The sequence below is a fragment of the Neoarius graeffei genome, chromosome 2, assembly GCF_027579695.1.
Source record: "Neoarius graeffei isolate fNeoGra1 chromosome 2, fNeoGra1.pri, whole genome shotgun sequence".
NCBI lineage: Eukaryota > Metazoa > Chordata > Actinopteri > Siluriformes > Ariidae > Neoarius > Neoarius graeffei.
The window spans coordinates 708515-828288 of record NC_083570.1 but is presented as its reverse complement, the minus strand read 5'-3'; the positions used below and the strand labels follow the sequence as shown (position 1 = coordinate 828288).

General features: G+C 45.0%; 3 protein-coding genes across 5 annotated transcripts; all 3 read right to left on the bottom strand.

The window, feature by feature from the left end:
• Window positions 1–4024: 4024 nt before the first annotated feature.
• On the bottom strand, window positions 4025–22160 carry mfsd4b (major facilitator superfamily domain containing 4B). 3 transcript variants are annotated; one of them, XM_060913525.1, is made up of 5 exons: window positions 22012–22160; window positions 19622–19972; window positions 8268–8436; window positions 8043–8159; window positions 4025–6660 (listed from the first exon to the last, which is right to left on the bottom strand). In XM_060913525.1, the coding sequence occupies exons 2-5, from the start codon at window positions 19895–19897 to the stop codon at window positions 5369–5371; spliced, it is 1854 nt and encodes a 617-aa protein (XP_060769508.1). In that variant the 5' UTR covers window positions 19898–19972; window positions 22012–22160; the 3' UTR covers window positions 4025–5368. The 3 variants fall into 3 exon arrangements, with proteins under 3 accessions (XP_060769508.1, XP_060769507.1, XP_060769509.1); XM_060913524.1 differs by having other exon boundaries at window positions 19622–19881; XM_060913526.1 differs by lacking the exon at window positions 19622–19972 and having other exon boundaries at window positions 22012–22048.
• Window positions 22161–42493: 20333 nt separating this feature from the next.
• slc16a10 (solute carrier family 16 member 10) lies at window positions 42494–98367 on the bottom strand. Its single transcript, XM_060913523.1, has 7 exons — window positions 97925–98367; window positions 80593–80737; window positions 80020–80119; window positions 79617–79931; window positions 49034–49177; window positions 46389–46617; window positions 42494–45092 (listed from the first exon to the last, which is right to left on the bottom strand). The coding sequence occupies exons 1-7, from the start codon at window positions 98238–98240 to the stop codon at window positions 44878–44880; spliced, it is 1464 nt and encodes a 487-aa protein (XP_060769506.1). The 5' UTR covers window positions 98241–98367; the 3' UTR covers window positions 42494–44877.
• Window positions 98368–101084: 2717 nt separating this feature from the next.
• On the bottom strand, window positions 101085–114306 carry rpf2 (ribosome production factor 2 homolog). The gene is made up of 10 exons (XM_060905014.1): window positions 114204–114306; window positions 113183–113315; window positions 111396–111433; window positions 111246–111285; window positions 109926–110007; window positions 109688–109764; window positions 109468–109567; window positions 109266–109368; window positions 108996–109140; window positions 101085–101284 (listed from the first exon to the last, which is right to left on the bottom strand). The coding sequence occupies exons 1-10, from the start codon at window positions 114224–114226 to the stop codon at window positions 101099–101101; spliced, it is 927 nt and encodes a 308-aa protein (XP_060760997.1). The 5' UTR covers window positions 114227–114306; the 3' UTR covers window positions 101085–101098.
• Window positions 114307–119774: the final 5468 nt, after the last annotated feature.

Genomic DNA, 119774 nt, shown 5'->3' with positions numbered 1-119774 from the left:
CCCTCACTCGTGAACAAGATCCCGAGATACTTAAACTCCTCCACTTGAGGCAGGACTTCTCCACCAACCTGGAGAGGGCAAGCCACCCTTTTCCGGTCGAGAACCATGGCCTCGGACTTGGAGGTGCTGATTCTCATCCCAGCCGCTTCACACTCGACTGCAAACCGCCCCAGTGCATGCTGAAGGTCCTGGTTTGAAGAAGCCAACAGGACAACATCATCCGCAAAAAGCAGAGATGAAATCCTGTGGTTCCCAAACAGGATTCCTTCCGGCCCCTGGCTGCGCCTAGAAATTCTGTCCATAAAAATTATGAACAGAACCGGTGACAAAGGGCAGCCCTGACGGAGTCCAACATGCACTGGGAACAGGTCTGACTTACTGCCGGCAATGCGAACCAGACTCCTGCTCCGTTCGTACAGGGACTGGACAGCCCTTAGCAAAGAGCCCCGAACCCCATACTCCCGAAGCACCCCCCACAGAATACCACGGGGGACACGGTCGAATGCCTTCTCCAGATCCACAAAGCACATGTGGACTGGTTGGGCAAACTCCCATGAACCCTCGAGCACCCTATAAAGGGTATAGAGCTGGTCCAGTGTTCCGCGACCAGGACGAAAACCGCATTGTTCCTCCTGGATCCGAGGTTCGACTATTGGTCGAATTCTCCTCTCCAGTACCCTGGAGTAAACTTTCCCTGGGAGGCTGAGAAGTGTGATTCCCCTATAATTGGAGCACACTCTCCGGTCCCCTTTCTTAAAAAGAGGGACCACCACCCCAGTCTGCCACTCCAGAGGCACTGTCCCCGACCGCCACGCGATGTTGCAGAGGCGTGTCAACCAAGACAGCCCCACAACATCCAGAGACTTGAGATACTCAGGGCGGATCTCATCCACCCCCGGTGCCTTGCCACCGAGGAGCTTGCAAACCACCTCAGTGACTTCGGCTTGGGTAATGGACGAGTCCACCTCTGAGTCATCAGCCTCAGTCTCCTCAGTGGAAGACATGACGGTGGGATTGAGGAGATCCTCAAAGTATTCCTTCCACCGCCCGACAATGTCCCCAGTCGAGGTCAACAGCTCCCCACCCGCACTGTAAACAGTGTTGGCAGAGTACTGCTTCCCCCTCCTGAGGCGCCGGACGGTTTGCCAGAATTTCTTCGAGGCCGACCGATAGTCCTTCTCCATGGCCTCCCCAAACTCCTCCCAGTTCCGAGTTTTTGCCTCCGCAACTGCCCGAGCTGCAGCACGCCTGGCCTGCCGATACCCGTCGGCTGCCTCAGGAGTCCTGGAGGTCAACATGGCCCGATAGGACTCCTTCTTCAGCTTGACGGCATCCCTTACTTCCGGTGTCCACCACCGGGTTCGGGGATTGCCGCCACGACAGGCACCGGAGACCTTGCGGCCACAGCTCCGAACAGCTGCATCCACAATGGAGGTAGAGAACATGGTCCACTCAGACTCAATGTCCCCCGCCTCCCTCGGAAGCTGGGAAAAGCTCTCCCGGAGGTGGGAGTTAAAGACCTCCCCAACAGAGTGCTCGGCCAGACGTTCCCAGCAGACCCTCACCATACGTTTGGGCCTGCCAGGTCTGTCCAGCTTCCTCCTCCGCCAGCGGATCCAACTCACCACCAGGTGGTGATCAGTTGACAACTCAGCCCCTCTCTTCACCCGAGTGTCCAAGACATAGGGTCGGAGATCAGATGACACGACTACAAAGTCGATCATCGACCTCCGACCTAAGGTGTCCTGGTGCCACGTGCACTTATGGACACCCCTATGCTCGAACATGGTGTTCGTTATGGACAAACTGTGACTAGCACAGAAGTCCAATAACAAAACACCACTCGGGTTCAGATCGGGGAGGCCGTTCCTCCCAACCACGCCCCTCCAGGTGTCACTGTCATCGCCCACGTGAGCATTGAAGTCCCCCAGTAGCACAATGGAGTCCCCAGTCTGAGCACCCCTCAGTACCTCTCCCAGGGACTCCAAGAAGGCTGGATACTCTATACTGCTATTTGGCCCGTAGGCACAAACAACAGCAAGAGCCCTCTCCCCAATCCGAAGGCGCAGAGAGGCGACCCTCTCGTTCACTGGGGTAAACTCCAACACATGGCGGCTGAGCTGGGGAGCTATAAGGAAGCCCACACCAGCCCGCCGCCGCTCACCATGGGCGACTCCAGAGAAGTGGAAAGTCCAGCCCCTCTCAAGGAGCTGGGTTCCAGAGCCCAAGCTGTGCGTGGAGGTGAGCCCGACTATCTCTAGCCGGTACCTCTCAACCTCCCGCACAAGCTCAGGCTCCTTCCCCCCCAGCGAAGTGACATTCCATGTCCCAACAGCCAGCCGCTGTGTCCGGGGATCAGGTCGTCGAGGCCCCTGCCTTCGACTGCCACCCAATCCACACTGCACCAAACCCCTACTGCTACCTCTGTGGGTGGTGAACCCACAGGAGGTCGGGCCCACGTCACCTCTTCGGGCTGAGCCCGGCCGGGCCCCATGGGCAAAGGCCCGGCCACCAAGCGCTCGCATACGAGCCCCAACCCCGGGCCTGGCTCCAGGGTGGGGCCCCGGCTGCGTCCTACCGGGCGACGTCACGGTCCTGGATTTTTCCTCCATAGGGGTTTTTTGGTGAACTGCTCTTGGTCTGGCCTGTCACCTAGGACCTGTCTGCCTTGGGAAACCCTAACAGGGGCATAATGCCCCCGACAACATAGCTCCTAGGATCATTCAAGCACACAAACCCCTCCACCACAATAAGGTGGCAGTTCTAGGAGGGGCTGCGAGATCCTGAATGGAATATATCTCATAGACCACGGTAAAAAAAAAAAAGCCATTATTATCCATACACATTCCTTTTGGGTGTTCAGCGCGTCTTTCTCTTTCAAAATTCTCTCAAACTCTTCCGTATTTAACGACGCAACCCTGGCGGCCATGTTTGTTTACAGATTGTCCCAGTCACTCGCTAGCGCAGAAGTTTGTATGATGTCATGTCTTAACAACCGTGCAATCTCAAACCATATTCAACGCTCATTCTCTATTGGGTAGAGTGATGTAACACACGTAGGATAAGCAATATTGCATGATATCGAACCAAATGAATGAAACCCGCTAGAAGGGAATAGTTTTTATTCCATTGAAAACGTGTCCTGGATGTATAATAATAATAATAATATACTATAACGCACGAACAATCAGCTCATTGTTGGTCATCATCTCCCGAACCTCTCTGTGAATGTGATGATAACTGGATGGGACGTTCTGATTTTCACCAAATGCACAATCTGCATGAGCTCCTGACGAACACAGGTGTAAATATTGCTGCCCAGTGGTGGTGATTCTGCACAGCACGGCCAGATGATGATGATCACGGGGTTGTAACGCGACCCATGAAGCGCTGAATGCTCTCACGCCACAACACCTGAGCAACCTTCTGGTTTTTTATGATCCATCGGGCTGCGAAACACACCAAGAGGTGCAGGATGTTTGTTTTCACCCTTTGATTTTCACTGAATGATGGCGCTCGATACTAACACAAGGGTGTGATTGGCGTGTTGATGGGACAAAACTAACCACACATGGTTGCTAAGCAACAAGTCAAAGCTGGTCCCTGATGTTGTTGACTCCAAGCATTTCAGCGTGAAGGCTGTGAAACACGAGTCCAGACTCTTAAAACCCTACCTCGGTCCTGTATCTCCGTCTCCCGCTGTCCACTCGCTCAGGATTCGGAACTCTCAAAATATACTGAGGGAGTTCTGAACGTCCTCCAGATGGTCCTCCAGAGTTCTGAGCTGAGGAGGAAGACGAGGTTCCAGAAGGTCCACATGTAACATCGCCACGCGGAAACAAAAAGAAAAAGTGTGTTTTGTGCGCTACAAGGGTATTCATAACATTTTGTTAAACAAAAAGGATTTCATTTTATTTATTTTATTTATTTGCACTTTAACCCACAAGGAATTTAAAAAAAAAAAAAAAGTCCTGACTCGAGTTGGTTGAGTTTGAAGGAATCCAGTGACGCCGACACGACACGCTGCCATTAAATCATTTATTTTAAAATAACCCACACATCAACATTAAACCTTCAATCAGCACTGGATCAGAAATGAAAGGCAACACAGTTCAGAGCAGGAGGACGATGACGACGACGACGACTTCCATCATGAAGTGTTATGAGGTTTGGACCAATCACAGAGCTTCAACAGCTTCAACAGCTGATTGATTGGACGTTTATACCACTTTAAATTCCTCCTGTTTAAACTTTAAAATCATTCGAATGTGTGTTTTTCAGGGATCTGAACCCACACCCATCACATTCCCACACCATCTCAATAAATTAACAGCAGGAATAATAACAAAAATAAAAAGAGCTAAACAGTTACAGAAGAGTCCTGTGGATTTGCACATCGTTACAGAACATGTAGTGATTTCATCAACAATAAATTACAGGGAAAAAAGTGTCTAAGTGCTCAATGATCTGAAACACGAAAAAAAAAATCATTCCAGCATTTTACTTCATACATGAAATCAAACTTGATTATTTTGCGCAGCAGATCGTCTCCGTGGGTTTAAATCGATATCAGAAAGAGCCTCAGGGTAAATTCACACTGACGCACAGAAACCCCGTGAAACAGAGACGGCGGTCACTAGGGGGCGCTGCTGTCCCAGGGCTCATGTTAACGCTCACCTCGCTTCATGGTAGTCGGCGGTTCACGTTTCTGGGAGTCGTGTGTACATCAATACATTTATGTTTATTAACGTTGTAATAAATACAGCAGCGGAAATCGCCTCAGTGTCACATGACAGACGTTTTTAACCGTATCATGATCAGAATTCAAAGCATAAACATTGGTGGAGTGTGTGTAACCTGCTATCCCGAGTGCTCGCTCGTATTGATCTGTGAAACGGCAGCATGTCGAGAGTCTACACCACCTAAACTATTTTATACACGTGTTCAATCGCTGTACGAGTTTCAGAAGAGGAGCATTTCCTTAAAACAAGCTTTATCAAATTTTACTCAGGACTGCAGCGTCTCTATAAATCGCCACCGTGCTATAATATACCGCAGCGGGAGGGAGGGGCGTGGTTATGATGTAATGTACTGTGGCTTGGACAGACGCTGTCTCTCGATCCAGAATCACCAGGTGTAAACGAGTTGAAAAGGTCCACCACAGTCACAGGACGTCTTCAGTCCTGCAGTCATGCAAACAGCTGCAGTTCCATTACAGAGCCACTGGGGGCAGTGCTGTGCTCTATTAAAACTTTAACAGCCAAACTGCCAGCGCAATTCTCAGAGCCACCAGCAGGAGGCAGACGTGCTCCAATCAGTTCTGTTCTCAGATCATGTCGTAATTAGTGCAGATGTGGAGGTTCACTTTTTAGTCGTTCTTCTCTCGATCGAGGAGAACTTTGCGTCTTGGCGAATCACTGAGCGTGGGGGCGGAGCTCCAGGAAGCTGCCACGGGACTGGAGGTAACCGACGAGGACTGAACAGATGAAGCCAACTGGCCGCTGGGCGACGTATCCGGCGGTGACGAGCTCGTTTTACTGGGCGAGTTTGTCAGGCTGGCGTCGTCCATCTCAATAACTTCAAAATCCGCGTCGTTCCACTGGTCAATTTCGGACTCGTTGTCCTCAGGCCCCGCCTCCTCTTCAGCATCGTCAGCAATGGAATCGAGCAGCGCCTGGCGATCCTCGCCATCATCAAGCTCGCCGTGCGCTCGGACTCGTTGTTTGCAGTCCATGGCGCCCCCTGTAGACGAGGCGAGTTTATACATCACAGGGAAGAGGATGGAGGTGACGGCAGCTGTGCAGAGAGCCAGGTACATGAGCAGCGGCTGATGCGGGATGCGACCCAACAGGAAGCCCAGCAACGCAGGAAGTACCATTTCCCCGAGCGCTGCGCCGATGACGAATGCTGCCGCGGATTTGCTGCTCACAGTGGTGTACTGCTCCACCCACGAGATCCCGCTGGGAAACGTGGCAGCCATGGAGGCACCATAAAGAGCTGTGAAAATCCATAGCATCACATGGTGCTGGTTAAACAGCACCAAAGACAGCGAGGCAACGACAGAACCCATGAGGCTGAGGAGGATCAGGGTGCCCGGGTAGACGCAGGCTGCAAAGATGATGGCCGCCCCCCTGCAGGTGGCGAAGGAGCCCCAGAAGAGCGAGTTGAGCTCAGCAGCCTGTGGCTCCTCTAAGCCAGCGTATTCTTTAGCGTAGGTGAAAATGAAAGAACCGTACGCCACCTCAGCACCCACGTAAAAGAAGAAGAAGAGCGCCAGAAGCAGAATGAGCGCCGTGTGATGTTTGGCGAAGAATGGCGGCTTCCCCGGAGCTGATGACGCCCTGCTCGAGGAGGTGGAACTTCGCGAGTACAGGATGAAGAAGAGGAGTGAAACAAACAGGATGAAGGCACCAATGACCACATACGCCCACATGGACGTCAGGGAGGAGCTTTTCCCATGGAACAAGGGCGGAGGTGTGGAAATGACGTTAGGTGCTGCGGTCTGTGACGCGCTCCGATCCAAGACGCTGGATTTGTCTCCGAACAGTAGCTTGGCAATGATGGGAGACACAAAGGCTCCGAGGGCGAAGGAGAAGTGGAGAGCCTGCATGTGGGGCCCGGCCCGATCACCCCACGTGTTCAGAATTAACACGTTTCCACCTGAAACCACACAGAACGCCGTCATCAAACATAATTTACACAACGGCTGTGCCGATAATCAGTGATACGATAAAACTGCAATGTTGCATCGGAAGTAACACTGTTATTGTGGACAATTTCCCAAAGGGATCAATCAAGTTTTATCCAATCTAATCTAATTTATTTAGGATGGGAATTTAGTCCTTTTAGCGACTCTCTGCCTCGGTGTTTACCTTCACAGGGAGACAGAAAAACAAAAACGATGACTCATTGTGCGAGTTCATGACTTTTACACTCCAGTAAAGCGTGGCAGAGGAGAACTTTACAAACTAAACACATCAATAGAGTGCTGGAGAACTCTGCACTTCCACTCATGACCTATTTCCTTATCAGGTCACACCTCGGAGCACGCCCTGGTTAACACGACAATGGGCATAACATCCCCCCCCCTTTAAAAAAAAAAGTCAGAGTCGCTTCACCTCACACTTAAAGAAAAAAAAAAATCCAACCGTTAATTGAAAAATTTATTCAGACGAAAATAAATCCCTCATCAAGAAATACATTTTCAACAAAAACATGCGTTCCACTATCTGGCAGACCTTCCAAATAACCCGTTGGCATGGAGATGGCGTCTGACGGCGGTTTTGAAGACTTGGAGTAGGTTTGATTTTTTTATACCCATTCCCTGACTTGTGAAGGTCAACACACCTTCACTGGGTTCGTTTGTCTCTTATCTTCCCCATGTTGAAGGAATTTGGCCTCTGCGTCGCCTCATGTTTGGTCCCAGATTAATCAGGAAGTCGTGGATTACTGTGTGAAAGTTCCTACACACTCCAGTCAACTCACACAAGGACAATTAAAATGGAAACATGCTTCAGGTACATTGTGTTCACGATCATTTACAGGGGTGCCAATAATAATGGCACGCGTTTTTGTTTAAAATATATTTCTTGCGGGGGCGTCGTGGCTCAGGTGGATAAGGCGCCATACCATAAATTCAGGGACCCAGGTTCGATTCCGACATGAGGTCAGTTCCCGATCCCTCCCCGTCTCTCTCTCCCGCTCATTTCCTGTCTCGACACTGTCCTATCCAATAAAGGTGAAAAAAGCCCCAAAAAATCTTTAAATATATATATATATATATACACATATTTCTTGCTGAGGGGTTTGGTTTGTTTTCCTCTGAATACATTTATTTCAGCTAAAGGTTGGAGTTCCCTCATTTTTTCTGTGTGAGATGAAGCAAATTCACCAAGAGGTAGATTTTTTTCCTAATCTTTACAAGGGTGCCAATAATTATGGAGGACAATGTAAGATGAAAGACACCAGTGTCGCCGTGGGAACTGCTTCAGTGTGAACAGGCAGAAAGAACTGCACTGGGACGTGAAGACACTTATTCTCACCTGTGTCCAGGATCCCCATCGATACGCCGACACCAGAAACCAGAACAGTTAAAACGAGCGCTCGCTTACAGAACGGAGTGGAGAACATTCCAAACGCAGTCATCAACATGGCAAAACCTGCACACACACACAGTCGGGCGTGAACCTACACAGATAACAAAACAGGTTAAGTCATGAACGCAATAAAAATGACCGCTGCCAAACGGTGAGGGATCGGACTCTTACCCAACAGGAGCTGAGGGTTGATGAGGTCAAACAGGATTCCTCCCAGCAGCGACCCTGCGATGTACCCGGTGGCACGGCCAGCAAAGATGTATGAGATATTACTGATGTTCTTATTCACATTGGTGGCCAAATCTTCCAACGTCGGTCCCAACACAGAGATACACATTCCCTATAAACCCCAACACAGAGATACACATTCCCTATAAACCCCAACACAGAGATACACATTCCCTATAAACCCCCAACACGGAGACACACATTCCCTATAAACCCCAACACAGAGATACACATTCCCTATAAACCCCCAACACGGAGACACACATTCCCTATAAACCCCAACACAGAGATACACATTCCCTATAAACCCCAACACAGAGATACACATTCCCTATAAACCCCAACACAGAGATACACATTCCCTATAAACCCCAACACAGAGATACACATTCCCTATAAACCCCCAACACGGAGACACACGTTCCCTATAAACCCCAACACGGAGACGCTCGTTCCCTATAAACCCCAACACGGAGATACACGTTCCCTATAAACCCCAACACAGAGATACACGTTCCCTATAAACCCCAACACAGAGATACACGTTCCCTATAAACCCCAACACAGAGACACACGTTCCCTATAAACCCCAACACAGTGACACACGTTCCCTATAAACCCCAACACAGAGACGCACGTTCCCTATAAACCCCCAACACAGAGACACACGTTCCCTATAAACCCCAACACAGAGACGCTCGTTCCCTATAAACCCCAACACAGAGATACACGTTCCCTATAAACCCCAACACAGAGACACACGTTCCCTATAAACCCCAACACGGAGACACACGTTCCCTATAAACCCCAACACGGAGACGCTCGTTCCCTATAAACCCCAACACGGAGATACACGTTCCCTATAAACCCCAACACGGAGATACACGTTCCCTATAAACCCCAACACAGAGATACACGTTCCCTATAAACCCCAACACGGAGATACACGTTCCCTATAAACCCCAACACGGAGATACACGTTCCCTATAAACCCCAACACAGAGATACACGTTCCCTATAAACCCCAACACAGAGATACACGTTCCCTATAAACCCCAACACAGAGATACACGTTCCCTATAAACCCCAACACAGAGACACACGTTCCCTATAAACCCCAACACGGAGACACACGTTCCCTATAAACCCCAACACGGAGACACACGTTCCCTATAAACCCCAACACGGAGATACACGTTCCCTATAAACCCCAACACAGAGATACACGTTCCCTATAAACCCCAACACAGAGATACACGTTCCCTATAAACCCCAACACAGAGACACACGTTCCCTATAAACCCCAACACAGAGACACACGTTCCCTATAAACCCCAACACAGAGATACACGTTCCCTATACACCCCAACACAGAGATACACGTTCCCTATAAACCCCAACACAGAGACACACGTTCCCTATAAACCCCAACACAGAGACACACGTTCCCTATAAACCCCAACACAGAGACACACGTTCCCTATAAACCCCAACACAGAGATACACGTTCCCTATAAACCCCAACACAGAGATACACGTTCCCTATAAACCCCAACACAGAGATACACGTTCCCTATAAACCCCAACACAGAGATACACGTTCCCTATAAACCCCAACACGGAGACGCTCGTTCCCTATAAACCCCAACACGGAGACACACATTCCCTATAAACCCCAACACGGAGACGCTCGTTCCCTATAAACCCCAACACGGAGATACACGTTCCCTATAAACCCCAACACGGAGATACACGTTCCCTATAAACCCCAACACAGAGATACACGTTCCCTATAAACCCCAACACAGAGACGCACGTTCCCTATAAACCCCAACACAGAGACGCACGTTCCCTATAAACCCCAACACAGAGACGCACGTTCCCTATAAACCCCAACACAGAGACACACGTTCCCTATAAACCCCAACACAGAGACACACGTTCCCTATAAACCCCCAACACAGAGACACACGTTCCCTATAAACCCCAACACAGAGACGCTCGTTCCCTATAAACCCCAACACAGAGATACACGTTCCCTATAAACCCCAACACAGAGATACACGTTCCCTATAAACCCCAACACAGAGATACACATTCCCTATAAACCCCAACACGGAGACACACGTTCCCTATAAACCCCAACACGGAGACGCTCGTTCCCTATAAACCCCAACACGGAGATACACGTTCCCTATAAACCCCAACACAGAGATACACGTTCCCTATAAACCCCAACACAGAGATACACGTTCCCTATAAACCCCAACACAGAGATACACGTTCCCTATAAACCCCAACACAGAGATACACGTTCCCTATAAACCCCAACACAGAGATACACGTTCCCTATAAACCCCAACACAGAGACGCTCGTTCCCTATAAACCCCAATACAGAGATACACATTCCCTATAAACCCCAACACAGAGACACACATTCCCTATAAACCCCAATACAGAGATACACATTCCCTATAAACCCCAACACAGAGACGCTCTTTCCCTATAAACCCCAACACAGAGACACACATTCCCGATAAACCCGAACACAGAGATACACATTCCCTATAAACCCCAACACAGAGATACACATTCCCTATAAACCCCAACACGGAGACGCTCGTTCCCTATAAACCCCAACACAGAGATACACGTTCCCTATAAACCCCAACACAGAGATACACGTTCCCTATAAACCCCAACACAGAGACACACGTTCCATATAAACCCCAACACAGAGACACACGTTCCATATAAACCCCAACACAGAGACGCTCGTTCCCTATAAACCCCAACACAGAGATACACATTCCCTATAAACCCCAACACAGAGACACACATTCCCTATAAACCCCAACACAGAGATACACATTCCCTATAAACCCCAACACAGAGACGCTCGTTCCCTATAAACCCCAACACAGAGACACACATTCCCGATAAACCCCAACACAGAGATACACATTCCCTATAAACCCCAACACAGAGATACACATTCCCTATAAACCCCAACACGGAGACGCTCGTTCCCTATAAACCCCAACACAGAGATACACGTTCCCTATAAACCCCAACACAGAGATACACGTTCCATATAAACCCCAACACAGAGAGACACGTTCCATATAAACCCCAACACAGAGACACACGTTCCATATAAACCCCAACACAGAGACGCTCGTTCCCTATAAACCCCAACACAGAGATACACATTCCGTATAAACCCCAACACAGAGATACACATTCCCTATAAACCCCAACACGGAGACGCTCGTTCCCTATAAACCCCAACACAGAGACACACGTTCCCTATAAACCCCAACACAGAGACACACATTCCCTATAAACCCCAACACAGAGATACACATTCCCTATAAACCCCAACACAGAGATACACATTCCCTATAAACCCCCAACACAGAGACGCTCGTTCCCTATAAACCCCAACACAGAGATACACATTCCCTATAAACCCCAACACGGAGACGCTCGTTCCCTATAAACCCCCAACACGGAGACGCTCGTTCCCTATAAACCCCCAACACGGAGACGCTCGTTCCCTATAAACCCCCAACACGGAGACGCTCGTTCCCTATAAACCCCAACAGAGACACACATTCCCTATAAACCCCAACACAGAGATACACATTCCCTATAAACCCCCAACACAGAGACGCTCGTTCCCTATAAACCCCAACACAGAGATACACATTCCCTATAAACCCCAACACGGAGACGCTCGTTCCCTATAAACCCCCAACACGGAGACGCTCGTTCCCTATAAACCCCCAACACGGAGACGCTCGTTCCCTATAAACCCCCAACACGGAGACGCTCGTTCCCTATAAACCCCAACAGAGACACACATTCCCTATAAACCCCAACACAGAGATACACGTTCCCTATAAACCCCAACAGAGAGATACACATTCCCTATAAACCCCAACACAGAGATACACATTCCCTATAAACCCCAACACGGAGACGCTCGTTCCCTATAAACCCCCAACACGGAGACGCTCGTTCCCTATAAACCCCAACACGGAGACGCTCGTTCCCTATAAACCCCCAACACGGAGACGCTCGTTCCCTATAAACCCCAACACAGAGATACACGTTCCCTATAAACCCCAACACAGAGATACACGTTCCCTATAAACCCCAACACAGAGATACACGTTCCCTATAAACCCCAACACAGAGATACACGTTCCCTATAAACCCCAACACAGAGATACACGTTCCCTATAAACCCCAACACAGAGATACACATTCCCTATAAACCTCAACACAGAGATACACGTTCCCTATAAACCCCAACACAGAGATACACATTCCCTATAAACCCCAACACAGAGATACACGTTCCCTATAAACCCCAACACAGAGATACACATTCCCTATAAACCCCAACACAGAAATACACGTTCCCTATAAACCCCAACACAGAGATACACATTCCCTATAAACCCCAACACAGAGATACACATTCCCTATAAACCCCAACACAGAGATACACATTCCCTATAAACCCCAACACGGAGACGCTCGTTCCCTATAAACCCCAACACAGAGACACACGTTCCCTATAAACCCCAACACAGAGATACACATTCCCTATAAACCCCAACACGGAGATGCTCGTTCCCTATAAACCCCAACACAGAGACGCTCGTTCCCTATAAACCCCAACACAGAGACGCTCGTTCCCTATAAACCCCCAACACGGACACGCTCGTTCCCTATAAACCCCCAACACGGAGACGCTCATTCCCTATAAACCCCCAACACGGACACGCTCGTTCCCTATAAACCCCCAACACGGAGACGCTCGTTCCCTATAAACCCCCAACACAGAGACGCTCGTTCCCTATAAACCCCCAACACGGAGACGCTCGTTCCCTATAAACCCCCAACACGGAGACGCTCGTTCCCTATAAACCCCCAACACGGAGACGCTCGTTCCCTATAAACCCCCAACACGGAGACGCTCGTTCCCTATAAACCCCCAACACGGAGACGCTCGTTCCCTATAAACCCCCAACACGGAGACGCTCGTTCCCTATAAACCCCCAACACGGAGACGCTCGTTCCCTACAAACCCCCAACACGGAGACGCTCGTTCCCTATAAACCCCCAACACGGAGACGCTTGGTCCCTATAAACCCCCCAACATGGAGACGCTCGTTCCCTACAAACCCCCAACACGGAGACGCTCGTTCCCTATAAACCCCCAACACGGAGACGCTCGTTCCCTATAAACCCCCAACACGGAGACGCTCGTTCCCTATAAACCCCCAACACGGAGACGCTCGTTCCCTACAAACCCCCAACACGGAGACGCTCGTTCCCTATAAACCCCCAACACGGAGACGCTTGGTCCCTATAAACCCCCCAACATGGAGACGCTCGTTCCCTACAAACCCCCAACACGGAGACGCTCGTTCCCTATAAACCCCCAACACGGAGACGCTTGGTCCCTATAAACCCCCCAACATGGAGACGCTCGTTCCCTATAAACCCCCAACACTGAGATACACATTCCCTATAAACCCCAACACAGTAGGCTTGGCACGGTTATGGGAAAAAAAACGAACCGTACGATACGCCTGTTGCGGTGCAATACGCGTATAAACTGCGGTACCCCTATTTAAGACGTTCGCCAAAAAAAAAAAAAAAAAGCCGAATGCCCGTATGAAACCACGTGGTTCTCTTTCATGCGAACAGGGGTGATAGCGTTCCGGCGCCGCGCCGCCGGAAAAAAAAAAATCTAGTTCTCCCATTATCCTGTGTCATTCTGAGATGCGCAGATAGACAGTAAAGGGAATTCCGAATTCCCTTTACTGTCTATCTGCGCATCTCAGAATGACACAGGATAATGGGCGAACTAGATTTTTTTTTTTCCGGCGAGGGGAGGGGAGGTTTGTTTTAAACAGTGCAGTGATTGGTTTTATTGCAATATTTTATATTGGCTGTGTGTGTATTTTGTTATAAATCGTTCTAAGAATACAGTGGCACTTTAAGATTAGATAAGAAATCCAGCCATACGTTTCAAAACACTGCACTTTAATTTCAAGTGAAAAAATCCATCCTCACTCTCAGGGATTAGAAGAGTTTTTGATTCGGTTTTTGTATATAGGTGGTTGGTTGGTCGCCACATAAAAGTTTAAGTTTTAACACACACGTCTGTTCAAAAGTAAGCTTTAAGAACTCATTTTTATTTCTTCCAATTATGAAAACTCTGTATGTGACAAAAGACACCTGGTTCCTCTAGATGCCACAACATGGCAGCAAACACTCCTGACACTTTGTATAAATACTGTAGTAAATAAAAAAGCTGTTGAAATCATCCATGAATTCCCTCTTGCTGTTTCAAAATACTACCTGGCTTTTCATCAGAGATTGTTCATAAAATGTGCTCATGTCAACTCAAACTCAGTTTGTGCATGATTATTTCATTGTAACTATAATTTTAACCTCTCTTAAATGCTGTATCCTAAACTATGTTTACTTAAGGTAAATAGTAGGCTATATGCCCAAATACAGGGTACTTAAGATTTAAAAAAAAAAAACCCAATAGGTACCGAACCGCAGACCTCAAACCGCAATACGTACCGAACCGCGACTTTTGTGAACCGTGCCACCCCTACAACACAGAGATACACATTCCCTATAAACCCCAACACAGAGACACACATTCCCTATAAACCCCCAACACAGAGACACACGTTCCCTATAAACCCCAACACAGAGATACACATTCCCTATAAACCCCAACACAGAGATACACATTCCCTATAAACCCCAACACAGAGATACACATTCCCTATAAACCCCAACACAGAGATACACATTCCCTATAAACCCCAACACAGAGACGCTCGTTCCCTATAAACCCCAACACAGAGACGCTCGTTCCCTATAAACCCCAACACAGAGACGCTCGTTCCCTATAAACCCCCAACACAGAGACGCTCGTTCCCTATAAACCCCAACACAGAGACGCTCGTTCCCTATAAACCCCAACACAGAGATACACATTCCCTATAAACCCCAACACAGAGATACACGTTCCCTATAAACCCCAACACAGAGATACACGTTCCCTATAAACCCCCAACACAGAGACACACGTTCCCTATAAATCCCAACACAGAGATACACATTCCCTATAAACCCCAACACGGAGATACACATTCCCTATAAACCCCCAACACAGAGACACACGTTCCCTATAAACCCCAACACAGAGATACACATTCCCTATAAACCCCAACACAGAGATACACGTTCCCTATAAACCCCAACACAGAGATACACATTCCCTATAAACCCCAACACAGAGATACACATTCCCTATAAACCCCAACACAGAGATACACATTCCCTATAAACCCCAACACAGAGATACACGTTCCCTATAAACCCCAACACAGAGATACACATTCCCTATAAACCCCAACACAGAGATACACATTCCCTATAAACCCCCAACACAGAGACACACGTTCCCTATAAACCCCAACACAGAGATACACATTCCCTATAAACCCCAACACAGAGATACACATTCCCTATAAACCCCAACACAGAGATACACATTCCCTATAAACCCCAACACAGAGACGCTCGTTCCCTATAAACCCCAACACAGAGACGCTCGTTCCCTATAAACCCCAACACAGAGACGCTCGTTCCCTATAAACCCCCAACACAGAGACGCTCGTTCCCTATAAACCCCAACACAGAGACGCTCGTTCCCTATAAACCCCAACACAGAGATACACATTCCCTATAAACCCCAACACAGAGATACACATTCCCTATAAACCCCAACACAGAGATACACATTCCCTATAAACCCCAACACAGAGATACACATTCCCTATAAACCCCAACACAGAGATACACATTCCCTATAAACCCCAACACGGAGACGCTCGTTCCCTATAAACCCCAACACGGAGACGCTCGTTCCCTATAAACCCCAACACGGAGACGCTCGTTCCCTATAAACCCCAACACAGAGACACACGTTCCCTATAAACCCCAACACGGAGATACACATTCCCTATAAACCCCCATCACAGAAATACACATTCCCTATAAACCCCCGTCACAGAAATACACATTCCCTATAAACCCCAACACAGAGACGCTCGTTCCCTATAAACCCCCAACACAGAGACGCTCATTCCCTATAAACCCCCAACACGGAGACGCTCGTTCCCTATAAACCCCAACACAGAGATACACGTTCCCTATAAACCCCAACACGGAGACGCTCGTTCCCTATAAACCCCCAACACGGAGACGCTCGTTCCCTATAAACCCCCAACACGGAGACGCTCGTTCCCTATAAACCCCCAACACGGAGACGCTCGTTCCCTATAAACCCCCAACACGGAGACGCTCGTTCCCTATAAACCCCCAACACGGAGACGCTCGTTCCCTATAAACCCCAACACGGAGATACACATTCCCTATAAACCCCCGTCACAGAAATACACATTCCCTATAAACCCCCGTCACAGAAATACACATTCCCTATAAACCCCAACACAGAGACGCTCGTTCCCTATAAACCCCCAACACAGAGACGCTCGTTCCCTATAAACCCCAACACAGAGATACACATTCCCTATAAACCCCAACACAGAGATACACATTCCCTATAAACCCCAACACAGAGACGCTCGTTCCCTATAAACCCCAACACGGAGACGCTCGTTCCCTATAAACCCCAACACGGAGACGCTCGTTCCCTATAAACCCCAACACGGAGACGCTCGTTCCCTATAAACCCCCAACACGGAGACGCTCGTTCCCTATAAACCCCCAACACGGAGACGCTCGTTCCCTATAAACCCCCAACACGGAGACGCTCGTTCCCTATAAACCCCCAACACGGAGACGCTCGTTCCCTATAAACCCCAACACAGAGACGCTCATTCCCTATAAACCCCCAACACGGAGACGCTCGTTCCCTATAAACCCCAACACAGAGATACACGTTCCCTATAAACCCCAACACGGAGACGCTCGTTCCCTATAAACCCCCAACACGGAGACGCTCGTTCCCTATAAACCCCCAACACGGAGACGCTCGTTCCCTATAAACCCCCAACACGGAGACGCTCGTTCCCTATAAACCCCCAACACGGAGACGCTCGTTCCCTATAAACCCCCAACACGGAGACGCTCGTTCCCTATAAACCCCCAACACGGAGACGCTCGTTCCCTATAAACCCCCAACACGGAGACGCTCGTTCCCTATAAACCCCCAACACGGAGACGCTCGTTCCCTATAAACCCCCAACACGGAGACGCGCGTTCCCTATAAACCCCCAACACGGAGACGCTCGTTCCCTATAAACCCCCAACACGGAGACGCTCGTTCCCTATAAACCCCCAACACGGAGACGCTCGTTCCCTATAAACCCCCAACACGGAGACGCTCGTTCCCTATAAACCCCCAACACGGAGACGCTCGTTCCCTATAAACCCCCAACACAGAGACGCTCGTTCCCTATAAACCCCAACACGGAGACGCTCGTTCCCTATAAACCCCAATACGGAGACGCTCGTTCCCTATAAACCCCAACACGGAGACGCTCGTTCCCTATAAACCCCCGTCACAGAGATACACATTCCCTATAAACCCCCAACACGGAGACGCTCGTTCCCTATAAACCCCAACACAGAGACGCTCGTTCCCTATAAACCCCGAACACAGAGACGCTCGTTCCCTATAAACCCCCGTCACAGAGATACACATTCCCTATAAACCCCCAACACGGAGACGCTCGTTCCCTATAAACCCACGTCACAGAGATACACATTCCCTACAAACCCCCAACACAGAGATACACATTCCCTATAAACCCCAACACGGAGACGCTCGTTCCCTATAAACCCATGTCACAGAGATACACATTCCCTACAAACCCCCAACACAGAGATACACATTCCCTATAAACCCCAACACGGAGACGCTCGTTCCCTATAAACCCCAACACAGAGATACACATTCCCTACAAACCCCCAACACAGAGATACACATTCCCTATAAACCCCAACACGGAGAGGCTCGTTCCCTATAAACCCCAACACAGAGATACACATTCCCTATAAACCCCCAACACGGAGACGCTCGTTCCCTATAAACCCCAACACGGAGATACATGTTCCCTATAAACCCCAACACGGAGACACTCGTTCCCTATAAACCCCAACACAGAGATACACGTTCCCTATAAACCCCAACACAGAGACGCTCGTTCCCTATAAACCCCAACACAGAGATACACATTCCCTATAAACCCCCAACACGGAGACGCTTGTTCCCTATAAACCCGAACACAGAGACGCTCGTTCCCTATAAACCCCAACACGGAGACGCACGTTCCCTATAAACCCCAACACACAGACGCTCGTTCCCTATAAACCCCAACACAGAGACGCTCGTTCCCTATAAACCCCAACACAGAGATACACATTCCCTATAAACCCCCAACACGGAGACGCTTGTTCCCTATAAACCCGAACACAGAGACGCTCGTTCCCTATAAACCCCAACACACAGACGCTCGTTCCCTATAAACCCCAACACAGAGACGCTCGTTCCCTATAAACCCCAACACGGAGACGCTTGTTCCCTATAAACCCGAACACAGAGACGCTCGTTCCCTATAAACCCCAACACAGAGACGCTCGTTCCCTATAAACCCCAACACGGAGACGCTTGTTCCCTATAAACCCGAACACAGAGACGCTCGTTCCCTATAAACCCCAACACACAGACGCTCGTTCCCTATAAACCCCAACACAGAGACGCTCGTTCCCTATAAACCCCAACACGGAGACGCTTGTTCCCTATAAACCCGAACACAGAGACGCTCGTTCCCTATAAACCCCAACACAGAGATACACATTCCCTATAAACCCCAACACAGAGATACATGTTCCCTATGAAACTCAGGAGAGCTACATTCACAACCCAGAGAACGTGTATTTCATTCAAGTGTCCATGCAACCGAGGGAGTTTTCCAATTTCCCAGTCAAATGATTCTGCCGATTTGAATAAGATTCTATTCAAAGATCAGATGAACTTATGAGAGTCGAATTTACATGCAGCAGTGAGGAAACACAGAGAGGAAATGAAAGGAAAATGAAGTATAACTATTCAGGCGTTTGGATCATGTTTGAATTAAAACTCTATAATGCCTCCTGAATATACACGGTGTACATGTTGTGACTGATGGTGAGTGATGAGAGGCAGAGTCAGGGGTATTACCAGGCCCAGGAATGAAGCGCAGAGGGTGAGGGTGATAAACCAGCGGCTGCATGCTGCTCCATCACGCTTTATCTCCACATTCTCCCCCGTGGCTGAGTGCACGAGCCTTTTCCCTCGCTTCAGGGCACTTTTCAGCCCGGCCTTCACATCCTTCCTCTTGTCAAACAGCGTGTCTTCCTCTTCCTCCTCCGGGTTATCATCATCATCCTCTTCATGCATTCTGGCAAAGCGCACATGCTTCTTCTTCTTCCCGGAGAGATCTCCAGTGGTGGACATGGTGGTGGAGTTGTGTGCGTAGCAGACAAGTGTCTCAATTATTTCAGATTAATGGATCCAGTTTCACACACAGAACTGTTATTTGAATTTTAATAGAAATAATAAATCACACTTAGATTCTGAACAGCTGGATATTTTAACCTACAGTGGTGCTTGAAAGTTTGTGAACCTTTTAGAATTTTCTATATTTCTGCATAAATATGACCTAAAACATCAGATTTTCACACACGTCCTAAAAGTAGATAAAGAGAACCCAGTTAAACAAATGAGACAAAAATATTATACTTGGTCATTTATTTATTGAGGAAAATGATCCAATATTACATATCTGTGAGTGGCAAAAGTATGTGACCCTTTGCTTTCAGTATCTGGTGTGACCCCCTTGTGTAGCAATAACTGCAACTAAACGTTTGCGGTAACTGTTGATCAGTCCTGCACACCGGCTTGGAGGAATTTTAGCCCGTTCCTCCGTACAGAACAGCTTCGACTCTGGGATATTGGTGGGTTTCCTCACATGAACTGCTCGCTTCAGGTCCTTCCACAACATTTCCATTGGATTAAGGTCAGGACTTTGACTTGGCCATTCCAAAACATTATTCTTCTTTAACCATTCTTTGGTAGAACGACTTGTGTGCTTAGGGTCGTTGTCTTGCTGCATGACCCACCTTCTCTTGAGATTCAGTTCATGGACAGATGTCCTGACATTTTCCTTTAGAATTTGCTGGTACAATTCAGAATTCATTGTTCCATCAATGATGGCAAGCCGTCCTGGCCCAGATGCAGCAAAACAGGCCCAAACCATGATACTACCACCACCATGTTTCACAGATGGGATAAGGTTCTTATGCTGGAATGCAGTGTTTTCCTTTCTCCAAACATAACGCTTCTCATTTAAACCAAAAAGTTCTATTTTGGCCTCATCCAATCACAAAACATTTTTCCAATAGCCTTCTGGCTTGTCCACGTGATCTTTAGCAAACTGCAGACAAGCAGCAATGTTCTTTTTGGAGAGCAGTGGCTTTCTCCTTGCAGCCCTGCCATGCACACCATTGTTGTTCAGTGTTCTCCTGATGGTGGAATCATGAACATTAGCCAATGTGAGAGAGGCCTTCAGTTGCTTAGAAGTTACCCTGGGGTCCTTTGTGACCTCGCCGACTATTACACGCCTTGCTCTTGGAGTGATCTTTGTTGGTCAGCCACTCCTGGAGAGGGTAACAATGGTCTTGAATTTCCTCCATTTGTACACAATCTGTCTGTGGATTGGTGGAGTCCAAACTCTTTATAAGCATCAAGAACGCTTTTTCTGAGGTCCTCAGAAATCTCCTTTGTTCGTGCCATGATACACTTCCACAAACATGTGTTGTGAAGATCAGACTTTGATAGATCCCTGTTCTTTAAATAAAACAGGGCGCCCACTCACACCTGATTGTCATCCCATTGATTGAAAACACCTGACTCGAATTTCACATACTTTTGACACTCACAGAGGATCATTTTCCTCAATAAATAAATAAACGGCCAAGTATAATATTTTTGTCAAATTTGTTTAACTGGGTTCTCTTTATCTACTTTTAGGACTTGTGTGAAAATCTGATGATGTTTTAGGTCATATTTATGCAGAAAATTCTAAAGGGTTCACAAACTTTCAAGCACCGCTGTAAATATAAAAAGTACAATTCCATATTAATAGATGATTTAATCTATCTGAGCATATTGTTTCAGGAATCCCATGTGTTCTGTATGGAGTGATGCTGAGGTTCACTCACAGGAAACGGCTTCAAATTTATACAATTACAGTGAGATGCTTAGATGTTGTTGTTCTGATTTATTTTCAGGAAGTTTCTCCTCTCCTGTCCTGTATTTTATCATGAATATACATAAACACACCATGTTTCTTTCCTCTATAATCCACTTTATATCCGTAAGGTTTAAATCCCAATCACACACTGCAGGTGATGCTAACTAGCTAGCTAACTATCATCATCATCATCATCATCTTCCTCACCCGCTAAAAACCACAAATAACTCATCAATCCACAGGAAGCCACTCTCATCACTGTCTCAATCCGGAAACCACAATTAAGGAGAAAATATCCATGCTTTAAGATCATTACCTGCTACCGTTAAGCTCCCAAACATCTCCCTCATCACCGGAAGTACACTTTAAAAACTTCCGGCCCTGTCATCAGGAACTAGCGGTGTCCGGAGAGAGCGTCAGGCCGGATGTGGAGGAAGGGCCGTGACTGGGCAGGAGTTCGCAAAGGGAAGTGACGTTTCAGGAAGTGAGTGTGAGGAAATGTTAGAAAGCGGGAGTTATGAACCATGGGTGATATCTGAGGGTGAAAAAGCAAAACAGTCATGAGGAGGAAAGGTGTAGAGTGGAGTACAGATTGATTAGTGAGGGATCTGCATTTGATGAGTGGAGTCCAATAAAACTAACCAAAGCACTGCAGAGGGAGTTTGGGGAGGTAAGAAGCGCCAAAAAATTAAGAAATGGTTGTCTACTGATTACATGTAAGGATGAAGAGCAGCAAAGAAATGCAATCAAAGTTCTCATTCTCATCATCTCTCGCCGCTGGATCCTATCCCAGCTGACTACGGGTGAAAGGCGGGGTTCACCCTGGACAAGTCGCCAGGTCATAACAGGGCTGACACATAGACACAGACAACCATTCACACCTACGCTCAATTTAGAGTCACCAGTTAACCTAACCTGCATGTCTTTGGACTGTGGGGGAAACCGGAGCACCCGGAGGAAACCCACGGGGAGAACATGCAAGAAAGGCCCTCGCCGGCCACGGGGCTCGAACCCGGACCTTGTTGCTGTGAGGCGACAGCGCTAACCACTACACCACCGTATGGGACAATGGCCAGACTGGGAGACAGTTCTATAATATCCAGAACGAAGTGGGAATGCCAGTAGAAGCAAGGAAGAGCGAGATGGATGCTTTTTCAAGAATGTTTGGACACACTAGACTAAATAGTTCTTTGTTGATGATAATAAAGAAGCATGCGGATGGAATGGAAAGGAAAGTGTGAATGCTGTGGCAGCCCAGAGTCTACAGAGCAGGTTATTTTGCAACGTCCTGAATATCAGGAAGAAAGACAAAGACTAATTTTACAGCTGAAACGATTAGTGTTAAACTTGGAGGACATTCTGCAAAGAAGTTCAGGTGAAATCTGCTTCAACTATGTATTGCAGCTAGAGATGATGAGATGAGTTTTTGTTTTGCCTCATACTCGGAAAGGTTAACCTCAAGTAGCACACCCCAGTCCAGCTGGTGGCGGTAATGCACCATTGGAGCTAGTTGCCAACAGCCATAAAACCGGAAGAAGAAGAAGAATCAGGAAGTAGTGCATTTTCAAGATGTCCGATTTTCCCCTTTTACTTCACTGAACGTATTTATAGTGTTTTGTGGCTTGTTGTGGTCTGTTACAAACTACTGCACTGTGTGCTTTATAATCAATTTATACTTTTTTTTTTTCACACCAACTAAAACTAACTCGGTCTTGAAACTACACTTCCCATAACCCCCCGCGCTCCACTTTTAGCATGTAGCTAACTCATTAAAGCTCTGTGTTCTCACTGCGTCTTTGAGAAGATTCCTCAACATTTATTCTTTTTTTTTTTTTACAGAAGGGACCAATTAAATGAAATAAAGGAAAAAAACATATTTTTTCTCTTTTTCTTTTATTGATGCATATCACGCCACCAGCACAACATTCCAGAACATTCCACACGGTCATGACGCAGTCATGAGCCCTGTCCGCCATATTCCCTGTTGCCTAGCAACGCTGTTAACCCTTGTATTTTGATTTATTTCTAAACTCGTGAATGTGTGTTTTGGTCATGGAAATAAAATCACACAGAATAACCAAACACACCGAGAACATCAACATTTACCTCAGTTTTTGTTGTTCAGTTGCCTTTAAAACCACTTTTTACACAATTTTAGCATCAACTGCTAACCCTGTGAGGGTCTGTGGTTCCGCCATCTTGGAGTTCTGTCAGAAAAATTGCTGAAAGTGTGTTCCTGTGGAATGTTGCTGGTACAGTTAGAACTTTTCTCTTTTTTTAAGTGCTTAAAAAATATACAAATAAACAGACAAGTTTATGGAATTAATTTACATCCGTATGATTTGAGTTTGAAACTTGTAAATCTAATTTTGTAAATATTTCATCTAGTTTTGATGCTGAAGTAAAGCAAAAGAAATGAAATTTTAAAATAATAATAATAATATAATATTTAACAATTATTTGCTGAAGGTGATGTGAATATCAGGGATGAGTGCACATGTTGAGAAAAAAATCTGAAAAGTAGCGGGGGGGTCTGGGGGCCGCAGGTCCCCGGTGGGGGACCAGAAGCTGATGGATTTTAGCAATTTAAATACCCCCAAACCATTAATTTTAGCAATGAAATGTATGTATTTTTCTAGAAGTTAATATCCCAATTCAACATGCCATCAACTGAAACTTTTGCATCCTGACAAGTGTTCTTTCTAAAATATCATACCCCACCTTGTTTGAAATTTTCAGCATGTTCAGTGCAACGTTTTAGGCTTTGTAACAATATACCCATAAATCACCATTTTCTTTTCTTCATATGTTTGTTACATTTTGCATGACACTTGGTCATGACACTAGCGTAACTTTATCCAACCAGTCTCATCTAAACTTATTCTTCACACTTGCATCCATTTCTTGCACTTTCGCTTCATCTCGCTTGTCAATCATCTCATCTCATTATCTCTAGCCGCTTTATCCTGTTCTACAGGGTCGCAGGCAAGCTGGATCCTATCCCAGCTGACTACGGGCGAAAGGCGGGGTTCACCCTGGACAAGTCGCCAGGTCATCACAGGGCTGACACATAGACACAGACAACCATTCACACTCACATTCACACCTACGCTCAATTTAGAGTCACCAGTTAACCTAACCTGCATGTCTTTGGACTGTGGGGGAAACCGGAGCACCCGGAGGAAACCCACGCGGACACGGGGAGAACATGCAAACTCCGCACAGAAAGGCCCTCGCCGGCCACGGGGCTCGAACCCGGACCTTCTTGCTGTGAGGCGACAGCGCTAACCACTACACCGCCGTGCCGCCCTGCTCCATATTTATACTAAATAATAATAATGATATTCAACATCTTAATTCTGGGGCGGCACGGTGGTGTAGTGGTTAGCGCTGTCGCCTCACAGCAAGAAGGTCCTGGGTTCGAGCCCCGGGGCCGGTGAGGGCCTTTCTGTACGGAGTTTGCATGTTCTCCCCGTGTCCGCGTGGGTTTCCTCCGGGTGCTCCGGTTTCCCCCACAGTCCAAAGACATGCAGGTTAGGTCAACTGGTGACTCTAAATTGAGCGTAGGTGTGAATGTGAGTGTGAATGGTTGTCTGTGTCTGTGTCAGCCCTGTGATGACCTGGCGACTTGTCCAGGGTGTACCCCGCCTTTCACCCGTAGTCAGCTGGGATAGGATCCAGCTTGCCTGCGACCCTGTAGAAGGATAAAGCGGCTAGAGATAATGAGATGAGATCTTAATTCTGTTAGCAAAACATTTAAATTCACTTCATAAACTTTAGATTCGTGAACTGAATTTGAAATGTTGTACTAAAACTTAATCTAATTATTTTAACAATTGAATTGAATTGAGCTCTAAAGGATGTCCAGGTTATACTTACACATTTTATTCAATGTTCATTCATCCAAATGGACATGTGCTGAGATTGGAACAAGAATGTATACCAAGAATAGCGCTGCATTGGACCCCAGCGGGTAAGGGTAAACCTGGGTGGCCAAAAACAACCTGGTGTAGAACGGCCCAGGCTGAGCTCCAAGAGAAATGGACATGGGGTGAAGCTCAAAGGGCAGCAAAAGACCACACAGAATGACATCGACATGTCACAGGTTTATTTTCCACTTATTTGAGTAAGATCTAAAGCTTTACATGATCACACTAAATACAAATTCAATGACTTTTTTTTTTCAGAATGAAGTGTTAGCATTTAGATTTACAAAATTCATTAATTCACATTCTAGTGGAACATTTACTGTATTTAATTTCATTTTATTAATTTGTAGGGCAATTTTAACATAAATTGATCAGAAGCCCCCTCCTAGAACTGCCACCTTATTGTGGTGGAGGGGTTTGTGTGCTTGAATGATCTTAGGAGCTATGTTGTCAGGGCATTACGCCCCTGTTAGGGTCTTCCAAGGCAAACAGGTCCTAGGTGACAGGCCAGACCAAGAGCAGTTCACCAAACCCCTTATGGAAATTAATAAAACAAGGACCATGACATCGCCCGGTATGGCGCAGCCGGGGCCCCACCCTGGAGCCACGCCCAGGGTTGGGGCTCATATGCGAGGGTCTGGTGGCCGGGCCTTTGCCCACGGGGCCCGGCCGGGCTCAGCCCGAAGTGGTGACGTGGGTCCAACTTCCTGTGGGTTCACCACCCACAGAGGTAGCAGTAGGGGGCCGGTGCAGTGTGGATTGGGCAGCAGTCGAAGGCAGGGGCCTCGACGACCTGATCCCCGAACACAGCAGCTAGCTGTTGGGACATGGAATGTCACTTCCCTGGGGAGGAAAGAGCCTGAGCTTGTGCGGGAGGTTGAGAGGTACCGGCTAGAGATAGTCGGGCTCACCTCCACGCACAGCTTGGGCTCCGGAACCCAGCTCCTCGAGAGGGGCTGGACTCTCCACTTCTCTGGAGTCGCCCATGTTGAGCGGTGTCGGGCTGGTGTGGGCTTGCTTATAGCTCCACAGCTCAGCCGCCATGTGTTGGAGTTTACCCCAGTGAACGAGAGGGTCGCCTCTCTGCGCCTTCGGGTCGGGGAGAGGGCTCTTGCTATTGTTTGTGCCTACGGGCCGAATAGCAGTATAGAGTATTCGGCCTTCTTGGAGTCCCTGGGAGAGGTACTGAGAGGTGCTCAGACTGGGGACTCCATTGTTCTACTGGGGGACTTCAACGCTCACGTGGGCGACGACAGTGACACCTGGAGGGGCGTGATTGGGAGGAACGGCCTCCCCGATCTGAACCCGAGTGGTGTTTTGTTATTGGACTTCTGTGCTAGTCACAGTTTGTCCATAACGAACACCATGTTCGAGCATAGGGGTGTCCATAAGTGCACGTGGCACCAGGACATCTTAGGTCGGAGGTCAATGATTGACTTTGTTGTCATTTCAACTGATCTCTGGCCCTATGTCTTGGACACTTGGGTGAAGAGAGGGGCTGAGCTGTCAACTGATCACCACCTGGTGGTGAGTTGGATCCGCTGGCGGAGGAGGAAGCTGGACAGACCTGGCAGGCCCAAACGTATGGTGAGGGTCTGCTGGGAACGTCTGGCCGAGCACTCTGTCAGGGAGGTCTTTAACTTCCACCTCCGGGAGAGCTTCTCCCAGCTTCCGAGGGAGGCGGGGGACATTGAGTCTGAGTGGACCATGTTCTCTGCCTCCATTGTTGACGTGGCTGTTCGGAGCTGTGGCCACAAGGTCTCCGGTGCCTGTCGTGGTGGCAATCCCCGAACTCGGTGGTGGACACCGGAAGTAAGGGATGGCGTCAAGCTGAAGGAGTCCTATCGGGCCATGTTGGCCTCCGGGACTCCTGAGGCAGCTGATGGGTATTGGCAGGCCAGGCGTGCTGCAGCTTGGGCAGTTGCGGAGGCAAAAACTTGGAACTGGGAGGAGTTTGGTGAGGCCATGAAGGAGGACTATCAGTCGTCCCCGAATAAATTCTGGCAAACCATCCGGCACCTCAGGAGGGGGAAGCAGTACTCTGCCAACACTGTTTACAGTGCGGGTGGGGAGCTGTTGACCTCGACTGGGGATATTGTCAGGCGGTGGAAGGAATACTTTGAGGATCTCCTCAATCCCACCATCACGTCTTCCGTTGAGGAAGCAGAGGCTGATGACTCAGAGGTGGACTCGTCCATTACCCAAGCCGAAGTCACTGAGGTGGTTTGCAAGCTCCTCGGTGGCAAGGCACTGGGGGTGGATGAGATCTGCCCTGAGTATCTCAAGTCTCTGGATGTTGTGGGGCTGTCTTGGCTGACATGTCTCTGCAACATCGCATGGCGGTTGGGGACAGTGCGTCTGGAGTGGCAGACCGGGGTGGTGGTCCCTCTTTTCAAGAAAGAGGACCAGAGAGTGTGCACCAATTATAGGGGAATCACACTTCTCAGCCTTCCCGGGAAGGTTTACTCCAGGGTACTGGAGAGGAGAATTCAGCTGATAGTCGAACCTCAGATCCAGGAGGAACAATGCGGTTTTCGTCCTGGTCGTGGAACACTGGACCAGCTCTATACCCTTCATAGGGTGATCGAGGGATCATGGGAGTTTGCCCAACCAGTCCACACGTGCTTTGTGGATGTGGAGAAGGCATTCGACCGTGTCCCTCATGGTATTCTGTGGGGGGTGCTTCAGGAGTATGGGGTTCAGGGCTCTTTGCTAAGGGCTGTCCAGTCCCTGTACGAACGGAGCAGGAGTCTGGTTCACATTGCCGGCAGTAAGTCAGACCTGTTCCCAGTGCATGTTGGACTCCGGCAGGGCTGCCCTTTGTCACCGGTTCTGTTCATAATTTTTATGGACAGAATTTCTAGGCGCAGCCAGGGACCAGAAGGAATCCTGTTTGGGAACCACAGGATTTCATCTCTGCTTTTTGCGGATGATGTTGTCCTGTTGGCTTCTTCAAACCAGGACCTTCAGCATGCACTGGGGCGGTTTGCAGTCGAGTGTGAAGCAGCTGGGATGAGAATCAGCACCTCCAAGTCCGAGGCCATGGTTCTCGACCGGAAAGGGGTGGCTTGCCCTGTCCAGGTTGGTGGAGAAGTCCTGCCTCAAGTGGAGGAGTTTAAGTATCTCGGTATCTTGTTCACGAGTGAAGGAAGGATGGAGCGCGAGATCGACAGGCGGATCGGTGCAGCCTCCGCAGTGATGTGGTCGCTTTACCGGTCCGTCGTGGTAAAGAAGGAGCTGAGCCAAAAGGCGAAGCTCTCAATTTACCGGTCGATCTACGTTCCGACTCTCACCTATGGTCATGAGCTTTGGGTAATGACCGAAAGAACAAGATCGTGGATACAAGCGGCCGAAATGAGTTTCCTTCGCAGGGTGGCTGGGCGCTCCCTTAGAGATAGGGTGAGAAGCGCAGTCACTCGGGAGGAGCTCGGAGTAGAGCCGCTGCTCCTCCACATTGAGAGGAATCAGCTGAGGTGGCTCGGACATCTCTTTCGGATGCCTCCTGGACGCCTCCCTGGGGGGGGGTGTTCCAGGCATGTCCCCCCAGGAGGAGGCCCCGGGGAAGACCCAGGACACGCTGGAGGGACTGTGTCTCTCGGCTGGCCTGGGAACGCCTCAGTGTTCTTCCCGAGGAGCTGGCCGAGGTGTCTGGGGAGAGGGAAGTGTGGGCTTCCATGCTCAGACTGCTGTCTCCGCGACCCGGTCCCGGATAAAGCGGAAGAAGATGAGATGAGATGAGATGATCAGAAGCACATTACAATGTAGGCTATACTTACAATATAACTAAATATAATTTTGAAAAATAAAATTATATACAGTTGTTATGGAGAAGGATGAGATAATACAGTAATTGAAATAAAAACTTTCCTTAAAAGATACTTAAAAGATACGTTTTATAAAAACTAAAAGCTAATTTAAAAAAAAAATTTCAGGTAAGATTAAAAAAAAAATCTCCAAAGATGATAAACTGTGCAGTTTGACTGGAAGTGTGTTCCAGAGTTTTGGTGCCACTCTGCTAAAAAAATCCATCCCTGAAGGCACACAGCATTTTTCCTTGCAGAAATAATAGGACAGTGTTCGCACCTGAGCGCAGTGAACACCACACGCTGTGTGAAGCCCCACCTTAACCACATCACTCATATGAATGCCTGGAAATGGAGACCCGCAAAGATCCTTCCACAGAGTGCAGTACTGTTCCCTCAGTAATGCTCTTCTGTATTTGGAAAATTAAGATTGGGATGAAGTCTGGACACTTTGGGATTAATTCAAGAGATCATGTGAAATGTTCAGAAATATTCCGTACTCGGTTGACACGCTTGTATTTAGCTCGTCCCCTTCAGACCCATCGGACTCTCCTGAAGTCGGTGTCAAATGCAAACAAAACCAAGTTTATGCTGTTTTTAAAAGGCAGAGTTAAAATCTAATCTTCCTCTGATCTCAGCAGCTCAAGGGGTTCAGATCAAAATGATCACAAGTATTTAGGTTTCATTATCATATTTTCATTAACCCGCACACGGAAAACCTTGTTTCTCAGCTAGAATGTAAAATACACTCCCCGGCCACTTTAACAGGAGTGTGTTGTTGATTCTGAGATCCCTGTTCTTGGCTGCAGGAGTGGAACCCAATGTGTTCTTCTGTTTTCTGTTGCATGATGAGATGCTTTTCTGCTCACCACGGTTGTAAAGAGTGATTATATGAGTTATTATGAGTTCCTTCCTGGCAAAAAAGAAAAACTCAAACCACCTCGAATCTGCCCATTTCCCTCTGACCCTCTCTTAACAAGGCGCTTGTTTTTTCCACCCACAGAACTGTCGCTCACTCACTGGATGATGTTTTTTGTTTTTGGCACCATTCTGTGTGAAAACCCCAGGAGGAGATCAGCAGTTTCTGAAATACTCAAACCAACACCCGTACTGCCACAGTGAAAGAAAGGAAGTCACACTTCACTGTGAGCTCACAGTTTTTCCCGTTCTGATGTCTGAACATTAATAACCGAAGCTCTTTGTTTGGATCTGTGTGATTTGATGCACCAGTTCTTTTTAAAGTGATTAGATTATGGTGATCTGCTTTCTGAATGTACCTGACCTTCACCCAAAAGAACAGGAAACTGTTTGTTGTTTTGTGAGTGGATGGATGTGAAAACCGAGTCCACCACAGTTCCCTGTACGCCACTGCTCACAGCTCGTCTCTGCGTCTCCACACACTTTCACACCGGCTGGCTTTTACCGTATATCTAAATCACTCCTTGGGCTGGTTCCTTCTTCTCTGTGTCCATAGATGTCTAAAAATCAGTACGGTCTGTGTTCTCACGATATTTTCAAGATTGTGTCCCTTGAGTCAGAACAGAAGTAGATAAGAGACTTTAAATACGCTGCTCCTTTCTCCTGGAATAACGTCCTGAAGGAAGTGACGCTGACAGGGCTGCTCTGGAATCATTCTGATAGTGTTCATGTTTTATCTGTGATCTTTATTGCATGGACTCTGGATATTACACCGTGTTGTTTGTCTAAATTATGTATATAATTATTTTACCTGGTTAAATGAAGGATATGATGAACTGGCGTACAAAAAAAATGTACCATTATGATTTTATAAGAAGAAAATTAGAAAAAGTCTCGGTAAAGAAAATAACATTTATAGGGGGATACAAAAATCACTTTAAATATTCTGTAGGTGGCACGGCGGTGTAGTGGTTAGCGCTGTCGCCTCACAGCAAGAAGGTCCTGGGTTCGAGCCCCGTGGCCGGCGAGGGCCTTTCTGTGTGGAGTTTGCATGTTCTCCCCGTGTCCGCGTGGGTTTCCTCCGGGTGCTCCGGTTTCCCCCACAGTCCAAAGACATGCAGGTTAGGTTAACTGGTGACTCTAAATTGAGCGTAGGTGTGAATGGTTGTCTGTGTCTATGTGTCAGCCCTGTGATGACCTGGCGACTTGTCCAGGGTGAACCCCGCCTTTCGCCCATAGTCAGCTGGGATAGGATCCAGCTCGCCTGCGACCCTGTAGAACAGGATAAAGCAGCTACAGGTAATGAGATGAGAATATTCTGTATGGATGTCAATAATTTTGCCAGCTCTGCTTTGACAGTAAGTAGTTTCTCGACTCATTTGAGCGGACATTTTGAATGATTTTGTTGAAAGTTTGAACAGTTTTATAATGGTTTTACATGTCTCTTTACAGATAAAACTGAGTACAGCAGACTTTCAGTTCATAAAAATGAGATGTCTTTATTGTTTTACACAATATCTATAAAAAAATCATGCAATTTACATTATTCAACCTACACAGAGGTGGATAAAAAGGAAAAAAAAAAGGATTGATAAAGAATTAAGATCAATCAGTGATATTGATTCATCACAAAGCTGATACTGACTAAGAAAAGCAGCGAGATTTAAACCAACACTGATAACACACTGTGTATCAAATTCTCACTTCATTACACACTCAGAGACTGTAAACAGCTTGCCCAGTCACAGAGCATTATGGGTAACACACACACACACCCTCTTAGAATGACGCTGCGTTCGACTCGACTTAAAGTCGTGGATTTACGTCATTTCACGTCAACATTTTTGAGCGACAAAGTGGGGGAAAAACCCTCGATGTGGTCTCGGCTCATCCATCGATTTTAAATTCGGTTTAAATTCTAATTAAAGCCGCTAGCGGCCTCGACGGGCCCTCGCCCGTGTGGTTCCGCAACCCAGGACATTCCGCCACCCAACAAAACAGTCACGTCATATATTCATCAAATGTTCAAAGGTGATGTGCATGTTGCAAATGCCATGACTGCTTGACGGATGAGAGATAGTCAGACAAAGACTGTGTGTGTGTTTCTGTGGTGTGAAAATGTACATTTATGTACAAAACTATACATGCGTCTCCTCCTTATCTCTATCTCACGCTGTAATCTTAAGTCATCTTAGCTTTCCTGTGTCTGCAGTGTGCGTGTATATCCAGAGTTTTCATATGTCTGCAACAAAATGCACAATGATGGCAGGTCACTAATATATAGATTGAGGCACTGCCCAAAAGCAGAGCTCCCATCTGTTTCTGGGTTGTAGAATTTCCTTATATCCTAGCCAGTCTCTTTTTTGTTTTATTTCTTTACTGGCTAACACTGGCCACTAGGCGGTGTGTATGACTGGTAATTACTAGCACTGGCCACTAGGCGGTGTGTATGACTGGTAATTACTCGCACTGGCCACTAGGCGGTGTGTATGACTGTAATTACTCACTGGCCACTAGGCGGTGTGTATGACTGTAATTACTCACTGGCCACTAGGTGGTGTGTATGACTGTAATTACTCACTGGCCACTAGGCGGTGTGTATGACTGGTAATTACTAACACTGGCCACTAGGCGGTGTGTATGACTGTAATTACTCACTGGCCACTAGGCGGTGTGTATGACTGTAATTACTCACTGGCCACTAGGCGGTGTGTATGACTGGTAATTACTCACTGGCCACTAGGCGGTGTGTATGACTGTAATTACTCACTGGCCACTAGGCGGTGTGTATGACTGGTAATTACTCACACTGGCCACTAGGCGGTGTGTATGACTGTAATTACTCACTGGCCACTAGGCGGTGTGTATGACTGGTAATTACTCACTGGCCACTAGGCGGTGTGTATGACTGGTAATTACTCACTGGCCACTAGGCGGTGTGTATGACTGTAATTACTCACTGGCCACTAGGCGGTGTGTATGACTGTAATTACTCACTGGCCACTAGGCGGTGTGTATGACTGGTAATTACTCACTGGCCACTAGGCGGTGTGTATGACTGTAATTACTCACTGGCCCCTAGGCGGTGTGTATGACTGTAATTACTCACTGGCCACTAGGCGGTGTGTATGACTGGTAATTACTCACTGGCCACTAGGCGGTGTGTATGACTAATTACTCACTGGCCACTAGGCGGTGTGTATGACTAATTACTCACTGGCCACTAGGCGGTGTGTATGACTGTAATTACTCACTGGCCACTAGGCGGTGTGTATGACTGTAATTACTCACTGGCCACTAGGCGGTGTGTATGACTGTAATTACTCACTGGCCACTAGGCGGTGTGTATGACTGGTAATTACTAACACTGGCCACTAGGCGGTGTGTATGACTGTAATTACTCACTGGCCACTAGGCGGTGTGTATGACTGGTAATTACTCACTGGCCACTAGGCGGTGTGTATGACTGTAATTACTCACTGGCCACTAGGCGGTGTGTATGACTGGTAATTACTAACACTGGCCACTAGGCGGTGTGTATGACTGGTAATTACTAACACTGGCCACTAGGCGGTGTGTATGACTGTAATTACTCACTGGCCACTAGGCGGTGTGTATGACTGGTAATTACTCACTGGCCACTAGGCGGTGTGTATGACTGTAATTACTCACTGGCCACTAGGCGGTGTGTATGACTGGTAATTACTCACTGGCCACTAGGCGGTGTGTATGACTGGTAATTACTCACTGGCCACTAGGCGGTGTGTATGACTGTAATTACTCACTGGCCACTAGGCGGTGTGTATGACTGTAATTACTCACTGGCCACTAGGCGGTGTGTATGACTGTAATTACTCACACTGGCCACTAGGCGGTGTGTATGACTGTAATTACTCACTGGCCACTAGGCGGTGTGTATGACTGGTAATTACTCACTGGCCACTAGGCGGTGTGTATGACTGTAATTACTCACACTGGCCACTAGGCGGTGTGTATGACTGGTAATTACTCACTGGCCACTAGGCAGTGTGTATGACTGGTAATTACTCACTGGCCACTAGGCGGTGTGTATGACTGTAATTACTCACTGGCCACTAGGCGGTGTGTATGACTGTAATTACTCACTGGCCACTAGGCGGTGTGTATGACTGTAATTACTCACTGGCCACTAGGCGGTGTGTATGACTGGTAATTACTAACACTGGCCACTAGGCGGTGTGTATGACTGTAATTACTCACTGGCCACTAGGCGGTGTGTATGACTAATTACTCACACTGGCCACTAGGCAGTGTGTATGACTGTAATTACTAACACTGGCCACTAGGCGGTGTGTATGACTAATTACTCACTGGCCACTAGGCGGTGTGTATGACTGTAATTACTCACTGGCCACTAGGCGGTGTGTATGACTGGTAATTACTAACACTGGCCACTAGGCGGTGTGTATGACTGTAATTACTCACTGGCCACTAGGCGGTGTGTATGACTGTAATTACTCACTGGCCACTAGGCGGTGTGTATGACTGGTAATTACTCACTGGCCACTAGGCGGTGTGTATGACTGTAATTACTCACTGGCCACTAGGCGGTGTGTATGACTGTAATTACTCACTGGCCACTAGGCGGTGTGTATGACTGTAATTACTCACACTGGCCACTAGGCGGTGTGTATGACTGTAATTACTCACTGGCCACTAGGCGGTGTGTATGACTGGTAATTACTCACTGGCCACTAGGCGGTGTGTATGACTGTAATTACTCACACTGGCCACTAGGAGGTGTGTATGACTGTAATTACTCACACTGGCCACTAGGAGGTGTGTGTGACTGTAATTACTCACACTGGCCACTAGGCGGTGTGTATGACTGGTAATTACTCACTGGCCACTAGGCGGTGTGTATGACTGGTAATTACTAACACTGGCCACTAGGCGGTGTGTATGACTGTAATTACTCACTGGCCACTAGGCGGTGTGTATGACTGGTAATTACTCACTGGCCACTAGGCGGTGTGTATGACTGTAATTACTCACACTGGCCACTAGGCGGTGTGTATGACTGGTAATTACTCACTGGCCACTAGGCAGTGTGTATGACTGGTAATTACTCACTGGCCACTAGGCGGTGTGTATGACTGTAATTACTCACTGGCCACTAGGCGGTGTGTATGACTGTAATTACTCACTGGCCACTAGGCGGTGTGTATGACTGTAATTACTCACTGGCCACTAGGCGGTGTGTATGACTGGTAATTACTCACTGGCCACTAGGCGGTGTGTATGACTGTAATTACTCACACTGGCCACTAGGAGGTGTGTATGACTGTAATTACTCACACTGGCCACTAGGAGGTGTGTGTGACTGTAATTACTCACACTGGCCACTAGGCGGTGTGTATGACTGGTAATTACTCACTGGCCACTAGGCGGTGTGTATGACTGGTAATTACTAACACTGGCCACTAGGCGGTGTGTATGACTGTAATTACTCACTGGCCACTAGGCGGTGTGTATGACTGGTAATTACTCACTGGCCACTAGGCGGTGTGTATGACTGTAATTACTCACACTGGCCACTAGGCGGTGTGTATGACTGGTAATTACTCACTGGCCACTAGGCAGTGTGTATGACTGGTAATTACTCACTGGCCACTAGGCGGTGTGTATGACTGTAATTACTCACTGGCCACTAGGCGGTGTGTATGACTGTAATTACTCACTGGCCACTAGGCGGTGTGTATGACTGTAATTACTCACTGGCCACTAGGCGGTGTGTATGACTGTAATTACTCACTGGCCACTAGGCGGTGTGTATGACTGTAATTACTCACACTGGCCACTAGGCGGTGTGTATGACTGTAATTACTCACTGGCCACTAGGCGGTGTGTATGACTGGTAATTACTCACTGGCCACTAGGCGGTGTGTATGACTGGTAATTACTCACTGGCCACTAGGCGGTGTGTATGACTGTAATTACTCACTGGCCACTAGGCGGTGTGTATGACTGGTAATTACTCACTGGCCACTAGGCGGTGTGTATGACTGTAATTACTCACACTGGCCACTAGGAGGTGTGTATGACTGTAATTACTCACACTGGCCACTAGGAGGTGTGTGTGACTGTAATTACTCACACTGGCCACTAGGCGGTGTGTATGACTGGTAATTACTCACTGGCCACTAGGCGGTGTGTATGACTGGTAATTACTAACACTGGCCACTAGGCGGTGTGTATGACTGTAATTACTCACTGGCCACTAGGCGGTGTGTATGACTGTAATTACTCACTGGCCACTAGGCGGTGTGTATGACTGTAATTACTCACTGGCCACTAGGCGGTGTGTATGACTGTAATTACTCACACTGGCCACTAGGCGGTGTGTATGACTGGTAATTACTCACTGGCCACTAGGCGGTGTGTATGACTGTAATTACTCACTGGCCACTAGGCGGTGTGTATGACTGTAATTACTCACTGGCCACTAGGCGGTGTGTATGACTGTAATTACTCACACTGGCCACTAGGCGGTGTGTATGACTGTAATTACTCACACTGGCCACTAGGCGGTGTGTATGACTGGTAATTACTCACTGGCCACTAGGCGGTGTGTATGACTGTAATTACTCACACTGGCCACTAGGCGGTGTGTATGACTGTAATTACTCACTGGCCACTAGGCGGTGTGTATGACTGTAATTACTCACTGGCCACTAGGCGGTGTGTATGACTGGTAATTACTCACTGGCCACTAGGCGGTGTGTATGACTGTAATTACTCACTGGCCACTAGGCGGTGTGTATGACTGTAATTACTCACTGGCCACTAGGCGGTGTGTATGACTGTAATTACTCACACTGGCCACTAGGCGGTGTGTATGACTGTAATTACTCACACTGGCCACTAGGCGGTGTGTATGACTGGTAATTACTCACTGGCCACTAGGCGGTGTGTATGACTGTAATTACTCACACTGGCCACTAGGCGGTGTGTATGACTGTAATTACTCACTGGCCACTAGGCGGTGTGTATGACTGGTAATTACTCACTGGCCACTAGGCGGTGTGTATGACTGTAATTACTCACACTGGCCACTAGGCGGTGTGTATGACTGTAATTACTCACTGGCCACTAGGCGGTGTGTATGACTGGTAATTACCAACACTGGCCACTAGGGCGGTGTGTATGACTGTAATTACTCACACTGGCCACTAGGCGGTGTGTATGACTGGTGGTACACGTACACTAGGGTGGTCCCCAAAAACAAACTTCAACTTTTTAAAGGTGCTACTTCATTTTCTTGTTCCACTTGGGGGAAAAAACATTGGGTAAAATTTCAAGTGATTTGAGTAATATTAACCACTGCCACATGAGCCCTGTTTTTTGCATGCCAGGTGGATGGCACATGTCATCTATACAATCAAGATGTTTTTGTTTAGAAACCAGTTTCAGTTATCTCCTGAGGAACTCTCTGGCCTGAAACGCTTCACAGCTTTCACTGGAGCACTGCATGTCAAGGCCTGGTTCAGTGCTCCAGCTGGTGATTTGTCATTCCTGAAGGGACTGGTCTCCTATCCTGATTCTGATATTGCGAAAGCCACCAGCAAGAAGTTTGCCAGACACCTCTGGTATCTGAGTGAGGACCTAGGCGGACTTGCCCTATTTGACAGCAGCATCACAGATGATGAAAAGCGTGGGATCGTAGCTGCTCTTTGCCAAGTTTGACATGAATTTGATGAACCGTCTAGGAGGAGTACGTTAGAAATGACCATGTGTAATTTCACTCCAAAGTTCTACCCATTCATTTCAATGGGAAATATGGAAAAGGGGCGCTATGAAGTCCCTGGGCCACGCCCGGGGCCAGAAGTCTGTGGCTGAGTAGCGGTGACTGACTGATGTATCAAATTTCATGAGTTTTTGTGCATGGGAAATGCCTCAAATAAGGCCAAACGCGGCAGAAAAATAATAATAATAATAATCCTTTGAAAAACAATAGGGTCTCGCACCGAACGGTGCTCGGGCCCTAATAATAACTGGAGCTAAATGGGGCTTTGATGCAGTATCTGTAAAAGTGAGTAACTCAGAGGAACGTCGGCTTGTATCTGTCAAATATTTTACAAAATGGTTGGAAACTCAGATTAGGGCCCGAGCACCGTTCGGTGTGAGACCCTATTGTTTTTCGAAGGACTCTTATTATTATTTTTCTGTCGCGTTTGGCCTTATTTGAGGCATTTCCCATGCATGAAAACTCATGATATTTGATACACACATCAGTCATTGTCCTCGCTACTCAGCCACAGACGTTTGGCCCCGGGCGTGGCCCAGGGACTTCATAGCGCCCCTTTTCCATTGAAATGAATGGGTAGAACTTTGGAATGATGTCATAAGGCCATTTGGAGTGAAATTACACATGGTCATTTCTAACGTGCTCCTCCTAGACGGTTCATCAAATTCATGTCAAACTTGGCAAACATGATGCCAAGATACTGCTGCAGTTAAACTGCGAAGGGATTTTTGATATGTTGTAATATGTTGTAATATTATAACATATAATATGCCAAGATATTGCTAAATGTTGAACTTAATGATTCTGATTCTCTTTAGCCGTTATGGGCCTGTCTGGTATAGCGCCACCAACTGGCCAAGGAAAGAATAGGGTTTTGAATATGTGTGTTTTGACACATGATGAATTTTAACATGCTCCTCCTAGACGGCTCATGAGATTCATGTGAAATTTGTTATACGTGATGCCAAGATGTCGCTGATATTAAATTGCGAAGGGATTTTTGATATCTTGTAATATGTTGAAATGGCCTAATGATTTTAATATCTTGCCACATAAACAGGAAACGTGTCAGAAAGCCACAGTGCATTGACTGTATGGTCAGACACTTCTTACTTCAATAGATATGATTATTATGATAACCTGACGCCCAATGGGCCTGCCTGTTATAGCGCCACCACCTGCCAAACAGGAAATGTGCCAGACATTGGCAATGCCTTCACTGATTGATCTGACACTTTACAAAATATTGTGTATTATGATTGTGATGATATTCACATGTGTAATTTAGATGCCTAGCACAGCGCCACCAACTGGCCAAGCAGGAAATGGGGAAGAATGTTCAATTCATTGATGGATTGATCTGAAACTTTACAAAATATTGGATATCATGAGTCTGATGATATAACACATACAATTCTGTGCACACTCATGCACACACTCAAGTATGCACTCACATGCACACGCAACATCTGTGAGCACACTCACTCTTTCACATACTTTCTCTCTCTGTTCACCTTTGAACATTTGATGAATATATGACATGTGACTGTTTTGTTGGGTGGCGGGATGTCCTGGGTTGCGGAACCACATGTGCGAGGGCCCGTCAAGGCTGCTAGCAGCTTTAATTATTATTATTATTATTACACCTAGTGGTCAAAATGGGAACTGCAACAACCATTAATAAAGGTTAATGACTGGGTTGCCAGATTGGGTCATTTTTAAAATATAATGCAGTCACCAAGATCTTGTTTTACAGCAAATAATTGGAATTAAATCGAACAAATTTCCAGAAAAAAAGCAAAGTGTAAGTGCAGACAGTGTCTGAGGTCGTAACACTAACATTGAGGATGTATTAACCTTCACACGTCTGCAATCGGTCTCTCAGTCAGCATTACAGATTTAACCAGCTACTGAATCTGTAGATCAACTGATCCAAAGCAAATACGACTCTGATCTGATCTAACAGCACAGACACCGACTTTTATTTCACCGATCGCCGCGAGATCAGCCATGTTAGTACTGTATAACCCCATCGGGCAGAGTCAGAATTCCAGTTGAGGAAGCATTTTCTTTGGCCTTTCTTCGTTAAAGTTTTGGTCTTGACACAGATTCAGAACAACACGGTGTGAAAACTCCAACAATAAACACCATCAGCATCAGAATATTAACACGTCCGAGTATTTCATACGAACACAAACCAGTCAGGAACTCCAGCATTCGGAGAGGAGCTAAGGACACCGATTTTGGTTTTTAGCTTCAATGTCATTTTTTTGGTGCAGTAAAATAAAAACATTTGGTTCGGCGACAAATAAAGCTCATTATTTTCCACAGTAATAGTGAGGATTTCCTTCATGCCGATACCCGAGTGTGATTTTAAGTGTTTATTTAGTCCAAAACAACAAATATTGATAAACTGTATTAAAAGTGGTGTGTGTACACAACATACACACATTTAATAAAAACACAAAAACAAATGATCTCTCTGTAAATCGATAAATACTGAACAGGCAGATGCTAATAATCAGTTCAAAAACGAGACTGTTATGGTGACTTTAAACGATGGCCTGTTCAGGAGGAGGGACCTGAAGGAGGCAGCGTGTTTAGGGAGAGAGAAACTCTCAGCGTAAGGACGTGAAGAGTGAGAGGACTAAAACACTGCACAGCTACACCAACGCAAGGTCACAATAAGATCACATTTTAATTTAAAATAACACAGTAATGTCATTGGTGATAAACGGAGTTTCAGCACAGCTGTGCACGGACCTTTAAACATCTGTCCTGATGAAATCAAAGCTTCAATTCATTTCCACACACACAAAAAAAAGCCAAGACACTGAACATGAAAAAATACAATATTCTGAAATATAGTAGCTGTTATTTTACAGTGAAATGTTTATAATATTCCTGTGAAATATTTTAAATGATCTATGATTATAGAGTTCTGTGCACTTCCTTTTTTTCCCCTGTGTTTATTCTATAATAATGATTTATGAAAATAACATGGGCTGATTTAAGACTCACACGACCAGGTTAAGGCACTAACACTGATTTAATAATAATAAATGATAATTACAGTAATGTTTGGCGATTCAGAATGCCAAAAGTATTTTTTCCACTTGCTGCTAAAAAAAAAAAGATTTTGAAATGAATGAAATACCCCTTACATCTGCAAGTCTGTGATGGAACATTGAGGTAGATTATATTTATAAACCTACAGATTCAGTCATTAATTACGTGTGATACAGATAAATAAACGCGTGTGCGCAAGATAAACACACATGGATAAATGTGTTGGCACCCTTACAGCTTGCTGAAACGATGCTTCACTCCTCCTGAACAGTAATGAAATTAAAAGCAGTTTTCTCCCCGAGAGAAGATTAGAAAGAATTGGATTATAGTGACATTTCAAACTCGCTGTTTAACCTTCATGAGTATCACAGGTGTTTTCAAGCTTTTAATCAGTTGGGGTCGTCGTGTGCACCATGTTGAACATGGACCAGAGAAAGTGAAGGAGAGATGTTTGAGGAGATCAGAAAGAAGCTTACAGACGAGCAGGTTAAAGGCCATCTCCAAGCAGCTCGATGTTCCTGAGACTACAGCTCCAAATATTAGTAAAGAGTCCATGGGACTGGAGCCAACCTTCCTGGACGTGGCCATGTAAGAGGAAAATCGACTCCTGATTGAACAGAAGGATCGTCCCAATGGGAGACAAACAGCTAGGGCTGAACGATCTATCGTTTTCGACCGAAAATCGCGATCTCAGACAAGACGATTTTGGGATCGTCAAAGCCGTGGTTTTTCTCAGTGCTCCTAAACTAACCCGTGTTTTGTTTCGTCAATAATTTCACATATCTATGCTCTGCGTATTGCCCCAGCATGGTGTAAAAACACTGTCAGCTACCAATCAAGAAGCTGCATGCTGCGCGTGGACAGGTCACGTGTTATCCACTCCAATCAGTGTAGCTGGTCGTTCAATTTCAGACATGGCTGAAGCGGAGTCAGGGGATTTGATCCCTGCAGTGTTTCGGAACACTGAAAAACAGTTTGGGAGGGGAAAAAAAACGAAACGCTGACAAGTTTGCTGTCAAACTGTTAGCACAAGGCTACTTTAACAATACAGTACAAACGCCATAGAAAGGCTGCCTGTCTATCGCCATTAGCAGCTTTATATTCAATATTTTTGCATTAATATTTCACACAAGTTTATTGCAAAATGCTTCAAGAACACAGGTTTTCAATATACAAAATGTGTAACTCGTGGATCATCTGCATTTTAAGACGGGTTGTGAGAAGACTAGAAAAATTAACCCTTTCATGAAGTCTCCCAATACTCCTGGTGTTTATTTAGGGTCATTTGTACGGTTTTTTTTTTTATTATGTTTTATTTTTACTACCATTACATTTCATTTCCTCTTGCCACTGTGTGAAAAAGAATCACAGGCTTCTGAGTACAGGGGTTGAGTTTCTGTAACTGCTGCTGATGTCGTTAATGTTCATAAGCTAGCTCCCTTGAGCCATTCTTGCACTACTTTTAAGGTCAGACTTTTTTGCTCTACTTTGTTGTTTGTTATAATTTATAATGCTTTCTTTTACAAAAGTGCAATATTTTGATGCTGCTGAGCCATTGATCAACCTTTTTTTATGTCTATGTTGTAGATGGGAAAAGTAAAAGAAGCAAAAAAAAGTTTACTTAAGAAAGATGGCTCTCTTTTTATTTTAAGTTATTATAACTTGTTCCTCAGGCACTCAACGTTAATAAACATTAAAATCGTTAAAATCTTAAAATCGTTCAGCCCTACAAACAGCCAAGGACAACTTCCAAAGAGATAAAAGTTGAGCTCCAAGGTCAAGGGACATCAATGTCCGATTGCACCATCTGTTACTTTCTGAGCGACAGCGGGCTCAATGGAAGAAGATCCAGAAGGACTCCATTGTTGGAAGAACAACTTTAAAAGACAATAATGTATATTGATGAGCCACAGTGCTCCTGGGAACATGTCCTGTGGAAACTCAAGCTGATTGGCAAGTCACGTCAGCTCTCTCTCTGTCCACAGAAGAACAAGTGAAGCTTTCAAAGAAAGCTGTGGTGTGAAACCCAGAGGGGGCTTGGTTATGATTTGGGGCACGGCATGCCTTGAATCTCTACAGGACTCGATGAAATCTCAAGACTATCGAGGAATCCTGGAGCGAAACGTCCTACCCAGTATCAGATTGCGCAGTCTCAGTCGCTGGTCATGGGTCCTCCAACAGGATAAAGACCCAAACACACAGCAAACAGCACTCAAGAACAGTGAAGAGCAAAAAACACTGGACTACTCTGAAGTGGCCTTCTATGAGCCCTGATCTGAGGAACCCTTCCGAGCAGTTTGCTCAGGAAGAGTGGGATAATATTTGGAGCTGCAGTCTCAGGAACATCGAGCTGCTTGGAGATGATCTAGTCTTTGCCTTTAACCTGCTTGTCTGTAAGGTTCTTTAAATATTTTGCCATTTTGTGATGCAAAATATTCAGTTAAACCAAAAATCAAAAGCAGTCTGATTTGTATTAAACATGAAATAAACAATGCTGCATGCCGTTGTCAGTTCCTACTTATTTCACAGAGAGTCGTGGGTTCTTGGTTCTTTTTCGATGGAACGGTACCAACAAATCTGTCCACGCCTGTTAGAGTAGGCAGCCTAATAAGGGAGCTCGGTTGGTTCTGATCCCAACGTTTGTTTTTTCTGTTCTGTCTCTGTCCAGAAATGTCCCCTGCTCAGGCAGCCTCCTCACGTACACGTGCCCGGCGTTACCCACAGCGACACGGCGCGCTTCATAACCATTTAATGGAAAACGATGCATTAATCTGTGCAGTGAAGACTCATCATCTACAATACAGTTTTTTAGCAAAAAAGCTGAACGAGGCACTTGATAAAGCGAGCTGTGCTACTTTTCCTTCAGTTTTAGAGTTCACACCTAATTCAGTCCCTGAATGTTACCAGCAGCATGTAGTGTAAAAACAGTGATATCTGTAGCCATATTGCATAGAGAAATGACTTTTCCCATGACCGAGTTCAGTCCTCAAGAAAAATAAAAGCAACCGAAGAGCTAAAGCTAAATTGTGTTTAAATCCCTTTAACGATTCGCCACTGCCTTTAATCCAGTTTTAAAATAAGACAGTGCGACTTTTATATATTACACAGCTTAGGAATCGGGTTCTGTGATTAGCATTTTCTTTGGATCCGATGTTTAAAATAACCTTTTTTAATTAAATCCAACATAAATATTCCTATCTCCTAATACGCACATATAAAGTTGAGTAAAACTTTTTGCATAGATTTTAAAAAAAAAAAAAAAAAAAAAAAAAAAACGGATCCCATTAATTTTATTTAAACAATCTATTTTAACTGATTTATAGTTCAAGGTCCATGATTCGTTTAATCGTATAGTTTCATTAAATATATTTATTATATTGTAAAAGTTCTGAATAAAACAGAGCACACACGCCTTCCTATCTTTGTGAGGATCTTCCACTGATGGAGTTATTAATGCAGCTAATTAATGCCTTAAATCCAAACCTAACCTTAAAATGAAATCTTTCAGTTTTTAAATAAAAGCTGCAATTTTTGCTTAAAAAGATTTCCTCATGAAAATAAGTTGAACTGTCAGATCCTCCCGTCTCTGTGGGGACATTCGGTCCTCACTAAGAGTTAAACAAATAAACCGCTGTGTACAGAAGTGCCACATCTGTGTGTGTGTGTGAGAGAGAGACTCAGGCCTCAGCACTGAGCTTGTCGTTCTTCTCCAGGTCACTGTGAGAGAGAGGGCGTGTGAGCATGCTCTGTGCCGTACTGTCGTCAGTTTTATTCCTCTTCTTCCTCTGCTCCACCCAGGGGATCAGACACAACATGGCTCCACCAATCAGAGGAGGAATCCCCGCCAGGTAGAACGCCAGGTCATAACTGCCCAGGCGATCTCTGAGGTATCCTGACCCACACAGAGAGATAAATTACACTCTAAAATAACTGTGCTGGATCAGGTGCTGTTCTCTGTGTTGCTGAATAATGAAAGTGGGACGGTGTTTTGTTAAATTAACCCAGAGATTAATGTGAGAAATTACAGCTCGCTCTGTTCATGCAGTGATACACTGGTAATATACGAGACTGCTGTTAGATTTAGTTCAACAATCACCATCTTCCCATTCATATACCATCATATTTTCATTTTTAAATCGTCTCTCGCTTTTATGTTCCATGGTATTGCATTTAACAGCAAACACACTTGTTTTTACAGGTGTTGGTCTGGATGCTTGTTAAAAACTAAAATACTTCAGGTGATTTTAATAATCTCAATGTGGAGCTCAGAAAACACACTGAAGCTGCTGCACAAGCCGACAGTAGGGGTGTTCACACGGCAACTTTTACTCCGGTGTAGCACCGGGGCTGCCCCGGTAGAGCGTTCACACGGTACAAAGTTATACCGGTGTAGCCCCTGAAAGCTGCTTAAACCGGTGCAAATCTAACCCTGCTCGGGAGGTGGTTTAAGAAATTTACTCCGGAGTAAATGCTAGTTTGCGGGGCAGCACCGATATAAAATGGGCCGTCTGAACGCTACAGGGGTAGACTCGCTACGCGTGAGGAGAGTTGATTACATACGGGCATTGCATAATTTGCATCCTGGTATTTTGCGCTTCCAAAATGGCGAATATCAACAACAACAGAACTGCGTGTCTTCCAGTGTTGCCAGATTGTCAGTTTTAAGTGCATTTTGGTGGATTTGAACATATTTTGGGCTGGAAAAAGTCAGCAATATCTGGCAACACTGGTGTCTTCATCCACGTTGTTTACCCGGCGCTTGATGATGCCATGACAACCGGGAAAAGGAAGTACATTTTCACGCATGCGCATATTTCATTTCCGCATTATTACTATCGGAAATGATAGTAATAACGATAGGAAATGATAATAATAAAAGGAAATGATATCAAAACTTTATTACTATCAAAGGAAATGATAGCAATAAAGTTTTTGCTACTATTGCACGGTCGCAGAAACTGCCGTGTGACCGCAAGTGGGGCTGCACCGGTGCTGACACGCTTCTCTCTAGTAAGCAGGGTTGTGACGTGTGAACGCTCCACAAAATTTACACCGGTGTAAGATATATCGCAACAAAATACATCGGTGCAGCATCGATGCAAATATGTGCCGTGTGAACAGGGCTTCTGAATACCAGGAACACTGTGTGTGTGTGTGTGTGTGTGTGTGTGTGTGTGTGTGTGTGTACCTGCAACAGGGGGACCCACAGTCATGGGCACAGACATCATGCCCAGCAGGAAGCCGATGGCCTGAGACACATTGTCGGGGCCGACCAGTTCGAAGGCGATGGGAGCCATGATGCAGATAAAACATCCGTCAAACAGCCCCATCAGTAAACACACAGCAACCAGACCACCGAACACATTACACACCGGGATCAACATCGACATCACGCCGATCACCATGAACGACATCACCTACAGGAGCACAGGGGTCATGTTCATCATCATCATTCCTCTTACTCTTCGATGGCCGACTGTGTGCACAATTATTAGGCAACTAAATGAAAAGCTAAAATGTTCCCATCTCACTTGTTTATTTAGATTTTTAGAGTAACATATAACTCAGAATTAACAAATAAACACTTTTGGCATTTCAGAAATATTCAGTGACCACCCTTCTTTTCAATACCTGCCATGAGCCTTCCGTCCACGGAGTCTGTTAGCAGTTTAATTTGTTGACAATCAACTTTTTGTGCAGCAGCAACCGCGGCCTCCTGAATGCTGTTCAGAGCAGCGTGTCGTCTTCCCTCACTGTAAACCTCCTGTTTAAGAAGGACCCACAGGTTCTCAGCAGGGGTTAAGTCAGGGGGTCGTGTCATTACTCTATGATCTTTAAGGCCTTTGCTGGCTTGCCAAGCAGTGGAGTACTTGGATGCATGTGATGGTGCGTCGTCCTGCATAAAAATCATGGCCTTCTTGAAATGATGCAGACTTCTTCCTGTACCACTGCTTGAAGAATGTATCTTCTAGAAACTGGCAGGAGGTTTGGGAGTTGATTTTAAGTCCATCTTCTACCCGAAATGCTCCAACTAGCTCATCCTTAATAACAGCAGCCCATACCAGTACCCCTCCTCCACGTTACTGGCGTCTGAGTTGAAGTGGTGCCGTGTGCTGGTTAGTGATCCAGCCGCGGGCCCATCCATCTGGTCCATCAAGAATGCAGAGATTTCCTGCCCCGATCTTGGCATTTCAACTGGTGAGTCTTGTTTAGTGGTGTTCATGCTTCACCTTGGCCATGTCTCTGAGCACCTTGTCCTTCTGGACACTCCAGGTGGGTTGCAGTTCTGGAATATGGTGGCACTGGAGGATAACAGGTTCCTGGTAGCTTCGTGTTTAATCCTTTGCGTCGTTTCTTCTCCACACGTTCTTGCGACCCTGTTGACTATTTGCAACAAAACGTTTGACTGCTCTGCGGTCACGTTTCAATAGCGCTGCATCCCTCTGATAGGCATTTTACAATTTTCTGTCTTTTCAGTGTCTGTTAAATCGCTTTTTTATGCACACTTTAATATAGCAGTCCTCGAAAAAAAATCTCCCAGTCTTACTTTCCCAGTGCCAGTCGTTTCGAGGAATTTTGTACGGATCATTTCCGTGTACATCTATCCTTCACTTCTTTCTGACTAAGACTGTCCAAGTGATCCGGTAGTAGAGCTTTTTTAGCTGTAGTTTTCTTCGTACAACAGCAACAGACGCCGGACATCTCCGCTTGGCTTCAGCATGTGAACAGCCAATCAGCGGGTCCCATATGTGTTTACGATTTTTATGTCATGCTTTACAACCAATGCGAGACACCCTTTGTCAGCTGTCCATCAATCACAGGCTCCCGTGCCACAGTGGCAGTATGTTGATAAATATTTAGAAAATAAAAATGATCTCATTGTGAAATATATGAAACCATCAAAAACAAAGAAATTGTAATTAATATTTATATGCACGCGCACACACCCACACACAGAGGTTAGAGGGAAGGAAGATTATTCAGTGATATTGTTTATTATTAACTCCAATCGTGATATGAAAGTTCCAAGTTTGACACCTGCCCGCTTCAACCGCGCTGCTGGCACACGATGTCCTTGACCCTCGTCAACCTGAGCCAATCGGTATAATTACGTCATTGCGTGGAGCTCTCTGAGCCGAGCTATTCCAGTACACTCGAACACACGCATACTTCAACAAATTATAACCAAAAACAAGGAAATCTGAATGAGGAGTTCCTCAAAATAGTTTTTGCACTTTTATATATTGTCGTGTTGATGAATAAAACTTAACGCATTTCCCGTGAAACGAGACGAGCTACTTTAGACCGGTTCCCTGCTCTCTTAGCGCCTGTGCTGCTCAGGTTGCCAGCACTAACTTTTGTCGTCCGATCAGATGATCACCATTAAAGGTGTACTCGTCCTTGCACAGACTTTAGTCGCCTCGGACGATTAGACATGAGGTTTTTCGAGCATTGTACAGGGGTGTTAATGACTTTAGGCCACACCCTCCGTCATTACACAAATTAACCCCACCTGAGAATGCTTAAATCCAATTAACATTCAAGAGCTTGAGGTTGGAAAACATGCACAGAAATAATGGGAGGGTCAGAGTCCTCACTCGCCTAATAATAGTGCACACAGTGTGTAACGGCTGTTCCTGTAAACTGGCACACACACATCCACCCTAAACCCCTTCCTCCTTGTGCCCCAGTCAGTCACTGTGTAAAGAGGAGTTCATTAGGAATGTCATACTTTGGAAAGACTCCATGTGGAAAACGTGTTTAAAAAAATTAAACCAGGGAAAGTAGGGCTTGTGTGTGTGTGTGTGTGTGTGTGTGTGTGTGTTTTTTTACCTGCAGGAAGACTTTGTACACGCCAGGGACGTAGTCAGCCACTCGGCCAAAGAAGAGACGTCCCACACCAGACGTGATGCCAAGACACATCAGTAACACCTCCTTATTCACATCTTTGCCAAAACGCTCCTTGACATGATTCATCTACACACACACACACACACACACACCATTTCAGCAACAAAGCCAATGCATATGTGTGTGTGTGTGTGTGTGTGTGCGCACACAAGATGATAGAAAGGTGTCCGATCACAGTGCATCGCAGCTTGTGTGTACAGGGCTGTGTAACTGCAGAGCGCTCAGAGAGCCCACACTGACCCCCGTCCACCACTGAAAGCACTTAGTGACCACATGAGCATCAGAACTGGAAGTTTTATAATTACAGAATATAATTTAGGATTGCTAAAGACATATTCTTATTTGTTATTTTGCTTATGATTGTCTTACTCCATATTGATGAAATCAAGATGTAATTTGCTGACTTAGCACAAGACACACATTCATGTGTTAAGAATTTATGAGCTTTTCATCCTTTAGCTTTTAGATCTTTTAAACTTTGTTGGCATTAATTTCTGACTTCGTAGACTAGACATATTATCTGTGTTTAAAAATTCCATCACCATCTTAAGTACATATTGCCCTATGTTATATCTGACCTGAAGGGGTGTACGTAGGCAATGACCTTTAAAATCTGTTTGTACTTTGCTATCATGTCATCAGAAATATGTCATGATGTTATGATTTACACACACTGATGGAGATTATTTGACCTGCCCCAAGATCAAGCTGCTCACTGGCACGCAAGTCAAACACACACACGTACATCTGAACATTCCATTAGAACAGTGATGTAATTAAGATGTGACTTGCTCACACACAGACACACATCAAAATGATGTCACTCACTCACACCCTCCCATAGACACACACATTCATGCACACACACACAGATATCAAACAGTGATGTCATTTACACACAGATAACACTTGTATATAATAACCCTCTGTATTCTTGTCCAATTGGGGGAACTTGCGAATAAAGATGTGAACTACATTGGGGTTCCTGTCTTTCTTTGCAACTAACCCCCCCAGAGCTCTGGGTGGCACGAGGGCGGGGGTCCCGAGAAGTAAGTTGACCGTTTCCGACTGGATGAACCCCAACACTAATGGCAGTGGTCTCATTCAGCAGGATAACGATCCCTCACACACTGCAGAAACTGTTCAGGAACGGTTTGAGCAAGGTGTTGACTCGATCTCCGAATTTCTCACACCTCAATCTGATCAGCATCTGTGGGATGTGCTGACAAACGAGTCCGATCCATGGAGGTCCTACCCACAACTTACTCAACTTAAAAGTATCTGCTGCCAACATCTTGGTGCCAGATACCACAGTGCACCTTCAGAGGTCTCGGAGGCATAACTATAGCAACAGTCATATTTTAGCTTACAATACGATTAGAGAGAAAAAATAAAAATACCACCCTGGCATAAAACAGACCACTCGAAAATTAGGATGAAAATGGCATCAAACAAAATTGGTAGTGTTCCAATTCGCATGGAAGGAGGGTCTCCTGAAGAACAGACAAGCTCTCGGTGCTGCTACTGTAGATCAGTGTCTCTCTTCACCCTGATAGACATGCATGAAAATCCCTCACCTTTCGGCGAAATTCGGGCAAGGAGGTCGCTTCGCACCCATAGACAGTTCGTGCCGGTTTGCGCCTCCTCCTCCTGCTTTGATATTGACGCCATAGCGATGAGTACTTCTCGCTGCGAAGGGCAAGCAGCATCATTTCACACCTCTTCTCCTGCTGGCCAGAGCATGCACACATCAGTCAGAGTGCAGACCAGACCACCAGAAGCTGGATTGAGTCATCGGACTGAATTTCCTACTTTTTTCCCCAAACTTTCCTGATCGCAATCAAAACAAACAAAACTTCCGGCTTGATTACGTCAGCGTTCGAAAGAGGGCGCGCGCGTCTTTTGACAATCCCTGTGTCCGAAATTGCTCGCTACTCACTATATAGGGCACTGTATAGTGGAGGCGCCATTTTGTAGTGCTGTCCGTGCTGAAGGAAATCAAATTAAAAGTCTCAAATTTGATTTAATAAAAGACAGCAGCAAAGAAGAAAGTATTCAGCCTTGATTTAAAAAGAACTGAAAGCTGCAGGTACTTCCATATCTTGGCAGGCTGAGTGGTATGCTGGGGCACCTCTTGCCAGCAGACCAGGATATCCAGAGGGAACTTGTGCGGTTCAGTGTTGACCTGACCATCCCCAGATTCAAGGAGGGAGAGAGCATCGTGGAGTAGTGGGGTCATGTCTTCGACAAACCAGACAAGTACCCCTCCCTGGGTGCACTGGTTAAGTGTTGCCTCTCCATGTTTCATGGACCTAGAGTCGAGTCCTCATTTAGTCTGATGAATGATGTAATTGATCAAAGGAGTGGCAACATGAATGTGGAAACATTTAATGCAATACAGACAGTCAAGTACACGCTGATGTCCAGGGGGAAGACAGCTATGCAGCTCTTTAGAAGGGAGGACGTGACGTTTGGGGAAGTGGACAGAACATTGTGCAAGAACATTAACTCTGCAGCAGCCACATACAAACACCAGCAGAGGGTGAACAAGGAGGAAAAGCAGCAGCAGCAGAGCAAGTATGGCTCTCAAGCAACTTGCAGTACTCAGCAGGCCAAGAAACCGACTGCTGAAGGAGAGAAGCGGGCAAGGCTGAAACATGCGGCAACTCCGCGAAAGCAGGCCATGGAGACACTGGTGGTCCAGGCAAATAAAAGGAAAAAAAGATCACTATTCCTTGTGTGTTCTCCACTTTCTTCATTCTATTATTCGCATTTTTTTTTCCAGGGCATAATGTTTTTGGGGGGGCTTTTTTTTTTCCACCTTTATTGTTGGATAGGACAGTGTAGAGACAGGAAATGAGCAGGAGTGAGAGACGGGGAGGGATCGAACCCGGGTCCCCGGATTTATGGTATGGCGCCTTATCCACCTGAGCCATGACGCCCCCTCCAGGGCATAATTTCACTATAACTACATGTATTTGAATTTGTACTGTATGTCCTTGTGCAAATGTCAATACAGTATACTTAGTAAGGAGGCTATAATATTTATTCTGGGGGAGGACCCCCCAAACAAAATAAAACACCAGAGGCCACGTCACCACTCGTGCACCCTTCTCACCTTTTTCACCCCGGACCCGTTTTCATGCCTGGATAGAGGAGAGCAAAAATAATCCTAGACTCCTATTTAATACCATAGCAAAATTAACTAGGAATAGGACCAGTGCGGAAACCTACACACCTTCAACCTGGGGCAATATGCTGCGAAGACTTCAGGAATTTTTTCAGTGACAAAATCAGGCAAAAATTCAGAATGTTAATTTTAAGCCAGACAATTTGATAAGCGACCCTGTAGTTAGGATTATAACTATCAGATCAGCGATTAGAATGTTTTACTCCCCTTAGAGAGACCAAACTAACGTCACTGAAATTTCACATCGAGATCATTAACTTGAGTACTGGATCCCTGACCTACACGACTCTTCCCTCCATCCATTATCTCTAGCCGCTTTATCCTGTTCTACAGGGTCGCAGGCAAGCTGGATCCTATCCCAGCTGACTCTGGGTGAGAGGCGGGGTACACCTGGACAAGTCCCCAGGTTATCACAGGGCGACACACAACCATTCACACCTACGGTCAATTTAGAGTCACCAGTTAACCTAACCTGCATGTCTTTGGACTGTGGAGGAAACCGGAGCACCCGGAGGAAACCCACGCGGACACGGGGAGAACACGCAAACTCCGCACAGAAAGGCCCTCACCAGGACCTTCTTGCTGTGAGGCAACAGTGCTAACCACTACACCACCACGCTGCCTACATGACTCTTCAAACAGATAATACCAGTAGTCATTGAGCCTCTTCTAATATATAGACAATACATGTGGAACTGCCAAGGTCTCTCAATATTAACCAAACTCGCTGTATACAAGTTCACTGTGCTTCCATCTCTACTCTATGGCAGGGAGACATGGCCCACTCTTGCTTACCAGATCTGCAGCCTAGAAGCCTTCCACCAGCGCGCCCTACATCAAAATGGTGGCACAAGAAGACCAGCACAGAAGTACTACAGCGTGCCCAGACCACTACCATTGAAACAATGGTTAGCAACAACAGACTAAGGTGGCTCAGGCATGCGTGTCAAATGGAGGACACCCGCAAACCAAAACAGATGTTGTTCGGGGAACTTGCTGAAGGAAAGAGAGGCAGACCCAAAAAATGCTGGAAGGACTGTCAAGCAAGACCTAAAGACATTCGGTTTCGATCCAGCCTCCTGGTACCAACATACTGCCGACTGAGATGCCTGGCGTGCTCAGACTAAGAAAGGCCACGTCCTGTCTGAGGCATAACAAACCCTGCGACGAGAAAGGCACCGTGACAGATGTCATGCAAGAGTTCCCCATCGGCTGAGATGACGGGGACCATAGGCAGGCAATATATAGATTGAGGCGCTGCCTAAAAGCGGAGCTTCCATCTGTTTCTGGGTTGTAGAATTTTCTTACATCATAGCCAGCCTCTTTTGTTTTATTTCTTTACCGTTATTATTCTTACCTGATGCTGAAGAAAGTGTTTCTCTTTGCAGTTGTTCACCTGTTGTCATGCGGGTTTCTTTTCTCCTTTTTTGTGGTCCATAGTCTTCCTGTGCAAAACTATTAGCAGCTGTTCGCTTGAGTAGACAACAGGTTGTTGCACTCGCCACGTCACATTGGTTTCTCCTTTCTCGCTCTCTTTCTCTCTCTGACATATTCCTTCGTCTTTGTCTCTTCTGAGATGTTCCTTCTTTCTCTCTTTTTCTCCCTTGCATTCTCATTTTTTCCTCTGATAAACTCGAGTTTATCCTCCTTTCCCTCTCTTGTTCTCTCCATCTTCCTCTAAGCTGGACTTGACCGTCTCCCATCGCCTTTCCTCCTCTCATTTTCTCTTCTGTCAACTTCTTGCAATTCTTCGATTGGTCTTTTTCGTTGTCACCCTTTTTTTTCCCAACATGTACAATTTATGATTTAAAAAAACAGAAAAATAAGTATACACTTTATCGACTTTTATCCAAAAAGTAGAATGAAGAAGAACGAGTTGGATTTTTATCGAGAATCGCCAAAAAAATTAAAAATAAAAATTCAGGCACGGCATGCGCGCGTTGTGCACGGAGATTTTCCTGCCATGATTGGGTTGCCTGTGGTGGCACGCACACACAGAACTGAAACCACCAGAAAACAACTCGATGGGTTTCTTTATGTATCCACACTATGCCTATGGGGCTCTGCTCAAGGCTCATGCAGGAGCTCCGCTAAAAATAATTCTCTTAGAATTGGCCATGTACCCAAATCCTCAATGAACATATCGAACGCTGTTAGGCTGTCTGTTCCCCAAACTCAACAAAAAGGTAGAAATATTCAGAGAGTTTGTTCCAGTAACCTAATCAACATAAAATTAGATCATACTGACTGTACAGCCGCTGCCAGCACCTTTGATCTAAAGGTGGGGCTATTAAATATTAGATCTCTTACATCTAAAGCACTAATGGTTAATGAACTCGTTACTGATCAGGAGTTTAATGTACTGTGTTTAACTGAAGCATGGATTAAGCCAAATGAATATATAGCATTAAATGAAGCGAGTCCTCCTGGATACAGTTATATACACCAGCCTCGTCTAACTGGCAGAGGAGGAGGCGTCGCGGTTATTTATAACGATTATCTAGGTGTAACACACAAACCTGGTTATAAATTTAATACATTTGAAGTTCTTCATACTCATACAGTGGGGCAAAAAAGTATTTAGTCAGTCACCAATTGCGCAAGTTCTCCCACTTAAAAAGATGAGAGAGGCCTGTAATTTTCATCATAGGTACACTTCAACTATGAGAGACAGAATGGGGGGAAAGAATCCAGGAAATCACATTGTAGGATTTTTAATGAATTTATTTGCAAATTATGGTGGAAAATAAGTATTTGGTCAATAACAAAAGTTCATCTCAATACTTTGTTATATACCCTTTGTTGGCAATGACAGAGGTCAAATGTTTTCTGTAAGTCTTCACAAGGTTTTCACGCACTGTTGCTGGTATTTTGGCCCATTCCTCCATGCAGATCTCCTCTAGAGCAGTGATGTTTTGGGGCTGTCGCTGGGCAACACGGACTTTCGACTCCCTCCAAAGATTTTCTATGGAGTTGAGATCTGGAGACTGGCTAGGCCACTCCAGGACCTTGAAATGCTTCTTACGAAGCCACTCCTTCGTTGCCCGGGCGGTGTGTTTGGGATCATTGTCATGCTGAAAGACCCAGCCACGTTTCATCTTCAATGCCCTTGCTGATGGAAGGAGGTTTTCACTCAAAATCTCACGATACATGGCCCCATTCATTCTTTCCTTTACACGGATCAGTCGTCCTGGTCCCTTTGCAGAAAAACAGCCCCAAAGCATGATGTTTCCACCCCCATGCTTCACAGTAGGTATGGTGTTCTTTGGATGCAACTCAGCATTCTTTCTCCTCCAAACACAACAAGTTGAGTTTTTACCAAAATGGTTTCATCTGACCATATGACATTCTCCCAATCCTCTTCTGGATCATCCAAATGCTCTCTAGCAAACTTCAGACGGGCCTGGACATGTACTGGCTTAAGCAGGGGGACACGTCTGGCACTGCAGGATTTGAGTCCCTGGCGGCGTAGTGTGTTACTGATGGTAGCCTTTGTTACTTTGGTCCCAGCTCTCTGCAGGTCATTCACTAGGTCCCCCCGTGTGGTTCTGGAATTTTTGCTCACCGTTCTTGTGGTCATTTTGACCCCACGGGGTGAGATCTTGCGTGGAGCCCCAGATCGAGGGAGATTATCAGTGGTCTTGTATGTCTTCCATTTTCTAATAATCACTCCCACAGTTGATTTCTTCACACCAAGCTGCTTACCTATTGCAGATTCAGTCTTCCCAGCCTGGTGCAGGTCTACAATTTTGTTTCTGGTGTCCTTTGACAGCTCTTTGGTCTTGGCCATAGTGGAGTTTGGAGTGTGACTGTTTGAGGTTGTGGACAGGTGTCTTTTATACTGATAACGAGTTCAAACAGGTGCCATTAATACAGGTAACGAGTGGAGGACAGAGGAGCCTCTTAAAGAAGTTGTTACAGGTCTGTGAGAGCCAGAAATCTTGCTTGTTTGTAGGTGACCAAATACTTATTTTACCGAGGAATTTACCAATTAATTCATTAAAAATCCTACAATGTGATTTCCTGGATTCTTTCCCCCCATTCTGTCTCTCATAGTTGAAGTGTACCTATGATGAAAATTACAGGCCTCTCATCTTTTTAAGTGGGAGAACTTGCACAATTGGTGGCTGACTAAATACTTTTTTGCCCCACTGTAAATGTATGTAGCTTTGAAAAATAAGTCTACCCAGTTAATTCCGTTACTTATTATTTACAGGCCCCCGGGGCCATATTCTGAGTTTCTTTCTGAATTTGCAGATTTTCTCTCAGATCTGGTTATTTCCTTAGACAAAGCTTTAGTTGTCGGAGATTTTAATATTCACTTCGATAACCCAGAAGACCCTTTAAAAACAGCGTTTGTGTCCATTTTAGATTCAGTAGGGATTAATCAGAATGTCATAGGACCGACCCATAATGGTGGTCACACCCTCGATCTAATACTAACATTCGGGTTAAACGTAGAATACTTAGAGTCAACGTTCCGCCATACTTTAGATAACGTAGCTCCTCTTAAAAGGAAAATGATCAGAGCGAAAAAAAATAGCACCCTGGTATAATGATGACACTCGCACTTTAAAACAGACCACTCGAAAATTGGAACGTAAATGGCATCAAACAAAATTGGTAGCGTTCAAATTAGCGTGGAAGGAGAGCTTCCTGAAGTATAGAAAAGCTCTTAGTGCTGCGAGATCAACATATCTCTCCTCCCTAATAGAAGATAACAAAAATAATCCTAGATTCCTATTTAATACTGTAGCAAAATTAACCAGGAATAAGTCCACTATAGACACATGCACACCTGCAGTATGGAGTAGCAACGACTTCATGAATTTTTTTAATGACAAAATTGAGAATATCCAACAAAAAATTCAAACTACTAATTTAAGGTCAGACAATGTAAGTGACCCTGTAGTTAACAATATAACTGTATCAGATCATCAGTTAGAATGTTTTACTCCCCTTAGAGAAACTGAATTACTTTCATTAATCTCGACATCAAAAGCCTCAACTTGCGTACTAGATCCCTTACCGACACATCTATTCAAACAGATAATACCTGGAGTAATTGAACCGCTTCTAAAAATAATAAATTCTTCTCTCATGATCGGCTATGTACCCAAATCCTTTAAACTAGCAGTTATCAAACCCCTGATTAAACAACCTGACCTTGATCCCTGTCAGCTGTCCAATTATCGGCCAATATCAAACCTCCCCTTTATCTCCAAGATCCTTGAAAAAGCTGTGGCACAGCAGTTATGCTCATATTTACATAGGAATAACATCCATGAAATGTATCAGTCAGGATTTAGACCTCATCATAGCACAGAGACAGCACTGGTTAAAGTAGTAAACGACCTACTGTTGGCGTCTGATCAGGGCTGTGTCTCGCTGCTTGTGTTGCTTGACCTTAGTGCAGCATTTGATACCATTGATCATTCCATTCTTCTGGATAGACTAGAAAATGTTGTGGGAGTTAAGGGAACGGCCCTCTCCTGGCTCAGGTCTTATTTAACTGATCGCTATCAGTATGTTGATGTAAATGGTGATATTTCTAGACATTCTGAGGTAAAGTTTGGTGTTCCACAAGGATCTGTCTTGGGTCCACTGCTTTTTTCTTTATATATGTTCCCTCTGGGTGATATTATTCGTAAACACTCTATTAGTTTCCACTGTTATGCTGATGACACACAGTTGTATGTTTCTGCAAAACCTGATGAGAGACACCAGCTTAATAGAATTGAGGAATGTGTGAAGGACATTAGACACTGGATGCTTATTAACTTCCTTCTGCTTAACTCTGACAAGACTGAAGTACTTGTACTCGGACCACATGCAGCTAGAAGTAAGTTTTCTGATTCCACAGTAACTCTGGATGGCCATTCTGTTTCTTCACGTGCAGCAGTAAAAGACCTCGGAGTGATTATTGACCCCAGTCTTTCATTCGAAACTCACATCGATAACATCACCCGGATAGCTTTCTTTCATCTCAGAAATATTGCTAAGATAAGAAATTTAATGTCACTACATGACGCAGAAAAACTAGTTCATGCTTTCGTTCCCTCCAGGTTGGATTATTGTAATGCCTTACTGTCTGGATGTTCCAATAAGTGCATAAACAAGCTCCAGTTAGTTCAAAATGCAGCAGCAAGAGTCCTTACTAGAACTAGAAGATCTGACCCCATCACCCCTGTCTTATCCACACTGCATTGGCTCCCAATCACATTTTGTATTGATTATAAAATACTACTATTGACCTTTAAAGCACTGAATGTTCTCGCACCACAGTACCTGAGTGAACTTCTGCTCCTCTATGACCCGCCACGCCTACTTAGATCAAAAGGTGCAGGCTATCTGCTGGTACCTCATATAGTGAAGGCTACATCAGGGGGCGGAGCCTTTTCTTACAAAGCCCCACAGTTATGGAACAGCCTTCCAAGTAGCGTTCAGGAATCAGACACAGTCTCAGCGTTTAAGTCTCGGCTGAAAACAGATCTGTTTAGTCAAGCCTTGTGTTAATGGTGTTTATGAGGTAAAGGAGTAGATCTGGAGGATCCTCAGACAGAGTGTTTTGGTAAACTGGGATGTATGGATGCTGTCAGTCCCCACTCGCTTGCTCACTCGAGTTTGTTGACGGTGTAGTGGCTGCTGCTTTATGTCCCGGGGCCCCTCATGCCTGTGTTACCTTCTGGCTCTCCCCTTTTAGTTATGCTGTCATAGTTAGTTGCCGGAGTCCCTGCTTGTACTCGGTGCAATATGTATACTGTTCCTACTTATTCAGGTGACATTGGGCATACCTAACAACCTGTGTTTTCTCTCCCTCTGAGTTACATGTCGGTCCTGAGATCAAGATGCTGAACCTCTTCTGCTCCTCAGACCTGCCTGATCCATCCTGGTGCCCTGTGTCTGGTCCAGTCCTCAGAAAAAAAATAAAATAAAAATCTCCCAGTCTTACTTTCCCAGTGGGCGAGCAGCACCCAAAACATACTCGCCCGAAAAACAGTTCCACTTGCCCAGAGCTTTATTTTATTTTGGAGAGGACGGAATGCAGTTGATTTTTTTTAATAAGTGAAGCAGCATAATTATGATAAATCCACAAAATCATAACACCAATAATAATAATAATAATGCTGGAGCTTTGTTTCTGTTATCAGAGGAACACAGTCCTGTGCAAAGTGTCACCGTTCCACCGTTCAGATATTGTTTTAACAACAATACTCCTCAGTGTATAAATGATGGAGTGCAGATAGCTGTGTAACTGCATGTCCTTGGGGTTGATGAGACATGCAGGGGCAGGATTTAGGTCGGAGCCCTTCGAGAGTAAATGCTTTGGCTTTCGCAGCATTCTGTTCCCAAAAGCTGACGTCAGGAAAAAGTCTTTACACAAAGAAGGTTTTCTTTCTTCTGTAGTTTTTTAAAACTGTTCTTCCGTGTCGGGACTCTTCAGGGAAAAGAAGGTATATTCCAACATGTAGCTAACACTAACACACACATTTGCACCGTCGCGCCAGTCGTTTCGAGGAATTCTGTACGGATCATTTCCGTGTACATCTATCCTTCACTTCTTTCTGACTAAGACTGTCCAAGTGATCCGGTAGTAGAGCTTTTTTAGCTGTAGTTTTCTTCGGACAACAGCAACAGACGCCGGACATCTCCGCTTGGCTTCAGCATGTGAACAGCCAATCAGCGGGTCCCGTATGTGTTTACGATTTTTATGTCATGCTTTACAACCAATGCGAGACACCCTTTGTCGGCTGTCCACCAATCACAGGCTCCCGTGCCACAGTGGCAGTATGTTGATAAATATTTAGAAAATAAAAATCTCATTGTGAAATATATGAAACCATCAAAATCAAAGAAATTGTAATTAATATTTATATGCACACACACCCACACACAGAGGTTAGAGGGAAGGAAGATTATTCAGTGATATTGTTTATTATTAACTCCAATCGTGATATGAAAGTTCCAAGTTTGACACCTGCCCGCTTCAACCGCGCTGCTGGCACATGATGTCCTTGACCCTCGTCAACCTGAGCCAATCGGTATAATTACGTCATTGCGTGGAGCTCTCTGAGCCGAGCTATTCCAGTACACTCGAACACACGCATACTTCAACAAATTATAACCAAAAACAAGGAAATCTGAATGAGGAGTTCCTCAAAATAGTTTTTGTACTTTTATATATTGTCGTGTTGATAAATAAAACTTAACGCATTTCCCGTGAAACGAGACGAGCTACTTTAGACCGGTTCCCTGCTCTCTTAGCGCCTGTGCTGCTTAGGTTGCCAGCACTAACTTTTGTCGTCCGATCAGATGATTACCATTAAAGTTGTACTCGTCCTTGCACAGACTTTAGTCGCCTCGGATGATTAGACATGAGGTTTTTCGAGCATTGTGGTTGGAGTCTCATCGCATCGCTCCTGTGGAGGCCGGTCCCATGAGGACAGTTGAAAGTCACACCTGGAGGATGCTCTGGACTCTTACAGTAATGCTTTTATGGCTGAGGACTACAGTTGACTTGCTAACTTTAGGGCTGCAGTTGTCATGAACAGTTTTGCACTCAAGTTTCCATCAATGAAGAGTTTATAACATCAACGAAACTGACTTCATATTAAAGCTGTTAATGTTATAGTCATGTTGTCTGTTGTTACCGAAATGAGGGTGGGTTCCCTTTTGAGTCTGGTTCCTCTCGAGGTTTCTTCCTCATGTCATCTGAAGGAGTTTTTCCTTGCAACATCATTGGGGATAGATTAGGGATAAAATTAGCTCATGTTTAAAGTCACTCAAATTCTGTAACGCTGCTTTGTGACAATGTTCATTGTTAAAAGTGCTATACAAAAACTTGACTTCACACACACTGAGGGATGTTTGCCAGATGGCTGCAGCAGTTCCACCTCCCCAACACACCAATCTGAGAGCAGCAGACACTCTCTCTCTCTCTCTCTCTCTCTCTCTCTCACTCACACACACACTCTGCAGTCTGTGTGAGACAAACAGCTTGTTCCAGTGAAAGGTTGAAGGTTATAAAAACAGTTATAAAGTGTCAGTCATGATTAAAGCTGACACACAACCCAACCCAGAACAAAACACACTCTTCTGCACTTTCACTGCCGTATCACATGCACAGCCTGCCAGTGTCAGCACAGAGAAACAGGAAGTAACATCGCCACAGGTCATGAGACCAACACCACATTGTGTCAGGCCTGAGGTTCTACCTGGTGTAGAGTTGGGACAGATCCAATCCACTGCTGCTATCAGGTGCCAGTACTGATGTAATTCACTCATCGGATATCGCACTGACGTTACCGAGCCACACTGGTTTCTATAGTCTGATTCTTGTTGGTTTTTTTAAGTTATCCACTTAAGTCTGACACCATGTGTGAGGTAAGAGCCATTTCCAGGTCCAAAAGCAGACAGGAACAGCTCATTCACAGGGGCTTGGGCAGCACACTCTCCACTTGAATGGACTGAGAGGAAAAAAAAAAAAAAAAAAAACTGTATAGAATAGACAACTGAGTAGTTGTTTTGGACTCCGAGACGAGAGCCTCAGCCAGCGCAGGAGAGGATCGGACTCGGAAACGGTATTATCACAGCCGATCCAGATTGTAACGGACGCCATCTTGTCGGTCAAACGCCATATTTCCGCCTTCTACTTCTAGTTCTACCTTCTTCACAGACACCTACTATATACAATTCTACTACAACAGCTGCGGCTACAAGCTCACCCTACCTGTGCACGTTTTTTATGTTTTTTGTGTGTATTTTTGCGTGTTGTTCGTCTGTACCGGACTTCAATATCCACTACAACCGTATGGACTTACTGGACATTGGTGCAGGCGAAGGAGGCGGCGCCGGGAGAGGAAGCAAAAGCGAGGCTGCAGGCAGAGCCGGCCTGTTGACTAAGCTCAGAAAACAGCCACTCAAATCTCCACTGCCAAGCCTCTACCTCTCCAACGCCAGATCCATGGTAAACAAGACGGACGATTTGGAATTACAGCTGGAATTACCTTATTCTATTCTATAATCAGCTGGTCAGTGCTATACTAGATACTACTGATATATCTAGTATCAGTACTAGTACTCAATACTTAAGTGACTTACCCGTCCAATGAGGATTGTTATTTTCTTGTTTACAAGATGCCACATCTGAGTCGCTGACAAATCCTGAATTTCTGTAAAGATAACTGTCCAGAGATTTATAAGCACGCAGTGCTTCACCACTGAACAGCGAGTGAGAGTTAATGAGGTAATTATACACGTCTGGGTATTCCACCTCTGGCAGTTCAATATCCACTGACACGGTCGTGAAAACTACGTCCGGTAAGCCATAAGGGTCGCTAATCCGTAGGTCATTTATTTTAGACATATATCTAGTTTTCTGTTCATTAGAAAAATGAGCCGTGTAGTCCGTCGGTTGAAATTGATCCATTCTGTACACGAGTGCAGCAGTATTCAGCGGTGTTTTTTTTTTTACCAACAAGATGGCGGCTGTGTACTTTCCGGTCAACTAGACTGCATTTCCTCTGCAGGAACTGCTGGAGTGTGCTTGCTCAAATGAAGCCACGTTTTCTCACATTCTCTAAAATACATACAATAACTGACATGCCCATTACTGAACCCTCCAAATGACTTAAAAGCCATTACCCCTAAAACACCCCCATCACAATGGGCTGCCCCACAAAGAACCCGGGACACCCCTTTATCCCCCCCCCCAGTGGAACAGTCCATCCGTTTCCCCAAACGAGACACGGAAGAGCGTTTTGAATGCCGGTGAGTGAATTGCTACCGGAGTTGTAATAGCAAAAAAGTTTTAACCAATAAATGAAGTTTTTAACAGCCAGTGTGAATTATTTTACTTTTTGAGACTAGACAAAGATTATACAGATGAAGAATGTAGCGACAGGACAGGACAGCAGTGATTTAAAAATGCCGGCAAATGGCGGCCTGTGCGCACGCTCTGTCGGCGTCGCGGCTCAGCCCGTCACACTCTTTCACAGCATTTTGAAGGGAGATTGCGCTTTGCGCAGTGAAATCTCCTCTCCACCCTTTTATATGTTTTTCAAGGGTTTAAAACATGGATTTTGGCTGTAAAATCGCAGTTTTAATTTTTTTTTCTGCTGCTCCCGCTCTAACATCTAGAGTGGGGGAAGCTTCTTATGATGTCATCACTCCCATTCATTTCAATGGCACGGAATTTTGCCGAAAAACGGGAATAACGAACGACAAGGGGTAGTGCAACCATTTTAACAAGCACACCATTCCAGATCGGGCCCTACGTTTCAGCGTTGGAACGGTGTCCATCTCAAAAGCCCTAAGAGGAGTGGATCTAAAAAACAGGTGAAAACGAATAATAATAAAACTTAAGGTTAGGGTTAATTAAACAACTCTACAAAGCTCTCCAGTAGTCCCCAGATTTTTTGTCTCCCTGAAATCTATGAATCAGACGTACAGCTGGACCTTTAGCAGCAGCGCCAGATGTAATCATCATATCTGTAAATACAATAAATATGTTTTCTGAAATGACACATTCGCACCGGTGTTGGAAACCCAACGTGGGTGAATCTGCTCAGCCTACCAGCCACAGTGACGGGTAAATAAAGTAGCATAAACAAAGGCATAATGCAACTGCAACATTTCACAGCGCAGACGGAATCACGAGCGTGTTTGTTCCACTCGGACACTTTAATGAGGACATGATATCCTCTTTAAACACAGAAACAAGAAGATTTGGATTCAGTGTGGAAACTTGAGCAGAGAACAATAACTACTGACTGACGGTTAAAGAGAATTAGCTCGGGTCAAGCAGCCTGGGCTCACGCTGCAGCAAACGAACAAAGTGTTAAAAGTGTTGCATCGTAGGAGTCAGAGGTCTGCAGAGAAAACCTCCCGGGAGACGCAGGTCAAAGGAGCGAAGGTCGAAAAACATTTTTGTTTAAATGAGAAGTGGAGAAAAGCCAACAACAGGCAGTCCTGTGAATGGTTAATGTTTTTTAAATCTGCTCAGCTCATCAAACGCAACTTCCAACAATTCAGTTTTGTGTGCGTATTAAAGAGAGAGAATGAATCAATACTTGCCTTGAGTTTAAATATTTAACTTATGAAATAAAATAACCTATTTATCATAAATAATGAATCATGCTTGAATATTGTAGCTCTTACTGTATTATTTTTACCACACACAGTGACACTTTCAGTTAAAACAAGAAAGTGGCTGGTTTAAAAAAAAAAAAAAAAAGGGTCTGGTAGATTTTGGCAGGCAGATTAAAAAAAAAAAAAAAAAGCTTATTCTCCAACCCTGCGTGACAGCTATTCCACATAAATATTAGACTATTACACATACTTGAACATGCCCCATCTGGCAGCGCTGACCGCCAGTGACTGTTAGTCTGCACCTGAGTGAGCGGATTATATTAATATTTCTCTTATTACTTTTCACTACTTGGGGCCCGTTTACACGAGGACGCTGTCGGGTAAAAACGACTAAATATTTTATCGGAAGTGCCTTTCGTCTACACGGGGACGGCGTTTCCGAGGCTGAAAAACGGAAAAAATTGAAAACGCCTTCCAGAGTGGATAAGTTAAAAACAGCCCCCGTTGCATATCCGTCTAAACTACCCAATACGCGAAACTCTGCTCGGATCTGCTCACGTCGGGTACGCGTTTACGTCATGCATGTGTCATATACTGTACATGCCAGCCCGGGAAGTAAGTAAAAAAGTAAGAGCATGTCTGATTACATCGATCCAACGGACCTTCAAGCTGCTCTGGCAGCTTTAATAAACGCCCAGGAGTCCTTCAAACCTCTATACCGAATCTGCACATATACCGTTAATGAACAGAGGCGGGTATAGTATGCTCTTACTTTCTTACTTACCATAGCCAGTAGGGCTGTAACGATATGCGTATCGAAATCGCGATACGCAGAGCCACGATCCATATCGCGATACAAGAAGGCAGAATCGCGGTACACCCTTTCAAACTTCTCCTCAGCCCAAAAACAGAGGCGCTTCCAAACTTCAATTTATGAATACTTTACTTTTTATTTAAATTACATTTTAAACTTACTTAAATTACTTTTATTTTTTTATATCTATTAGTAAGTCGTTTTTTCGCCGACCTGCGACAATCTTCTGCGAGTCACGCAACGTCCACACTCGCCACTGGCAGAGCATTCATTTCTTTTAAGCGGTCGCCATTCTGGTTGTGAAGCAGGGAGCGAATCTGTAAACAAGCAGCTCATTGGCTGGCTAGGTGTGCCACAAGCCAATCACAATCACTTGACCGGAAAGGCATGCAGTGTTGCCAGATTGGGCGGGTTTAGGTGCTTTTTGGCTGGTTTTGAACATATTTTGGGGTGGAAAACGTTAGCAATATCTGGCAACACTGAAGGCATGTCTGCTTGGGCGGAAGCCTTCTGCGGCAGTTACATTTTGACACGCGAGCAACGTTTCACCATAAAAATTCCGTAATTTCCATCTGTTTTCCGCGATCACAGAAAATCATTGGCCCTATGAGAGTGAGACAGTGAGAGAGCCCCCCCGCCCGCCCAAAAAAAAATCTTAACGGATTTACACGATTTGGAAAAATGACTTTTTCAGAACCGAAAAAACAGAGCTTCCGGCTCAACAGTATTATTTTGAGAAATAAAACAGTCTTTGGATATACATTTGTTCATTTTTGCATACATATTACTCATTCTCTGCAGTGGTCTGAATTATTTGTTATTAAATAGTTAATGTAAGTAAGTAAATGTTAATAAGTCAAATTTACTACTTTAAAAAAACATTTAAAAAAAAAAAAATCGTGGGCGTATCGAATCGTGGGTCAAAAATCGCGATACAAATCGAATCATGAGTTGGGTGTATCGTTACAGCCCTAATAGCCAGAGTAGTCAAAGTTTTCACGGCGCAGATGTGCAGATCAGACAAGACGGAAGACGTTGCGCATGCGTGCAGACATAGCGGAGGTCTTTCACAGCACCACCGAGCCGCCTGGCATGCACATCCAATTGAATTCCACACATTTATGCGTCACCGTATAGACGCAGATTTCCTCCTTGAAAACGGTCGTGTAGACGTGGAAAAAAAGTGAGAACAAAAACGGACTTTTGCGTTTTTGTTTCAGACCGTCCCCGTGTAAAGTGGGCCTTAGTCTCACTCTGATAATTGTGTACAATTATGTTCATATCCTGTGGTGTTTTTTGTTTGTTTGGGTTTTTTTTTTTTTAAACTTTACACACACTCCATCCTCATTATTTATTTATGCTGTGCAATAACATTCACAACCTGGTGCAAGATTTCTGTTTCAGCTGCCAGTATTTTATTAGTGCAATATTTCTACTTCGTACGGTAAATGAAAATGAACTCGGTAAATTTTTACCACGATTTTGGCATTTACATCTACACAGGGAAGTCGACAGAGTATTAGCTTCTTGACCCATTGACTGAATAAATCCCGCTCTGTGCGCAGTACACAAATGGTTCCTGTAGGTTTCCACTAGGCGAAACCATGCAAAATTCGCTCATGAATATTTGCTCTGGGGGCATGGTCACGAAAACAGCAAGCAGGTTCAGCTACCATGTCAATTAGCAAGTGCGGTTGCAGTGCGGTGAGCGGCTGCTCGCTAGCAAACTGTCCTTGAGGATTCAGTGTATAAAAACGACAACATACCGTACGAATATGACTGTTTTCTAAGTTTGTGTGGCGTGTAAATAACAATCCGACTTGATACAACAACTGATGTTCATTAAGGTCCCAAAGACATTAGCACGATCTGATATGATTTAATAATGTTGGCTAATTATTGCACCGAGTCTTGCTTGTGAAGTGCCTGCAGACTTTAGCAGCCCGCTAACCCTGAATCTGATGCGCTTCAGTTAAGACCTGCAGAGCCCTGACCGAGTTCGGGTAACATGACACATGCCAACAACAACAACAACAACCCAATGGTAATGTGGACATTGTTCGAGGCCCAGACACCTTTTAATCAAATCAAACATTTTCACATAATTAGCAGAACAGCCTCCGCCTTCTGGATCAGAAATGTTTGGTGACTCCGCCTCTCTTTTGAAAACGTCACATACCGAGTCACACATCCGCTGAGCTGATTGGTTTTTGAGGCGGTTCATTTGAAAGCTGGAGGCGAAAAACTTCTCTGTAGAACCCTGTCACTCCCCCCCCCCCCCCCCTCCTCCCTCTGGGCTCAAGAATACAACAAAAGGGCAATAATATAACAACAACCAATCAGAATTCAGATAGATCCTGTTGCCAAGTAAAATTGGCTCGTGCTGTTTTACCGTTAGATCGATCACATACCAGCTTAAACCAGCATTCTAAAACTAGTTAAAGATCCCACAGAAGAGAGCCGACTCCCCCTGCAGCCTCATGGAACGCAGTGTTTAAGGCTCCGGATGGGTTTTACTTCCATTTATGAGGGAAAGGAACAGACACCCTCCCGACAGTCAGTGCGGTATTTGCTTGGAAAACACATTTGCAAATTGGTAGAATGAGTTAATCATCACATGAAAGATTTGCAATTAATCAAATAAATTGCATATTATTATTATTATTATTATTATTATCTGTCCATCTCATTATCTGTAGCCGCTTTATCCTGTTCTACAGGGTCGCAGGCGAGCTGGAGCCTATCCCAGCTGACTACGGGCGAAAGGCGGGGTTCACCCTGGACAAGTCGCCAGGTCATATATTATTAGTGTGGCACAATATTGTTGTTCTTAAGTTTACTTATTCTGCCTTATTCCGACACGTTTTCTGGATCCACTCCTCCTCCTAGGGCGTTCGAGATAGAGACACCGTTCCGACTCTGAGACGTCTGGCCCGAAGTGGTGTAGTGTGCTTGTATACAGCTTTTGGATCAACGCGCCCGTTCTCTTGTTCTTGTCGTTTTTCTTTTGTTTTTTCCCCATAGAGAATGAATAGGGCTCATGAATCGAATTGTCCTACTCGGACACGCTCCATCGCAGATGCACCAAACCTCATGTGATACTTCAGGCCAACTCCCCCAACACATACATGCAATCGGTTCTGACCCGCACTCATATTTTTCCTTTCTTTTTGCTCATCCCTTTTTCCTCCATAGGCTTGCATTGATTTTTGGCCCCATTGAAAATGAATGGAGTTTCAGGAGAAAAACTTTCACTCTCCATCAGTTTTTTTAACTGAGTGACCAAACTTCAAGAAACTTCACTTGATGCCTCAGGCCAAGTCCCCGCACAGATCCATCCCCTCATCTGAGACCTGCACTCGTCTTTTCCTTGGTTTTCACGCATCCCTTTTTCCTCCATAGGCTTCCATTGATTTTTGGCCCCATTCAAATGAATGGAGTTTTGCTCAGTAACACTTCACCACACATCCACCAAACTTCATACGGCACCTCAGGCCAAATCACCATCACACACACGATATCGGTTCTGACCCGCACTCGCCTTTCTCTCGCCTTTCATCCATCCATTTTGCTGCTAATCAATGGAAGCTCGACTGAGTCGTTCCTCCCTTCCCCCATAGGTGATGATGCATTTGGCAAGGATCTGCTCTTCTGAGACTTTGACAGCAAATCAACTTCAACTCGATGGCCACTTTATTAGGAATACTTACACGCGCACACGATAGCAATTAGCATTCACGTGTTACCATGCAAGCTGTTAGCATGTTACCCATTACGATATCATGCCTGCTGTTAGCTCGGGAGTTGTTAGCATGTTCACCATAAGCATGCTATCATGAGAGCTGTTAACATGTTAGGATTAGCATGGTAGCATGCAGAGTTCGCGAGTTTGCCTGAGCATGTTAGCATGCTAAAAGTTATCATACTAGCCATTAGCATGTTAGCTGTTAACATGATAGCTGTCAGCATATTAAAGTGTTAGAATTTTAATAAATAGCATGTTAATCATTAACATGTTAGAATGCTAGCTGTTAGCATGTTATCTATTAGCATGTTAGCATGTCACCCTTAGCATGCTAAAAGTTAACATACTAGCCATTAGCATGTTAGCCTGTTAGCATGATAGCTGTCAACATAAGTTAAAATTTATATAGCGCCTTTCAAAAAAACCCAAGGACGCTTTACAATTATAGACAAGGAAAGAATAAATAAATAAATAATAAAAAGTCCACCAAGTAGGGGTCAGGATGTAATTCCCGTGGTGTAGCAGCCACAGTCCCACCAAAAGGCGCACGAAAACAAGTCCCACATCTCCAGCACCACCGCCGTGACGCCGTCAGCAACATCGCTCGAACACCACGCCATGGATCCACACAGCGAGCAGAGAAGCTCCGCCACGCAGAGCGCTGGTGTGTCCCAAACCACCTGCACGGCCGCCGCGACACCACCGAGCAACATCGCTCGGAACATCACGCCAAGCGTTAAAGCGCAGAGCGCTGGACAACCACGATGTAAATTGAGCAACAGGCTCACTGTAGTCCACAGCTGGGAACACAGGCATCACCCACAGCGAACCACAGCCTGGAGGGAACCGACGCCCCAAACTGGGTCCGGAGCTACACCACAACCGGCGGACAAAACACTCAAACAAACACCAAACTACACAAACACACAGGAAAGAAAAAAAAATAGAAAAAGAAATAAAATAACAGCTCCGGTGAGAAGCGGCAGCCAGAACGCGCACGACGTACTCTCAACCGGAAATGAGATTATTAGCCTTAAAGTGTTAGAATTTTAACAAATAGCATGTTAAATCATTAGCATGTTAAAATGCTAACTGTTAGCATGTTATCTATTAGCATGTTAACATGCTAACTGTTAGCATGCTAGTTGTTAACATGTTGGCATGCTAGCTTTTAGCATGCAAGCATGATAGCTGTTCTGCTATAGCTCAGCAAGCACACACTGCATTTTCTCTGCGGAAATGCAGTCTAATTATTATTCATGAATTACTACAGTTCTGAACTTCAAATGTTAAAAGTCTGGCCTTTGGAGAGATGATGGAGACTCTTTTGGTGGAACACAACGGAGCAAAATATTGTGACCCTCTAATGTTGACCTGAAGTTGGCGCCACTGGGGGTTGGCATTGGGTTTTTGTCCCCACCAGTGTTAATACCAAACCTACACCCTTGCCGACATGTTATCTCGTTCTAATTGTTGTGACTTTTATCCTAATGACAGCTGGCAATACGTTGTTACTTTGCACTTTGTTGATCTGGGTGCTAATCTTTGAGAAACTGGATTGGCAGAATGTTGCCTGTGAAGAAAAGAATGTCTTTATTACCCTGTGCCAAGTTAATATTTACTTAAGTGCAATTTTCAAGAGCCATAAATTGTATTTTATTTATTGTTTTTGTTGAGTGGTTGTGTTTGACTGTTTTATTTATTTATATTTTTCACGTCCCACTGTTGAATAAGTTGACTTAAAGTTCTCTGTTCTTTGAAAGGGTGCATTTGCATGATCATTATTTTACTAGCAAGGCAAGGCAAGTTTATTTATATAGCACATTTCATACACAATGGCAGTTCAATGTGCTTTACAGAAGCAAAAACAAAAACAGTAAACAATAGAGAAATAAAATTACATAAAATAATTTTATTTTTAATCTAAAACAATTAATTAAAAGAATAAAAAAAAAAAAGAATTAAACAATAGTAGAAATAAAATAAAATGCCAAAAAGAAAAAAGGAGAAAAAGAAAAAGAAACCAGCGGAATAAAATAGAATAAAATTAAAGTAAATTTAAAACATCCAGAGAAAGTAAAGATTATAAAAAATGTAAAAATATTAATTATTTAACAGAAAGCATCTGAGAACAGCTTGGTCTTTAACCTAGATTTGAAGCTGCCAACAGCAGGAGCATTTTTGATGTCCTCTGGCAGTTGGTTCCATAGCTGTACTGCATAGTAGCTAAAAGCTGCTTCACCACACTTTGTTTTAACAACTGGTTTTAATAGTAAATTTTTCTGCTGCGATCTGGTAGATCTGATTGGGTTAGGCCCCTGCAACATAGAGAGGTAATTGGGCCCTGTACCATTTAGAGATTTGTACACCAGCAGCAATACTTTAAAGTCAATTCTGTAGCTTACTGGAAGCCAGTGAAGGGACCTTAGAATTGGAGTAATGTGCTCTGTTCTTTTTGTTCGTGTGAGAACCCTCGCCGCTGCATTTTGAACCAGCTGAAGTCGTTTGATGGTCTTTTTTGGCAGGCCTGTGAAAAGGCCATTGCAGTAATCAACCCTACTAGAGATGAAGGCATGTATTAGTTTTTCCAGATCATTTTTTGACACAAGTCCTCTTAGTTTGGAAATGTTTTTTAGGTGATAAAATGCCGTTTTAGTGATTGCTTTCATGTGACTGTCAAAGTTTAGCTCGCTGTCAATGAAAACACCAAGATTTTTAACCATTTCTTTAGTTTTAATCCCTTTTGTGTCAAGAATAGTGGTAATCCTGAGTCTTTCATCTTTTTTTCCAAATAGAATTACTTCTGTTTTATCTGTGTTCAACTGGAGAAAATTTTGTGACATCCAGCTATTGATTTGATCGATGCACTGGTAGAGACATTCAAGGGGGGCATAGTCATTTGGTGATCGAGCAAAATAAATTTGGGTATCATCTGCATAGCAGTGATACAAAATTGAATTTTTATTGATAATTTGCCCAAGTGGGAGCATATAAAGGTTGAAAAGTAATGGTCCAAGAATCGACCCCTGGGGGACACCACAGGTCAAGGGCATTGACGTTGAGGAACAATTTCCCAGGGTAACAAAGACGCTTCTATCTTTTAAGTATGAATTTAACCAATTGATAACTTTACCAGTCAATCCAACCCAGTGTTCAAGTCGATATAGCAGTATGTTGTGATCAACAGTATCAAAAGCTGCACTGAGGTCCAGTAATACCAGGACCGATGTTTTGCCTACATCAGTATTAAGACGCATGTCATTTATAACTTTAATCAGCGCTGTTTCAGTGCTATGATTGGCACGAAATCCTGACTGAAAATTATCAAAACGGCTGTTTGATATCAAGAAGGCAGTTAATTGATTGAAGACAATTTTTTCCAGGATTTTCCCGATAAATGGTAGATTTGATATTAGCCTGCAGTTATTTAACAGTGAAGGATCCAGATTATTTTTTTTAAGAAGGGGCTTTACAACAGCTTTTTTTATTTAGGGACACAGGAACAACGCCAGTCTCCAAGGATGTATTTATAATTTGAAGCACATCTGTAATTATAAGATGAAGAACAGACTTAAAAAAAAAGTTGGTGGGCAGAATGTCCAGTTCAGATGTTGAGGAACTGAGATTTTGTACAGTTTTTTCAAGAGTCTCAATCAATTAAACAAAATTCTGACATTGTGTTAAAGTTATCTATCTGTGTCATTGGTGATTGCAGTTTTTCAATTTTTTGCAACTGAGATATATTATGAGAAATATTCTGCCTTATTTTATCAATTTTACCTTTGAAAAAAGATGCAAACTCATTGCATTTATTAACTGAGAGAAGTTCAGGTGCTAATTGTGGTGGGGGATTAGTTAGCTTCTCTACTGTTGAAAATAGCACACGGGCATTGTTCATATTCCTGCTGATTATGTTGGAGAAAAAAAGACTGTCTTGCTTTACGAATTTCATAATTATAATTACAAAGCATCTCTTTATGGATTTGATAATGGATGTGAAGTTTAGATTTGCGCCATTTTCTTTCAGTCTTTCTACATTCTCTCTTTAGCAGTTTAACAGCCGGGTACTGCTTCCATGGTGCTTTCTGCTCATCATTGACTCTTTTGATTGGAACAATATCATCCATAATTTGGGTCATATTTAAATTAAAAAATTCCAGTAAATCATCTACAGAGTCTGACATTTTGGTTGAGTTCTGTGAGAGAGCTTGCTCAAAAAGAACACGTGTTGTCGTTTATGACTCTCCTACCTATAGTCGTTGAGCTATTCTGAATGTGAGGAGACATAGAAACTTCAAAGAAAACACAGAAATGATCAGATAAGGCCAGGTCAACAACAGTATAAGAAACAGTAAGACCCTTTGTGATGACGAGGTCAAGAGTATGACCACGAGAGTGGGTCGGCCCCTGTACATGTTGTACTAGGTTAAAGTTATCAATAATTGCAAATAGTTCTTTGGCATAAATGTTATCAGTATTATCTACATGCAAGTTAAAATCCCCAGATATAATAAGACAATCAAACTCTAAGCAAATGACTGATAACAGTTCACCAAACTCTTCAAGAAAGACTTTGGCTGAATGTCTCGGAGGCCTGTAAATAGCGGCATAAAATTGTCTTGAAAAGACGTCAACAATATCGTTTATCGCAATAATTTCTGAGAATATATCGTCCAACAAAATTCATCATTGTGACAGGCCTTATATACATTTTTTTCCTATAGTTTTTTTTTTTTATACTTTCACTGCACTATTTTTTGTTCCTATTTATTCATGGCTTTCTCTCTGTGAGCTGCTGGAACGTGTAAATTTCCCACTGACGGGTGAATAAAGCTTATCTTATCTTTTAAACACACAGAAACCTGTCCACACATGAAGCTTATTTAAACTCCAGAGTACAGATGACCTATCGAGTGTACTGTACACTGTACAGTGCTGAGCGTAAATGAGTGCACCCCCTTTGAAAAGTAACATTTTAAACAATCTCAATGAACACAATTTCCAAAATGTTGACAAGACAAAGTTTAACATAACATCTGTTTAACTTATAACAGGAAAGTAAAGTTAATAATAAACTTGGATTACACATTTTTCAGTTTTACTCAAATTAGGGTGGTGCAAAAATGAGTACACCCCACAACAAAAACTACTACATCTAGTACTTTGTATGGCCTCCATGATTTTTAATGACAGCACCAAGTCTTCTAGGCATGGAATGAACAAGTTGGCGACATTTTTCAACATCAATCTTTTTCCATTCTTCAACAACGACCTCTTTTAGTGACTGGATGCTGGATGGAGAGTGATGCTCAACTTGTCTCTTCAGAATTCCCCATAGGTGTTCGACTGGGTTCAGATCAGGAGACGTACTTGGCCACTGAATCACTTTCACCCTGTTCTTCTTCAGAAATCCAACAGTGGCCTTAGATGTGTGTTTAGGATCATTGTCATGTTGGAAAAGTGCACGGCGACCAAGGGCACGGAGTGATGGTAGCATCTTCTCTTTCAGTATAGAGCAATACATCTGTGAATTCATGATGCCATCAATGAAATGTTAAACTCGTCGAGTCTGTGCTCAGTGCTTTCCTAAATTGTCGCCGCAAGAAGCCCTCGCACGAATGCGCTTTTTTTTTTTCATCGTTCGCATGCCGAAAAATTTGCTCGCAAATGCGAGTGAAGTGTGTGCACTGTAGAGCCCTGATCATTACAGATAAACAGAGAAAGAAATAGAGAAAAACTTCTAGATAAATTAAATATTTACATATACAAATATAAAAAGAATAAGATATGGGGAAGAGAGGAAGGGGGGGAGAAAGAGGAGGGAAAAGAAAAACAAAAGGGGGCAGCAGGAGAGGTATTGCACTTTATATTACACATTGTCCAGTATTGCTTATTGTCAGTCTAGGCTGCTGCTCCTTCCTGTCCTCTGTCCTCCTGTTCCCCCTCCTTCCCCCCAGAGAGGAGTTGTACAGTCTGATGGCGTGAGGGATAAAGGAGTTTTTGAGTCTGTTCGTCCTGCACTTGGGAAGGAGCATTGTCACTGAACAGGCTCCTCTGGTTGCTGATGACGGTGTGCAGAGGGTGACTGGCATTGTCCATGATGTTCAGTAGTTTGTCCATAGACCTCTTTTCTGCCACCGTCACCAGAGAGTCCAGCTTCATGCCGACCACAGAGCCGGCCCGCCTGATCAGTTTGTCCAGCCTTCTTGGATGTGCTTCCCCCCACCAGCACACCACGGTGTAAAACAGGAAACTGGCGACCACAGACTGATGGAACATCCACAGGAATTTCCTGCAGATGTTACAGGATCACAGCCTCCTAAGGAAGTACAGCCTGCTCTGTCCCTTCCTGTATAAGTGATTGGTGTTGCAAGTCCAGTCCAGCTTGCTGTCCAGCCACAGCCCGAGGTCCTTGTAGGAATCCACAGCCTCCACCTCGACTCCCTCGATCAGAACTGGTCATGACGTTGGTCTGGACCTCCCAAAGTCAATGACCAGTTCCTTGATCTTCAAGGTGTTGAGCTGCAGATGGCTCCTGTTGCACCACACAGCAAAGTCCCTCACCAGGCTCCTATACTCCTCCTTTCTGTCGCCACTGATACACCCAATGATGGCTGTGTCATCGGCGAACTTCTGAATGTGACACAGCTCCGAGTTATAGCAGAAGTCCATGGTGTACAGGGTGAAGAGAAGAGGGGCCAGCACCGTGCCTTGGGGTGCTCCAGTGCTGCTAATCACAGTGTCAGACATGATATCCTTCAGTCTGATGTACTGCAGCCCGTCAGTGAGGTAGCTGGAGATCCAGGTGACCAGGCAGGGGTCCACTCACATCCATTCAGTTTGTCCTGAAGCAAAAGGGCTGGATGGTGCTGAAGGCACTCAATAAGTCCAAGAAGAGGATCCTCACTGTGCCATTTCCCTTATCCAGATGCGAGTGGGCTCGGTGTAGCAGGTAGAGGATGGCGTCTTCCACACCAACACCTGCCCGGTACGCAAACTGCAGACAGTCCTGGGCATGTTGTACCTGGGGTCTGAGGAAGAGCTGCTCCAACGTCTTCATCAGATGGGAAGTGAGTGCCACTGGTCGGAAGTCGTTGAGCTCGCTGGGCCGATTCTTTTTGGGAACTGGAACGATACATGATGTCTTCCAGAGGGTGGGCACTCTCCCCAGTTGGAGTGGTTCACCCAGTTCAGCAGCGCAGGTCTTCAGTAGTCGTGGACACACCCTGTCCAGGCCTGCTGCTTTCCTGGGGTGAAGCTTCCTCAGTTGACCTCTGACCTGGTCTGCAGTAATGCATGGAGGAATCTGTGTTGAGGTGGGGGAGGAGGGGGCTGCTGTGATGACTGGGGGGAGGCGTGTTGAGGGAAGAAGGAGAGATGGCTGCAGTGAGGGAGAGGGGGGGGGGGGGACGTGGGCTGGTTGAACCGGTTGAAGAAGTCATTCAACTCGTTTGCCCTCTCCACTGTCCCCTCAACGACTCTGGTCTTTGTATTGTGGCCTGTGACGGTTTTCACACCTTCCTAGACCTCCCTCATGCTGTTCTTCAGCTTCTGCTCCACCTTTCTCCTGTAGATGTCCTTAGCTTCCCTCACGCAGCATTTCACCTCCTGCTGTGCTGTTTTCATCGCCTCCCTATCCCTGCTCCTGAAGGCGGTCTTCTTCCTGTTGAGGACAGCTTTGACTTCCTGTGTTACCCATGGCTTGTTATTAGGGTAACACCGTACAGTCTTAGCGGGGGAGACCATGTCTGCACAGAAGTTGAGATAATCCGTCAGACAGTGTGTCAGCCCCTTTATGTCCTCACAGTGTGGGCTAAGCAGCACATCCCAGTCCGTGATGTCATAGCAGTCTCTGAGGGCATCTTCCATTTCAGGGGACCACCTCCTGATGGAGCTAGTTGTTGCAGGCTGCCTTTGAACCGGGGGGGGGTACTTCGACTGTAGAAGAACCAGGTTGTGGTCAGACTTCCCTAGTGGGGGGAGGGGTGTGACTCTGTATGCATCCCTCACATTAGCATACAGCAAGTCAATTGTCTTGTTGTTCCTTGTTGGACAATCCACAGCCTGGTAAAAAGCAGCCAAAGTAGAGTCCAAAGTAGCGTGATTAAAGTCCCCAGAAATGATGATAAATGCCTCAGGGTGCTGTGTCTGCAGCCTTGCTGTGACAGAGTGAATCCTCTCACATGCAGCGGCTGCATCAGCCCTCAGTGGGATGTAAACACAGATGGTGATCACGTGACTGAACTCCCTCAGCAGATAATATGGCCGCAGGCTAACGGCTAGCAGCTCCAAGTCCAGGCAACATAAAATTGTCTTTACGGAGATATGTCCCAGGTTACACCAGCGGTTGTTAACATAAATGATGAGTCCCCCACCTTTGCTTTTCCCGCATGTGTTAGTGTCTGTCAGCTCTCACAGCAGTGAATCCCCACAGGTCCACGTTAGCATCCGGTACAAGGTGTGTTAGCCATGTCTCCGTAAAGATAAATAAGCTGCTCTCCCGGTAAATCCGCTGGTTGTTCAGTGCAGAAAGCTCGTCGACTTTATTTGGCAGCGAGTTCACATTCCCCATGATAACGGAGGGAATGGATGGTTTGTAGCGTCACCGGTTGTCTGCTAGCCTAGCCTTTAGCTTAGCTCCGGCTTTGCAGCCCCTGGGTTTCCTCCTCAGCTCGGCCGGGATGGGGTGTCTTATCCCAGCTCGTCCCATTGTTTTCAGGGCCAGCAGCTCCTCTCTCGAATAAGCGAGAAAACTGGCTCCTGGTTAAGAATATCCATGCGATATAAGTAAAACACACTGTCTTCGTAAGAAGAGAAGAAAAGTAAAAATGGTGGAAAAAGAGGTTTAAAGAGCTAAAAACTACAGAGCTACTGGAGAGGCAGCCGTCTCACACAACACCCAGAAAGTGTGTTGCCAACTTGTTCATTCCATGCCTAGAAGACTTGGTGCTGTCATTAAAAATCATGGAGGCCATACAGAGTACTAGATGTAGTAGTTTTTGTTGTGGGGTGTACTCATTTTTGCACCACCCTAATTTGAGTAAAACTGAAAAAGATGTGTAATCCAAGTTATATTATTAATCTTACTTTCCCGTTATAAATTAAACAGATGTTATATTAAACTTTGTCTTTTCAACATTTTGGAAATTGTTTAAAATGTTACTTTTCAAAGGGAGTGCACTCATTTACGCTCAGCACTATACTACAACGTGTACAGGCGAGTGTAAAGTGCACTATCGAGTGTTGCAAGGACGTGGAACCGCCCAGGTAATTGGATAGAAGGGTCATCTGAACATACTCCAGCCAACCGCGTTACTCTTCACATCACTGTGCCTAACTAATTTGCATACAACGGAATCTTAATTCTGCTGCAGTGCACACACAACGCGTCACTCAGATTAATCAGGATTACAGGCACTTTCAGACCAGATGAAACTTTTTCATAGTTCTTAGAACTGTAGGAGGAACTGCCGCCTTTCGTGTGCAGGAACTGTTTAGATCGTGGGTTTGAGGGACTTTTTTAGCTCCTGCTTCAGGGTAGGTTCTCTCCCAGTGCAAGAGGAACCACGAGTGATGCAAGTGCCCCGTGATTGGTCCAGATGATGAGTCAAACGCATGAGTCAATGCAGGCTGCATTACGCAGCACCAGCAACCACCAGGTTTAAAAACCAACGAGCTCAGGAAACGCATCATAAGCAATCACTAATTATTTTCCACCATGAATTCACTCTTTATAATGTAAAATAATTTACTGTTAGCACATAACACTTCCTGGTGTGTGTGTGTGTGTGTGTGTGTGTCTCCCTCCCCCACTTCTACAGTAGGGCGCAATGGAATGATCCATTTCTACAGAAACATGCAACTGAGACACGACACATGAAAGTGGACAAGTTTAAATCCTAATACTGATAGTTGGGGTTTTCACCGAAACACAAGAGCACTGACAGATAAGATGCACACTCAAAAACAATCGATAAAATACTGCCGTCGCTTAGCAACCACTGGCCAGCTTACATCACTCCGCTGTTTCTACTGGTATGTAGTTCCTGGGCAAGATCCCCAGAGGTGGGGGGTTCCTCTCAATGAGGACCTGAGGGAGATCCCCAGGGGGTGGGCGGTTCCTCTCAGTGAGTTCCTGAGGGAGATCCCCAGGGGGTGGGCGGTTCCTCTCAATGAGTTCCTGGAAGTGTTTGGTCTAAAAGAGCCTTACAGTGATTTAGAGACACACCCCCCCCAGGTCCCCGTGTTAGCGGAGCCCTGCTGTCCTCTACTCTGGATATTAGGTTCCCATGTTCCCAGAAATCCCACTGTCCCTGAAGAGTGGGTGTGGCTCAGAGCCAATAAAAAGAGTCCTCGGAACGATGGAGTGAAAACAGTGGTGTAAAGTTCACTCTCACTGCTGTGACAGGTCAGAGTGTTTTACAACACACACAGTTCTGATAGCTCATACAGTTTTCATGCTGTGAGTTCAGGACACAATACTGAAGTAACTGTGTGTGAGAGATGGTGTTTATTTGGACATAGTGGTGCGTTTATTGAGGAAATACTCACTGTGTGTGTGTGTGAGAGAGAGAGAGAGAGAGAGACAGAGAAAGGAAGTAAGTGTAAGTATTGATAAACATAAGCATGTTTAAGTATTTATAGGTGCGCGCGCACACACACTGACCAGGTGGACGTAGGGGACAAAGTATCCGTAGAGTGCGGCCGGAATTCCGAAAGCCCAGATCTTGTAACTCAGACTCCTCCAGATCTGGACATTACAGACCCTCTTTAACGAGGACTTCTTCGACTCCATGCTCTGTGGGAGGCGGGGCTTGTAGGTGAATCCAGCCAGCATGAGCCCGAGCATGAAGATGGAGAGGACGCGCAGGGTGCTGTGCAGGCCGAGGTGGAGCAGCAGGGACGACAGCACCGGCGGCAGAGACACCGTGAAGATGCTGCTCCCTGCCGTCACCACACCATTCACCAAACCCAAACGCTTCTGAAATTTAGGAAATTCATCAACTATATTATTCATCACACATTAACATGCACGTGAACATTCATCATTAACATGCAACTAAACAAACCTTAAAGTAATGTCCGAGGATGACGAGGCTCGGCTGATACGCGAACGAACAGCCGCACGCAAACACCACACCGTACGTGAAGTACAGAACGCCCAGAGACCTGCACACGCACACGTTTGTTTACTCAGTAACACACAGTGAGACGGTTTAGTGAAGAGTGAACACACTGAATTACATTTATGTTCATGTTACACAATGGAAGATGAGCTGACATTTAGTTAATGTTTTAAAAACATTGAGATAAGGAGAAGAGAAAGATGCTTAAAAAGGAGCAGAGAAATAGATTTTAATTATGACTTCCTTATTGAAATAACATTAAATATTAAAATGAATAACAATAAAAGCAATAATCTAAATATAAAACATCGCTATCTGAAAGGGAGAGAGAGAGAGATGGTGTAACACCCACTGACATCAGCTGGAAGTCCTGTTGGGACATTCCGTCCATCCATCCATCATCTGTGGCCACTTATCCTGTTCTACAGGGTCATTCTGTCAACATGTTTTAAAGTTTGCAAGCTGTGTGTGTGTGTGTGTGTGTGTGTGTGTGTGTGTGTGTGCGTGGTGTCTTACTTGACAAATGAACTGGCGAACAGGCCGATGAGACCAACTGCAGCCCCGCCCACTGCCGTGATCCTGCAGCCGTAAATGTCTGTAAACACGCTGACAATTGGGGAGCAGAAAAATATCATCCCCATGGACAGAGAGCCCACCCACGCTGAGAGAGAGAGAGAGAGAGAGAGAGAGAGAGATGTATATAATACCAGCTGTGTTCCACTTCCTCATCATTAAGTGACATAGAAACAGAAACTGGCTGTTTGATGCACACCAGCTGTACAGTGGACTAATGTAATGTAAACCATAACGTAATATGGTTGTTGCCATGGTAACATCTTACCCTATATTATCATCTTGTGAAATTAAAACATTTTTGTCACCTGGAAGTTTTTCCTTCCTGCAAAAATACGTTTCATTTGAAGATCATGGTTTTCTCTCTCTCTCTCTCTCTCACACGCAGAGCTGAGAAAGTTTCCGCAGTGCAAAGAAAAGTCAACACGGGATGCAGAGAGGAAAAATAAACAAGGTGACATGACTACCTGAGCAACGGGTCAGTTATTATCCTCTACACACAGAGAGAGAGAGTTTTACTTTTAAAGGGCACATCTTTGGTAAATTCAGGAGCAAGATCAATGTAATTCTCCTATTTTATATTAAACTTTGGTCAAATATCTGTCACATTTTGCATTTTGTGCAATTTTTTTTTTTACCTTGCGCAATACCAGAAAAATTCAATTGAAATCAAGCCATTTGAGGCGAATTGGTCCGAACTTGGCGTTTGGATTTCCCGGCAAACATCAATTTTCGTGACGTCGCGTGCGGGACGCCTCCCTCTGAATCCGACATCAGCGCTGGTTTGTTTATGAGGAAACGACCTGGTGGCTTTCTGCAAATTTCTTCAACGTTATCGCGTAATTATTAAAATAGTTAACAGATTATCGTAGGAGGGTGTAGCAACACCAATCATGATGGGATTAGTACTCATCGTTTCCCAAAAGACCGGACAATGAGAGAAATGAGAGCGCTTCGTGCGAGGCACCCAGAAAAACTGGCAACATGCAACAGACCACAGCATCACATGCGGGGCTCGCTTCATAAAACCCGAAGACTTTGAGAATTATTTGCAGTGGGAAATGGGTGTCAAGAAGCAACTTGATCTGAAAAAAGACGCAGTTCCATCTGTTAGAACACCCAAAGCAACACCGTCTCCATCTGTGTCAGCGTCACCAAAGGAGCCAGCCGTGTTCGTCTCCCCTGACAGAAGGCGAAGTGCCGCATCCACCGAGGCCCTCGAAGCCGAGGACCGAGCAGAGCCGAGAAAAAGACCAAGAAAATCGGCGATTCACAAGTCGACTGTTGCCAGGGTAAGAAATAAGAGAGACTATACTCTAAATGATGTGTTCCTGGGTTTGACAACACGAATGCACTGGGCGATAATACACTTCCTTCACATGTCTCAAGGGATATACGGCGTGTCAGGGCTTGAGATCTTGGGACCTGTCAAACACATTAAATGTATATACAACCCTGCTTAGCAGATTCCACGCGTGTAGCTTGTGAAATCTCTCTCCTACAGTAGCCAGTACTCTTCTAAATGAAGAAATATCTCATCTCATTATCTGTAGCCGCTTTATCCTGTTCTACAGGGTCGCAGGCAAGCTGGAGCCTATCCCAGCTGACTACGGGCGAAAGGCGGGGTTCACCCTGGACAAGTCGCCAGGTCATCACAGGGCTGAAGAAATATATAAATACATAATAGCAATTAGAAAAAATATGATTTATGTAACAATAGCAGAGACTCAGATTGTTTTGCAGGTCAAGGGGCCCACAGGGCCCCTCCTGGGAAAAAACAGGGGCCCATTTCTACAATGGGGGGCCCAGTGATTATCCTTCAGTTTAAGTGAACCTAGTGAGCGAAGCAAGCCCAATGAACATTTTCTTCTCAATTCTGTTTTTTTTTTTGGTATTAGAAGCCATGTGAAGCAATGTAGATGACAAAAATCAATGCTTCAACCAAATATATTGAGATATTGTTTAATCAGTGGCAATATTTTGGAAGTCAACCACAGGCCACTATATATCACATCTATATCATCTCCTCCTTGTAAATTATAGCACAAGAATGGGTTTGTAGTAGTAGTAGTCACCAGTGGTAGTGGCAGTGGTAGCTGCAGTAGTTGTTGTAAATCTAGTATGACTAATTACCTTGGGCGTCAGTTTTTTCAGGTGAATGTACTCTTTCTGCCAAAGAATGACAAAATAGATGTATTTCTTTTTTTCTTATCCATGTTTTCTTGTCTCTTTCGAATATTCGTATATAGACCGTAAGACGCCACCTAGCGAAAGACTTGGATCAGGTTTTACTCGCTTGGGACGCTACAAACGAGGCGGCATAAATACACGAACGGGTCCGACGTATATTCAGTATGGCGGCGGTCAAAACAAATTCATCCGATGCTGAAATCTGTTCAATATCCAGATAATTATGTTCGAAGGAGCATTTTTGTGCAAGATTTTCGATATTGAGACCATGAAGTCAAGTAATACCAGTCCCCCCAAGATTCCGCGGGCCTTTTTTATGATTGTTGCGGGCTAAAATGTCTGATGTTGCGGGGGGTTTTCCAAAAAATTGCGATGAAAATTGCGGTGGTTTTTAGGTTTTTGTTGCGATTACATTGCGGGAGGAAGTGAAAGTTTTCTCTTTTTGTGATTAAAATTGAGTGATATGTTAAATATTAAGTTATTACTGAAAAAACTATTGATTAAAAAAACAGACACTGAGAAATGGTCCTATAAACAACTTTACCAATATAAAAGATGACCAGGACTACAAAAATGCAGAAAAATAGGCTTTACTTATCCAAATGCACCTGTTGGTTCAAAAGTTAAAGTGCAGAGAACCTCACAGCACAACATGAAGTTACCTTAAAATATAATATAAATGCCTCAGCTTTCATGGAAGAAAAAAACTATTAATACTAGTACTGTGTGCAGGCAGTCTCTCCTGAAGACTAAATTAAACAATAATTATAAACTAATAAAATAAATAGCTCAGGCTTCGTAGAAGAAAAACAATTTGAACAGAATCTCACAGTATGATGCTGAAGCCGCCTAAACAATGGAAAATAAAATACCATTTTGGCAAAAATGTTGGCATCCATTAATTTCTTGTATTAAGTAAAAAAATAATGTAAAGTGCACACAGTCCTTCACTGTAAACATAACACACTTTCAGTAACAGAATTTAAGCCTACATAAACACTGACTCGCACATGCTGCTTCTCTTGAACGGAAACAAGCAGTGTTGCCAGATACCGCTGACGTTTTCCAGCCCAAAATATGTTCAAAACCGGCCAAAATGCACTTGAAACCCCCCAACTGGGTGGGAAACTGCCCAATCTGGCAACACTGGAAGTAAGGCGGAAGGTAGTTTGTCGACGTCACCTCAAGACGATGCCAAAGATTGGTCAAATTTGCGGGAAAGTTGCGGTGATTGGTTATAATTGCAACACCGCCCTGAATTCGCGGGGATTGGTTGAATTTGCGTTGAAGTTGCAAATCGCAACATTGCGAAATCCTGGAGGGTCTGGAATACGCCACGAAACATTCTAAATAGGGTATAAAATGCTCGCGTCCATATTGGCCCCTGCCCCTCTCGACAATGTGTTCATTATTCGAAATAGTGCGTCTTAGATGCGGGCGCGCCAACAATCTGAGTCTCTGTAATAGATAGATGAGCAAAATCGCTGGCCACTAAACTTGGTCTACACAGACTGTGCACTGAACCCATGCAGGGTGTCTCAGCCTGCTGGCGGAGCCGCACGTGACGTCACGAATCTGGATCAATCTGGCTCCAGACTCCCTTGGGATTTTTCCAGACGCGTTTTGTTATTTTATTTTTTTCTGCTGTAGACAGATGGCCTTGTGCAAAATTCCCCTTCTGGATGAGTGTGTAAAGGGACATACTTTCATATAAAAAAAAAAACCCACTAAACTGGTCCAGGATGTGTTCTTTAACACACTGTTAAAGCCTCAGTATCATGTGTCCATATTGACTTGTTTAAGAGCAGAAGGCCCTTTCCTGTGTGATCGGTGTGGTTTCTCCTGCTCCAGCACAGTCGCTGAGGCGCAATCACAGTGTAACCACTCATCACTCTGGGCTCCAGTCCCGCGGGTGCCTCGACCCCTGAGCTCCCCGGCTGCACAGCTCTGCGTGAACATCTGAACACCTCAGGCGTTCAGGAGCAGCATAAAGAGTGTAGCTGTTCTCAATATTTTTACACTCGGACTTGACGTCCACTGTCCCGTGAGGGATGTTTAAAAACATGACCAGCTGTCAGCAGAAGGCCGGGACGCGTCTCACTGCTGCGGTGTTCTTACAGCCCACAGGATTCATTTTCATTCCACTGGAAAACTTCCCACAGGGCCTTCAGCAGGGCTGACTGTGGGGTTTTATGAACAGAGGCACATTTAACGCAGCGGCTCCAGACAGACAGACAGACAAGGCTCAGTGTTATCAGTGCATTATGGCTGTGTCCCAAACCACACACACCAAGGCCACAGTGCATTATGGGGATTCTGTATACGCCAGTGCATTGTGGGACTTCATAAGTACATGACAATGTTTATTACGCTTTCACACTTGACCAGAAACTGGCTGAAGCCCCAAGTAGTGAACAGTATAGTGAACAGGGTGCATCATGGGATTGGGACAGAGCCAGTCTGTCGGGTTTGTTTTAGCTACTGTTTCATCAATGTCCAATTTTGTGGAATATGACACGACAACAGGGCATTGAGCACATCTCACACACACGTTCTACATGTTTTGTATGTGTGTTGGGGGATAGACAGGCAGGCAGATAAAAAAAAAAAAAAACGCAGACACACAGATGGAAAGACAGACAGACAGGTAAACGTAGCACTGTTTACAGTATTAAGACTGTGGAAAAGGTCATCAGTGAAAACTCAACACCATGTTGGTATGTAGCTGTTCCCTCATCAGGCTGTGTCTCGTTTACAGAGAACGTTCTATTCCCATTGCCACACCCCCAGGCAGCCTGACCAAAACACTGACTTATGCAAGTGAGTTATGAGTGCAACTTCCTGTCACTCATCTTCCTGATATTCCTCTAATACATCACCTCAAGTGTGTGAGACGTGTTTACTGACCTTCTACCGGTTAAAGGATAACAATACTCTCACTGACACACACACACACGAGTAATACTGCACCGTTATTCTGAATATGAAAACACTGGGAATGTGATACGGGTTGTGTAAACATCACATTCCGTCTGCATTTCCTAGCTTTAGTGTTGTGTGATTAAGGCGTGTGGGATACGGTGATTCAGGTTTTAGGAGCCTTCTTTAACACGTGTACAGTGCGTTCAGAAACACGACACCTGTTTACACTCCGTTTATACAGCCGCATGTAAACAGGCATATGAGTGGAATATTCATTTTCAGTCACCATGTAAACAGCTGGGTAGGAACACTGCCTTTTTCTGAACGACTGAGATGTGCATGTAAACGTAGTGAGCGAGAAAGAAGGGGTGGAGTAGTGAAGGAGATTTGGTGTTTTGATTATTTTTAGAAATGAAACTGTAAAGCGTTTCAGGTTTAAATCTCGGATGAGGTGCTGTTGTTAGATTTATAAAACGGAGAACGTTTGTGAAAAGGAAAGTACTTGCAAAGCAAAACTCTTTGGAGTGTAATGCGTGTGACACTCAGGAACACGAACTGAAAGATGCTGAGAGATTTACATTCGACACTAACGCACGAGTGCAGGGACATGTTAGCCTGGGCCCGCCCATCCTAAGTGTGACGCAACACAAGGGCCTGTTCCGAGCTTAGTCTGGCCAGGCAGGCTATCTACAGCATTTCCAAGCTCCCGAAAAATCGGGAACCAATCAACTTTGAGCATCTCCAACGGCCCTGGGTAGAGGCGTGTTCAAGGCAGTGACGTAGTAGAACTGCAACCGGAAGCCATAGATTGTTTACAGAATCTATGCCGGAAGCGCTTCATTCACATCACGAACATGGAGCAGCGGCAAGCCTTTAACACAGCGGTAGATGCTGTATTGAAAGCATTCAACGGGAAGTTCTCATTGAAAACAGAGCAAAGAGCAGCCCTGGAGGTATTTATTGAAAGGAAGGACGTTTTCGCCTTGATCCCGACCGGCTTCGGTACGAGTTTAATCTACTCCGTCGCGTCACATACGTCAGAGGAAATAGTGATGTGATTGGTTTAAGCGTCATCACAGCCTTTTCTGGCTTCGACCAGTAGCAAACTGAGGCATTTCAGGGAGGCGGGTCAACCACGGGCTCTGGGAAACGGTTTGGCTTAATAGCTTGGCCAGACCAAATGCTCGGAGAGCTTCGAAGTCGCGTTAGCCAGGCTAGGGACATGTGGCTTCAATTCACAGCAAACACATGTCCCAGTGATTTACTTTATGGAGACAAACACCCACACTTTAATGTCAACATGTTTATTAATGAGTGATGGAAACATCCAGAAGTGTCCTGCACTGCTTTCTGTCTCTGCAGAGAAAGAGCTTCGAGTTCAATTTGCTGACTCACTGCAGAACCAATGCAGACGAGGCTATTGCATCATCTATACAGCGAGCAGAGCAGATGGAACACATCCACAGACAGTGTGTGGGTGAGGAAGCTGGAACTGAGGCCATGAGTCCATGTTTCATGGATTTATAAGGATTTCTATTAAAAGTTTATTTAAATCAAAATCAAATCCTAAAAAATATCACAATACTCGTACTCCAGTACTCCTTTCTATGAGTATGGCGAGAGAGAGAATGTTCTCTACAATCCCTCTCCATCCCGGTACGTGTGTATGCCACCTACACAAATCCACCAGCAGAAGTCCTCAAGTGATTGATTCAGTTTGATGTTTTTTTTGGACGCACATGAGCGCTGTTCTTCCACCCCCTCACGCCGAACTCTGATTGGCTGCTTCTGGTGACCTCATAATCTGTGTAACCACTCTCTTCTTACCGAAAATGGGATGGTGTGTGTGTGCCCGCCCCCTTCCAGCAGTCAGTGAACTTCACCTGAACACAACTTCTGAGCTCAAACAGTGTTCATGAACAACTCAACGTCTGCAGCGCTGCAGTCCGTGTGCATTTTCTTCGCCTGGGTTTAAAACACACTGCTTCATTTGTAAATATGGGTTTTATTTTTGTGTCTCAGGATGAAGAAGCTTCAGGAGAAACACCTTCGATGATCTCTCTCTCTCTCTCTCTCTCTCTCTCTCACACACACATCTAAATAAACTCTTCCTGTACCCCAAATCTATGCTTTCTCTAAAATATGTCTCTTTCTACCTAAAAACTCCCCTCCATCCAACAAATCTACCCCTCAGGTCCAGGTCAATTACATCCTTCTCTTACCCTCCAAAATCAGACCAGCCAACAAAATACGCCCCTCCTCCCTCACACACCCCTACGCTTTTACCATTCATGCACAAAACAAGTACACTTTTTCTTCCCCCAAATCTACCCTCTAACGGTGTAATATGCCAGTCCTGACCCCTCCCTCTAAATCTGCCCCCTCAATACTACCATTCATTACTCACCAAATTTATACTTCATTCCTCAAGCTACCTTGTCTCAGGTTCTACCGCAAATACACTTTACCCTGCGAAAACAGGCCGCCTTCCCTTCCTGTCTCGACATGTACCCTTTATTTTTCGCAAATCTGCCCCACCACTGTGCGATTAGCCTGTCTTGCCTCCCTAATCCCCACTCTGAGCCTTTTCAGCCGCAGTAAACGCTGTTTCCTAGACAATTACACAGGATTTACACCTTACTGAGAGATTAAACACAAAGCTGGCGCTCCGCTGGAGACGGAGCCTGACCGTCAGCCAGGATAAAGCACTCGCAACCTTTAATCACATGGGTCAGAGATCACATTTGTGAACTGGATATGTGTGTGTGTGTGTGTGTGTGTGTGTGTGTGTGTGTGTGTGTGTGTGTGTGTGTGTGAGAGAGAGAGAAACAGAAAAAGATAAGTTGAAGTTGGGTTCCTAATTTGATAGTATCTTTGCAGCTCAGAGATAGACCTTCATATATAAATAGAAACTGTGTGTGTGTGTGTGTGTGTGTGTGTGTAGACAGCTGGACGGACCTATTGCTGATGCAATTTTCACCCCATATTACATCCATATATCCCATTACAGCTCACTGTGTGTGTGTGTGTGTGTGTGTGTGTGTGTGTGTGTGTGTGTGTGTGTACTCAGCACATACCGGCACATCTGTGATCCAACTCAGACTTTGAACAAGAGTGTAAACATGAATTACTGAGAAGTGCGTTTCATCAGGTTTGATTATGTGAACATTTTCCTGTTGCTATGCCAACTGACTGAACACCAACCACAACTTTAGCTATTAGCTTTATAACTCCATCTGTCCATCCATCCATTATCTGTAGCCACTTATCCTGTACAGGGTTGCGGGCTGGAGTGAGAGGCGGGGTTCACCCTGGACAAGTCACCAGGTCATCGCAAGACTGACACACAACCATTCACACTCACATTCACACCTACGGTCAATTTAGAGTCACCAGTTAACCTAACCTGCATGTCTTTGGACTGTGGGGGAAACCGGTGTTTGCTGTATTCAGTGAGAAAATGAAGGAGAAGGGGTTCACGCGCTCCCCAGAACAATGTCGGCTAAAAGTGAAGAAACTCCGTCAGACCTACATTAAAATCAGGGACATTCTTTCAAAAAGTGGCGGTACTAGCGACGCAAAAAAAGAAATTAAATCTATTGCGTGAAGAGCCAGAACTGTCACAACATGATGTGCGCTCATCAGCGCCGTCCTCTGTAGCCGCCTTGCCCTTTGTCGTTGTCGTTGATAAATTACTTGTACAACAGCATAGTAATCGCACAATTGTGAAAACAGTAAAAACTGGAAAAAACGTATAGCTTTGATGACATTAAAAAGAATAACAGCACGGAAAGCCTCCATGACTACTTTTGAACTTAACGCTTTGTGCGCGTGTCATCTCTGACCAATAGCTGAACGACCTCAGGGCGCGTGGCTTTGTTGACAGATTTTGGTCCGCTTACTAAAATGTACAGTGTGAAAGCGAACCGCACCAAAATGAAAAAAATAAATAAATAAACATTTGGTTCGGACCAAAGCAAGTGAACTATCCTGGTCTGAATACACCCTAACACTACGTTCACACTGCAGGCTGAAGTGACTCAAATCCGATTTTTTCGCCCATATGCGACCTGTATCCGATCTTTTATTGACAATATGAACGACACAGATCCGATTTTTTCAAATCCGACCCAGGCCGTTTGGATATGTGGTCCTAATTCCGATTCCTATCCGATCTTTTCATATGCGACTTCAGTCTGAACCGCCAGGTCGCATTCATCTGACTTACACGTCATCAACAAGTCACAAACCTCACTATTCTGCGCTGAAGTAGGCGGCGGGTCTCTCAAAAAAAGTTACATCATGCCTTTGATGTTCCTTTGAACGGAGGTTGCAGTCACTACCCCGCAGAACACCTGAGCCAAAACCCTTGCCCTCTTCCTTCTCAACCTCCTCCTTAACATCAGTGCATGTTCTGGCTCCGTCGCAACAACTGCATCATCGCCAGGTACTCCATGCTGGCTACTGTCATACACAGGAAACTTTAGGTTACTTCCGTAAACACTGGCCATGCTCACTGCGTGTGACGTCGTCGTATCCTGCAATGCGCATGCGGAACACTTTTAGGTCGCTTTTCGTTCATACTGAGGATCACATACAAGTCGCATATATTTGTTAATGTGAACGACCTCACAAAAAAATCGGAATTGAGCATTAAGCCTTGCAGTGTGAACGTAGTGCAAGATATTTGCACTACGTTCAGACTGCAACCTGAAACGACCCATATCCGATTTGTTGTGAAATCCGATTTTTTTGTTAGGCCGTTCATATTACCACTTATATGAGACTTGTATGCGATCTCCAATATGAACGGCAAACGACCCAAAAGTGTCCCGCATGCGCAAATTGACACGTAATAAGCACATCTACGTAATACGTAAACAAAAAAAAAAAAGCGCACTCTTCAAGTTTAATGATTTTTTTGTTTGTTTGTTTGTTTAATTATCTGGTTAGTGTTAAAGTGTGAGGTCTCGTGTGTGTTTTTGTTTCTGAACTGAAATGAAAACGTGTAGCCTGGTAACGAGGGTTGACTCCTAAATGTCTCTCTAATTTCTATACAAGTGCACTACGTTACTAGGAAGTAATGGATTTTTAAACTCTATATAGTGCACTCGAGCTTCAGTAGGCAGTCATTTGGGATACGGCCGCTGTATTACCAAACTCTTAATTCAGGCTTAATAATTTGCACATATTTATTTCGTCATATTAATAAAAAATTTTTCTACATTTTTATAAATATTTATTTAGATTGTTTATAGCCGGCTGAATTCTGCAGCTTCTCTCAGCGCTGGCTCAAGGTGCAGAAACACCAGTGTAGTTTGCGATGGAGATGAGGCGAGACCTGGCGATGTGGTTTTTGTGGCGGCGGCGGAACTCACACAATAATCTGATTAATGTGGGCAGCAGACTAATGAGACCGAAGGTGTCAAATTACTGGAAATTTCCAGAACAATCTTATAATCCAGGATGGTTTAAGTTATAAATCAGTTATAGAAACTGTTTTATTTAATCAGGCTAACAGATAAACATCCAGGTCCCTACCAAATCCACCATTAGCTTGATCAATTCTATAAAAGTCTATTTAAATTCTGAAAACTGTACAAATGTTGGTTTTCCACCAAAGAGGCGGGATTAGCCAACGCAGAATAGTGACGTTTGTCTCTTGTTGATGACGTGTAGGTCGCAGGAATGCGACCTGTCCGGTCAGACTGCAGTCGCATGTGAAAATATCGGATATGCATCGGAATTAGGACCACATATCCAAGCGGCCTGGGTCGCATGTGAAAAAATCGGATCCGTGTCGTTCAGATTGTCAATAACAAATCGGATACAGGTCGCATATGGGCAAAAAAATCGGATATGGGTCGTTTCAGGGTGCAGTCTGAACGGAGTCTTGGTCTACTCTATAAGGTGCCGTAATGTTTCATGAAAAGTGATCGAAATTTTGTCATAAAATAGCAGCTTTTTCCATAACTTTGAGCTCCTGGTGCCACCAGTAAACTTTTGAATCTTGTCAAAATATTTCACCCAGTGTGTTTTCTTACCAAAAGGAACATAAAAACAAAAATGCATCATGATCGGAGGAACTTTTCATTTTTAGGGGGCGACTGACGCTACGTTCACACTGCAAGGCTTAATGCTCAATTCCGATTTTTTTGTGAAATCCGATTTTTTTGTGAGGTCGTTCACATTAACAAATATATGCGACTTGTATGTGATCCTCAGTATGAACGAAAAGCGACCTAAAAGTGTTCCGCATGCGCACTGCAGGATACGATGACGTCACACGCAGTGAGCATGGCCAGTGTTTACGGAAGTAAAACCGCCCGGTTGCGGTATGACCCATCCAATCTAGCTTGAATAGCTGCATCCCCCCAAATGGAAATCAGCTCCCTAACCTCTGCGTCCTTCCATTGAGAAGATTCAGAACCTTCACAGCCCGAAGCGTCCCTCGCATTGATGTCATGCGCAGGGGCGCAGATACGTTTTTTGAACTGGGGGGGACAAAGCTGCCAGCAAACCAACCCCGATATGCCTGTCAAACTTGTTGTGGGTTACCATAGCAACCAAGCTCGAGCTCGCAACCTGTGCAGTCTGCGCAGCTCAATCAACCGAATATCAGTCTTTGTTTTGTTTTATGTGAATTGTTGTAACTATGTATACACTGCCGTGCACCTCAATAAACCGAATGGTAATTAGTCTTTTGATTTTTCCGTGAGGTTTGCCTTATGCAAAGAAAGACAGCATAGACGTTTTTTCCTCCCTATAAGTGGGGGGGACCGAGCGAGGTGAATTTAAATCTGGGTGGGACGAGTCACCCCCTCTATCTGCGCCCGTGATTATGCGCCATGTTGTTCTAAGTTTTTTTGAGAGACCCGCCGCCTACTTCAGCGCAGAATAGTGACATTTGTGGCTTGTTGATGACGTGTAAGTCGGATGAATGCGACCTGGCGGTTCAGACTGAAGTCGCATATGAAAAGAGCGGATAGGAATCGGAATTAGGACCACATATCCAAACGGCCTGGGTCGGATTTGAAAAAATCGGATCTGTGTCGTTCATATTGTCAATAAAAGATCGGATACAGGTCACATATGGGCGAAAAGATCGGATTTGAGTCACTTCAGCCTGCAGTGTGAACGTAGCCTGATGCACCCTAATACACACTCCCCCAACTATTTTTCTCTCATATACACACACACATATATATATATATATATATATATATATATATATATATATATATATATATATATATATATATATATATATACCTCTTTTTTATTTCAATAGACCCCTTCGCAGTAAACATCATTCATACGCAAGCGGAAATTGCGCCTGGACCCAAAAAAGACTCAGAAATGCCTAGTTGTTGTGTTGTCGGGTGTCAGAATCGTAGCAGTGATGGGGTTAAAATGTTCAGAATTCCAGCAGGATCTCACCTATTCCAAAAAAAAAAAAAAAAAAAAAATCGCTGACGTCTATGGCTACAAGCCATCAAACGTGTAGACTGGGATGAAAGCACTATCAAAAATGCGCGGGTTTGCAGCGCCCACTTCATCACAGGTAAGATCAGGCTATTTATTAAATCTTTCTTTTTTATTCTTTCTAGTCTTCGTTTATTGATGTAGCAAAATACTTTGGTAACGTTTGTCTGATTAGCTGGGTCATAGTTACACAATGTAATGAATATTGTTAGCATGTTAACTTAGCTTTGCATGCAGTTTTGTTTGTAGGAGAGGTCTCGCTTGACTCAAGCAGTCCAGATTTTGTGCCGTCATTATTTGCGTATGCCGAAAATCACAATTTTAAAGCAAGGATGGAAAGGTAAAATTGTGTGCCCTCACTCTAAATGCCAACTTACGCTGACTGCTCTAACCTAGCTCCCGCCCCGTTCAGTTTCATTTCTGCTCTCTGCCTATCGCTTTTTACGCAGCTCTGATTTCTCTTAGCTGCACTCTTTACACTATCATTCCTTTCATGCCATCACCTCCTGCAAATTGCTGTTTAGTGTTGGTATTTGCTGTTGTAGCTAAAGCCACATTGCCATCACATCACTGGCATAATTTGATTAAAACAAAATGAATATGAATGTCCCATTGTTAATCAAGTTGTACATGCCCGCACATAATCATATGCGTGTAAAGACTTGTAGGCACGAAGTTTTTCGTGGGTGTACACTGAAGTCTGGTCAATAAGGTACGAGTATATATCTGGCCATTGTATACCAGGGAACTTACAGTACTAACATCGTCCGTCCACTCTTTAATTAAATGCGGATCCGGTAGGCGGTGTCCACTTGTTAGAGTTAACTTATTTATGTAGCATTCTCGATCTTGTAACGACAATTGTTTGGCATAACCCAGACCTGGGCATTTTGCGGCCCTTTAGTTCATTCTGACCGGCCCGCGTAAGGTTAATTAGAAATTCCAAAATAAATGTATTTTCTAATTTTACCTCATGCATGGACTGAATGTGCATTGCTTTTATTTTGAAGTTGTGTTCAACAAAAACAATGCGCGCGACATGAACAGGACATGAAATCCCCCGAAACCTAATCCCGCGATAACTACTTCCGTAATTTGTCCAGACCAACCACAAACTTGTACGTCATCTTTCAAACGGTCCAGCCAATCACATATTGTGACATCCCCAGCAGGCGCCGGAGCCAATCTGATACCTACACCGAATCGACTGATGATCATCTGTCAGCTGTGCTTCACATCTCCACCTCAGACATTTAATCTGACTCTGATGCACTCGTTAAAGACCAACAGAGACTAGATTTCTCTCACTGAACAAATAAAAAACTGAAAAACACCAAAGGTGATTAGACTACAAATGTGGGCATCATTATTATAATATGATGTATCTTGCTTGATATTTGGAGTAGAAAGACAATATTGTGATGTCTTTATTGTGTTTTGTGGTGAATGTGACTGAAAAAAAAATATGTTACAAACGTTCACATTTTGTTAACCATTGTTTTGGGAAATTTGATTGAATAAATGAATTTTTTTGTAAGGCAACCTCGTTTTTTTCCATACTCTTACCAGTCTTAGCAGCTTGTAAAAACAATGTTATTTATTGTTTTATATAAAGAAATACAATTAATATTATGCAGAATTTAGTTCAGCCTTTTGGTCCGGCCCTCCACAAAATTTTCTGTTTCTCATGTGGCCCCATGGAAAAACTAATTGCCCACCCCTGACATAATCTGACAGCTCATAATGCCGGTCCATGGGCAGCGCCATTGTTTCTGAGTCCAGGCTGCGCGCGCATCCTGGCAACGGTCGGTTTGTTTACAAACATGCGAAGGGGTCTATGGACCCTTTCCACGTGACGTCACGACAAACGCGGCCGCCATTTTGGACGTGTACTACCAGTAGTTTACCACAGCCAACATTGAGGAACGGCAGCAAAGAAAGTTTTTACTTTCAGCAAGACTTCCATCATGCCACTATATTGTTGTGCACCTGGATGTAGTAACCATCAACAAACAAGGCAAGGGTTATCATTTTATCAGATCCCGACGGAGAAGATGGATAGCGGCCATTAACAGATTGGCAGCCCTTGGCATACCAACGCTTGTGTAGTGACCACTTTGTTGGAGGTAAGACGAATAAAATTAGCCAGAAAAGCCATGACATTGCTGTTAACATTCTGTGGCGGCGAGTGTGTAACCAAATAGGTTAAAATAACCCATTGTAACCTCTTTGTTCTTCTGTAGTAGCTATTGTTGACTAGCTAATGTCAACAAGTAGCTGGTATGTTACTATAGCAATGTTTACGTTCAGTCATTTGGATGACTGTTAAAACCTTTCAGTCTCAAGTTTTTCCTTTACTGTATTTGAGCAATTCCAGGGTTATGGACGTGACACTTGAACTCAAAATGGCAACAAATGACCCAGTGCATGTTTTATTGTCCCCCAGTATTTAAACAGGTGTTGCATATTTTAAGGCTGTACCATACTGGAGAAGTGATAGAACAAGAACAATTCCCATAGTACATCTAGGGCATGCCAGAAAACGCCAATAAAAGATGCGTTATGGATGTGACAGAAAAAGTATCACTTTTCTTGGGTGACTGTAGATTTTTATCAAACTCTGTGAAATTGTAAACCTAATGTCGAAATGGAGATATCCATTTGATAGAGGGGTCCAAGGTGAATATTAAAAAATCTTCGTTTAAAATATTTTGTATTTCATGCAGAGTTTCGGAAGGAAAAGTCAGCGTTCTGGATGTGACGAAATTCCGTTATGGATGTGACGCGTCTGAAATAGACATGGCATACGTTTAGAAAATCAGCAATTTAACCACCATAACCCTTTGAAAAACTCTAAATATCAGCTAAAACTATCAAAGTTCTTAAATAATATTTAGGATGGCTATTGTTTTGCTGTCTTGTGGCAATAATATAGAATTGTACATGATCAAAGTTGATTTTAGCTTGGGTTTTACATTATAAGAAAGAAAGACTGACATAATAAGGCGAAGGGAACAATTCTTGTGACAAATTGGTTCAACTTATTCACATCTGTAAAATACAGGCCTAGGTGATATCTCTGGGAGTGGTTTTGATGTATTACATATTGCTTTATTTTTGCATGGTGAGGTTGACATTTACATGGAATTGCCCATTTACTAGTTTACTGTAATTATGATCCGGCAGCTATTTACACCGGATCCAGTATAAATAGCTGCCGGAGCCAACGTCCGAGGTTCCGGAGCGCGCGCCGGCTTGCTCCCTCTCAAATTAAGCAGCGCGCTCCGGCTTGCTCCTGGAGTGCTCCGGCCGAGGTTGCCCTCAAATTAAGTGGCTTGCTCCGGAGCAAGCCGGAGCGCGCTCCGTAACCTCGGCCGGAGCACTCCTGGAGCAAGCCGGAGTGCGCTCCGGAACCTCGGACGTTGGCGTGTATGTGTATGGCAATGGGTTTTTAACGACATAGGTATACAGATCATGTGGGCCGAAGTCAGGTAAAGACGAGGGCTTCGTGTACTTCCGTACGTCAGTGAACAATCCTGGTGGAAGCAGGTAAACGTCGTTCTCTAAGCCTGTTAACCTCAATTTTTGCAAATCCCTCTCCCTCTGCTCGCCCTGTAAATGCCCTACGTCAGGGGTGTCAAACCTGATCCATAAAGGGCCGTGTGGCTGCAGGTTTTCATTCCAGCCATGCAGCAGCACACCTGACTTGGCTCATTCAATCAACTGAACTGTCTTCACACAGTCAAATACTTGCAGCCACACCCACCCTTGATTAAAGGGTGGGTGTGTCAGTTGATTGAATAAGCCAAATCAGGGTGCTGCTGCATGGCTGGAATGAAAACCTGCAGCCACACGGCCCTTTATGGATCAGGTTTGACACCCCTGCCCTACGTCGCTGGATAGTGAAGGTGTTTTCTGCATCTCGCTCCTTTTTCTTTTATGTTTTTCGTTTGTCGCCTTCCTCGCATTCAAACTGATTCGAGCCGAAGTCCACTACATGTCCAAAATGGCGGTCGCGTTTACGAAGGTCACGTGACTGAAAAGGGTCTATAAAATCCCCAGCACATACGGTAGTTTGACACAAACACGTGCCCTCCAACGGGAAACTGACGCCACTTCCGCTTTAAAAGTCCACAGGTAGATGAGAAGTTTCTGATAACGAACTTTTTTTTTTTATCTTTGGAACACAAAAGCATCATGAGCACACTCTGACTAACGGTATGAATGAGGCTGCAGTCGGGGAGTCCCTGAGGTGTATGTGGTCGAGTCCCGAGGCAGATGGATGATGAGGGGAGAGTTTTAAAAGAGAGAGAAAGAGAGAGACCTCTTGTCGAAGCACGTGCCACGCGTCAACACTTCACACACACACACACACACACTCACAGTGCTGCAGTGTTTGTTGTTGTTGTTGTTGTTGTTGATGATGAAAGCGGGTTAAAGGCGGGATTTGCGCGTGTATGTGACACACCGGGAGCGTCTCAGCGCGCGCGCGCAGCCATCTGGCGCGAACTTTGCTCCACGCGCGCGCTCGAGCGCCTCAGCGGTGCCGAACAGGGTTAGCCTGTGGCTAACAGCACCGGCGCTGCCTGAGGTAAAACTTAACCGGCGCTGCCTGAGGTAAAACTTAACCGGCGCTGCCTGAGGTAAAAAGCTGAGGTGAGGTGAGGTGAGGCGGTACCTGTCCTGAAGCGCAGGTCCTCATCGTCCTCGGATCCGAACTCTTTCAGCAGGGACACAAATAAGATTCCGAAAGCGTTCTGGATTCCGAACACAGACCCGTTACACCACATAGAGGCGAGCATGACCACCCAGCCCCAGCCGCCCTCGGGGTGCTCAAACTCGGGCTCTTTCTCTCCATCTCCGCCGCACTGCTGCTGCTGCTCCGGCCCGGTCAGACACTTCTCCTCGGGGTTCAGCTCAGAGTCCTCCAGCGGTACCGCGGGCTCGGGGTCCTCAGCCGTGTCGGGCTCCTTCCCGGCTCGGTCTTCTGTCATCCTTTAGCGGGGTCTCCTTGATGGGGTTCCTGTAAACTGCGTCGCGCAACTCTGCACTAAGCTACGAGCTGCTTGGCGCAGACATGCTCTGTGTGCGCGGTGATCGGGTTCCAATCTCTGCCGATCATTACTAGCGGGGCACTGACGCGCAGCTCCGCCATAAATAGATGCATAGGCAGAGTGGGCGTGGTTAGGTTTGCGTATTCATAAAAGTAGCGATGTGATTGGACGGGACGCAGCCTCCTTCCCAGAAATGAATGCAGTGTTAATAATAGTAGAGTAATAATAAACCCACCCACTATGTCCTGATTTAAATATAAAGGTTTAATGAAGACTTTTAATTGTTCAGCACCGTTAGTTGCATACAGGACGGATATAAGGTGCTTATAAAGCACTGACAGAGCTTCCTGCGGCATGCAAATAAAAGTGAAGTATCTGCACGATCTCCAGCTGAGGGCTCAGCCAGGCCTCCATTTCCTCCTCACTCTTTTTGGCAGGATGGAGTCACTGACTCAGCAGCACATGGCTCAGAGGGGAATGAAGGTGATCACATCCAAAAATTCTCTCTCTCACACACACACACTGTAGTCCATTTCTTACACCCCAGTAATAAAGTATTGGCACCCCATCTGTCTGCAGAAAGAAACCCAGCTGCAGTGTGTTTCCTGTGAGAAAGTGTCTGTTTCCTTCTGTCAGCAAACTGATAACATGCAGTGGGGGAATCACAACCACTCCGCCTGCCCGCTGACAGTCTCACAGACACACACACAATTAACCACAACTACCTGCATGAGCATTTCAGTTGTCTAGATGTGTGTGTGTGTGCTCCATCAGCCTGAGAGTTCTCTCACTAACAGGGTGTGGCTGAGGACGAGAACAGGGGAAATATCAACATTCCTGCACACTGCACTTTCCCTTCAGGGTCATGTGAACTAAAACCACCACGGTTTTGACTTCACACTGTTGAACAGCCCTAAAAATACGAAAAATAGTGTCACTATTAGACTAGGAAAAAAAACTTTAGGCTTTGTGTGTGTGTTCTCTCCTCTTGGGGAATCCTCAAAGGTTCTATGTAGAACCCTACAACAAACCCCGAGGATACGTTCCTGTTCAAACTTGGCTTGTGTGTGGTGTGTAAAATTTGTTCACGTAGGGAAAGAAAAACCCTGAACTGTGGGTGGTAGAAATGGGCAACTAGACTTGCTTGAAAATTCTTGAAACCGTTTCACCTCTCGTCCAAAAGGCTTCCTCAGTTCTGTCTGACTAATAGGGAGTATCAGATATTTCAGATCATCAAAAAATATCTGATACTCCCTATTAGTCAGACAGAACTGAGGAAGCCTTTTGGACAAGAGGTGAAACGTTTACAAGAATTTTCAAGCAAGCAAGTCCAGTTGCTCATTTCTACCACCCACAGTGTACTATGACCTGGATGATTGAGAATCTTCACAGACAAAAAAACCCTGAACGTTACACATTCCTCAGCAAACCTGCACAATTTATTATACTATTTTTTTTTTTACTTAAAGGAAAGATGTGATTTTAAAATGGATTTGTGAACACGTTATTTGTCCTGTATATTGAATACACTCACAGTAGTGAACTGGTTGCCTTTTTAAATAAAGTTAATCAGATTTATTCCTGTTTTATTAAAGGGGTTAAAATGAAAAATCCCAACACACACACACACTAGGGTGCATCAGTTGCCTAAAATGAAAAGTTCCTCCGATCATGATGCATTTTTGTTTTTATGTTCCTTTTGGTAAGAAAACACACTGGGTGAAATATTTTGACAAAATTTAAAAGTTTAATGGCGGCACCAGGAGCTCAAAGTTATGGAAAAAGCTGCTATTTTATGACAAAATTTCGATCAATTTTCATGAAACATTACGGCACCTTATAGAGTAGAGCAAATATCTTAGTACATATTCTAAATATATTAATCAAGCACAGTTTGAGTTTTAGCTGTTCATTGAATCATTGTTCAACTACTTTTAAACGCAAAGGTTTTTAACATGATCTCTGGCTCGCAAGAAATCAATAAACGGAGTCCAACATTGTGATTCAAACCTTACGCGAAAACAAAAGCGTTTTTTGGCAAAAAATGAACCACCATTAGACTTTTGAATATGGTCAAAAAATTCTACAGGATGTCTTTATTGGTGAAAAGGAACACGTGAACAAAAACGCATCAGATTTTATGAAAGTGAGGGCAACTGATGCATCCTAACACGCACACTGTATAGTATTTCACATTCTTTTGTACGCACTTCTTCATCCGACAGCATTCCACAGAGCTGTAGGTACTTTGTTTAAAGATGACCTCGTAGAACCTTGAACCTGAAAGAAATGTCATCCTCCACTGACTGAGGAGTGATAAACATCAAAACATCAGCGCTGTCATCACCAAACTGTTCACGCACTCACAAACAAACCCACCCATTCTCCCCAACCCTCCAGCTAAACTCATTCCAACAATTTCAGCTCACAACTCAACCGGGGTTTGATGGAAACGCAGATGAACAAGTGACCTGGCCCTCTGCTGAACTGTGTGGGGTGCGCCAAACTTTCATTTCAGCGCCATCTAGTGGTGAAAAGTAGTGACGCGCACTACAGAGTGAAAGTGAGGATGTTCAGCAGTTGTTGTTATTTTTAAAGGGCCAGGGTGTGATCTAGAACTCAAAACCTTCACAAATAAAAAACACCCCAAAATGTGTCCAATGAACCATACAGATGTGCTGCAGAGGTGATGCGACTCTGACTGACTAGAGTTGAACCTGCTGTGGACTCAGAGACTGAAGAGGGGTTTTTTTTCCCTTTAAAAAACACGATAACAATAAAAGGTTCAGAAAATGCCTTTATTCCTGAGTTTTGGATCTCTTAGGCGATCTTGTCTCTCCGGTTTCCTTGGAAACGGCTTCCTTCCTCTTCCTCAGTCCCTTCATCTTGCGCGTGTGCAGTTTGCTGAGGTCCTGTTTCTGCATGTGCAGGCGGCCAAATTTAGTGCCAAAGGCATCATGGGAGATGTTCTTCTTCTTCTTGGGCTGCATAAACAAAACAAAACAAAACACAGGACTAGTGACTCATTTCCAATCAGAATGAACACTTCAGTGACTAAAAGTAGCTCGTGGTTATTAATGATCTCCGCCTTGAGTGAGTAACGATCTGTTACTGGTCACACTGGAGCGTGATAAAGTGACCACTGCATGTTTTTCTTCCCCCATCTACGCACATTTTAACTGAGGTTTACTCAACTCTGTGCAGGTTTGACGCTATAAAAGGAAGAAATCCAAACGCTGGCCGGTCCGATCCGACAGGGTGTGGGGTCCGGCGGTACTTCAGCTCCCTGCTCACAGTAATATTAGTTCCCACCTGAATTTAGTTCCCTTTTACTGTTGGATGCAAAAGCAGAAGGAAAACTGATAACTGGCTTCATGAGTGTGGGAGGAGAGAGCAGGAGCTCGCCGGGGTCACCTTGGAGGTGTCGAGAGCCAGTACAGTTAACTCGCTTTGCTAATCTGACCTGAGAACGAAGTCAAGATTGTTAAATTCATTTGTTTAATTAACAAAGCGTCTGGACACCGCAGAGAGCAACGATGGAAATAAACAGGGCTTAGCAACTCAAACCAGCTTTCCTGCTGCTAAATCAGACACCGATCTTCAGCATCTCAGCTCACAGGACACTGAAGGACTGGAGACCTCGTTCTGGTTCCTCCCAGAGATGGGTGGTTCTCCACTATAGTTGCAAATTGGTGTCACCTCACTTAACAAGTATTCTGAGACCAGGGCCCTGTACTACGAACGGAGGTTAACCTACCCAGGGTTCCCCCGCTAAACCGGGGTTGACAAAACCTGGTTATCTTGTTTGGGGTTAAACGGTACTACGACGCCAGTTATGAAGTTGATTTGTTGAACCTGGTTTAACCTAATCAGGGTTAATGCGCGTTCACTGTTCACAATGGCACGGTCGCCGCACTTCACGGAGGAAGAATGCGCTGTCATAATGCAAAGCTACGAGGAGTTCAAAACAACATTAAGAGCAAAATCTAACACAGCGGCTGCCAATAAGGAGCGGCAAGCATGTTGGCAACGAATTGCCGATCGGGTAAATGCGCGAGTACATTCTCCCTTCTACATGTTCCAGAACAGAAGTATAGGATGAGAGAAGCTTCATGATCAATCACAAGTCACAGAAAATGGTCCTTCGACGTGGCCCCAGTCATATATAGCTTGTTTAATGTCCGAAAAATCCTGAATAAAATTTGGTATGGTAAATTCATGGAGTCGCCTACTTAAGCTGATCTGTGCACAGAGTCACATGAATTAGGATGACTGACTGTTCAGTCCCTTTGACTGAGTTGGTGTCGGTCCTGTGAACATTTCAGAGGCAGCAGCAGTGCCAAACGCACCTGGCAACAGGTGAAAATGAAATATAAAAACATCATTCATAATGGGGTGTGTGTGCAAGCAAGCATTCATTTGCCTTTTATTTATTCAAGTTTTATCTGTTTGCCTAATAGTTCAAATTGTTTTGCATATAGTTTATAATGTTGTTGTGTGATATTAATGATAATATTGTGGGAAAACTACTTTGCACGGACGTTCATTTAATTTATTCTATCGTCATTTTGTTTGTTCTATTTTTGTGTATTTTATTTATTTATCTGTTTGTCTAGTTGTATCTATTTTTCTAATAATATATTTTTTGCATTAATAGTTTGTTTTTTCCTATTAAAATAATCTTGTGTTCTTGTTATAACTATCTATTTATCTGACTGTTTAGTTGTATCTATTTTTGTTACAATTTCAAAATTTTTAATATAGAAAGTTTGTTTTTTTCTATTAAAATGTTCTTGTGTGATAACTAGTTCTTGTGTTATATTTATTGTAGTTGTATCTATTTTGTATTTTTGTAAAACAAGTGTTTTTCTATAAAATATTCTTGCGTTCTTTTTTTTTTTTTTTACAGAAAAGCCGTTCTGCATGGACATTCATTGAAGCCCTCATTGTTTTTTAATGGTTATTTATGAGTGTTTAGGGGTTACAATAATGGAAGTCTAGGTTGCTTTATATAAAAGGTATGTCCAGAAATATTGATGTCACTGTCTAAGCAGAGGGATCTGGCTTCTTTAGACGCTGTCTTCTTAAAACTGAATAAATATTTAAAAAGAGCCGAATGAGCCAGTCTTGTGAACGGCTCTTTTCAAAGAACGGATCACAAAGATGCGGATCCCATCAAAGAGCCATAAATCCCATCTCTACGCTGGCATTGTCTCTAGAGGAAATGTCGGTGGAGAGGTGGTGTTTAAAAAGGGTGTGGTTAATCGGAAACCTCGGGTTAACCAAGAACATAACCTGAGACGAGCAGGTTTGAGATGCAGCGCAAGTTGCCATGGCAGCATACCTCGGTTTGAACATAGCCAACTTTCGTAGTATGGGTTAATCGGGAAGTTACGCTGCACGTGATCAAGTTACTCTCGAAGTTACCCTGGTAAGCCAGAAAACCCACTTCGTAGTACAGGGCCCAGGCCTTTAAATAAAATCAGGGTGTCTGTGTTCATATGCCTTCCTATTGATTATAAAAATTAATTGATATTAAATTTTATCCACTCAAATATAATAGGTGTTGGTAGAATTTTTCATTGGAAGTACCCAAGGGGGTCCAAAATGCGTGCCTCATACATCCCAGAAGGAAAATAAACCCTTGCTGAAAAATATTTATTGGTATTATTTTGTCACCCATTTATATATGATCAATATTGTCCATGCAGCATGAAGAAAAGCACGTTTTGAAAATATTTCCAATACTAGTCAGAAATTTTCCCGCCAAGAAACTGATTTTTGGTGTCCTAAGTAATTAAGTCAGTACACTAAGGCCGAATCCCATTTCACCCCTTGGACCAACCCCTTGGCCCTTCCCCTCCATTTTGCGCGTTCACGTGAAGGGGTAGGGGTATCCCAATCCCAGTTAACGCGGAGGGGTAGGGGAAGGGGTAGGGCTTCTGTACCCCTCCAAACGGAGATTTTCCTGGAGCTGACTCCGAACGAAGGGGTTTGAGTGATTTCCCACAATGCCATGCGGATTTCAGCGAGATTTCATGCGGATTTCAGAAAGATGGCGGTTCCCGCGGCGAAAGATTGTCATAAATGTATTTTCTCCATTATTTACGTGTTTTAAGTTGTTATCCAGAGGAAACACGCCGCTTGATTCGCTTTCGAGCTGAGAATGAGCAGCGATTTCTGAAATCCAAGCTGCTGCTAAAAAGCTTTGGGAGTGAGTATTGTTTTCGGTTGCTTTACTGCGTACGTTTTGTTCTGTTATTCTCGCTTTTATTGTTTACATGAGTGTTCTGACACCTCATTCTGTCGGATGTGGTGCACGAAGCGCCAAAGATATCCCATTCAGTGGTGTTAGTTAACAAATCACACCCTGCCAGCAGAGATTTCTGCCTCTGACTGTAGCGGCTGGTCGCAGCCAATGACGCATTTGGTCGCGTTTTGCTAACGTAAACGCTGACGGAGGCACGCGATGACGTATGCGATCGTTGAAGGGCTATCCCAATACGTAAGGGTTGAATTTCAAGCCCTATCCCTTGTAGCTCAGTTTCAAGGGGAAGGGCCAAGGGGAAGGGGGAGGGGTAGAAATTAGAATTGGGATTGGGCCCAACAGTACTAACTACTAGAGACACCTGAGGAAAATGGACAGAACTATTCTACTGAGATGACTGCAGTGCATTGTGGGAATCCCACAAGTTCAAGGGAGGGAAACACTGAATTTCATATTGTGGTAGTTTTCCAGCATTGTTCAGGTTTGTATGGCAATTTTTAACAGAATTTATAATAGCAGTCAATACACTAACACTTCTAGAATGATGTAGGCCCAGCTTTGTGCCATGAATGTGAGTTAGAAGACCTTTCAACTAGACTACAGTGCACAGGCATCATATACACATCTGCACCCTGGTGACCAGATGATGAACTATTTGTCCATACACTAACAGTCCATACACTCACACCGGGGTCTGTTTGTGTACTGACTATTGTGTTAGTGTATTGACCAATTTGATAGGATGACAGTTTGATGTCTCTCGATCCCTTTTGTCAACCTACTAGTATATAGGCCTACCTAGTACATGTATCCTACCAGGATATCTTTAAAGGTTTTCTGATTAGGCCTAGTCAATTTCTGAGAGTGTCTGTGTACTGACTTAAAAATTTGAATTTGCCCCTCCCCCTACAGACCTAAAAGCATTTCCCGGAACGATGGTGATTCACCAAGTTTGGAGTGTAAATGACAATTCCTATGGCCAAAATCATGCTTCGCCAGCTGAGCTGTTATTGCAGTCTTGGAGGTGGTGTGTGTGACTGTTTCAACCCAAAATTGTGGACATTGTCTCAGTCTGCCGCCACAGAACCATCCACCAGTAGCGTTACTCCAGATGGGGGAGCGTCCGTGGTCCAGTGGTAGCGCGCTGGACCTCAGATCACCAGGTCCCGGGTTCGAATCCGGACAAGACCTGAGTCTGGGGTGTGTTTCACACATTGATCATTTCATTATCCCAGGAAGCTCCTCAGCCTAAATTAGCCTATCTGTGCAAAAAACGGGCCTTAAACACCAATCATCCATCCGTTACTCCAGATGATCCACCACTGGTAGTAGGCCTCTGGCGCGAGTCAACTTTCCCCTCCACATGATGTTACAGTTGGACGTTGGTGTGTTGTCCATTACAGCGGGAAGTTGTATCCAGGTATAGTTGATGAAGTTGATGTTGAGGTGCAATGCATGAAAAAGGCTGGCCTCAATAGATGGTACTGGCCTGCATATGAAGATATCGTTCATTATGATGTAGTAAAGGACTTCCATCTCTTTCATCCCAGAAGTTGTCCCCGTCACCAGAAATTCCAAGAACTCTAGGCACATGATGATTCCTACATCTACAGTGGTGCTTGAAAGTTTGTGAACCCTTTAGAATTTTCTATATTTCTGCATAAATATGAGCTAAAACATCAGCAGATTTTCACACAAGTCCTGAAAGTAGATAAAGTTAAACAAATGAGACAAAAATATTATACTTGGTCATTTATTTATTGAGGAAAATGATCCAATATTACATATCTGTGAGTGGCAAAAGTATGTGAACCTTTGCTTTCAGTATCTGGTGTGACCCCCTTGTGCAGCAATAACTGCAACTAAACGTTTGCGGTAACTGTTGATCAGTCCTGCACACCGGCTTGGAGGAATTTTAGCCCGTTCCTCCGTACAGAACAGCTTCAACTCTGGGATGTTGGTGGGTTTCCTCACATGAACTGCTCGCTTCAGGTCCTTCCACAACATTTCCATTGGATTAAGGTCAGGACTTTGACTTGGCCATTCCAAAACATTCACTTTATTCTTCTTTAACTTCTTTGGTAGAACAACTTGTGTGCTTAGGGTCGTTGTCTTGCTGTATGACCCACCTTCTCTTGAAATTCAGTTCATGGACAGATGTCCTGACATTTTCCTTTAGAATTCGCTGGTATAATTCAGAATTCATTGTTCTATCAATGATGGCAAGCCATCCTGGCCCAGATGCAGCAAAACAGGCCCAAACCATGATACTACCACCACCATGTTTCACAGATGGGATAAGGTTCTTATGCTGGAATGCAGTGTTTTCCTTTCTCCAAACATAACGCTTCTCATTTTAAACCAAAAAGTTCTATTTTGGTCTCATCCATCCACAAAACATTTTTCCAATAGCCTTCTGGCTTGTCCACATGATCTTTAGGAAACTGCAGACGAGCAGCAATGTTCTTTTTGGAGAGCAGTGGCTTTCTCCTTGCAACCCTGCCATGCACACCATTGTTGTTCAGTGTTCTCCTGATGGTGGACTTATGAACATCAAGATTAGCCAATGTGAGAGAGGCCTTCAGTTGCTTAGAAGTTACCCTGGGGTCCTTTGTGACCTTGCCGACTATTACATGCCTTGCTCTTGGAGTGATCTTTGTTGGTCGACCACTCCTGGGGAGGGTAACAATGGTCTTGAATTTCCTCCATTTGTACACAAACTGTCTGACTGTGGATTGGTGGAGTCCAAACTCTTTAGAGATGGTTTTGTAACCTTTTCCAGCCTGATGAGCATCAACAACACTTTTTCTGAGGTCCTCAGAAATCTCCTTTGTTCGTGCCATGATACACTTCCACAAACGTGTTGTGAAGATCAGACTTTGATAGATCCCTGTTCTTTAAATAAAACAGGGTGCCCACTCACACCTGATTGTCATCCCATTGATTGAAAACACCTGACTCTAATTTCACCTTCAAATTAACTGCTAATCCTAGAGGTTCACATACTTTTGCCACTCACAGATATGTAATATTGGATCATTTTCCTCAATAAATAAATGACCAAGTATAATATTTTTGTCTCATGTGTTTAACTGGGTTCTCTTCATCTACTTTTAGGACTTGTGTGAAAATCTGATGATGTTTTAGGTCATATTTTTGCAGAAATATAGAAAATTCTAAAGGGTTCACAAACTTTCAAGCACCACTGTACATGGACCCAACTAGTAAAAAAAAAAAAAATCACCCAGATTTGGTGTACCTAATGTTGCCTTAGGTTCTTGTATGTTTTATTCCTAATTTTGTTAACGCATGGTTAATGTTGTTGCCATTTTTGAGGTTCAAAAATTAAATCTATTACTGTTCTGCTCAAATCAACTTCGTTGTCTTATTTTTGAACATCAGTACACAAACGCTGCACCCTTTTAATACATATTTATTGTTCTATTGCGATAAATATACATTTTCAAATAGAATTATTTATAATAAGGCCCAGATTTGTAATTGGGGTCAATTACATTTTGATTTTGGTCAGAGATTATGGATTTATTAGGCATTTCAGAGACCTGTTTGTGTACTGACAGAGACAAGGGCGACCTTGACCTTTGACCTTGAATTTTGCCATATCGAGCAATAAGAAGATACTTTGATAAAACTCCAAAATTGGCTACCAGAATTCTGCCTTATGAACTGATCAGTTTGCTCAAGGTCCATATCCCAATTTGCAACTATAGTGGAGAACCACCCAGATCAGGAGAGGAACGCCCTGCATCTGTGGACACGCCTCAGAGACGAGGGGGACGCCGCTGACGTCCCTCAGACAGACTCTGTTCTTCAGTCACATCCTCAACCTCTTTACTGACTGCACAGAGACCCTGGAGGCCAAACCATTCTTCATCACTTCAATTCATCAGCTGATGAAGGATCTGAACGGCCAGCTCGAGACAACACTGAAGCGCTTTTGTTTTGTTCTGCTGCCAACAGCAGCCTCAGACAGCGTCCTCCAGGTCCAGGTAAGAGACGTCAGGACAACTTCAGATACGACTTCTCTGAACAGAGCCAGGTATCTGAGCTGGGCCTCGGAAGCACAGCGCTGTAATCTCACGGACACGGAGGGAGGAGGAACATCTCAGAGTTCAGCCAGGCTGATGAGGAGCCAAGCTCAGGAAGCTAACGAAGGAGAGCGCCGATATTTTCTCAACACTCACTGAGATGTCCAACGGGACAATCAGGGAAACGGCCAGGAGAAAGAAAGGATCCAATACCACAAGCAGGCGTCGTTTATTTTCTCCCGTCAGCTTTCAGAGCAGCTGGTCCAGAGGTTACCGGGTTCATTTTGTGCCTTCTGAATTGGATGTCTAACATTTTTACTTCTTGTCCTCTTTTTTAGGTCTCTCTCTCTCTCACACACACGCGTTCAGTACACTCACCCTGACTCCTTTGGGCTGTCTCAGCGCCGTCCTGTACAGGTCATCCGAGGCCAGGTGAGTTCTCCTTACAACCAGGTCTAACGACGGACCCATTTCCTCCAACTCGATCCTCGGCGTCCGACAGCCTGACTTCTTCAGCAGCACCCTGACACACACACACACACTGCTCAGTGATGAAAGGACATGCTCTCTAAACCTCCTCTACCGATAGACAGCCATTTCAGTCTCAGTGAAGGGGGCGTGGCCTCAGTCACCTGCTCACTCCCTCACCTGTAGCTGCGCAGGTAGATTTTACCGTCCAGAGCAGTGAAGTGGAGAACGTGATCGAGACCAGCGAGACGCACAGCGGGCACACACGGACCTCGGAAAAAATCTACACACACAGAGAGAGGGGACTCCGGTTTCATTCAGCTTTACCCGTGTGTGTGTGTGTGTGTGTGTGTGTGTGTGTGTGTGTGTGTGAGAGAGAGACCTGTTAGGACATTCTTGAGGCGCACGTATTCTCTATCTGTCTCGAACAGTTCACCTGCAAACACCAACATGGGCTTCGTCCCCTCTGCACACTTACCACTCTGTAACACACACACACAGGGGATGCGACCCAAACCAGGCCACAGATCTACAGGTTTATCTGCAGTTACAAACTCAGACAGATGTGAAAGTCACACTGTACCTGTGCGTGTGTGTCTCACCTTGACGTCTTTGAGCGATGTGAACTTCTCAATGCCGAGCTCGAACATGTCCAAGACATGAAAATCAAACATGCGACCTGCACACACACACACACACCTTTCACTAACACCATCCCTGAATGAATGAGGGTGAGACTTAAACCCATCAACCAATCAGATGAACATGATCACATGACATCACTACAGCGCAGCAGAAGGACACCCCCCCCTACAGAGGGCATTAGCTCTGGCTCCATACCGAATATCAGGTTATTGGGTCGTTTCTTGTTGTGGGAACCGAACAGGAACAGCGAGCAGTCGGACTTCTTAGAGAAGAATTCCTGTGAGGAAAGAGGGCGGGGTTAAGGACCTGGATTAGCCTGTTTACAGCATGTGCGCTACTGAAACTATTGACCCATCCCACGTGACGTCACGACAAACGCGGCCGCCATTTTGGACATGCACTACCAGTAGTCTACCACAGCCAACAACGAGGAACGACGGCGAAGCATCGAAAGGAATATAGCCATCAAAGAAAGTTTTTACTTTCAGCAAGACTTCCATCATGCCATTATATTGTTGTGCACCTGGATGTAGTAACCATCAACACACAAGGCAAGATTTATCATTTTATCAGACGCTGACCGACGGACAAGATGGATGGTCTGTAAAATATTGGCAAAATGATGTTTATTGACATAGCAATCGTGTGTAACGGGAAGCATTTGCATATCCGAAGTGTTGTGTTTACATCAAAGATAAAATAAACCGATATGACAACGACTGCTGCTGCCAGGTTGGGGACACAAACTAGTAGAAAGGAAGTGTGCCAACAGTGCCAACACACTTCCTTTGTGGTCGATTCTGCTTTAAGGTAAGATGCATTTAATTATTCGTCTGCTGTGGGTTTGGAATCGGTAGCCTGACCGATTCGTTCATGTTTGCTGACGCGTGTTGAAATGGAAGATTGGTTGTTGACATGATTTCCAGTGATGCTTTGGTGCTGCTGTGAATCAGATGTGTTGAGTAGCCTGACTGTTTTTTTTTTTCTTGCGTGTGGTATCATTGTTGACGCGAGGTTGTTTTTTGAACATGCCAATGCGGACACGATTTCCCCTGATGAGTTATGACTTGTGATATGTGCGTAAGATAGGCTTCTCATGTGTTTGAAGATCCGCGCTCTGAGACAAGCGCAAGCCCCCCCAAGGGAAAAAAAGGGGACCCCCCGAAAATATCGGCATAGTTCGAACACTGGGTTGGAGAAAGTAATGGCAAATAGTGAGTGCACAAACCATAGAAGGTAAACTGTACACAGCGCCAGGGCAGTGTGACGGTATGTCTACTTTTAGATTGTGTTAGCTTATCAATGAACACACTCGTCACTTGACGAGTTTCACGTCTTTACGACGGATGCTTAAATGTGTGTTAGGTATTATTGTTGCAGTCTAAGCAGTCATTGTAGCAGCTAGATGAGCGAGAACCGAAAGGGTCTGTGCCATAAACCGTTATTTCTTCATGTCCAAAATGGCGGTCGCGTTTACGAAGATCACGTGAGTGAAAAGGGTCAATAACGACTCACCAATGACGTGGAGTCTTCAAATGGCCTCATGATGTTCTTCCTACACACACACACACACACACACACACACACACACACAGACAGACAGGTGAAACAGGTACATGGTAAAGCAGTGAAGCTCTGATGTGGTGTGTAATATGGAAGACTCACTTCTTGTACAGAACAGCATTTGGTTTCTTTAACAGGTACTAAAAAAAACAAAAAACAGGAATATATCAGCAACTTTACTATGATTAATAAATAGACAAACACACACACAGGCAACTTCTCGATTATTAAGCAAAGAGCTGCTAGATGTGTGCTGCTATAAAAATATTCACTTATTAAAAATAAGTCTTTTGTTTACAATACAATGCCACACACTAGGGTGCATCAGTCGCCCCCTAAAAATGAAAAGTTCCTCCGATCATGATGCATTTTTGTTTTTATGTTCCTTTTGGTAAGAAAACACACTGGGTGAAATATTTTGACAAGGTTCAAAAGTTTACTGGTGGCACCAGGAGCTCAAAGTTATGGAAAAAGCTGCTATTTTATGACAAAATTTCGATCACTTTTCATGAAACATTACGGCACCTTATAGAGTAGACCAAGACTACGTTCAGACTGCACCCTGAAACGACCCATATCCGATTTTTTTGCCCATATGCGACCTGTATCCGATTTGTTATTGACAATCTGAACGACACAGATCCGATTTTTTCACATGCGTCCCAGGCCGCTTGGATATGTGGTCCTAATTCCGATGCATATCCGTTATTTTCACATGCGACTGCAGTCTGACCGGACAGGTCGCATTCATGCGACCTACACGTCATCAACAAGAGACAAACGTCACTATTCTGCGTTGGCTAATCCCGCCTCTTTGGTGGAAAACAACAACATTTGTACAGTTTTCAGAATTTAAATAGACTTTTATAGAATTGATCAAGCTAATGGTGGATTTGGTAGGGACCTGGATGTTGATCTGTTAGCCTGATTAAATAAAACAGTTTCTATAACTGATTTATAACTTAAACCATCCTGGATTATAAGATTGTTCTGGAAATTTCCAGTAATTTGACACCTTCGGTCTCATTAGTCTGCTGCCCACATTAATCAGATTATTGTGTGAGTTCCGCCGCCGCCACAAAAACCACATCGCCAGGTCTTGCCTCATCTCCATGCTTTACTTGCAAACTTGAAGAGTGCGCTTTTTTTTTTTGTTTACGTATTACGTAGATGTGCTTATTACGTGTCAATTTGCGCACACGGGACACTTTTGGGTCGTTTTCCGTTCATATTGGAGATCGCATACAAGTCTCATATAATTGGTAATGTGAACGGCCTTACAAAAAAAAATCGGATTTCACAACAAATCGGATATGGGTCGTTTCAGGTTGCAGTCTGAACGTAGTGTTTGAGTTTTAGCTGTTCATTGAATCATTGTTCAACTACTTTTAAACAATACAAATGGATTATGAATCACATTAATGCTGCTCAATCCCTTGCAAAGGTTCTTAACATGATCTCTGGGTCACAAGAAATCAATAAACGGAGTCCAACATTGTGATTCAAACCTTACGCGAAAACATAAAATGAGCGTTTTTTGGCAAATAATGAACCACCATTAGACTTCTGAATATGGTCAAAAAATTCTACAGGACGTCTTTATTGGTGAAAAGGAACACGCGAACACAAACGCATCAGATTTTATGAAAATGAGGGCAACTGATGCACCCTACCACACAGTGATGTGCACTACTATCTAGTGCACGACATGTCCATGAGAGTTCAGAGTCCAACTCGCTGCACTAGTGCACTATGCATTAGACCCTGCGCACTTCCACTAGGTGACAGGGGGCTCCGAATCCTCTACAAGCATCCTACAGAGTGCACTCCGTCCCACACAGGGCGTACGTCCGGGTCTAGCGCATCGCACGTAGAGCTCAGACTCTTACCAAGTCCTTGAGAGCGTGTGTGACCGTCTCGCTCGTGTTCCCTCCCTTCATGATCATGGTGTTCTTCGAGTTCTCCGTCAGTTTGGGTTCTCTGTTCTGCAGGAAGCGCTTAGAGCGCCTGGTCTTCGGCTTCCTGTGGATCAAAACGGTAAAGAAAAAGAAGGACGATGTTAACACACACACACACACCACAGAGTAACCTCTCTCTCTCTCTCTTTCCTCTCTGCACTCTTCAGTTCTGAGCTTTCTGTCCTCTTGTTGTTCCCATGTCTGATCTCAGCGCTGGAGCTCCTTCAGGAAGTGCACACGGAGGAGCTCCAGCTACAGTTTCACACTAAACTTCAGTTGGAAATGATTCATTAAGGCTCATCCTGATCTTCCTCCCTTGTTTTGAGCTGAAACCCACCACTGGATTCTTCTTTCTTCTCCATAAACACATCAAACCCCAGCAGCACTAAAGCTCCATTTCACATCAAACCCCAGCAGCACTAAAGCTCCATTTCACATCAAACCCCAGCAGCACTAAAGCTCCATTTCACATCAAACCCCAGCAGCACTAAAGCTCCATTTCACATCAAACCCCAGCAGCACTAAAGCTCCATTTCACATCAAACCCCAGCAGCACTAAAGCTCCATTTCACATCAAACCCCAGCAGCACTAAAGCTCCATTTCACATCAAACCCCAGCAGCACTAAAGCTCCATTTCACATCAAACCCCAGCAGCACTAAAGCTCCATTTCACATCAAACCCCAGCAGCACTAAAGCTCCATTTCACATCAAACCCCAGCAGCACTAAAGCTCCATTTCATGCAAAGAAACATTTTACAGAGAAATTATAAACATGGTTTTCTTTCAGTTTCTGTGAGACAGAGAGAGCAGGAGATTAAAAATCATCATCATCTCTCCACTGCAGTTCACAGCCAGTTAGCTTTAGCCATTAGCTGACTGATCACGTGACACCTTACAGTAAGTATTTAAGCTCTAATAATAATAATAATAATAACAGCAGTGAGACTCACAGCACACCGCCTGACTGCTCCATCTCTCTCTCCTGCAGCTCAACACACGTGGACGCGCTCGCCAACCGGAAACACCGCTAAACGTCACATCCAACATGGCGGCACTTTTCAAAATAAAAGCCTGTAAGAGCCACGTGGCTGTGCGGCAGCTCGAACCCTCTGTAGTTTTCCATGTGGGCGTGTGTGACGTCATCATTCCCACATTATCTCTGGGATTTTTTTTTTTTAGTCAAGTTTGAATCCCTCCAGAGTTCCCACAGCTCATGGAATTTCTGGATCATGGAAATGACATCCATGGCGTAGTTGGCATTTAACGAAAACGTAGTAAATCTTGCAAATTGATGGGTGTAAGATATAGCGAGGATGGTTTTTCCTGGTCGTTCTCGTCTGTGTAGGTCACAGAAAGTCAGCGTTTTAGTCGTGATGTTTGACTTGGATCAGGAACCCCGTCCATCACAGCGTGTCTACGGAACACCCAGCCTGTCTGAGGACAGGTGGGACGCCCTAGGAACCGGCTCGCTGTTTTCTTTCCTCTGAAACCAAAAGTTTAACACACAGCTGATGTTTAAATGGACACGTCACAACCTAGTCTGGTTAACACCAGACCATATCAGAAGTGAAATATGGTCTGGAATCCGCCTATTGAATTCCTCGTAGGGGAGGTGTGGTTTACGATTGTCAACGGCCGTTTATTGGACGTTGCGAATGTCTATCATTTGGCGTATACGTAGCCCATGGCCAATCATGGCAGTTGTACCCGGTGACGTAGTTAGAGCGACGAAGAAGAGAAGGAAAGAGAAGGCAAAACAAAAATAGGAAAACAATGGCACCGAACGATTACTGCCGTTTGTGCAAGACAAATATGAGAGAAGCTGGTTTGGTTCGTATCGCTCGCCGCCATGTTAAATGTGATCCGTAAACAGTCCCAAATAAACTACAAGCTTCCGTTTGTCGAGTAGTACGCGTCACCGTCTTTCCACCCCTCCCCACTTTCTGATTGGCTCCCTAACTCAGGCGAGCCTTTAGACCATAGTTTCCATGCTGTCTTTTCAGATCGGCACGATTGTGCAAAGCAGCATGGGATTTCCCAGGCTAGTCACAACCCACACCGAGAATAAAACAAAGCGTCTGTATTTAACGGAGGTTTGGGTCGTACACGTGGAGTCTGTAGTGTGAGGAGTATGGCATTTATATAGCAATCACTCAACCTGGGGGAATTAATCACTCCACACAGCCTCCAGCTACACGACTACTACACACAGCTGTAGGTTTAATTTTCCCCTAAACAGTGGGAGCATGATGTGGTATAATACAGTAATGCCTTTATTTTGAAAGCGTGGAAAATGTAGGGGGCACTTCCGGTCCCTCGTACTCAGTTCTGTGTTAGGTCAATGCATGTTAGAGACACGAGCCGTCTAGCTATGTAACTTACCGGTTTAATAAAGCAATAACTTGACATGGTGTCAGAAGTGGGCGACGGCGCATGACCGGAGAAAAGAAAGAAAAAGGCGGCGAAGAGGGGAAAATCGCACATCAGGTGGATTAACAGAAAATTTTGTGAGTGGTTCTGGCGGCGAAACGGGAGACGAGGTGGCAGAAATGGCGCAACCCACACCAACTGCAACATTCACCATACAACCTCCAGAGCCATTCGATTTTACCAAGCCACAAGAATGGGAACGGTGGATTAGGCGATTCGACCGCTTTCGGCTTGCAAGCAACCTAAATGCAACGCCAGAGGAAAACCAGGTAAACACGCTGGTGTATTGCATGGGCGATGAAGCCGAGGATGTTCTAAAGGGGCTAACGCTAACTGCAGACGCTAGGAAAAAGTACGCAGACGTGAAGGCAGGCTTTGATGCATTTTTTGTTCCTAAAAAGAATGTCATATATGAAAGAGCCAAGTTTAATCAGCGCGTGCAACTGCCGGGAGAAACGGTGGATTCCTTCATCACTGCTCTATACAGCTTAGCCGAACATTGCAATTATGGACAGTTACAGGAGGAGCTGATTCGCGACAGGCTAGTGGTCGGATTGAGGAATGTCTCCTTGTCAGAAAAGCTACAGCTAGACAAAGACCTCACGCTCCAAACTGCCATAGAAAAGACCAGGCTAGCTGAAGAAATTAGACGACAGCAGTCGGACCTGAGAGGAGAAAATAGTGAATGCTCCAATGTCGATGCTGTGCATGCTACAACTACAAGCTACAGAAAGCCCAAATTTCCCTCCAAGCTGCCACAAGCACAGACGCCAGGCAGATACAAACTTGTACGATCGCAGCAAGGTACAAAGGCCTGTTATAGATGTGGGAAAACGCCCTCACATGGGAAATCAGAATGCCCTGCTACAGATGCTGTGTGTCACCACTGTGGAAAGAAAGGACATTATGGCAAAGTATGTAGGAACAGCACAACTTCTCTGAATGCCGTTACTGCAGCTACAAGTCAGACACAAAAAAGTGCGCTTTAAGATAGACACTGGTGCTGATGTCACTGCCCTGCCAGCCAAGGTGTACCATGACATTGCTGGGGGACTAGATGTGAAGCGCCTGGCAGTGTCGACACGCCCCACTGTTCGGACCTGGTGGCAATGTACTCACTGTCCTGGGTGTAGCTAGAGAAACACTATGCAGAGGCAAGAAGGCGGCCACAGCACACACATTTATGTCGTGAAAGATCTGCACACTGCACTGTTGGGAAGGCCTGCCATCGAACGGCTCCAGCTTGTAAGCAGGGTCGACAGCATCACCATGGACACGGTGAAACAACAGTATCCGAAGCTGTGTAGCGGCTTGGGTCTTGTTCGGAGGCCATACGCACTTAAACTAAAGCCAGGCGCGGTGCCCTTCTCTCTTTCAACGCTTCACAGAGTCCCCCTGCCGCTCATGGGAAAAGTGAAGGAGGAGATAGGTCGCATGGGGAGGATGGGCGTGATCACCAAGATCGAGGAGCCAACCGAGTGGTGTGCCGGGATGGTGGTGGTGCCAAAAAAAGAAGGTAGTGTTCGCATTTGTGTGGATTATTCAAAGATGAATGAATCAGTGTGCAGAGAAAAATTTATCCTGCCGTCTGTCGAGCACACTCCGGGCATGCTAGCAGGCGCAACAGTATTCAGCAAACTAGATGCCAATATGGGCTTTTGGCAAGTGCCATTGACAAAAGAGTCTGCCAAATACACCACCTTCATCACGCCTTTTGGGCGCTACTATTTCAACCGGCTACCCTCTGGCATAACTTCGGCTCCAGAGCACTTTCAGAGGATGATGATGACGGAGGTGACCGCAGGCCTGGATGGGGTACTGTGTCACATGGATGACATCCTGGTCTGGGGACGGACACAGGACGAGCATGACATGCGGCTACATGCAGTGCTTCAGAAAGCACAAGAGGCTGGCATTACACTCAACATGGACAAATGTGAGCTCACACGCCACACAGTCAAATTCCTGGGTCATGTGATTTCAGCAGACGGCGTGAAGCCAGATCCAGAGAAGACGAGGGCGGTACAAAGGCTGGATCCACCTAAAAATGTCAGCGAACTCAGGAGTTTTCTGGGTATGGTCAATCAGCTGGGGCGCTTCGTACCTCACCTGGCTGAAAAACACAAAGTTCTATGAGACCCGCTGTCCAAGAAAAACCACTGGTACTGGGGAACAGAACAACAGGCCGCCTTCGATCAGTTAAAAACAGAACTGTCATCCTCACCAGTGCTCGCACTATACAACCCAAACAGTGCATTAAAAATCTCTGCCGATGCCTCTTCTTTCGGCCTAGGTGCGGTCCTGCTGCAGCAGAGCGATGACGGGTGGTCACCTGTGGCGTACGCATCACGGTCCATGACACCGACAGAGCAACGCTACGCCCAAGTAGAGGAGGCGGCACTGGCGGCAACGTGGGCCTGTGAAAGGTTCAGCAGTTTCATCCTGGGAAGACCATTCGAAATTAAAACCGACCACAAGCCGTTGGTGAGTCTGCTGGGAGGGAAAGCTTTGGATGACCTCCCACCCAGAATCCAAAAGATTTAGGATGCGGCTTCTGAGGTACGACTACATAGTCAAGCACGTCCCCGGCAAAAGCCTATGGACAGCCGACACCTTATCTCGTGCTCCTCTGAGATCCAAACAAACGCACACAGACACAAGCCTGCTAGAGGACACCAACATATACATTGACTCTGTCATCAGCAACCTTCCTGTCAGTGGGGACTATCTGGCCAGCCTGCGCGAGCACCTGAAAGCAGACAGCACTTGCTCCACACTGATAGAGTACTGCACGGATGGCTGGCCTGACAAAAGCCAACTACAAGGAGAGCTGAGGCATTACTGGACCGACAGAGCAGTACTGACTGTACACGATGGACTGTTGCTGCAGGGCACGAGGCTTGTCATCCCGTCAGCGCTGCGAGATGATGTGCTGCAAAGACTACACGAGGGTCACCTGGGGGTGACAAAGTGCAGGGGCCAGGACTCAGCAGCCAGCTGAATGACTTGGTGCTGAAATGCAAAGCCTGCATTCAAGAGAGAAGGAACATCAAAGAGCCGCTGATGCCGACAGAGATGCCAGACAGGTCCTGGCAAACCTTGGGAGCTGATCTGTTCACGCTGAGAGGCAAGACTTACCTGCTAGTCGTAGACTATTTCTCAAGGTATGTAGAAATTGCACTATTGTCACCCACAAAATCCACAGATGTGGTGTTGCACCTGAAATCCATGTTCTCTCGTCATGGCATTTGTGAATTCTTTAAAAGTGATAACGGACCCCAGTTCTCAGGTAGCCACTTCAAAGATTTTGCAGCCAAGTATGGCTTTGTGCACATCACGAGCAGCCCCAAGTTTCCTCAGAGCAATGGGGAGGCTGAATGAGCTGTATAAACTGTGAAAAACCTGTTAACGAAGGCGTCAGACCCATACCTCGCCTTACTGGCCTACAGAGCAACCCCCTTGCAGAACGGATATAGCCCAGCTGAGCTGTTGATGGGGCGCCGCCTCCGCACTACTGTCCCCACTCTTCCGACCTTGCTGAACCCAGCTTTGCCAGACTACAACATGCTGGAGGCCAAAGAAAAGGAGAAGAGGAGGAACGATGCGAGATACTTCGACAAGTGGCACAGAGCAAGAAACCTGAAGCCACTCTTACCTGGGGAGGATGTGTGGATCACTGACGCTCGAGTCCAGGGTACAGTGTTATCAACACACAATAGCCCTCGCTCCTACATCGTCCAGGGGCCTCAAGGCACACTGAGGAGAAACCGGCATCACTTGGTGCCGCTGCAGACCAACAGCGGGGTAGTCGACGCTGAGCCAAAGGTGGGAGAAGACCCACCTACTCCAGAGGCCCCACCAGCGACATCACCACCTAGCCAAGAGGGTCCCACCACAGAGACTGTGCGGACCAGGGGTGGGAGAGAGAGGTTAGACCGCCGCAGAGACTTGACTTTATGAGCCACTTATTTGACTTTAAAAAAAAAAAAAAAAAACACGATTGTGAAATTGTTCTGCTTTAATGTACATTATCTGAAACCTGAGAGTTTAAGTAAGTTTTGGTAAGTAAAAGAAACACAGCTTGCTGAAGT

Bases quoted from the DNA above. Each gene is read 5' to 3' on its own strand.
- slc16a10 (XM_060913523.1), bottom strand. From the start codon at position 98,240: ATGACAGAAGACCGAGCCGGGAAGGAGCCCGACACGGCTGAGGACCCC. The intron at 46,618-49,033 runs GTAAAAAAACAC...GTGCTCCTGTAG, and splicing joins TGTACAAAGTCTTCCTGCAG to GTGATGTCGTTCATGGTGAT. The intron at 45,093-46,388 runs GTACACACACAC...TGTGTGGGTCAG, and splicing joins TGTGGGTCCCCCTGTTGCAG to GATACCTCAGAGATCGCCTG.
- mfsd4b (XM_060913524.1), bottom strand. From the start codon at position 22,045: ATGAGGGAGATGTTTGGGAGCTTAACGGTAGCAG. The intron at 8,160-8,267 runs GTAAGAGTCCGA...GTGTGTGTGCAG, and splicing joins CAACCCTCAGCTCCTGTTGG to GTTTTGCCATGTTGATGACT. The intron at 6,661-8,042 runs GTGAGAATAAGT...GTGTGGTTTCAG, and splicing joins GATGGGGATCCTGGACACAG to GTGGAAACGTGTTAATTCTG.
- rpf2 (XM_060905014.1), bottom strand. From the start codon at position 114,226: ATGGAGCAGTCAGGCGGTGTGCT. The intron at 110,008-111,245 runs GTGAGTCGTTAT...CTTTCCTCACAG, and splicing joins TTGAAGACTCCACGTCATTG to GAATTCTTCTCTAAGAAGTC. The intron at 109,765-109,925 runs GTATGGAGCCAG...GTGTGTGTGCAG, and splicing joins ACCCAATAACCTGATATTCG to GTCGCATGTTTGATTTTCAT.